The sequence below is a fragment of the Hyaena hyaena genome, unplaced genomic scaffold, assembly GCF_003009895.1.
Source record: "Hyaena hyaena isolate Hyena2069 unplaced genomic scaffold, ASM300989v1 scaffold_367, whole genome shotgun sequence".
Lineage (NCBI taxonomy): Eukaryota > Metazoa > Chordata > Mammalia > Carnivora > Hyaenidae > Hyaena > Hyaena hyaena.
The window spans coordinates 879,764-1,021,713 of record NW_024081002.1 but is presented as its reverse complement, the minus strand read 5'-3'; the positions used below and the strand labels follow the sequence as shown (position 1 = coordinate 1,021,713).

At 49.4% G+C, this 141,950-nt stretch overlaps 1 protein-coding gene and 1 non-coding gene across 12 annotated transcripts; one reads left to right on the top strand and one right to left on the bottom strand.

Moving 5' to 3' along the window:
• The first annotated feature begins 30,091 nt into the window (after positions 1 to 30,091).
• FGFR2 (fibroblast growth factor receptor 2) lies at positions 30,092 to 139,142 on the top strand. 11 transcript variants are annotated; one of them, XM_039250471.1, is made up of 18 exons: positions 30,092 to 30,432; positions 34,333 to 34,621; positions 58,860 to 59,126; positions 59,975 to 60,052; positions 70,663 to 70,832; positions 83,385 to 83,508; positions 99,689 to 99,879; positions 100,988 to 101,135; positions 104,521 to 104,723; positions 115,092 to 115,243; positions 118,110 to 118,231; positions 120,724 to 120,834; positions 122,232 to 122,422; positions 129,394 to 129,516; positions 130,270 to 130,340; positions 132,483 to 132,620; positions 134,240 to 134,345; positions 137,434 to 139,142. In XM_039250471.1, exons 2-18 carry the CDS (start codon positions 34,453 to 34,455, stop codon positions 137,596 to 137,598), a joined length of 2,529 nt encoding a protein of 842 aa, XP_039106402.1. In that variant the 5' UTR covers positions 30,092 to 30,432; positions 34,333 to 34,452; the 3' UTR covers positions 137,599 to 139,142. The 11 variants fall into 11 exon arrangements, with proteins under 11 accessions (XP_039106402.1, XP_039106401.1, XP_039106400.1 ...); XM_039250470.1 differs by lacking the exons at positions 30,092 to 30,432; positions 137,434 to 139,142 and adding exons at positions 32,514 to 32,658; positions 137,342 to 137,427; XM_039250469.1 differs by lacking the exons at positions 30,092 to 30,432; positions 100,988 to 101,135 and adding exons at positions 32,553 to 32,658; positions 102,359 to 102,503 and having other exon boundaries at positions 104,521 to 104,717.
• On the bottom strand, positions 131,622 to 131,705 carry TRNAR-UCG. The gene has a single exon. It is a non-coding gene; the product is annotated as a tRNA-Arg (tRNA).
• Positions 139,143 to 141,950: the final 2,808 nt, after the last annotated feature.

The following is a 141,950-nucleotide window of genomic DNA, read 5'->3' as shown; positions in this document are numbered from 1 at the left end:
ACCTGCTGCTTGCCACATCGTGTGGACGGAAAGATCAGGGAGACGAGATCTGTCTCCATGCTGGTGGAGGTGGCGCCAGGCACCAACAGCAGTCCTGAATAGGCATCCTTTTCCCAAGTGGGTGCCTGCCCACATTTCTGCAGATAGAAGGTATGTAGGTTTGGGCCCCCAGGGAATATGGCTCGAGGTCTGGACTCCCTCCCCGGGACACCTAAAGGGGGTGAGGTGATGTCCCTCCAGTCATGGAGATCGTGGGGGAGTCAGCTGAGAGCCCCACCCAGGGTCCAGAAACCAGGGGTGGTCACCGCACAGCCACTGCCAGAAAGGGGCTCTGAAGACTTGAACACCTGCAGGCTTTTTAACCTTTCTTGACTTACTTCCCACCCTACCCCGCGTTTCAGGCCATCTCCCCCTGCTCCCAGCCACCCCAAACACGCTAGGCACCTTCTCTGTAGCATGCTTTGCTTTGTGTTGGGAGAGCTAACACACAGGTGTTTTCTCCCTCCTGGATTGCACCCCTCCAGAGTCATGTGTTTGCATCCCCTTGAGAACCCAACGCAGCACTTGGCTTGCACGTGCCTTCCTGCAGAATGAATGCTTTAGGGGGTCGTGTGGTCATAGGCGCATTTCATTGTCAAAATAGAAAACTACTTCTCCTCCTTCTCCCGGTGATGATGATGATGACCATGACGATGATGCATTTGTTTCCCCAACGTTGGCTGCACTGATCATGTAGTTCATCTGATTTGGAAATTACAATCAAGCGAAATCACTAAAGAAAGAGGGTTTTCCTAGCCATCCACCTTTGTCTCACAGATGAGTTTTGTTGCAAACAAGGTTTCTTTGTTACAAAGTATGAAAAACCCATCCAAAGTTACATTTATCTGCAGGCTTTCCTGCGGAGAGAACTCCAGGCGGGAGCTCACAACGCTACCTGATGAGTTTCTGCAGGACTGGCCAAGCCTGTGCACCAAAAGAGATGCAAAATAGTTCAGTGACAGTGGGAAGCAGGAAGCCTTGGGTTCTGCTTGGCTGGAGGCCTGAGGGACGCTGTACTCCAAGGATCTGGCTTACAGTGTCACAGGGGAGGTTACCCCCAAACCGCAGAAGCCAAGCCCAGTCCCTGGGAAGAAACACCCTCCATTTAGAGATGTCCCGCTCCTGGGGTGGGACCGTCAGCAGGACAACAGTAGAAGATAGTGATGCCTCTGCTCCTGCCTTGTGGTCTCAGTTTCCAGCGTTTGAAGAACTAATGGAAGTGAACCTGAGCTATTTATTTTCCTGCACATAAGCTCTGCTCGCCCTTCTCGCCAGCACTGACCTAGAAGTGTGGGGTGTCGAAATACATTTACAACCCAACTCCAACAACGCTGGGCAGGCCTGGGGAAGGCCGACTTCTACCCTCTGCATGGGCCCTTCCCCCCCAGGTCCTTTACACGGGGTCCCGTCAGCAGCAGCGGCCCGAAGAGAAGCCCACGTGTGAACGTTCTGGCTGGTGGGGGAGAAGAAAGGCCGAGCAAGGGTGGATTTGCCGAGAGCCCAGGGCCGCGAGCCCAGGGCCCCCTCCACTACCAGAAACGAACAGAGGAGTGTTTGTTATTCTTTCATCTGGGAAGTGTATAAAGTAAAGCATGTTCCGGTGAGGGGGGTGTTTGAGTGCTAAAGCCGACTATTCGCCATCTGGCCCAGTGTGTTTGACTTGAACGACAGTCAGAAGGATGAGTGTGTACTTGACATTTCTTCTCAAGTAGAGTGTCTGATGCTTTGCCAATCCAGCTCCAGGATGAGAAGCTGGGAGAAACCTCCGTGTGTTCACCGGCCGCAATGCAGCTTCTGAGTCACCCAGTCTGGACCCACTTTCAGCGAGAAAAAAATGAAGGACCTGAACTTTACTTTTTTGCTCCCCAGCTGCTCTGGGGTGTCGATTCCCAGCTTCCCATTGGAGTCAGGCAGCTATGTAGCTGTGTTACCATGGGCAGGTCACTTGGCCTCTCTGTGCCTTAGTTTTAACATTTGTACAGAGCCGAGCGTCAGACTTGGCATTTGTGAAAACCTTCTTTCGATGAGAGTTTGCCAAACGATGGCCCTTGGGTCAGATCCAGCTTTGTATAGCTGGTGAGGTAAGAAAGGTTTTAACATTTTTAAATCATTGAAAAAGCCAAAAGAAGAATAATATTTTGTGACATGCCAAAATCATATGAAATTCATGTCATGCTAAGTGAAATAAGCCAGACACAAAAGGATGAAATAGTGTATGACTCTGCTTATATGAGGTGCCCGGACTAGTCAAATTCACAGAGACAGAAAGTAGAACGGTGGGTGCCAGGCGGGGGTGGGGGGTGGGGACTTCTTGTTTGATTTGTGCAGAGTTTCAGTTTGGGAAGACGAAAAAGTCCCAGAGATGTGTGGTGGTGGTTGCAAAACAATGTGGATGTGCTTATTGCCACTAATTATATAGTCCAAACGGTTCCACTGGCCCATTTCTGTTATGTGTGTTTTATCACAATAAAACCATTATGTGAAATTCAAATTTCAGTGTCCGTACGTCGAGTTTCATTGGAACGCAGAGTGGCCAGCCACTTACAGATCATCAGTGACTCCTTTTGCTACAATGGCAGCCTTCAAGAGCTGTAACAGAGACCATGATGGTCCACAAAGCCGAAATTATGTCTATCGGACCTAAGAAAAGGTGTGCTGAACGCTTGAGTCATAACACACGCTGCTCAGGGCTCCTGGGAGGCTCAGTCGGTTAAGCATCTGACTCTTGATCTCGGCTCAGGTCGTGATCTGAGTTGGTGACTTTGAGCCCATGTCGGGCTCTGCACTGACAGCACTGAGCCTGCTTGGGATTCTCTCTGTGTGTATGTGTGTGTCTCTCTCTCTCTCTCTCTGTCCGCCTACCCCTGCTCATGTGCTGGTGTGCACAGTTGCTCTCTGTCTCTCAAAAAAATAAACATCCTGCTCTTTGCAAGAGGGGCACAATTTGACATCAGAGCCCTGACTCAGAAACTGTACCCCCCAACATGAAGGCAGTGGGGTAGAACAGAAAGAGATGGTGAGTGGTGGGGGTTCTGCCACAAACCATCTGGGTGACTTTTGGCAAGTCCTTTCCCTCTCAGGGCCACAGTCTACTGAGAGGTGTTGGGGGTGTGTGTGGGGGGAGATCCCAGATGCACAGTGTGTGTCTTTATACCCAGTCCGAGCCATTCCTGAACTGTGGGATGTTGAACTAGTTATTATATCATCCCGTGCCTCAGTTTCCCCATCTGTAAATGGGGATAATAATAGCCCACCTCACAGGATTAAAGAGTAGATGCGTGTAGTTTGGGATGATGAAAAAGTTCTGGAGACAGGTTAATGGTGATGGTCCCACAACAATAAGAACTAATTGAATGCCAAGGAGCTGCACACTTAAACTGTCTAATACAATACATTTTTTGTGACAGACATTTTATCACAATAATAAAAAATGAATAGATTGGATACAGTGTTTTGCATTGCACCTGGCATGCAGCAAGCACCCAATAAATGAGAACCAACTATGCAGTGAACGGTTGAAACCAGACAATGGTAACACTTGGCATCTGAGAGGCGCGTGCTCTTGGGTCCCAAGTGTATTAGGCTCACATTAATTACCGAAATCAGAGTCTACCTGCTTGTGCGTTCCCTCACAGGGCTTTTGCTCAGTGACAAGCAGGGAACATCAGGTACGCGTTGGGATTTTCCTCCCCAGCGAAGAGAGACAACGACTGAAGGAATGTGCTTGCGTTCTTCCCACTCAATGATGATACCCAGGTGGCCAAAACATGGCTTCTGCCTCCCGTGGTCCCCCCACCCCAGCACTTACTCAACACAACTCAACAAACAACCAGCCTCCAACGGCCCTGCACGATGAGTTTAGAGTGGGGCATTATTGGCGAGGTCCCTGCTGGCTTTTCTTCTGGCGATATGAGCAAATGGTTTCCTTTAGAGATGATTAGGAACATTACTGCTGCATAATTAGTTGTCCTAAAACCAACTGTGCCAGTGCAGTGACTTACTATTTTTAGTGAGTTTTATCAGCCTCTGGTTTCTGTTTCCAAAATAATTGAGCTACAGCTACATTAATAAGGAGTGATCAGTTCATTGCTTCAAGAGCTGGCACTATCTCATGGAACAATCATTTCTTTTTTTTTTTTTAATGTTTTTTATTTATTTTTGAGAGAGAGACAGAGACAGCAGGGGAGGGGCAGGGAGAGAGGGAGACACAGAATCTGAAGCAGGCTCCAGGCTCTGAGCTGTCAGCACAGAGCGCAACGCTGGGCTCGAACCCACGAACCATGAGATCATGACCTGAGCCGAAGTCGTACGCTTAACCGACTAAGCCACCCAGGCGCCCCCGGAACAGTCATTTCTAACAAGAGTCGGAACAGGCGGGGAGGGCGGTCGGGTTAAACAAGGTTTCTCTTCGGGGTAAAACTTTATCTCTGGTTTTTAAAACCACCATAAAGAAATGTTTGTGGCGAGCGCTGGCTGAAGCCCAGCCTTGCCACGTCATTACCCAGAGACCCCTGGTGCGTGGAAACTAACCAACAAGAAAGGTAGGGCTGAGCCCAGCGTTTCTCAGTTTGAGGAGGCTTGCTAAAAATCACAATCTGGCTTGCAGAACGGCAGCTCAGATTTCAGTCTTAGAGGCTCGCCACAGTCTGTGACCATCCGTTTGCACAGTCGGGTCGTAACTTAAGTCTGTAGATCAGCGTTCCTCAAAAGGAGACCTTTTTCGCTGGGGGGCTTCACCCAGCCTTTTCTTGGCAGCCTCACTTGGAAGGGGTGTGTGCCTTTCTCCCTACTCAGATCCTTAAAGACAGAATTGAGAAGTGAGAAACTTCAGCCCTTTTAAAAGAAACTCGGTCCATATGTAGCCCCTGACAGGCCCCAGGGCAAGCTGGAGATTAAAAAATATGATCCTTACACTTTGGGCCATGGGAGGGGGTGTGGAGGGGAACTGGATAATTTTTTAAAAATTTTTTAACATTTCTTTATTATTGAGAGACAGAGCATGAGCAGAGGTGGGGGTGGGGGGCAGAGAGGGAGAGACACAGAATCCGAAGCAGCCTCCAGGCTCTGAGCTGTCAGCACAGAGCCTGATGAGGGGCTCAAACTCACAACCCATGAGATCACAACCTGAGCCCAAGTCAGATGCTTAACAGACTGAGCCACTCAGGTGCTCCTGGATAATTTTTTTAAAAAGTAAAGGCATGGGTAAGAGATCTGAAAGGAATTCTTTAAACACATTTTTATTTTTATTTTTTTATAGTTTTTATTTTTGAGACAGACAGAGACAGAGCATGAGCGGGGTAGGGGCAGAGAGAGAGGGAGACACAGAATCCGAAACAGGCTCCAGGCTCTGAGCTGTCAGCACAGAGCCTGATGTGGGGCTCGAACCCATGAACTGTGAGATCATGAACAGAGCCAAAGTCAGACACTTAACCAATGGAGCCATCCAGGCACCCCTAAACACGTTTTTTAAAAAAATATGGATTTATTTTTGAGAGAAAGAGAGACAAAGAGAGCAGGAGAGGGACAGAGAGAGAAAGAGAATCCCAAGCAGAGCCCACGCTAACAGCAGAGGGCCCAATGTGGGGCTTAAACCCAAAAACAGTGAGATCTTGACCTAAGTAGAAGCTGGACACTTAACCAACTGAGCCACCCAGGAGTCCCTGTAAACACATTTTTGTAAAAAAATTTTAAATGCTTATTTATTTTGAAGACAAGGGAAAAGCACAAATGGGGGGGGGGGGCAGAGAGAGAGGTGGAGAGAGGTAATTCCGAGCAGGCTCTGCACTGTCAGCACAGAGCCCAACGTGGGGCTTGAACCCATGAACCATGAGATTGTGATCTGAGCCGATATGAAGAGTTGCATGCTTACCCGCTGAGCCACCCAGGTGCCCCTGTAAACACAGCTTTATAAGCAGCATACTCGATGGTCTCATTCTGGGGGGAAACTTGGTTGTAAAGGATTCTCCTCTAGGTGATATTTCGATCCTTTGTAGCAGTGGTGTGCTGATGCCATGCTTGCCAGGAAGGGCAGCAGAATGGAGGGAACAGGTAGACATTGGGAGGAGCAGATGGATCAAGAGCAGCCAGGTTGGGGGGGGGGGTGCGGAGCCGCGAATGCAGCAGCAGCAGGATCTGGTAACTGCCTAACCACTGGGTCTCCCAGAGGAAAAGACAAACAAAAAGCCATGATTTATAGCATTTGCCAATGTCCATGGTATAGATCCTCCCACCTTGGCCATGTTCATGGCTCTCCAGGCAGGGCCCCGGCAGGAGGGGCCCTCAGTGGGCTCCTGGGAGAGAGCAGCCAGCTCTGTTCCACATAAAAGATAAATAGCTATTCTCAGGACTTAAGAGAAAGACGGATGTGTACACCCGGGAAAACCCACTGGCTGTGAACGAGGCTCAGTTGTTTAAGGGGAGGGCTATCACCTATCATTTTCTACTGGAGCTAGGACATGTCGGCAGGGAGGCTTGAGGCCCTTTCTGAGAATTTTCGTGTCTTAACAGGGGAAGTTGGATCACTGTCAGTTTGTATTGGATTGTCAGCAAGGCGACGGATACCGAGAACAATTACATTCAGCAAACTTCTGTTTGAGAGGCCACGACACTACCTTGGTGCTGGGCTTAGTGTCTCCTGTATATTCTAGAAAGGCGCATATTATTATGTATTAGTATCTTGTTGTATAATACATTTTCTTGTGTATTGGCATATTAGCATACTAATTGGGCTATGACGTGGAGAGGCATGGCAGCAAGGTGAAGGAGCAGTGACTTCTGACCAGATGTCTGCACTGTGTGTCCGAGATCACGACAAAGCGGTGAGCCCAGAAACAAGCATGCCGAGAGAAGATGCAAGAGGTAAGTTAGGGGGGGCCTCGTGGGGGAATCAGTCTGTTGAGCGTCCGACTCTTGATTTCGGCTCAGGTGATGATCTCACAGTTCGTGAGTTGGAGCCCTGCATCAGGCTTCACGCTGACTTGGGATTCTCCTTCTCTCCCTCTCTCTCCTTCTGCTCCCACCCCCCACTTGTGCTCTCTTGCTGTCTTTTAAAATAAATAAATTGGGGCACCTGGGTGGCTCAGTCGGTTAAGCGTCTGACTTTGGCTCAGGTCATGATCTTACAGCTTGTGAGTTCGAGCCCCGCGTCGGGCTCTGTGCTGACAGCTCAGAGCCTGGAGCCTGCTTCAGATTCTGTGTCTCCCTCTCTCTCTGACCCTCCCCCTCCTCATGCTGTCTCCCTCCCTCTCTCTCTCTCTCTCTCTCTCTCCCCCTCTCAAATATAAATTAAAAAAAAAATTAAAAACGTAAAAAAAAGGGAGTAAGTTGGAATCACAACCGACATCAGCATGCTCTTCACCACGGGGGCTGTTAGGAGCCATGCAGTGACATCCCATACTTCAGTGGATGACAGTCCCGGAGGCCCCCTTGAACTTACTGCTGCGTGGCCTCAGGCAAGCTTCTTAACTTCTCTGAGGTTCACTGTCATCCTCTGCAGAATGAGACCTTGCAGCGCCGCAGTGACAGAGGCCACCTCCTCACAGGGGCTCGGCAGTGCTCAGGTCGTCAAGGGCAGGGATCCCAGCACCCGTAGCGTGACCCTGAACCCAAGTTCTGCTAATAGGCATTGTGACTTCCGGTCCCTCTTAACCTCCCCAGGAGTCACTACTTTTATGTGCTAAATAAACAGGGTGGATTTGATCATCTCTAAAGGTCTCCTGTATTAAACTATGACAGCTGGGGTGACCGCATGCCCTCGCTTGCCTGGGACCATCCTGGCTGACACCTGCCATTCAGGTGTGATTATTAAAGTGCCTTATTTGCTACCCAAAGTGTCTCTGATTGGGCAACAGTGTATGTGGTCGCCTTCAACGGCTAACATTTTCTAAGCATTTACTACGTGCCTGATAATGTGCTTTATAAATTTGATTCCACTTAATGATTTTACTTTCGTTTAATCACTTAAACTGTGAATATATAAGCTGAGAGAATGTAAGGTCACGCAGACAGTGACAGATGTAATTGAGACATAGACCCAGATCCTTCTCTCTGAAGCCGACGTCTCTAGTCTCTATCCGTTTTAGCCACCAGGCTTCACTGCCTCACTGTCATTCAGTCACTCAACAAATATTTATAGAGTGTGTGGTAGTCTATTCTGGTCCCTTGGTTCAGAAGAGGTTTCCAGAAACAAGTTCAAAAGGCTGTGCATGTGAAGCTAGTTATTGCTAATAAGGAAAAGCATCATTAACGAGGCCCGTGCCCACAGCACGTGCTAGAGGCTCTCTCAGACGTGCCAGGCACACACACAGCACAGCCGGGCTTCAGGGAATCTTGGAGTAAACGAGCTTTGCCTTTTCAACCTGATGCTTTGGGGAGGCCAGAATAATGTGAAACATTAGCTTAAGTAAAGCACCAATTACATAGGTTTGGTGTAGGGCATGTGTCTGCTTGATAATTGTTCTTTATCGGGCACAGATGTGGGTCAGATTCCCGGAGATGCCCAACCCTGATGTCCAAGACAATCACGGAGACCTGATGGGGGCTTAAAGAGACAGCAGAGCCTTTTCAGGTAAGACTGGTTCTGCGTGATGTTTAGACAAGGCTTTTCTGTGACTCCCGATGGCTGTCTTTTTCTCTACCTACTTCAGAGTCATTTGTCCCGCGCTGAATCCCTACAACTGCGTGCTAAGGCCGGCTCTTGACCTCTTCCTTTAAATCCCTAACTAAGGATCCCCGTCTGTTTGTCTGTTTCAAGGCTGGGTAAACGCCAGGCTTCTAGATCTGACTTCTCATTATATTAATGATGTCTGTTTCCTCTGATCGCTCCAAGAAACTGCAGGGAACGCAGGGCTACGTTACTGTCCCCGTGCACAGACGGGCCACCAGGGCCAGGAGGCGAAATGCTTGTTAGAAAATGTAGCTGGGGCTTCAGTGCCATCGAGCCCGGCCTCGGGCTCTTCCCACAGCACCCAGGGCACCTGGGGACCGAGTTCAGCTCTCAGAGACTCAGGAATGCAAAGAGGCAGGTCCGTGCAGAGTAACCCGGTGAGCTGCTGAGATGCATGTTGGAGGGTCTGCTAAGGGAAAGTCACTTGCTCGGGTTCGCAGTGTGTCCCTGGACCAGCGACATCGGCAGCATCTGAAAGCCAGTGAGAGAGGCAGCATCTCAGGCCCCAGCCCAGAACTAGCGTCTCAGGCTGCATTTTTTTTTTATAGGATCCGTAGGCATTTTGTGTGCACATTGAGGTCTGAGACCCTCTTTGGAAATGGCTGCCCACCTGCAGACGGGAGGGGCCCCAAGCCACAAGGATGAGGCCCCTCACGAACTCTTGCTGTCCCTCATTTTATTTTCTTTTCCCTCTTGTTGTGATCTGGAATTGTCTTCTTTACTCATTTACTTGCTTATCGTCTGTCTCCTCCGGAACATAAATGTTATGGGGCCAGCGAATACATCGTCTTATTCAATGCGGAATTCCTGGTGCCTCGCCCAGAGCTCCGCACAAGGTGGATGTGCAAAAACTATTGGTAGGTTAGCTGGTTGGTTGGATGAGAATGAATGAACAAACGAACCAATGAATATGGTAAGAGGGGTGAGGAAGGAGGGAGGTCCCTTGGCAGACAAGTGGCCATCCTTTTCTTGAATTCCCTAAAGGCAGTTCTTGTTGCTTGTGAACTATTTGTCACTATTTGTCACGAGCGGCAGTAGAAATGGGTGACATTTACAGACGGAGTGTAAGAGATACAGGGCTGTCAGTGGGATCTTCCAGGCACCTAGCACGGGGCTGTCACGATCATGTTAGCAGGGGAGCTCCTTTGCAAATGAAATCTGATGCAGAAACCCTACTTAGATGACATGCATAACCAGGGGTTACAGGGTCCAGGTCGGGGACATTGGCATGTCCCGCCCAGGCCTCCAGGTGCCCTGCATGGGGGCCAGGACTTCCTCTAGGGTGGCCGTGGGCCTGGGCACGTCCTCACTTCCATCCTTCTTGTTCTGAGCCTCACCTTCTTCAGAATGCGGCACAGAGTGCCCTGTGTGCCCCTCTCACAGCAGGGCTCAGTGGCTGGAGTCGCGGCAGAGCTGGCCTTGCTCCTGGGTACAGAGCAGCCGGGCGGCAGCCAGCGTCTCCCTGGAGCCAGAGCCCTCCCTGGCTGGCACAGGGTGGGCTTCTCTCCTCTAGACGGGGAAACGCAGAAAGGTCCCCAGACCACAGTGTAGTTGGGGACCAGCCCCTCCCCCACTTGCCTCATCCTGCTCAGGGAAGGAGCACAGCCACCCCCCACCCCATCCTTCCCACCCACTTCTGCAGATAAGAAAAGAGGCCAGAGGGGCGCCTGGGTGGCTTAGTCGGTTAAGCATCCGACTTTCGCTTAGGTCATGATCTCGCGGTTCGTGGGTTCGAGCCCCGCTTCGTGCTCTGTGCTGACTGCCAGCTCGGAGCCTGGAGCCTGTTTCAGTCTGTGACTCCCTCTCTCTCTGACCCTCCCCTGCTCACGCTGTCTCTCTCTCTCTCCCCTAGAAATAAATAAAACATTTAAAAAAAAAAGAAAGAAAGAAAGAAAAGAGGCCAGAAAAGGGCATTGGTCTGCCTTTGACCCCCCAGTGGCTGGGCTGGGATGCCAACTGCCATCCCCTGGGGCAGGTCCGCTTCTGGGCCTGGGCCTGACTTTTGGCAGGAGAGAAAACTAGGCAGAGAGAGAGACAGAGACAGAGACAGAGAGAGAGAAAGAAAGGAAGGAAAGGAATGAAAGAGAGGGAAAGAAGAAAAAGGAAGGAAGGAAGGAAGGAAGGAAGGAAGGAAGGAAGGAAGGAAGGAAAGGAAGAAAGAAAAGGAAGGAAGGGAGGAAGGGAGGGAGAAAGAAAAGGCTAAGCAGCAGTGGGTGCTGAGCACTGAAGGTTTGGATCCCCTCCGCCCCCAAATTCCTACGCTGAAACTGAATCCCCAGTGTGGTGTGATCTGGAGGTGGGGCTCTGGGGAAAGGATTAGGTCAGGAGAGTAGAGTCCTCGTGAATGAGATTAGCACCCTGATTAAAGAAGCCTGGGGGGCACCTGGGGGGCGTAGTCGGTTAAGCATCAGACTTTGGCTCAGGTCATGATCTCATGGTTCATGGGTTTGAGCCCCGCATCAGGCTCTGTGCTGACAGCTCAGAGCCTGGAGCCTGCTTCAGATTCTGTATCTCCCTCTCTCTCTGACCTTCCCCTGCTCACGCTGTGTCTCTCTCTCTCTCAGAAATAAATTAAAAAAACATTTTAAAAACTAAAATTAAAAAAAAAGAAGCCTGAGAGTTCCCTCCTCCACCACAAGGACACAGTGAGACAGTGGTCATTTATGGACCAGAAGGTGGGCTCTCACCAGACCCCGAATCTGCCAGCACCTCAACCTTGGACTCTCCAGCCTCCAGAACTGTGAGAAGTAACCATTTGTTGTCCAAGCCCCCGTCTAAGTATTCGCTTACAGCTGCCTGAACAGACTAAGACAGGGAGAGTCACTAGAATGAGGGGTTGCAGGGGTGAGTGACGGAGGGGCGGCTTGTTTCTCTCCATGGTCGAGTGTCCATTGAACACTGTGAAATCTAGACAAATCTTTGTATGATATTTGGTGGCTGGGTCATTTTATCACGTGTAGGACTGTATTGGTCAAAATGCAGCAGCAGACAGTGTTAATTCGCAAATCATTTGTTCATAATGTATTACTTTTTCAGGCAGGGCTTTGGTTTTAGGCTGCAGAGCCAAATTTGTGGCGACTTTTTATTGACTCACAGGCCCAACGGCGGGATTCGCATTGGCAGCAAGAAGCTGCTGTGTGGCCCTCTCCTGACTCCTAATACTTTCCCGAACACCTGTGTCCCCACCTCCATGAGCTCTGGGATGACGGGGCGTCTCACTCACAATTGCTTCTGACTCTCGCATCCCGGCTGCTCAATAAATGGTAGTTGGCTGACTGAGTAAACAAATCTGCAAGTCAGTGGGAGTTGTCTGGAGTTTCTGGGTTATTCACTGCAGTGTTTTGTCTATGCATTTTTAATTTTTTTATTAAAAAAATTTTTTTTAATTTTTTAAAAATATTTTTATTTATTTCTAGGAGAGAGAGAGAGAGACAGCGTGAGCAGGGGAGGGTCAGAGAGAGAGGGAGTCACAGACTGAAACAGGCTCCAGGCTCCGAGCTGGCAGTCAGCACAGAGCCTGACGTGGGGCTCGAACCCACGAACCGCGAGATCATGACCTAAGCGAAAGTGGGACACTTAACCGACTAAGCCACCCAGGCGCCCCTAAAAAAATTTTGCAACGTTTACTTATTTTTGAGAGACAGAGAGAGACAGAGCATGAGCAGGGGAGGGGCAAAGAGAGAGGGAGACACAGAATCTGAAGTTCTGAGCTAGCTGTTAGCACAGAGCCCAATGTGGGACACAAACCCACCAACTGTGAGACCATGACCTGAGCCGAAGCCGGACGCTTAACCAACTGAGCCACCCAGGCGTCCCAATATCCATGCATTTTATCAAATGCTCCAATTACCTCCAAGATACGCCTTGATGTGGAGACTGACCATCTTTTTTTGTTTGTTTCATTTTGTTTGCTTTTACACTGGCTTTGGGAACACCTTGAAAAGGAAAGAAGGAAATGTCGAGACGGCCGACCGGCTCCACCATTAGTCACTGCAGAGCGAGAAGATGCATAGACGTGGCTCTCCCCGCACCTCTGTCTTTACGTGCTCTGGAATCGCCTCGTGGATGAGAAATCGTTCTGAAAATCTATTGTCATTTTCCCATTACTGTTTGGGAGTCATTTAAAGCTATTTCTGATACCCACACCCATCCCCCCACCCCTGCTTTTCACAGGAATTGATTGGATTGGGCTCCTGGGTATGCAGGGGATCCTCAGGGGCCCCACTCAGAGATGCCCGCTGAGCTAACATAATATCCGTAGTCTGTGTATGTGAAATCAGGCAGGGATGGGGGAAATGTGGTTAAGAAAAAGCAAGTGTGTGTCTTAAATTTACTACACGTGAATTCAGCCCTTGGCTTAAGCTCCACTTTATTTAGGTCACAGCACCGTCACATGAAGACAGTTACTGGAAAGTGTGTTTAGAGCCTGAGATGGAGAGGCGTGGACAGGAGTGGATTCCGTGGTCCCTATAGACTAAAGTAGGCATTTCCAATCGGCAAGAGCTCCCTGTTTACATCAGGAATGTCGAACCCCAAAGGAGAAGAGAAAAAGTGACGAGGCCGACACAGTGGCGCTTCCAAGCCAAGCCGTGCTCCTCCTGCCCTCTGTCACCCATTGAGGGAAAGGTAGAAAGTGTCCCTGTTTTCATGACTTTGTCCCTCCAGAGTCTCCCCGCCATTTCAATGTTGACCCAGGACCACGGTGCGGCTGGTCCTTCTGCCCAGGCTGCCGTTGAGTCCTTAGCCACAAATCGTGTCTGTCGCACCATCACAACATGGCCAAGGTAGAGTGTCATTCTCCATCCCCCGACAATGGGGTGAATGAGAGGTGGCTGCAAATTCTCTGCCCTTTTTCATCCTCCAGTCAAGGGGTGAAGACCCTTTCCATCCCCCTTGGATTTGGCCTGGCCTGACACGCTTGGACCTTCAGAGGTCAGCAGCTCCTGCTCGGAGCCCACCCTACACCCTGTAGAGTGACTGTAGAGAGGGAAACTGAGGCTCTCTGTTGACAGCCCACCTGAGCTCCCTGATGAAGGCCTGGACACATCGCTGGCTATGTGAGTGAGCAAGAGAGTGGGCGTTCCCACCCAGAGAAGCTTCCAGACCAGTGCAGCCCAGGTGACTGCAGCTGGACCAGAATGACCCTAGCTGAGCCCAGCCAACCCGCACAGCCGTGAGGACCACAACTGGCTCTTGTTTCAGCCACTACATGGTGGGAAGCTTCATCACGTAGCAACGAACGGATCACGGAGAGACCCAAAGATGGGCTTGCTAGGAGGATTTCTGAAGGCTGGGAAAGGCTTTTTCCCATTTCTTACCAAGCAGAGTGTGTGTCCAGGATATAGATTTCCAATGAAAATGGCACCTGGTTGGCGAATTCTTCAAAGTTAGAGCCAAGGGGGCCCTTGCAGACCTCACCATCCATCTTTCATTTCACAGGCAGTGACATTCCTGGTTGCCATGTCACTTGGCAACCTCTGTCCTCACTTCGGCATCACGAAGCCTTGCTTTTACCCAGTGACCTTCTCAGGCTATTTTTGTGATGTGGATTGCACACATTTTCCCATCATCCTCGCCCCTACCTCCAACCAGCCAGCAACATCTAGATGCTCCTTTTCAGCAGAAACTGGGTGCTGATGACCACAAAATGCCAAAGGTCGTCTTTATTCATCTTCGACGTGAGGGAAAGTGGGGGGCGGGCCGGGGTACCCAGGAGCTCCGTGCTGGGTCATCTTCCAGCAGCAGCCCAGATGTCTCTGCCGATTGAGGGACTGAGGGGTGCTATAGGGTCCTCAGAGCTAAAGGGACATTAACCCACTTTTATATGGAGTCAGGCTGCATGGGAGGCACGGAGGGAAGGACGCCTTGGAAGGAGAGCAGCAGCCTAGGAAACTTCCTGAGCTGCCCAACCAAAATGCAACTTTTGCGATCGTCCTGGGCGGGGTTCCTGATGAAACAGCAGAGGGGTGCAGGAAGCTGACCTTGGGGCGTTCCTGGGACCCACATCCCAGGAGTAATCGATGGGGGAATAAAGAGAACAGGACCCAGGCAAGCAAACTGGGATGTGGTCACAGCGAAGCCTTCAGCCGACGGTGCAGGTCCCCTGGCGTGAGGGTGGCTTCTCAGGGGTGTTTCTCACTGGGCGGGGGGCCAGGCTTTCTGGGGCTCCACCCCAACAACCAGCGCAGCCAGCTGTCTCGGGGCCCCCAGCCTGTGCGTCTTCAGTCCCAAAAGGAGTTGCTCACTCTGCCAATGACCAGCCATTGGATGCGGTGCCTGGGGGTGGCGTGGCTTCGGGGGAGGGGCTTCTGTCTTCTGTCGCAGCTGCCGTCACCCACAGCTGCTGAGGGGATGAGCTCCTGGGTCCCGAGGGAGGACCTAGGTGCCCCTACAGTGCCCACTGCGGCCGTTTGCTGCCTCGCGGTCCTCCTGTGTGTGAGGAGCTGTGTGTGGTGGCCGGGCCGGTGGCCCCTTCAATGGGGGCGTGTGGAGGGGAGCAGGTCAGGGTCTAGGTTAGCACGAAGGCAAAAGTCTCTTTGTAAAATGGCCCTTGGGGATCTCTGGAGAAGGGCTTTCTCAGTCAGTCTGCCACTGCTGGGCTTGCCTCTGGCTGGAGCCCATCTCTATCTAGTTCTCTGAGCACCAGACACAACGGTTAATTTGCATTTTGGAGCCACGCTGTCTTAAAAACCAAAAACCAAAAAAAAAAAAAAAAAATGTGAGTGAGGGTCTTCTCAGGGCCGTGCGGTGCTATGGGGGCGCTCAGGAGCCTGAGGGGGGGCAGCACTTCCTGTCTCCCACATTCAGGCCCATCACCTAGAAAGGTGGGGGATGGGGCCTGCATCCTTTAAGCATCTCCCCACTGCTCCCGACCCCCACCCTGTCTTTTCTCTCTTCTTTCCTTCCCCCCAACCCCCTTTTCTAACACAAAACCCTGAACTTTAAGTTAGTATGAGGGTAGGATTCAACCCCACTGAATGGTAGGGAGACTTCATCCAGGTATCAAACGCAGACCCTGGGTCTCTTCCTACCTCCTACTAGGTGAGACCTTGGTCAAAGCCCCCAAGACTTCTCTGGGTTTCTCTTTCCAGAAACCTGGAGTCTCTATCCCCTGGACTGTAAGTCCCTTGAAGGCAGTCACTGCCTTCAGCCAAAGGCAGGGCCAGGCCCCTCGTGGGTCCTCAATAACCTGATGGACCCATGAATGAATGAATGGACAAACGGCTGCCTTAAAGGGCTCCCAGGAGTCTCTGTGGGAATGTACGTTGTGAGCTGCGGGAATAAATGCACGGTCTTCATGATGCCTCCGGTCAAGGGAGGAGGTGATGGAGACTCCAGGTACCTTCTTCCATCCTGAGGTTGAGAAGGAGTAAAACCCACTGAATCTTCCCTCTCCTCCTCCGTCTGCATGCAGGTCCCACGTGGGGACAGAGGCACAGGAGGTGGGCAGGAGCAGGCAAAGGTGCCTCAGAGTCACGATAAAGAGGAGGTCCCAGCTCGAAGGCCCCAGGTGGCCTCTCACCTGGCCTATCCAACCTCACCTGCTTCAGGCTGAGCGGAGGCTGGCGGCGGCGGATGCTGGTGGCCACCTCCTAGACCATTTGAAGAATCACCTGGCCGGTGCCGTGGGCCTGCCTGGATCGCGCCTGAGATGTACTGGAAGCATCTTCGCCTTGGACTCTCCCTCCTCCACGACCTAACAGGGAACATTTCCGCTGAGCGGAACTTTCACACGCAGGCCCGTGGCAGGGGGATCCATAAACTAGGTTTATGAACCAGCTGAAAGGCGAGTAGCTCCGGACCCAGGGCTTTGACGCTAGGAAGATTCCAACCTCACCACATTTGTTTATTTTTAAGTTTCTGAGCGAATGTATATTTCTTCATGTTTAGAGATTGGCAGCCCTGGAAAATGAAGTTTATTTATCTACCAGATACACATCGTATAAACAGCTGCGAACGGCTTCCTCCCGCTCCACGCCGTTGTGGCTCTCGGCTCTGACCTACGCAGCTGAAAGGTGGTTGCATCTTGTCGCATGCTCTGCCCGCGGCCTCGGGGCGGTGCCTGCGGGAGGCGGAGAGGCTGCGTTCTGGGACCCAGGTGGGGCTAAGACCAGCTCTGGGCTGCGAGTGGGAGCGGCTTCCAGAATCTTATCTGGCTGCCTCGAATCACTCCCAGGTCTTCGTGTGCTTGCTCATTCTACAAACTGATACCGATCTTTCCCAGGCCCTGTGTCACCCCTGGTGACGTGAAGACGGTCAGCCCAGGCCCTGGGAGACCCTTACCCTGAAGGGGAGACCTTCGAGGGGCAGCATCCTGGGGGGAATGGGGACTTCCTTCGGGAGCACCTTTCAACCCCGAGCGAGCCCACTCGCCTCTCTTATTTCTACAGCAGCGACAGCTGTCCCTCGTCCCCCCAGCCCTGTTCCCATCTGGGGCTGGGGGAAGTGAGCTTAAGGACGTTTCCGGAAATGAGGAGAGGTCAGGATGCTGAAGTGTTTGGAAGTTATCCTAGGGAACGCCTGCTGGGGCCTCTCCCCCCACTAAAGTCCGCTTGTGGGACTGCTCTGTGTTTGCACGTGTTCCCATTTATTAACTGTGGAGGTGCTCCACAATGCAGTGACATTCCTGGGCTGCTAATGGGACCCATCAAACCTTTCCTCCTCTGCGTTCGAAGGCAGGCCCACATCATAAATGCGCAAGGGTGGTAATCGGCCAATACCCAGGGCCTCGTATGTAACACAGATCCCCAAAGAATTATGGCTCCTGGAAGGCTAACTTGGCAAGAGCGTTTGGATGCTATTGTTTTTCTTTCTAGGAAGAGCAGTTCACGTTTACAAGATGGATTATTATCGGGCCGGGAGAGGCAGAGGGTGCAATTTCTTGCCTGAGAATTGCTCGTCTTCTGAACCTTTCAGCCACTGAGTCAGCACCTTGCTTTATCTTCGTTTCTGCCTGCCAGGGTTGAGGGTTTTTTTTTTCTTTTTTTGGTTTTCTTTTTTTTTTTTTTTTTTTTTCTATCTGCATTTCCTAACCGGAAGGCTCTTCTTCCAGCCAGCTGGGCTGCGGGCTTTCCAGGGTGGTACAGCCTCTTCTTTCTCCATCTTTTTTTTTTTTTAATTTTTAATTTTTTTTTTAATTTCTGAGAGAGAGAGAGAGAGAGAGACAGCGTGAGAAGGGGAAGGTCAGAGAGAGGGAGATACAGAATCTGAAGCAGGCTCCAGGCTCTGAGCTAGCTGCCAGCACAGAGCCCGATGCGGGCCTCGAACCCGCGAATGGTGAAGTTGGACGCTTCCCCGACTGAGCCACCCAGGCACCCCTCTTTCTCCATCTTGAATCAGCTCAACCTGCCAGTGGGTGCAGCACACGACTGGTGGCCTTCCAGAACAGGTGACACATAAAGAGTGGCCCAAATGTGGATTTGGACAGCTCGGGGGGATGGGCGGGGGCATCACAGGCAAGGGGGCAGCCTGAATAAAGGGCTGTAGGGAAAGCTGGACACATGATGGAAAAGTGACAGTCACAGAGGCAGGACGGAAGGAGGCACGATTCCTCAGGCTCTTGCCACATGTGTACCAGCTAGCCCAGTCCGTGTCCACCGGGACCCAGAGCGTGTGACAGTAGAGTTTCCGATGCCTCCTGCCCCTGCTGGTTACGCCCTGGCCAGAGGTCGGGCCCCACACTGGGTGCCTTTTAGGCATTACCTTGTGTTTGGGGCGGAACTATGTCATGTTGAAGTCCCAACCCCAATACCTACCTAATTTGGAAATAGGATCAAGTTCTGATGGGGTGGTTAGTGTGGACCCTCATTCAGTGTGACTGGCGTCCTCAGAAGAGGGGGATTTGGACCCAGACACACGCCAAGTTATGACTCGTGACACAGGAGCTTTGGCCACACACCCAGGACTCCAGTGCCTACCAGTCACCACCAGGAGCCTGGAGAAAAGAGAAAGGATTCTCCTCTACGGCTTCAGAGGGGGCGTGGCCCTGCTGACACCTTGATTTGGGACTTCCAGACACCAGCGCTGCGAGACGGTGGGCTGCTCCTGTCTGAAGTCACCTGGTGTGTGTACGTGGTTGGCGCCCCAGGAAACCTATACACCTGGGCTCACCCTACGACGTCGTTACCTTACCCGTGGTTGGCAAATAATGGCCCCCACCCTGAGATGTCCACCCTCTAATTCCCAGAATCTGGTGAAAGGGCTTGGAGATGACATTAGAGTTACTGAGGTTTAAATAGGGCAATGACCTGGGTGGACCCAACCCGATCCCACAAGCCCCGGCAAGCAGAGAGCGCTCTCCAGGTGGAGCAGAAGACACGCAGCGGAGGGCGAAGTCACCGAGACCGGGAGTGTGACGGGGGCTTCATGTGTGGCTCCTGGCTCTGAAAATGGAAGACGGGGACGGAGGGAGGCTCCCGGCTGCTGGCCAGGCCAGCACGTGAGCTCTGCAGCCACAAGGAACTGCCCTCTGCCGATAACCCGGATGTGCCCCTGCCAAGTCTCCAGAAAGGAATGCATCTCTGCCGATGCCTTGATTTCGACTGAGCCCCCTTGACCTCTGGTTTACAAAATTGTGACCAAAGAAATGTGTGCTGTTTCAAGCCACAAAGCTTGTGGTCCTTTGTTCTAACAGCGCGGGGAACTATGCACCGTCTGTAACACAGATGCAGCAACGGCAGCCCAGAGAGGTTAGCGACTTTGCTCAAGTGCAGACCGAGGCTCGGGGGAGAGGCTGGCATGGGGACCCGAGTGTGACTGAAACCAGCACCCGTGACTTAGCTGTTGGAGGCCGAAGGAATCTGTGGCAAAGGTGAAGGACAGGTAAAGTGAATCCAGGTACAGAGAGAGCGTCACCTGACGTGACGTGCCAGGGGCTGGGGGGTGGGAGGGTGGCCCGGGGGCGGGGGCAGGCAGAGGGCCTCGTGATCCGCATGCTGGGAGGGGGTGGTGCCCACAGCAGGTGGCTGACACTGCCGGGTCAGGAGAAATTGCTGGGAAGCCAGCAGGTTGGAGCGGAGAGCCGGCTCTGCCAGGCGGTACCAGGTAGAATGCGGCAGGCGCTGGCGCTGGCAAGCTAGCAAATGGACCGTGTGTGAGGGCACATCCGGGGCATGAGGCTCATCTGCCTCCATCTTGGACTGAAGTTCCCTAGGAGAACTGAGTTCAGCCGAGCAACCACAGCAGTGAGAGCGTCATCGCCACAGGCCTCATTGGCCAAGCCCTCTCAGGTCCACACGGACCCCGGGCAGGAACGCAGGACCCGGGAAGGCTGGCCAAGCACCATTCCCTGATGACACGGTCACTGGGTTCTGAGAAATGACCTGATGGTGGCCAGGACGGCTCCCGAGGGCAGGCGCCACAGCATGTCTGCTGAGGACCTGCTGGTGCTAACTGCTCTGTCTGCCTCATGGTGAAACTGTCCGGTGCCTTTGATGTCTGGGGTCTCCTGGAGATTGTCTTCTCTGGCGAGATTCTGCCCACAGTCACGCATTTCATATCCACGCTTGACGACCCAACATCATAGCACCTTCATACCACAGTCAATACCCCGGTTACTACTTCATTCAAAAGGAAAGATGGCGGGTGCCTTTTTCCCAGGCAGGAAAGGGCTCTTGATCCCAGGATTGGGAGTTTGACCCCACGTTGGGTGTAGAGATTACTTAAAAGTAAAATCTTTTTTTTTAAAGAGGTTCCTTTTTTTTTTTTAAAGTTTATTTATTTTTAAAAAGAGAGAGAGAATGAAGAGGGGAGGGACAGATAGAGAGGGAGAGAGAGGATCCCAAGGAGGCTCCATGCTATTGGTGCAGAGCCAGATATGGAGCTCGAACTCACAAACTGCAAGATCATGACCTCAGCCAAAACCAAGAGTCAGATGCTTTACCACACAGGTGCCCCTTAGAAATAAAATCTTTTTAAAAATCTCTTTAGCAGCACCTGGGTGGCTCAGTCGGTTAAGCCTCTGACTTCAGCTCAGGTCATGATCTTGTAGTCTGTGGATTCAAGCCTCACGTTAGGCTCTGCGCTGACAGCTCAGAGCTTGGAACCTACTTCATATTCTGTGTCTCCCCTTCTCTCTGCCCCTTCCCTGCTCATGCTCTGTCTCTCTCTGTCTCTCAAAAATAAGTAAACATTAAAAAAATTTTTTTTATTTCTTTAATTAAACAAATAAATGGAAACATAACCTTCTATAAGATTATTATCACTAACACCAGATATTCAAATAGCTCTGTCAATATGTAACTGAATCACTTCAGAATAGCCCCAAGTCTGCCAAAAACAGCCCCAGAAACGGAGTCAAGGGAAAGCACTACAGAGTTTTTGATCAGGCCTGACCGACCCCCCAGTAGTTAATGGGGGCTTCTCCAGGGTAAGCCCAGGATGGAAGGAGAAGGTAGGTAATTCCCAGTGGCCTCTGGGAAGAATGCCTACCTCCCTGGGCCTTGTCCCAACCAGCCAACCTGTGGGAGCGGCTTCTACCTGGAGTAGTCTTGCAAATAAAATAGAGAACACAAAGTTCAATCTGAATTTCAGAAAAACAATAATTTTTAGCATAAGTATGTCCCATGGATTATTTGTTCACACAATACTGGGAGATACTTACACTTGGGGCACCTGGGTGGCTCAGTCAGGTAAGTGCCTGACTCTTGATTTCAGCTCAGATCATGATCCCAGGGGCGGGCATGGGATCGAGCCCTGCATCAGGCTTCATGCTGAGTGTCGAGCCTGCTTGGGGATCCTCCTCGCTGCCCCTTCCCTGCTTGAGCTGTCTCTCTTTCTCAAAAACAAATAAATAAACATTTTTTTAAAAGTATCTGTTACTTATCTGAAATTCTAATTCAACTGGGTGCCTGCATTTTTATTAGCTAGATTTGCTACCCCAACCCAGCCATGTTCCGAAGCAGTGTCTTGTTTTATACGGAGGAGTCAAGGCTAACAAATGTCTTGATTCCTGTTTTGAAGCACACAGAGGATTTCTTTTAACAAAGAAAATGAATGTGTCCCTTCCTTGTCCCCAGAGGACAGGACAAAACAATGCACCCAGTTGGATAAATGCGGAATCTGCTGACGGTCCTGACGAGGGAGCGAGCGAGTGAAACCTGGAATGAATTTGGTGGTGCTGACATGGCTTTTGGCAGAAAGGGAGCAAATGCGCTGCCCTAGGCAGCTCCAGCTTCTGCCGGAACCAAGACTTAGAGGTGAGCCCGGAATATGGTTACGTCCAGTACTCGTAATCTGCGAATAAGATCACAGAGGCTCAGAAAGGCTGAGTAACTTGCCCCTGGTCACACAGCAGAGGTAAGTAGCAGGAAATAAGGCCAGGGTTAGGACAGGGCTACAAAGAGGGAGGTCTGAATGCCTCTAGTCTAGAGAGAGTATATTCCCAGTCCCCACCCACATCACCGGCTCAGGGAATACTGGGCAGGGTAAGCGAAAACCATGGGTTCCCACATCCGGCTCCCTCCCCCATCACCCAGGGGCCTTGGGTGGGCTCTCAGTGTGTCCACCACCCAATTCTTAAAATCAGGGTCATCGTGGTATCTACTTCACAGGATCCTTGTCATCAATACGTGATAATTCATTTAAAGGCCATAATCACGGTTGCTTGGAACATAATAAGTACCTAATAAATGTCAGCCACCAGTACCCTCTCTGCGCGGACACAGCAGTTGCGTGGCTCTTGCAAATGGGGAGTCACCAGGGCCCCGAGTGACCCGATGGAGGAGCAGAGCAGCGCTCCGCACGGTGGGCAGAGTGGCTGGCAAGGAAGAGAGATTAGAGCCAGAAGCTGCCCTACGGCCCTAAACGTCCACAGGGCAGCCGGGACGGCTGGGGCGGTACTAGGAAACAAGCACACCAGGAAGAATCGGGGTGCATGGCTTTCAAAAGACAGCCCAGATCTAGGCATGGACTGGCCTTGGTGGGAGCGGAGCTGGCAATCCTCAGACTGGAGGGTGGCGGCGCAGGTGGGCACTGGGGCCAGACGCTCCATTAGGGCGCCAGAAGTCAAGGACAGCAAAAGTAGCTCTCTGGCTTGTTGAGGATCCGCGCCTTGCTGTGGACCGAGAGGAAGCCGGGACAGCTCCAGGCCAGGCCCGGGGGGGGGGGGGGGGGGGGGGGGGGGGGGGTGAGGCGGAGACCGCTGCCACCCCAGGGTCCCTGCAAGATCCTGTCTCAGATGTGCTTCAGCAAGCACCAGGATATCTGCGGACACGCCTCGACGTTGATCGCTCCTCACCTGCGCAGTCGGAACACTGAGTTCCGGGTGAGGCCGGGTGTAGACGGATCGCGCGCCCCTCCTCCCGGCAGCGCGGTCCCCATTGCTCGCCCAGCCCCCAGTCGGCAGACACCCCACCGCCGCTGCTCGCTTCCCGGGCGCCTTGTGCCCCCTGCGTCCACTCTATGCGCGCAGCGGACGCCCGCGGCCACACGGGGGCGCTAGCGCCCGCTGCGCGCGTACCTGCGCAGAACCGGAGAGCAAAAGGAGCCCTGGGGACCTTGGCCTCGTTCACCTGGAGCCACCTGCTCCGCGGGCCGCGGGCCGCGGGCCGCGCGCCTCCACCGGCATCTGGCCCCCGCGAAGGAGTTAATTTTTGCTCGTCGCCGCTCTCAGAAATCTGCTAAAGAAATCGCTCCTCCCTTGATGGCCGTTCTCCCCAGCTTGGGGACAAAATATAAGCGCTTTGGGACCCTAAAAGGGTTGCTGGGTTTGTGGTTTTACGATGCGTCCTGCTCTGTATTCTCTGTCTCCTTCCCAGAGTTTACCAGGATCCTGGCAGCATCATTTTTCTCCCCTTTGGTTTATTAAAGTGAACTTCTTCCCGCGTTTGGACCCGGTAGACACAGTCTCGGAAAACGGCAACAAACTAAACACAGAAATAAAGGGAAGAGAAGGAGGGAAGTACCATGGAAATCGGGTCATTGCAAGGAAAGGAAACTTCCACTGCACAGCTAGGTCAGCCTTGCCCTAGAACGGCTTTTATTCTCCAACTTCGAAATATACCTCATCGATTAGATGCAAACCCCCGTGTTAATGTACCCAGACGCCTTAATTGGGGAACCCCAAAAGAGCCTAAGTTACAATCACCATCAATCAAGTGTCTATGGAGGGCCTGTATGCACAAAGGCAGCTTAATAAACTGCCAGAGGCTAGCCAGGCAGTGTGCCCAGCCCTGAAACTGCAAGACGGGAGGGACAGGCTGAGCTTTCTGGGTGTTAAAATTTAGCGGTCCCCAGTCAACCCCTCTCCCCCCAAACTGATGGCCAAGGTCACTTTCCACTGGGCTTTGTCCAAGGTCAGTTCCAATGGGGCTTTTACCAAGGGCATTGCCATCTTGGTTCAGCCAGCCTTTCTCCCTCTGGGTTCAGGGCTCTGCGTGCACAGCTGTGGGTTCCTCGGATATTGAGGGAGCAGGGGGCCAACCAGAGAGGAGCTGAGGGTCGACAGAAACTCCTACTGAGACCAGGGGCTGTTCCGAGTGGGCCCCAGAATCGGGAGGTCATGCTACAGACACATCACTTAAATTCCGTCAACAGTAATATTGCAGCTGTCCAACAAAGACCTTTCCTGGGCATCTCCAGCACACTTCCGGTGTTGAGGAGGAGAATCCCCACTCCTAAACTCTGGTAGCCTGAGACCACTGAGAATACATGGCGGTTGGGTGAGGCGGAAGCAGTTCCTGGGGACTCCCCTGGCTAAGGAGGTCTTGGAAGAGGAAGAGGAAGGCTGGCGCACTCTCCAGTGACAATCTCCTATAATACCTTCACCACCCAATTTGATGGCCCTGACCACAGGTGGCTATGAAGCAGGTGAAATGTGGTTGGCACTCCTGAAGACCTGCAGTGTACGTTTTACTTAGTTTTAATTAATTTAACGTGAAATAATCACACTGGCTAGTGGCTAGCTTGTTGGACAGGGCCAGTGCAGCTTTAGGCAGTGACGGTGGGCGGGGGAGGGGATAGAGCAAATGTGGACGATGGGACACCTACTGTTCATCTCTTCCTGATCGCCCCACACTGCCTAACCACCCCTGCATATTTCCCCGCCAATCTGCTGGGAGCCATTGTGAGGATGGAGGTGGTTCAGGGCAGGCTGAGGGTGGTGGGAAGGCAGTCTTGCTGCCATGCAATGACATGTCATAAATTGCCCTTAAGCAGCAACGGGCCAGGGATTAGAGGACTTTTCCGGTAGATTCCGTTACCAGTAGACAGGGGTCAACAGCAAGGTTCCTGGGCTACGGTTTCAAAATACTTTAAAGAGGATGTTGACTTCCTGTAAACGGGTGGCTCTTCGGTGAAGAGTAAATGGCAACTTTTCAGTTTCACAGTGAATGTTCAGCGATTGGAGAGGCTGGAGATCTTAGACATGTTTATTTCTTCAGCGCAAAGCGGGAGACCTCACTGCTGCAAAAGAGGGTGAGGCCAACAGGTGGGGGCTGCGTTCAGTGACTTTCCCAGAATTATACAGTTTGAGGCAATTTGGGATAAAGACCCAGGCTTGGGCATCCTGCTCTGGTCTGGTGCTGTTTCTATGGTGCAATGTTCCTGGTCAAACACCCTGGGATTTTGGGCGTTGCAGGCTTTACATCTGGCTGGTTTGACCAACCAGGGAATTGACCAATCATTTTCCTCTATAGATGAGAGGTGCCTGGTAGGAACTTGCAACACTGGGGGCGGGGAGGGGGGAGGTTGTGTACCTGGGGGCAGTGTTGAGACCAGAGTAAAATTTCCCCAATTATTCCTCCTCCCACTACTTTTACAGCCATTTTTGCTTTTCTTTAACTAGAATGCAGTCAGGGTTCCCGGATTGCTCCTTCATTGCCTTTTGAGCAACAGACCCCTGGGTACCCAGTTGTAAATAGCAAATGTGTGGCAGATTTTTAAGCCTTAATTTCTCGAACACAATTCTTCAGAATCTTCCATTTCTATTCATTTTCCATTTCTATTTGTTTTCATAATATCGCCGATGAGACTCATTTTATGGACCGCAAATGCTGGCCCTTACTTCTTCCCTGATTTTGAAGACTGCAAATTCAGCTGATGAACTGTAGGTGTGTGAAATAAGTCTAATAGTCTTAGGCACCTGAACTGGAAGGTTCTTGGAAACGTTAACAGCGACATTGACCCTAACCAATTTCCTGGAGCACTTGAAGATGTAGGATAACCCATGGCAAGTGGGTAACTGTTCTCTTGAAGTATTAACATTTCTGGAGGCAATGAATTCTACTCAAGATGTTCCAACACTGCACTGAGTTGAACTACCTAGAAGGAGCCATCGCCTGGCATGGGTAGGTTTAAGTGGTTGACTTGCTCTGGTGGCCACTGGAATGAACCCCAGCCCGATCGGGAGACTGGATTTCTGGTTAACCAGTGGGGTGACCTTGAGCCCATCACTTCCCCTCTCTGTGCCCTGCTCTTCTCCCCTGTCAATGTGATGGTTTAACACACACTTTCTCACCTTTGGATCTAGTCTCCTTTGGAAGATCTTACACGTGTCACTCAAGCCACTTGGGAATCCAATAAACCATCAGAGCAGAACTTAGTGGCAATTTTAATTCAGGTGCTCCTCATGTCTTTAGAAAGCTCTTTCTTTGGGGCAGAATGGTCGCCAGTGTTAACACACCTTCTACGTGACCTTACCCCGCCTCTCTTGAAACTCCCAGGGACTGCTCCTGGGAAGCACTGGGAACCAGTAAGCATTGCATGACTGCAATGGAATTATTATTCCATTTGGATAATAATTTGTATGACTCAGGCTGCCTGCCCAGCCACATTCCATTCCAGGTGGGTCGAAACCCACCACCAGGTCCTTCAGCTGGGGCCGAGAATGGGGATGGGGAATTCAGAAGTTATGGCTCCAGACTCTGTTAAAACCGGTCCATAATAATATCCAGGTGGTGCCACTGGGTTCTGGGCTCTTCACTGAAACACTTTAATCCCTCCAATAGATCCAGGAGGTAGGAGTATTCAGAATGGCTAATAATAATGATAGGAGACACATTGCATTTCCAGAACCATGAGGAGTATCTGAATAAAAAAAGGTTTTGTGACACTTTCCTTCACTTCATCTTCTTAGTGACCCTACCACATAACTATAAGACAGGCCCCACTGTTGTCTTCATTTTACCTGAGAAAAGTGGAAGACTCAGAGAACTTAAGTAACTTGCCCAAGGTCACACAGCGATTGAGTGAAGAGAGTCATACCTTGCCTGTTGGAACCAAAGCCCCCCCGCCTTAAAGTGAGGGAGGGATTCCAGAAGGACTCTGTCCCCAGGGAAGTCTTGGCTTTGAGATTCTGTCCTAAGTTTAGAATCATCGCCCATGTTCAATGCCGGGATTTATGCTTTTGCTTCAGTTAAATACCATACATTCCCTGAAGATGGGACCGAGCTGTCAGGGGATCAGTCCCCTCTGCTCATCCTGGGAGTCACCCACACTAACCACAGTCCTTGGACTGTTCTGCATTTCTCCTTCCGTATGCTTCTTTTGTGCCACGGACATTATTGAGATGTAGCCTAAAGAATGAAATTCATAGTTTTGCAGGGAGCTCAGAACCACATTGGAAGGGCTCATTAGCGCTGAAATGGCAGCAGCCTGTATCCATCTAACTTTTCTATAGGGCGAAGGAACCGCCACCTATTTATTAAAAAACAAATTATTAAAAAAAAATTCTGAACCTTTAGAGGAGAACGGCCCAGGGCAGTGAAGATTCCCACCCCTTCCCCGTCCCTTCTCACAACCAATGGGCTAGCAGCACACTTCGTTTCTTGAAAGTCATGAGGCATCGGACTTCTGGTGTCCTCATTTTTCTTCCTTGCACTGATGTATCATTACTAGAGTGAAAAAAAAAGAAGGGTGTCTCGAGGGCTTTTGAAAAAAAAAAAAAAGGGTGGCTACTCAAGACATTTTGTAAAGGGGGGAAAATTGGAAGAAAAGGCACCCCAGTAGGGGGCGGAGGGGTTGTGAATGTGGCCTTGTCTGCCAGTTCTTTCGCAGAAACCTGGTGCTGGCATTCGTATTTCAGTTCAAACTGTCACCTTTAGTTCTTGCTGGCTTTTCTGCCCTCGGCCCTGAACCTCAACAGATTGGGGCTTATTTACCTATTCACACTCGGCTGGGGAAGCTCATTAATAGGCTTATTAGCAACACCATTCACGGGAGGCCATTGACAAAAGGGGTTCCAGCCACTTGAAGAGGGAAGAAGAAAAAAACTGTACGGAGATTGTTTTCTCATTCAGATGGCTCACTGGTGTGAAAGCTTTCCTAGACCCTCTGAGGTCACTTGAAGCCTAAATATGATGGCAGAATTGTGTGTGTGTGTGTGTGTGTGTGTGTGTGTGTGTGTGTGTGTGTTTTAATTCCAAACATGCTTTTGCTTTTCTCAAAACTGAAGAGTTTGCTGTTGTGCGCTGTGGGCTTCGCTCCCTAAAAAATGAACACTCTTCAGGGAATAAGGGTCGCGTGATGGATTGGTGTCTTTTCATCCCTATAAAGAATACATTCTGCAAACTGCATCTGGACACGAAAGAAGGTGTTCTGATTTGTCATTTTAGCGGAAGCCTGCCTTTTTATTCAGTGTACATAAAGCTATGGATGAATGGGGTTAGGGACGATGGCTTCCTGCACCAGTAATTTATGTGAGAATGTGTTAACGGCGTTTTCAATGGCTGATGGATATGCTGCAGGATGGGAAGGGGCTCTGTCCTGAGACACTTGAGTTTCCCATTGGTGGGAAATATAACGATGTAAGTGCCAGCCTCTGAGTGGGCAGACATTCTGCCACCTCTCCTTGTGACCACAGGTCTGAGAACTTGAAAAGGTATTGGTATGTTCAGAACAATGCAGGTGTGAGGGACGGCCAGGTGGCTGAGCTGTCAGTTAATTAAAAGGCTTTGGGACTGATCCCTGTTAAAAGACTTGACCAAACACATACCCAAACCTATGGACCAGCAATTTTGCTTGAGAATCAGACTATTACCTTCTCTGTCAAATTTCCAAAACATAATTTCACAGCCATTTGCTGACGCATTCCAGTGGATTTGTTCCTCCTGGCTTTTAAGTCATTTACATAAAAAGTTTTCTATTGTGTATTGTGAAGCAAAATGATTTTCTCATGATGTGGCACCTTCGAAGATTTTTTTCGTGTTATTGAAGTGTGCTATGCCAGTGACCCATGAGCAACTGCGTTTCTAAATGCTGGAAAAGTCGATTTCCCAGGTCGGTTTTGTACGCACTGCTCCATCTTCAGGCCTCAAAAGCATTCGAAATCACTTCTGGGTTTAATGACCTTTTCCAAGGAAAAATAATGAAGGTTTTTATCTGTATCATCTTGGACTTAAGCAGAAAAGCTTAGGAGCTGGATGAGTGAGGAGGAGAGAAAGTGTATTTAAAAATAAATTACCCTGTAGGCACAGCCTAGTGAGAAACAGCCTGGCATTCAGTTGATGAATCTGATTTTGCAGTACAAAAATCTAAGATTCAGAAAGCGGAATTGCTTTGCTCAAGGTCATAACAGCTATATATAGCAGAGTTGAGCCTTTAGAATCTTTCCAATTTCTTTTTATTACTCCAAGTATATATTCCTAAACAACCTTTTATTCGTTGCTGTTGGAGTTTTTGACTTTTTCTATGAGAGGCCAGATCCAAAGCCAGGTTCTGCCAATACCCAGCTGTGTGACCCTGGACAAGTTACTTAACCTCTCTCATCCTGTGTCCTTGCTAGAATCGAGGATCATTACTCTGCAGAGGGTGGTTGTGCCGGTGAGAAAGAACCGGTGCAGTGTGCCCTGCCCATGGCGGGGGCTCCCTAAATTCTGGCTGCTTCTCTCACTGCTGTAGTTCTGCAGGCCAGAAAAGCGCAAACGTCCTGCAGACGTTTCCAAGCTGCTGTCTGTGCTTCCAAAGTTGCAGTTGCATTAGGTTTCTCCCCCCCTGTTAGCAACACGCGGTCCCTTTAGGGGCAGGGCAGGCAGGCAGGCATTTGTTTTCTCACTTGAACGAAAACAACGCAACGCGATCGCCCGGCGAACCGTCGGTCCGCGCCCCCCCGGGAGGGAAGGAAGGGGGCGGCGGCGCGGGCCGAGGCCGTCGCCGCAGCCTCCCGGGCCCGGCGGCGGCCGGGGTCTCGGGCGGCTCGCGGGCGTCGGGAGCCGCGCGGGGTCCGGGCGGCCGGGCGCGCGGCGCTGATTGGCAGAGCGGGCGCCGCCGTCCAGGAAACGGCTCGGGTTTCAGCGGGGGCGTGACCCGCGGGGCGGGGGCGGCGGCGGCGGCGGCGGAGAGCGCCGCGCAGAGCCGAGCGAGCGAGCGGGCGGGCGCGGAGCGGGCGAGCGAGCGAGCGCGGCCGCCACAAAGCTCGGGCGCCGCGGGGTCTGCGCGCGGCGTAGTCGGCCCGGCGCGGCGACTCCTTCCCGGGCTGCCGGGGCCCCCCGGGCGCCCCGAGGCCGCCGCTTTTTCCCGGGCGCCCTGAGCGTTCGCGAGTTGCGAGCAAAGTTTGGTGGAGGAGACGCCGAGCCGGAGTCCTTTCTTCCCGTCGCTCCCCGAACCCGAGGGCAGCCCGGCGGGCGTCATGCCCGCGCTCCTCCGCAGCCTGGGGTGCGCCTGAAGCCTCGGAGCCTTGGCGCCGGCGAGGACCCCTCTGTGTTTGGAGCGTCCCCCGAGCTGGTCGCCTGCTCCATCCCAACCCACGCCGGGCGCGGGGACAGACCGGCCGCCGGGCAGCGTTGCCATTCAAGGTAATCGCCGTGTCGGGTGCCTCGGGGAGCCTCGCCCGCCGGCGGAGCGGGGGCCGCGGGGGCCGGGGCCGCGGGCGCGCCGCACCCCGAGCGGAGGACGCGGGGGGCACCGGCACCGCGGAGCCTGTTCCCTGTGCTCCCTTTTTGGCTGCAGAGGTGATGGGGGAGCGGGACGCGTGCTGACGGCGGCCGTTCGGGAAGGTCAGCGTTGACTCATTACCCCCATCCAGATGCTGACATCTGCCTCTGGCACTGACACCCCCTCCCTGTCAAACTCCGGCCGGCGCCGTCCCACCGGCCGGAGCGACCCTCCGACCCCAGAGCGGGCAGGCGAGCGGCGGGGCTGCCTCGCTGGCGGCTCGGCCCCACCGGTCCGGGCTTCGGAGGAGCATCTCCGGGGTGCCTCATTCCGGGGTCCGGGGAGCGCCCGCCCTGTCCCATCCAGGCCGCGCGGGGGGCCCTTTCCCGGGAGGGAGTCTCTGGATGGCGCCGGCGACCTCTCCGTCGGGCTGGCTGTGCTGGGGGGGGGGGGTGGGGGCGGGGGTGGCACCTTTGGGGAGGAGGCCGCCCCGGTCCCCCGATTTCAGAAACGGGCGCCCCTAGCCCGCTGCCACCCTCGGTGCCGGAGGGAGCGCAGCGCGCCTGGGGCTAGGGGGCGAACTGGACCGACTTTTCCTCGCTCGCCGCCTGCTCGGCCGGCAGCAGTTCGGGGATGTCGAAAGCGCAAGCGAGTTGTAACTTGCGCGCTCATTCTTTTCGGCGCCCGGGCCGCGCCGGGGAGTCCACCGCGGGCCCTGCGAGGCGCTGGCTCCCACTCCCGCGGCCACAGGGCCAGCCTCGGGGGTCCCGGCCGGGGGGCGCCGGGTTTCCGCCGCTCCCCTCCGAGCCCGCTCTGGCCAGACCTTTCTCCGGGGCCTGCCTTCCACTGGCCCGATTCAATAAAACCTACCCTTAAAAGCAAACCTGCTTTCACACTCGGGGCACCCATTATGTGTTTGGTGTGAAACGCTATCAACATTTAAAACCCCATTGTCCCTCCGGTCCCAAATCCCTGTAAATCTTCCACTGGCCGCGACTCATTTTCATCTGAAAAGCCTGTTTAGTTTGAATAGAAAAGCAATCAGGCGCCCCTCTCCCTCTCCCTGGAATGTCAATTAAAATGCAGATTTTTCTGAGCTCTTTAGCGCCCCAAGAAGGGGGAGAAAAGCTGGGTAAATGAAAGAAATCCACAGTGAAACCGAGCTGGTGGTTAGGAGTTCCCCGGAGCTGCTGCAAGTTCTCGCTGACTCGCAAGCGTTAACCAGGGGATGGATTGCGGTCCTGAGTCAGCCTGTATTTTTTTGATATTTCAGAATGTTAAGCAACCCCCACCCAGATCTGGCCCCTTGATAGCTCCCTCCATTACTTAGCTGGGAAGACCAGGGGAGCAGTAGGGAGGCTTTGAGCTGGGAGATAGGTCTGCCCCGTGGGGGTCCTGGGCATCCCAACCTTACCTGGCCCTGTTGACTTTCCTGATGTAAAATCTACCAGGAACAAAGCACCCAGGTGCTCAGCGAGATAACCAAGAAGCTCAAGTAAGGCGGGGCACTGTGTTGGTTTGCCTTCTTGAAGCCTTGGGAGGTGGGTGGGTTTGGGAATATTCTGGTAAATGGAGGAGCCCAGGACAAACCTGGCATAGGGACCACTTGCCAGCCAGGCTCTCTTGCTTGCCGCTTGGCCTGTGTTTGGGGGGCAGGTTTGTGCCGAGGTGAAAATGGACCAGGGGAGCGGGTGGCCATGAAGAGCCGTCCATCACAGGGAGGGTGACAGCACCTCTCGGCCCCGGGCTGAGAAGAGAGTTCCCTTTCAAGGGGAAAAATAAACACGCCGGGGCTTTCACTGAGGCTCAGACTCCAGGAAGGATTATGGTATTGAAGGCAGGAAGCCGGGATTGTGGCCGCCAGCGGCATGCTGGGCCTGTGTTCCCAACACCGAGCCTCGGGACCTAATTATCCTGCCTAGGAGGTCCTTCCACACTGGTGAGGAGTTGTGCAGACCTGCTGCCTTAGGCCTCCGCCTTCCAGAGATTTGGGTAGGGGGCGGCCCAGGGCCCCAGACCTGGTAATGCCTGAGAATTCAAGTTTCTGGTGCAAGCTGATGGCATGAATGAACGGTCTGAGATTTAGCTGAGGTCCCAGACCAGCTTTCTCTGCCAGGAGCAAAGGCAGCCCCTCTGGGCCTGGACAGGTGGGTATGAGGCCAGGGAGGCAGCCTGGGGGAAAGTCTATGAGGATTTGAGGTTGTTTGTGAAGTTGTGTCAGAGGCAGAAAATTCCCATGCATTCTGGAAATGCTTAGTAAATCAATGAGCGTGCTTGTGTACTTTCCTCCCCCGTGTGTAGAAATAGATATGGAGTTATCTTTTGAGGCTCTTAACTTCAAGAGGAAAGAAAAGTCAGGGGAAAAGAAAACATCCTTCAAGCAATCTGAAAATCGAGGGTGTGTTCACACGCACACGCTTTCCTTGCTTTTTGCTGTGAATCACACCGTTTCGCATGTGCTTTCTCTGCAGCAGAGAATTTCTTTTTTCCTTCTCGGGAAATGGTGTACCATTCTCTTTTCCCATTTTTAATCCTCAGTCAAGGCTGAAAGGAATAATTCTTCTGATGTAGCTTTGGAGGGGCTCAGGGCGTGTTGAAATCTGATGGTATAATTTGAAACATCGAGTTGGCATGCGAAAAGCCCAGGGCTTAGAGATTTTTATATTAAAGCTCTCACCCCCCCATCCTTAAAATGTGGCTCATTTATAGAGTTTATGGAATCTGATTGTCTCACATTTTCTCAAGTTTGTGCATTTCGGTTCCACACTTCGTGACTGAGGATAATGAACACATTTCAAGTCATTCGGAATATTTAGGCTTGGAAAGTTCTCTTTGCTTTTGGGTCAAATGGGTGAACTGAGGCAGTCAGTTGAACACCCCCTGTAACTTCTCTGAAGTTTCAGCCAATAGCTTAGTGTATTGAACGTCATTGGCCCAATCACATATCATGACAGTAATTTACACGTCACCGTCATCGTTCATAAACACCTGCATTATTCCTCAGAGTTTGCGTCTGCTCTGTTCCTTAACCTGCTCTGTGTGGGTTGAAGACATTTATGAGGCCGGGGCTGCCAGTAGTCACAGCGGAAGGGGATTCAGGCTTTGAATCTCTTTTTTGTGGATCAGCTGCTGTGAATGTATTGCAGTTCCGTTCATTCTTCGTAAGTGGCCGCCTGGAGAAAGATTGAAATACATTTCTGCACTGGGAAATGAATCCTGACAAGTGTAAACTGGTGGGGATTTTTGGTAGCCTTCCTGGGGTCCCGTGTATTTTGCTGATCTCCTTTCTTCCTAAGAACTACAGTTGAGGGTGGGGCCAGCCGCTCAGCCGCAGCCCCAGAAATAAGTCTGCGAGCAGATGCCGCCACGACCCAGCTGCCTGAAGCCCAGTTGGCCTAAGAGAAGTTAACAAGGCCGGTTATGCCAACCTGAGCATTCTTAACTCGCTTTTGTAGTTGCCCTTCAAACAAAGGTCACGTTGCTTCTGCTCTTTGAGGGCAGTCAAGGTGACCGTGGCTGGCAGAAGACAGTGCACGCTGCCCCAAAGGGGCCGCCTGGATCCCTGTCCCGTAGCTGCTCTTCTCCCTCTGTTTCTCCAAAGTATGCTTTTTAAAGATCAGCCCACCCGGCTCTGTGGACCAGGCTGGTGGAAACGCCTGGGGCTCTGAGGCGGGGCCGGACGCAAGGCATTTGCAGATCGTGAAAAGGAACCCTTGGAGCATATATTTGGGAGAGGCCAAGACACTCTTAGCCCGCTTGGGGTTTCAGCGCCTTGGCATTGGGGAGGATTTCACTGACTTCGCCGAATCTCTCTCCCCTAGAGGCTGCAGCAGCTGCAGAGACAGCAGCAGGACGAGCCGCGGCTGCTGCAGCACCTTGGCTCCGGAGCCCACCGCAGGCTGGAGGCGTCGCGGGCGGTCCATGCGCGCAGAGGTGTGCAGATGGGAGTAACGTCCACGTGCAGATATGGAAGAGCTCGGGGGATTGGCACCGCCGCGCCCGTGGTCAGCTGGGGTCGCTTCCTCTGCCTGGTCGTGGTCACCATGGCAACCCTGGCCCTGGCCCGGCCCTCCTTCAATTTAGTTGAGGATTCCACGTTAGAGCCCGAAGGTACGTTCTTTCACTTCATTCTCAGGGTACCCAAGTTTGTTTGGGGGGGGGGCGTTTGTCTAGGGGAGGCCGCAGCAAGGTCAAGGCCTGTTTTAGCATCCGCTGCCGTTGCATTGGAGGTGAGGCTCTGCAAGCCAGGAGAGTGGGCTCTCTGCTTCCCCCTCCCCGCCCCCACCCCCACGTCAGAGATCTCGAGAAGGTTGCCTGCACTGACCCTGCAGGCAGGATGGTACAGTTCGGTGGTTTCTGGGTGTGTGCGTTTCTCTGCTCTGGGCGTGAGGGAGACGGCCTGCTCTTCACCCCTCTCGGGAGGGGCCGCGTGGAGGTGAAGTCCACGTCTACAGCTTCCAGCAGGAGCGGTCTTACCGGAGGGAGAGTCTTGCTTATGATGTAAGGAATTGCTATTTTCTGACAAAAGGAGCCACTAAGGGAAATTGCCAGTATCTGAAATGCTGACATTTTATGTTCCTTGTCTAAGGAAAAAAAACAAACTTCTGAAGTTCAGCACAGAGATGTTAGGCACATTAGTGGTTTGTGGGTTTTGTGTTTTGTTTTGTTTTTTGGCCATTGTAGTTCATCATACCTCAGCAGTACATCACGGAAGCTGTAGACTGTGCTGTAGGTGAACTTGAAAGTGAAGGTACCCGGCTGTCTCCCTCATGCCTGAGAACTTCCAGACCGAACCAGGCCACACGCACTGGCATTCCAGCTTTGGAAATTTCATTTTCAAGGCATAAAGCCAGTTGGTGAACACTTCGGTGGGGCTGAATCACTCAGCGGGACAGGGTTGGAACCTTCTTCCCTGGGTCCTTCTGAGACGACGGTAGCCAAGCCTCCCCATGCTGCGGCATTGAGATCTGTCATCAGCAGGGAATATTGGGAGCTGAGTTAGTTTTTGCGTGGTAATCCGAGAATAAGACAGCAGATCCCAGCACTCATCGCCACTTAATGAACCTGTTTGCTGAGAGCCCACCTGGTGCTTGCTAAGCCTTGGGGGCCGCCGTGGTCCCCAGCGGTCTGGGGTCAGCTCAGCTGTTCTGGAAGAACACCCTGCACCGCAGGCTGGAGAGGGCCAGAGAGCCGGTTGGGACAGCACCGGAGGGAGGGCCGAGGGAGGGGGCTCCCCATGAGGCCCCGTGCAGACTGTAAGAGGATGAATAAGGGCAACTGTTTCTCTAAAACAGCTGGAGGCCTGTTTTAAGGGAGGCCGTCAGGCACCGGCCAGAGTGAGGCCGGTGCCCCGTGTCATGCAGAGGCACGGAGGCTTCGTGCAAACAGGTGCACTGACGTCGCAGTGGCCTCCGCGTCTCCGGGAGGGGAGTCTGGTGAGAGTGTGTGTCTGCGACACTTAACGGGCTCCAGCCCCGGTGATGATGGCACTGCCTCCTTGTGATCCGTGCTGTGACAGAAGCATGCATGGGATTTGCAGAGGTGATGCCCTTTTTAAAGGGCTATATGTGAGAGAAAAGGTTCCTGGCTTCTGAAAGTCATGCCTGTTCTGTGATTTTGCTAATAATTACAGTCGATGTGTTCCTAATTGCTGGTTTCCCCTGGAGTGCGCGGCTCAGCGCTCACTGACCCGCCTGAGCCGGGATTTCCTACGCGGTGAGCCCAGGAAGGGCCCAGGTTAGGGAAAAACTGTCATTTTTCATATGGACTTTCAGGGCAGCCTTATTGGGAGCATATCACAACATAGAAAGTGTAAGATGGTCTTGTAGGACTTGTTTTATCATATTTAATTACCAGAGAAAGTTTAAAATGTGCAGGAAGTAAGAGGTGGGGGCGGAGAGGGGAAGAAACTGGACAGCAGTGAGCTTACTCGCAGTGGTTCTTGTGTGAAAAACTTGTATCCAACAATGTGTGTGTTGTTGAAGGCAGGTCTTCCTAAGCTGGGGTCTGTGGATGCACTTGGGGATGGCGGAGGTGTTTGTGAATTCCCTCAACTTGTAGGAAGTACTTTGCATATGTCATTGTATGCATTTTTCTGGGTTCACAGTTCCCATGAGGTTTGCGTCCAGGATTGTGAGAGGTTTAAATGGAAGGTGCAAAGCTGCAAAGAAATGGCTTTGGAAAAGCATACAACCCCCTCCCCCCACACACCTCAGTTTCCCTTCCTGTCATCTGACGGTTTGAGAAGATGACCTCTAAGGTCTTTGTTAATGTTAAGTGGATGCTGATGTCCTCTGGAGCCTTCTGGAAACCTGCCTCAAAAGGTCGTCAGGAGATTTCAGTGTCCCTGGGAGCAGGGAGCAGTGTAGCACACGGCCCGGCATCTCGTAAGCACCCACGACCTGTTCTCTCATACGTGTTCGCGATGAGACGGGCACATGTGTCTGCTCTGTTCTGTGCTTGTTGTCTGTCACAAGGTCAGGAAACGTGGAGGATTTGGGGGATAGTGGGGAAGAACGTCGCTCTCTGATGGAGAAGGCCCTTCGGGGCTCCAGGCAGCTGTGTTTGGTTGCTGTAGGGTCTGTGCTGGCCTGTTCTGTAAGTACATGCCCTGGCCTGGTCTGTCAGTACCGTATCGACAATTGATTTGTGTTCTTTCGTTGCCAGAGTTTTGCTTTTGCGTCTGAGGTTATTAGCAAGGCAGTCCGATTCTAGATGAAGACGGAGTTACTAACTGGAAGCAGACCGACCGACTGGGACAGCTCCAGTGTAGGGCATGGTCCTGCCCAAGTTGAGGGCGAGAGGGAGGGAGGATGGATGGGTGGGTGTGTGTCTGTCAGTTCCAGTGTGTCATCTGTGGTCAGTATAACTATAGCTTTGGTTAACAGAAGTTCAACCTTAACCTTCTGTTGCATAGGCCTCATCTTGGAAGACTTCTTGGTTGTTAATTTGGAGGCTCAGATTAGATTATGTGCATTGGACTGGACCAGAGGAAGAATGTGTCTGGGCAAACTGTGACTAAGTGCCAGGAAGGAGCCTGAGACCAGAGAATCCTTTCCAATCTTCTTGGCTTTGTACAGTATTATCATATATCATCACATTGTATCATCTATCGTATATCATTTGTCTTCTGGACGCTATGAAATAGTAACAGGAGGGTTGGATCTACCCATCTGACTTAAGAAGAAAATAACCTCCAGGAGATATTAGTTAATATCCCAGGTTAAAAAAGAGTATTTTCAGTTGGTTATTTATTATTGTAGGGGAATGGCTGAAGGCTATAAGCTCAGCTATTGACTCAAAGGGGGCTAGTCCTCAATGCCAAGTACTGTTCTGTTGATTACTATTCTAATTATTTAAAGTATAATCAAGCTTGATTATCCTGGGGAGGAGGTGACTCTTTTCAAGTTTTTTTCTGACGTTTTGTCACCTACTCTGGTTAATTAAGTCATTGTTGACATTAATGATATCTTTGTTTACACCTTCCCAGTAGGAGCTAAAATAAAAGGGCTTTTCCAGCCCTAAACCCCTAATTACTTTCCCACCCTCCACAAAGTGTGATTCTGAAAAGCGACAACCTGGGAAGAAAGCAGTTTGCATTTTTTTTAAACCAATGTTTTGAGTAACCTTTTTTTAAATTTAAAAAAAAATTTTTGAGACAGAGACAGAGCACGAGTAGGGGACGGGCAGAGAGAGAGGGAGACACAGAATCTGAAACAGGCTCCAGGCTCTGAGCTGTCAGCGCAGAGCCGGACGCGGGGCTCGAACCCACAAACCATGTGATCATGACCTGAGCCGAAGTCGGATGCTTAACTGACTGAGCCACCCAGGCGGCCCTTGAGCAACCTTCTAAGAGGTGATGCTGTCCGGGACCAATGTAGGGAGTTGGTCCCAGACTCAATAGCAGATCAGTGAATGAAGGATGCACATGGAAGTCAGATTTTTCCAGCATGGTTTAATTCCTTTGTTACAAGTATTGTAAATGCCATAATGTCAGCCATACGCATTTAATTGCAAGTTAAAAGAAAAAAAGAATATATCCGCATACCAAGAGTGAATGATTTCAAATAATCTTCTGTTTTGTATTATCTGCATCTTTGTTCCTCAATACGAGTGTTAATATTTAAGAGTTGACTGAACTCGAGAGTTAGCTTAGGAACAAGGACTTATTCCTGGTCTATTCAACCAAATGCAGGCTTATGCGGTTAAATACACAATGAAGTACACATTCTTTATTAGCATATAAAGTATTTCACAATTCGTAGACAAAGAATCGGGCTAAACATTACTTGGAGAGCAAAAATCGGGCAGGCCGAGTGAATTGGTGTTTGTGTAACTCTCCATCCTCGCCCCCTCTGATCCGAATACAGTGTGTGTGTGTTTTGCCTGTTTGTTTTAGCCAGTCAAGACGCTGAGGACTTTCTAGGGGACAAGCCAACCAAAAGTGGTTCTTTCAAGTCCTTCTGACCCATTTGAGGGTGAGAATTCAGATAACCAGAGCAATCCAATATGAGATGTTTCCAATATTGGACCTAATGAATAATTACGTGGTTATGAAATACCTAGGGTAGTGTTTAAACAGGAAAAGTCTTGCTCAATGTTCACATTCTCACCAAAAAGTATCTGGTAGCCCTTCAGCATGCAGTCTGTTGTTTGGTTGTTTGCTTTATCCAGGGTGGTTGTTAAAAGGCAACCACCCTTTTTCATCGGAGTCTGGCTTAATTTTCCATTGCCACGAACGCCGTGTGATTGTGCTCTTTCAAGGAGACTGTGGGAAATTGGTTTTGGGGCGCCAGGTAGGAAATGCAGCTGATCTGCTCCTTTCCCACTTGGATTCGTAGCACGGTGACTGGCCTTGGCAGGCAGTTCAGAAATTATTTTTTTAAAAGTTTCTCAGGCCATCCCACCAAGGATTCCGGACCAGTGGGTTTTATGCCACTGTGCAGAAATGCCCGGGGTCTTTATCGTTTGTGTTCCTTAAGGAATAAATGACTTTAGCCTTAGGTTTTGTATTCTTTCTGTCCATTTGCCATATGGGCTTTGTGGTATTTCCCAGCTTCCCTGTGCCCCATATGCTTCCGACTTGCCTTTTTAGCATGGTTCCTTTTAACCGATGGTGACTGTGTTCAAGGCTGTATGGGCTGAACCTTCGGCCTTAGCTGAAGAGCTGTTAATATTTCAGCATCATTGTATCTAAGGTGAACAAACCCTAAAAACATAGTTTTGACTTGTTAGAGGCTGTTGGACGTGAGATTTTATTATGTAAAAAAATTTTTTTCCTTTTTTTTTTTTTTTTTAAAGTTTATTTTGAGGGAGAGCTATTGAGCTTGAGCAGGGGAGGGGCAGAGAGAGGCAGAGACAGAATCCCAAGCAGGCCCCATGCTGTCACCGAAGAGCCTGATGGGGCGCTCGAACTCGTGAACCGCGAGATCATGACCTGAGCTGAGATCAAGAGTTGGACACTTAACTGACTGACCCAGGCACCCCAAGATTTGTTTTTTTAATTTTTATTTACTTCTTTATTTTTTTTTAAAGTAAGCTCTGCATCCAACGTGAGTCTTGAACTCATGACCCCAAGATCAAAAGTCACATGGTCTACAGACTGAGCCCACTTAAGGGCCTTGGACTTGAGATTTTTAAAGCTACGTAGAACTCATGTTCCATTTCGAGGAAAACGTTTATCACACAAAGCTTAAGGCTTTCTGGCAGCCATCACATCCACAGACTGGCCACCTCCTTCCTGCTTACCTAGGTAGACAGACTTACAATGACCCAGCTGGTTCAGCTCTGGCCTTCTCGAATTAGGGAATGTATAAAGAGGAGGCAAGAAAAGGAGCCGGAGGCCAGGCTCTTTAAAGAAGTCTGGTTGACCAAGCTGCTGGCCACTTGACTGTAATGATTCTGTATGTCTTGCAGAAGCCACCTTCTGCAATTAACAAAGATAACACTTTTTGCAAGTTTCCCACCCCCCTCTTTCTTGCTCTGAACTGTGACTGCCACTCTTGAAAAGCGCATGATAGACGGGTGCCTGGTGGCCTGCTCGGTTGCTCAAGCCTCTGACTCTTAATTCTGGCTCAGGTCAAGATCTCATGGTTGGTGGGATCAAGCCCCACATCGGTCTCTGCTCTGACAGCACGGAACCTACTTGAGATTCTCTGTCCGTCTCCTCTGCCCCTCTCCTACTCATGCTCCCCTCCTCAAAATAAATAATAAACATTTTTTAAAGATGCCTTTTTAAAAGGGAATGATAGAAAGTCCAAAATGGTAGCCACATCAATGGTATGTGGTGCTTACGAGCTTTCATGGGGTTCATTTATAGGATTTCAAGTTTTTACTGCTTCTATATTCATACAAAAGGATATTTCAACATTAGGACAGACTGTGGTTGTCCTTGAAGGGTGTGTGTCCTGTAAAAGCTGTAGGTTTTCAGTAATTTTGGTTTTGGGAAACTTGCGCCGTGATGGAGTTGTGAGACGTTGGGTGTGAACTGTTGTCATTTATTCTACTTTGGAATACGTAAGTAATTACGCCCCGTTCTGGACTTTTGCCACTTCATGTGAATATTGAGAATTTCAGATTCTTTTTGTACTGAGTCAGGGAGCTAAGATGTGGAATAGTCTTTCCTTTAACCCCTTGTCCAACTAGAGAATGGTAAATTCCAAGTCCTGGGCGGATGGAATGCACATATATGGAATTTCAGGTTATGGTGAACGTGTTTTATGAGGAGGTCAAAACCCAGCTTAGAAGGAAAGTTCTGATATATTTAGGATTGAGGACAAGGGACGTATTTATTTGTATGATTTATAGATCACCTTTCCTGGAAAAGAAAGAACTTCATTCTGGGCTCTGACACCGACCAACTCTACATAAATTGTCATGGTCATTTCCTCCCCCTAGAACCCCTCCTTTGTCCTTATATGTGGTCTCTTTTTACACATGACTGTTCACTGTTAAGGTTTTCCATTCCTGACCAGTCATAATGTTTTAAAAATATATCGACATCATAAAGGCCAGTTTTGTGTGTTGGGTGGGGAGCAGGGTGGGAGGGGCTATAAAATGAAAATAAAGATCTCAGCGGTGACAAGTTTAGGGTTTAAGCTTTTTTGAAAACCCTCAAATTTCAGATTCTTAGTTGACAGTGAGATTGCCCTTTAGGAAGGAGTGTGGCTGCCTGTAAAGGCCTCCCTCCTTGTCCGCCATGAATCCTGGGTTTCCGCCGAACGTGTGGCATTCTTGGCTGATAGAGGCAGGTGCACAGTTGAATCTGTATCCTAAACGTTTTAGACGTTTCAAACTTAAAATCACACAAATCTTGAAAAGACCAAATATCCCCTAAAAAAGTAACTTGAATCTTTATCTGAACCCGTAAAAATGAGATAATTTTTAATGTTTATTTATTTTTGAGAGAGGGAGCATGAGCAGGCGAGGGGCAGAGAGAGAGAAGAAGACAGGATTTGAAGTGGGCTCTGGGCTGAGAGCAGAGAGCCTGATGTGGGGCTCAAACCCACAAACTGAGGGATCATGACCTGAGCCAGAGTCAGACGCTTAGCCACCCAGGCGCTCTGAATAAAGTAATTTTGAATGGCATGTGATGTGCTGTCTCGGGACAGACTCACAGAAGGAACTTGGCCTTGGGATTAGGCAAGTCCGACTTGAATCACTGCCCTGACTTGAATCACTGCCCTATCTATTGGTGCTGTGACTTTGGATAAGGTTGATAATCTCTTTGAGACTGCCTTTCTTTATCTGAAACAGGGCTGATAATATATATGTGAAGGGGGGGGGGGATGTGAATATGAAGCCATGGGTGTAGAGCTCTCTCCCCATTCCCATCCCTACTTCCTTGTCAGCGTAAAAACCTGATACAGGATTTAAAACCCATATTTCAGGGGAACCTGGGTGGCTCAGTCGGTTAAGTATCCGACTCTTGATCTCAGCTTAGGTCTTGATCTCAGGGTTGTGAGTTCAAGCCCTGCATTGGGCTCTTGTGGGTGTGAACCCACCTTAAAAAAAAAAAAAAGATAACCAACATTTCAGGTATATTTACCCTACAATGTACAACTATAGATCTTCAGATGAGAGGCGTTTACGTTAACAAAGAGTGCTGTAGGCCCTGTTCATCCAGCCCTCTTTATTGTCTTGAGCCTTTTTGTAAGTTTAGACTTAAGAAATGTGATCATCTTGCTGCGTGCAGTCCAAATGGTTCAGGGCTGACCTATTTTCCCCGTTGAAAAAATTCGGTCGCAGCTTTGTGATAATTGTAGGACACGCACTTCATGGAGAGCAATATATTTTGGCAGGGAAGGAGTTTTCTGTTTGAGGCTTCCAAAGGATTGCCGTTAGGCCCTGTGAAGAAGGATGCAGACAGGGCGGGGGTGGGATGCAGTGCAGCATGCTCTGCTTCTGTCCAGGCCAGTGAGGAGCAAGTTAGGGTGCTCCCTGCCAAGTTTGCCTTTAGTGACCCCCTTGGGCAGCCTGCTGGGTGTTCCCACGTGCACAGGTAGCTGGGCTTCCAGAATTTATGGAAGGGAAAGAAATTGTTAGGGACCCACCCTCGGGGGTGGGGGGAGCCAAGCAATTGTTTGCATGTTACACCCCTGTGGGGTTGCTTGATTGGACCAGCGGGCTGTGAGGGGGCATGGCCAGCGTGGATGTGTGCTTGGATTCATAGTTTTGTAGCCAGTTCCTTGACAGGGTGAGGATGAAGATGATAGTGGTAACTTTCATTACCATTTGTTGAGTGCTTGCCCTGTGTCAGACACCGCTCCGGACACCTTGACATATATCATCTCTAATCTTTTTTTCCCGTGTTTTATTGAGATGTGATAGACTTACAGCACGGCGCAAGTATAAGGTATACGGCAGGATGATTTGATTTACGTAGATCAGGAAATGATTATCATGCGAAGTTTAATACCCACCACCTCCTACAGATGCAAAAAAAAAAAATGACAAAGGAAAAATATTTTTCCTTGTGATGAGAACTCTTAGGATCTATTCCCTGGAAAACTTTCACATATACCACACAGGCATGGTGATTATAGTCATCATGTTGTGAATTGCATCCCTAGAACTGTTTTTTTTTTAATTAAGTTTATTTATTTATTTTGAGAGACAGAGAGAGAGCGTGAGTAGGGGAGGGGCAGAGAGAGAGAGGGAGAGAGGAAGAGAGGGAATCCCAAGCAGTTGCTCAGCATGGGCCCCAACGTGGGGTTCGATTTCACCACTATGAGATCATGACCTGAGCCGAAATCAAGAATCAGATGCTTAACTGAGCCACCTGGGTGCCCCAGCCTAGTACTTGTTTATGTCACCACAAAAAGAAGTTTGTGCTTTTTGATCACCTTCCTGCATCTCCCCTCCCTCCATCCCTAATCTTAATAATCCAGCTGACCCCCAGGTAGTCAAGTTCCCATTTTAATGGACGAGACTCTTGCCTGAGACCCTTGGAGATGAAATGTTTCCTCCAAGACTCCACAGTGGGCGTGGGCCCCATCCTTTGGGTGAATTTATTGTTATAACAAAGATTTATCAGTTGATCCCTTTTTTTTTCCCTGAGCTGGAAGGTCCTGTGTGGCATATGGTATAATGGCCCCATCATTCTTTCCTAAATATGTCATTTGACTATTAAACATGTAAGGACGCTGCTGATTGAGTCTCTCTCTTCCCCACCTACCCACACCTATTTTCCTAAAGCTATTTGAAGAAAAGTCATGGGCAGTAAAACCACTCCAATAATTACCACTTGGTGATTCTCCTCGAATGGCCTCCGGTGATAGGCAGCTTCTTAGAAGTAGCCAACCCTTTTGCTGCCCAGGAGACTGGAGGGAGATGGCCTTGAGTTCCAGTTGGTGACCCAGGCTAAGTCACGGCAGGAGTTAGGGCAGGCGGGGCTGGCTGGCCTGGTATTTGCCCATTTGCTCAGAAGCAAACTCAACGGAGCAGGAGCGGGGCCATCCCGATTTTCCTTGTCCCAGATGCTTCTGGCCCTTCGCCCTGGCACTGCTAAGTGGTTGTCACTTTAATAGTTCGTCAGACTTTTCTTCAGCATGTCTGATTTTCAGTTGGGTCAAGGCCTGCCTGAGCAGACGGTTGTACCTGGGGCTCCTACCACCTAGTCCTGGAAATGACAGATCACTGCCTGGCCCTTTACGATGTCCGGGACAAAAGTGGGGAACAGAGAAAACATCTTAAGAATGGAAGGGCAGAAGCAACAATCCCCACACCTCCTCGTGACTAGGAGGGGGCGTCCTAAGGGGAAGAGGAAGCTGGGGGAGTAGAGCCATTTTGAAAGCAAATGAAGTTTATTTTGAGTGGTTAAAAAAAAAAAAAGGTGGTTTCTGAGTGGAGCTTGCTAGACGTGGAGGTAATAGGGGCTGGTTTAGTCCACTGGACTTTGCACTGAACTTGCACGGAGAATGCAGAACGCCCGGGGTCGCAGGTGTTAAGAAGCGGTGGGGGGGGGGGGGGGGGGGGGGGGGGGGGGGGGGGGGGGGGGGGGGGGGGGGGGGGGGGGGGGGGGCTCAGTGTTGGAGAGAAGGTGTCGAATGCCTGGCCAGAGGAGACCCTACAACTTCCCCTCTTAGCCTTGCAGCCCTGGGGGAGGGCGGGTGGGGGTGGCGTGGACAAAACTGCCGGAGCTTGGCGGAGGCGGCAGGTCATCAGCATACTTTTCAGACCGTGGCATAATTGTTTGGCTTCTGTGACTTTGTTCCCCCTGTTATTTTTTTGATGTTTATTTATTTTTGAGGTGGGGGGGGCAGAAAAAGAGGGAGACACAGAATCCGAAGCAGACTCGAGGCTCTGAGCTGTCAGCACAGAGCCCGATGCGGGACTCGAACTTACAAACCGTGAGATCATTACCTGAGCCGAAGTCGGATGCTTAACCGACTGAGCCACCCAGACGCTCCCCCAGAAATATTTTTTGAAACCCTACTGTGTGCTAAGTTCTGTGGGGAAAAAAAGGCAAGCCAACAACAGCCTCAAGTCCTGTTGAATGGGCGGGGGGGAGGGGCATAGATCTTTGTCAAATAACCCAAAACCAGGCCCCATCCAGTCCTGGGTGCAGGTGCTTTGGAGAAGAAGCACGGCAGGTCTCAGGGATTCAGGAACCCCGAGGAAGCCAGGGTGAGGCTTGTAGGAGGCAGGAGAAGTAGGCTAGTCAGGCGGGGGACCTGTGGGCTCCCTTGAGGACTTTTCTGGGCACTCCCAACTATGTGGCTCCCCGAGGCTGCGTTTCTCAAGGAGGTGAGCACCCACCTTGATTCTTCAGCAGATCCTTGCCCTCCCACCCCCCCATCGGCCTCAGTCACTACCAGCCTCCTGTGCTGGCCAGCTCATTCCCTGCCCAGTTTGGGGATTATCCAGGGCTTGGCACCTCCGCCGTCAGGTTCCACCTGTTGCCGAAAGGGGCCCACCTTCATAGGTAAGGCCTGTGAACAGGTGGTCAGGGGTAGCTCTCAGCCACCTACCTCCTTGACGAGTCTCTTTCCTGGAGCTGCAGTTTCTTACCAGGCTAACTAACATGGAGGCAGGGAGGCCGGGTGGAGGGCAGGGGAGCCCGGTGGAGCTGGCCTGGGTAGTGAACACTGATGGTGGGGCCTCACCCGCCGACCTGGGCATTTACATAAGGCTCCCTCCTCTCCCCAGAGCAGGGCGGGGCACAGTCTGCTATAAATAGGGCAGGTGAGGCCAAGATGCTTGGGGGCCCCCTCCTGAGATGAGCTTGCTCTGATGGGTTTTGAAAGGGGCTGGGCTCTGTGTGGAGAAGTGGAAACTCTTCAAAGTTTGCTTTCCAAAAGGTTTGACCTCTATGCAGAGCCACGGCGGAGGGCCTAGGAGAGAGGGAGCCCTGGCGGCAACCTTCCAGGTTTGGAATCTTCCCGATCGAACGTGGTTTCAGCCCTGGGGTACAGGATTCCCCATGAGGGACTTTTTCTTTTTTCTGTAAACCACTGGAGAAAAGCGATCCCGTGGTGAGGGGCGAGCGCCAGCTGGGGACGGGGCCCCACCCGCCGCCGAGGCTCCCTGCCCCTGCTGACTTTAGGGGAAACCCCTCCAAGAGGTCATTCCGCCCCAGCTGCTTGCTAAAGACCCCTCGGGCTATGAATCTGTGCCTTCAGCCCGAACAGGGTTTCTGCACCAGGCTGGCCCGAACTTGCTGAGGCCGGAGTTGCCAGATCAAACTATTCAAATGAGGAGGGCCATCTGTTTCCCCGTTTCCAGCTGCTAGCCCTTCATTTGTAAATGGCCGGGATGCTGCTGGGTGGTGGGGGGCCCGGTCCTGGGACACAGCTGCGGACTCTGAACAAGTGTTGGAACTGGGGTCCTGCTGCGAGAAGAAAGGTCCAGCCCTTTAAGTAAACTTGCTCCGAGGGGCGGGACTTGAAGAGCAGGCGTGCCCTTGTCCTCAGGGACTAGCTCTTACCCCGCCCCCTTTTCCTTTTCTTTTGTCCCTGGGGCGCTTTAAAAATACTCACTTATTCCCAAAGTACTTCCCGAGGGCAGGGCTGGGGGGGGGGAATGTCACACAGGCTTGTGACACCATCTGACCTTTAGGGGACTTGCAGGGTACACGTACCCACTTACATGTACTGTGGACTGTTTGTCTCTGTCTGTCGGGCGGGGGTGGTGAGCTGGTCCTGGAAGCAGGTTCCAGGAGCCAGGGGTAACCCTAAGTGTGGAGCCGTGATCGTCCCTGAAAACTTGCTTCTGGAATGTAGTCGCAGTGCTGGCTTGGGGGCACGCTCTCTGGAAAGCAGGCCAATTACCCCTTTGCGGTAACAGGCTCCTGAAGCTTGGGTGCCCTGCAGGGCGCAGGTTGGGCCCCTTGCCAGAGGGGTTTGGTGTGCAGGGTTCCTCCCGGCATGCTGTGGGTTGTGACAAGGCATCTGGTCCAGGAAACTCCGCTGGGGTGTCTGTGGCCTGCATGTAAATATCTGGTACCCCTGATTTGCTGGGTAGGTGAACAGTAGATGCTGTTTTAATAAGCCGAGACCTCTTCTCTCGCTAAAGTCATCACACAGGTGTCTTTGGCATTGATAACAACTCCCCCTCCCAAGAACCTTGAATGTTTAGTTCCATTTGCGAACATTCCAGAAATCCACACTTAGGTAACTTACATAGATACGACCTGACAGATTTGTGCATTTGAAAGAAAACTTTGTTTTAAAGTCTGAGGAATGCAAATCAGCCTTCCCACGGGGGTGGGGAAAGCAATCTGCTGACCCCTAAGGATCCAGTGACAACCCACACACTGGAGCCCAGGCCCGCCCTGACCAGAGCCGGGGCGAGGGGTGCCTTTTTGTCAGATGTGCCCTCGCCACCCACTTTAGGGTTTACAAAGGCCTTCGTAGGCAGCCTCTTGGTTTGTCCTTGTGATGACCTTGGCCAGCAGCAGGCTAGCCTGGGGGTGTTTCCCTGTTCTGTAAACTGGGACTCAGACTCCGAGATGGAAAGGGGCTGCCCAAGTTCATGTGGGTTCATCACTGCAGAACCGGCTCTCCAGCTCTCGTCCTTGAACCCTGGTGCTGAACTTCTCAGCGTGGGCTTTGGATCGGCAGCATTCGCATTATCTGGGAGCTGGTGCGAAGTTCAGAATCTTAGACCCTACTCCGCATCTACTGACTCTGAAACTTTGTAGCTGTGGTTTAATAGACTGTCCAAGTGGTCTTTATGCAGAATAAAGTCTGAGAAGCACTGTGCTGACCGCCCCCCACCCTAAAGAAGGTCAGTTGGAGATGGGGGTAGGTGGGGGAGGCTGACTCCATTTGGCTGTGTAGGTTGTAGGTGAATAAACAAAGGCTGCAGTGTCTTGGACATGAGAACAGTGTGGGCTGTGTTGACGGGAAGCAGGAATTTTCACGGAGGAGATGATACTTGAGCTGGGCTTTGAAGGCTGAATAGGAGTTTGCCGGGCAGAGTAGTGGGGCAGGGTATACAGGCAGAGGGAGCAGCGCCTGTGAGAACAGACAAGTCTAGGGCCTGAGGGAGAAGGGGGAGGGGCTGTGGGGCCTGGAGCAAACTTTTTTTTTTTTTTTACAAATAGTTTATTGTCAAATTAGTTTCCACATAACACTCAGTGCTCATCCCCAAAGTGCCCTCCTCCATGCCCATCCCCCCCCCCACATCCATCAGTCCTCAGTTTTTGTCAGCATTCAAGAGTCTCTCATGGTTTGCCTCTCTCCCTTTCCCCCACCATTTCCGCCCTTCTTCTCCCCCTTGTTCCTCCGTCAAGTTCCTCCTAATCCTCCTATACGTGCAAACATGATATTTGTCCTTCTCTGCCTGACTTATTTCGCTCAGCATAACACCCTCAAGGTCCATCCATGTAGCTACACATGGCCAGATTTCATTGTTTCTCATTGCCATGTAGTATTCCATGGTACAGATAAACCACATCTTCTTGATCCATTCATCTGTTGATGGACACTTAGGCTCTTTCCATGTTTTGGCTATTGTGGAGAGTGCTGCTGTGAACATTGGGGTCCATGTGCCCCTATGCATCAGCACTCCTGTATCCCTTGGGTAAATTCCTAGCAGTGCTATTGCTGGGTCATAGGGGAGTTCTAGTGTTAGTTTCCTGAGGAACCTCCACACTGTTTTCCAGAGGGGCTGTACCCGTTTACATTCCCACCAACAGTGTAGGAGGGTGTGGAGCAAACTTAATGTGGGTAATATTCTTTGGGTTTTACTCCTGCCAGAGTGCGGAGCGGTCATTCTCTTTTATTTATTTAATTGGTTAATTAAAGTAAAGGTCAGTTTTGGTTTTCGGAAGGCTGCCCCGGGGGGTTGGATACATGGGATGGGCTGGGGTGGTGGGTTGGGGGCAAAGCAGAGGTCTTTTGGAGAGAAGGTAGGGACATGCAGGGGTGAGGTCTTGCCCTTGTTCTCATTTCAGAGCTGTTTCAGAAAGAATTAACAGGAATGCAGATGTGGGGCCCATGGGATGGGGGAGGCAGGGGGAGAGGCGGGGCTTTAGGGCAGAGTTGGAGCTGAGTTGATGTTACAAGGTGACTGCATTCAGCCCGAGGCTGCTGGAGGGGAAGAGGAGGAAGGGCACTTGCCTGTTTTGGGGAGCGCCTGGATGTGCTCCCTCAGGCAGGTGCAGGGAGGAAGCTTCGAGCAGGGACTTGAGCGGCATGGAGGTGGAGTGGGTGGGAAAAGAACCGCAAGAGCCAGGGGTGGGATGCTGAGCCCAGGTGCCGATGGGGGGGAAGTCCGGAGGGGGTGTAGGTCCCAGAGAGGCAAGGCCTGCGCCACAGCGCTCTGTTCTTACAGACACTCACCCAAGTTTGCAAGCAGAAGACAGCATGACACCAGGGATGGTTAACACTAAACTGTGTGTTGGGGGCTCTAGAGCTATACCAGAAGGTTCCCCTTTGTTTTCTTGCATCCCTGCCCTTCCCCGTTGAGAGCACCTAGTTGGGTGGCTTTTCTTTCCTGTTGAGTGAGTGGCGACTAAGCTAGGTGCTCTCTGTGCATGCTCGGTCTCTCTCTCTCTCTCTCTCATCAGTCCTGGATTGCAGGTGAAGAGACAGAAAGCGATCACAGTTTGTAAGCGGCAGAGTTGGAACTTAGGTCTGTTCTCAGTCTGTTCTTGCCATTTTTTAAAAAAAAAAGTTTTTATTTTGAGAGAGAGAGAGAGAGGGAGGGAGGGAGGGAGCGGGGGAGGGGCAGAGAGAGAGGATCCAAAGTAGGCTCTGCACCTGCAGCCAGGAGCCTGATGGTGAGGCTCAAATTCCCCAACCCTGAGATCATGACCTGAGCTGAAACCAAGAGCGTTGGACACTTAGCCGACAGAGCCACCCAGGCGCCCCTGTTCTCGCCTTGTTTTGAAGAGCCACCAGGCAGAGGACAGAGATGGGACTGGACCCTTAATGCTAGGGTACCAGGAAGAGCTCAGGGACCCGCTGTGGAATTGAAGCAGCCTCCCGTGAGGAAGGTGGCTCTGTCACCTTACATGAGGAAGAGGCCCGTGCTGGTGTCAGGACTCACGAGAGACGAAAACATTTTGGGGGCAAATGAGGCGCTCAGACCTGGAGACGATGTGTCCACTGTGCAGGCGACCCCTCAGCAGGGTCACTCCTGATCTCACAGATTGTGTTGATAAAGGTCTGGCAAATCCCGTTCATCCCTTTACCTCCTTGTGAGGCCCTCCCCGCCGCCCTGCTCCCTTCCTGACGCAGGGAGTACAAAACCCTCGTGCTGGGAGGTGACCAGACGATGGAGCACATGGACTCCTCGTTGTACATGCGGCAGGGGGAGCGGCTTTGACATAACTTGCAGCTCCACTGCCTGCTCCGTGGACACGACATAATCTGACGGCATGTTTGGGAAGTGCTTTGTGAACAGAGGCGCCGAGTTTGAAGTTCTCGGTTAAGCCGACGCCCAGGGCCTTGCTGCAGGCGGCACGGGTTCAGTACCCGCATCCTGGGCTTCCAGTGGAGATTTTGCTCTCGTGAACACAAGAGTTCAATGCAGGTGTTGGGACCAGGGAGAAAAGCCTTGCCTTTCCATGCCCCCCCCCCTCCTTTTGGAGAATATGATTCACTGACTGCCTAAGACATCAGGATCCGAAGGAGAGATGCTGACCGAACAGGGAGTGGACATTGCCACTTTGGGCCCAAATCTCAGGCGATCATGTTGACTCCTGCTTAAACTAGGGCATTCTGAGGCACGTCACGGTTTCCACATTTGTATTTTCTCCTGGGCAAGCACCGTCATTTCTTTGCAAACTTGGAAAGCTATTCCCCACGTATCTCAAAGATAGACCTAAATTATGTGAGGGGTGTGCCTAAATGTATAATTTTTAACGGTTACCATATTGGAAACATATGCCATTATCCCATCTGATTGCGAGGAATGTGAGCCAGCCCAGAATTTCTGGAACAGGCAAGCTACTGTGGCAGAGGTGGCTATTAGTGGTTGTTACAACCCCCGTGGAATGGATAGGGAGAGTTTTAAGTGCTGACGTGTGTCCAAAAGACACCCCACCAGTTGGTTGGGAAGAAAACTGCGGCCTCTCTGCCTGTTTACGTATCCGTGTTTCATTGCTTTGACTTCTCTGTGTCCCGCGTTTTTATGTTGGCCGTATTTCTCGAGGTAGAGAACTTTCATCTTTATATTGTGCAGAGTATTTGTCTCTCCCTCCTGCCTCTTAAAGAACAAGTAGTACCTACGCCTTATAAGGCCTCCGTTTGATGACAGGATTTTTGTCTTCTGCAAGTCTGTTCTTGCAGAGGGGAAGCTTTGAGGTGTCTGAGCTGAAATAGCCAGGTCTTTGCCGCCCCAGCCTTCACTGTCTGTGTGGCTGCAGAGCTCCCCAGGGGAGAGCGATCATTTCTGACGTATGGTGGGGGACCCCAGCACCTTCATGTCTTTCTGTTGGTAAGATTCGGTGCCAGGTAGACTGATCTGGGCCCTCAGCCTCTCTGGGTTACTGGAAAGCTGTGCTGTAACGCCCAGTGTCTCCACTGCCCAGACTCTCCCTCAGTTCAAGCCTGTAAAAATGCGTCAGTGGAGCTGTGTAGATGAGGGGGTTTTGTATTCCATTCCCACGGACAGAAACTTGGGGATCGGCCCATTAAAGCTTCTAACCGGACCGTGGCGTGGCCGCGGCAGGCCATCTGAAAGCCCAGGAGGGTGAGTCGAGGCTCACCGGGAACAGACGGGATCAGCCGCCACTTACCACCACGTGTCTCGTGCGCTCTGACATTGCGGTGACATTTGCAGCCTTATTCTGTGTGCTGCTCTGTCAGGACATTGGCAGCCCCACAGCAGTGATGTTTGTTCTCTCGTGCAGGGTGGTGGAGGGAGGGCACCAGGAAACCCAAGGCTGGTGTACTGCCCCGCTCCCAGGGCTGGCCTGAAGGTTCCCGTGGGAGCCCCAAGCTGTGCCCAGAGGCGCACGTTTGTCCCCGCAGCCCACACCCAGCCACCCGCCCGGCCTCTGCTCCAGCTCCTCACTCTGGGGGGTGGGGTGGGGTGGGGGGAAAACGATCTGCTTCCCGAGTTCTCTCTCTTTCTCCCTTTCTGACCCTTTCCAGAGGAATGTGTTTGGGGCTTGGATGCCCCTGACTTTCTGAACGGGAGACACGTCGGGGCCACCCCCCACCCCTGCATCCTCGAAGCTGGGGTCCCTGTCTCTTAGCTGCGATCATCTTGATGTTTGAAAAGACCCCATCCCGAGGAACCCCCAGAAAAGGCTTCCCTTGTGACATGTGACGTCGTCACCCCACCGGCATTCGCCACTTTGTTGGCCCCGAGCCGTGTAAATCTGCTGTCCACCCTCCAGCCGGCGATTGGACGGGGCGAGGCGCGGGCTTCCCATCTGTTCCCTGTTTGCATTTGGGCGCCATTTCAAAACCCACACGGGAAAGTTTATAGGCAAACATTATAAAAAGTGACAGTCTGAAGTGCTGTGATGGCTGGTTTGGCAACATAAAGCGTTACCTGAAATAGCTTACTGTTCCAAACTCCCTCCCTGCTTCAGCTGTCCTGAGCCGGTCCTGCTGGTGACACGGGGGAGGGACCCAGGGACGTGTGCCGTGAGGTCGCATAAGTCACGGCCTTTTTGGACTTTGACAGGATGTCCCCTCCCCAGGCTCTCGGCGCACATGGCCAGGATTTGCTTCCCTGAGCTTGTTTACCCAGAGGTAAACACCTGCGGATTGCAGCCAGTGACATTGGTGTGATGTCACTCTGAGAAGTCATGACTCCTGCCCTCACCTGCTGAGGGCTGGCCCCCCATCCTCAGTGCTTTTCTCTTTCCAGATGAGGCCCCTCTGCTCCCCAGGAGTGAGGGCACTAAGCCTCCCCAGGGGGAGGGAAGGGATCGCACACACTGCACGCGGGGACGGGCTACAGGAGTGCCCGCTCTCCCGTTCTTTACTATCCACATAGTCACTTGGATATTGAGAAAAAAGCAGTGTGATCACTCGCTGCTGGCTCTTCTCAGCGCTTGAAACTTCTGGGGAGCAAGTTGAAGTTGACGCACCCACCGTGTGCACATGGCGCGCAGAAACCAGCACGGCGAGCCCTCGAGGGGCGGGGTCCCCTGCTCTGCCTGTCTGCTCAGCTGTCTCAGGTCCCCTTGAACATGTCCTTCACTGGCGTGTGGTGTTTTTTCACTTTGAGTTAACGTTATGAAAGATAGATGGAATTTTGTGTCTGTCTGTGGACGTCTCTGAGAGAATATCTGGTGTGGAGCAGAGTGGCTTCTGGAACCTTCCCCTGTTGTGTTTTGGCAAGATCAGAGGAGGGACAAGGTTGGCCTGTGCGTTCCACGTGGATTTCTCCCCCACTCTGCGTAAGAAAGGTTAAAAGTAAGCTGTAGTGTTGGAAAAAAAACATCCAGGAAACGTTAATATGACTATAAAAGGTATTGTTTGAATCTCCCGGGGAATACTTTGCCCTGTGTCAACTGTCCTGCTTTACAGAGCAGGCTGCGCAGCTTGCTGGAGGGGGTGGGGTGGGGAGGGGAGGAGGGGGAGGCCCCGGCCCCGGCAGGGGAAGCCGATCCGCATGGGGGAGCATCACAGGTGCGTCATCGCTGGTGTCAGAGGACTTGGCAGATCCTTCTGGCTCCCCACCGCACGGTGTGAGGGAGATGCCTGTGCAGGTGTGCGTGGCGCTCTCACCGAGCGGCTTTGCAGGGCACCTGCGGCTTTCAGGCACAGGAGAGAAACCCCGGCCGGGCGTGGCCTCCTGGGGGTGGGTGGGGACAGAGTGGCCTCCTGAGCCAGCCGCTTGGGTTTCAGGCCAAGAGCCCATGTCCTTGGCACCTTGTCCCGAGCTGTGTTTGAGGCAGGAACCCACAAGCAGGGCGGGGGTGCTCCTGGGTGGGGTGGCAGGGGGCCGGCGTGGCCGCCCTTTCCCCCCTCCTCACCTCCCACTTGCTGCCCCCCAACTGTCTTCCTTCTCTTGGTACTGTGTCTCCCCAAACTCTTCCTCCGTCCTTTCCCTTTTTAAAAAGAAATTTTTAATGCATGTTTGTTTGTTTATTGGGAGGCTGCAAGCAGGGGAGGGGCAGAGAGAGGGCGACAGAGGCTCTGAAGCGGGCTCTGTGCTGACAGGCTGACGGCAGTGAGCCCAGTGGCGGGGCTCGAACCCACGAACCGCGAGATCATGACCTGAGCTAAAGTCAGACGCTCAACCGACTGAGCCACCCAGTTGCCCCTGTTTATTTATTTTTGAGAGAGAGAGAGAGAGAGCACATGAGCGTGAGAACACAGAGGAGCAGGGGAGGGGCAGAGAGAGCGAGAGAGAGAGAATCCCAATCAGGCTCCATGCTGTCATGCCTGTTCCAGCCTCACATGGGGCTCGAACTCTCAAACTGTGAGATGATGACCTGAGCTGAAATCAAGAGGTAGATGCTTAACTCACTGAGCCACCCAGGCGCCTCCTATCCTTTTCGTTCACCCATTCGCCCTTCTCCCCAAGCCGTGTGTACCATCCTGGTGTGAACACTGGTATTGGGGGGTAATAGCTTCATACCACAAACCCCCAGTGAGCTTTCCCTGAACTGATCCCTCGGGTGAGGGAGGAGCACGTGCTTTCCACGTGTACATGCGGGGCAGGTACAGCTTCACTCTCACTTGAAGTCAGGTGGCTTAATTGTAATGGACGAACACCATTAGTAACGGGGTTACTTTACTCTCCTTGAAGCTTCTCCTCTCACTGGAAAACTGAGTGACAGTTTTGACCTGGTTTTACCGGCGAGAAGAACCACTTTGAGTAGAAGTCCCCTTGCGGGCCCAGTGAGATCAGAGCCTGTCTGTAACATTGACCTTGAGTCGGAGACTCAGTGCGTCTGTGGAGATGCTGATCCGGATGCCCCCTGAGTATCCTCTAAAGTTAGCGGTGCTGGAGGCACGGTGAGCATGGTCAGCCTCCAAGCAGCAGTGACGGTCACGGGCCCGACAGGTTACAGATCGGAAGCCGAGGTTCCCGTTGGTTGGCAATAAATAGCATTCTTGCTCTGCAGTGGGTGAGGGGCTGGGGGTAGAGGAACGGAGTAGGGTTGGGCCTCAGGGCTCCTTCCGCTTCTTGCTCCGGAAGCCACGAGTGTCATCAGCGCCTGCGTGTCCAGCCCCAGGCAAGACGCGGTCCCTGCCCTTGAGGTCTCAATGTGTCACGTTCTTCCTTTACAACCGGCAGGAAGTGTGGTGTCTTTGCTACGTTGGTCCAGGCAGCCCTGGCTTCAGCGTGACTCCCTGGTTTACCTGTTTCAGGTGGAGCAAAGAATTCTCGGTGAAAATGCTTTCCTTTAAAAACAGGGAAATCGTGAGGCACCTGGGTGGCTCAGTCGGTTAAGCGACTGACTTTGGCTCAGGTCATGATCTCGCGGTGTGTGGGTTTGAGTCCCACATCGGGCTCTGTGCTGACAGCTCAGAGCCTGGAGCCTGCTTCAGATTCTGTGTCTCTGTCTCTCTCTCTCTGCCCCTCCCCTGCTTGTGCTCTGTCTCTTAAAAAAATAAATGTTAAAAACAATTTTTTTAAAACAGGGAAGTCATAACCTTTGTCGGGAGAGAGAGGTTTCTGCATCATAATTGTAAGCATCTTGCTTATCTTTTTTTTTTTTTTTTTTTAAAGCAGCGTCCACACATTCCCCTGCCTGTGTGATATAGGGATGTGGCTCTCCTGGTGTGAGGGGCCAGGGCAGAGGCTTCTCTCTCCTTGAGAGAGCGAAGATTCGCACTTTAGGGTCCAGCCACCCCTCTGTCCTCTCTCGGTGACCAGTTCTGGCTCAGAGGAAAGCAGATTCTGATATATTCTTGGTGACTTGCTGATGATGCCATGTGGTCCTCATAAACATTGATTATTTTATGACCGAGGCTAATCCACTGTGAATTCGTTCTAATGCTGTGGGTGCCATTTCAGTAATTATTTGTTGGTTATACGGGACCCAAATGACCTCTGACCCTTGCTCTAACGAGCTGTGCAAGCCCTTGGGCCAGGTGTCTTGTGGGGCATTGTGAGTTCCTATGTGACTCCACGCTGCTGGAAAGGGGGCAAGGCCGGCGATTCGGGGCCACGCTGATTCCTTTTTCTCTTCTTTCCCTTCTTTCCCACATTTTCCCTCCTCTTCCCCTTTCTGCTCAGGCTTCCAGTTTCAGGATGTTTCTAGGACTCCCTCCATTCAGGTGTATCAGGACCTCGGCAAGCTCAGGAGGCGTGGCCTAAGGAACCTTCCAGCTCAGGTCCTGGTGACACCTTTCAGACACCGCTTTGCCCTTCACCCTCCTCAGAGAAGCCTTCTCCGAACATCCCGTACCACGGGGGTTGGCACACTTTTTGTAAAGGGCGAGGCTTTGCGGGACATAAGGCTCAGCTGTGCCACAACAGAGGCCCCAGACAGCACTTAAGGAGCACACGTGGCTGTGTGCCAGGAATACCGTGTTTACAGAACCGGCCAATGGCTGGGTTCGGCCCGGGGGCCGGGGTTTGCCAGCCCCTCCCTGGGAGAGCCCTCCCCCACTGACTGTTTGTGCCGCGCTCTTGCTGTATTTGGCTTCCTGCACTTCATATATTTTTTGTGGGCTTTCTGTTTATTGGCGGTCATCCCCACCGTAATTAAAGTTCCACCAGTGAGGCAGGGATTTTACTGTTCCCCGGGGCTCCCAGAGCATCTAGAATAAAGCGTGGCCCGTAGGAGATGTCTAGTAGATGTAGAATGTGAAAAGCAAAACTTAGTCGGGAAGTGTGACCTGCCTATAAATTGGGGTTTTGTGTGTTTGTTCATGTTAAGTTTGACTCTTATTTTCTTCTTCTTCTTTTTTTTTTTTTTTTGTTGTTGTCGTGGTTCTCTCTTTATGTCCTTTTCAACGTCTGGGCTCTTCTTGGCAGGGACGCCTGTGGGGAGCTGTTGGTGGGTGGCGGTGAGGGTTTCTAGACCCAGATACACCCGGTCCTCACCGCTCCTTCAGCTGTGGGACTAAGGCACGAGTGACTCTACTCCATTGTCCTGTGGGAGGTTTGTCCGGACGACACTCTCAAGGACAAAACAGTTGCCTCATGATGATGCCCAGATTTGGAGCCATCCCAGCGCTGGGAAGCTTGATGTTTCCTGGGCTTGGGACTCTGGGTACCATTCACAGTTCCCATGGTGAGGGATGAAAGCCCGTTCATGGGTCCTTGTGGGTCCCGGGCCAGCAGCTCCGGGTGCTCCCTTTGCAGCCCCGTGGCTCCCCCCTGGCTTGTACAGGTGGCCAGAGTCCCCTCCTGCTCTGAGGACTCGGGGACCGCAGTCATGTTCAGCACAGGGCCCTCCCAAGTGTGTGCCTTGGGGCGGGAGGGACACCCAAAGAGACCTGAGCCCTCCATGTGCGTCGTGCTGGGAGACAGGACATTCCCTGGCAGCTGGCCAAGCGGACAGGTGAACCGGGAGGGGGAGGTGCGCTTCAGCCCCAGGCCCCGGGGACGGATGGCAAGCTCACATCCAGCTGGGTGACTTGGGCCTTAAAGGATGAGTTGGGTTAACGGGGAGGCGAGGGAGGGAGGAGCACCTCTAAAGGAGATAAACGCCAAGGGCGGAGGCCGGTTCGCAGGACGTGTGTGGGCGCTGGCGGGCAGAGAGGGCCACAGCTGGGAATGTCAGGGTCAGGTGCCCAGCTGCTTCGTTTCCAGATCCGTCTAGGCGCAATGTGGAAACCTCGTCTTGGCTTTCTGGGGCATTTTGTTCTTTTTGGTTGTTAAGAAAAACAGCGTGTTCCAGCTTAGGCAGCACAGCCGTTAGTCTCCAGGCCAGCAAAGTGATCTGGGCCTGAGAGCTTTGTCAAGGACCCATGAGCGTCCCTTGAGTTTGGGCATTTCATTTTAGGAAGCTTGGCATTGTGACAACAGGCAACATCTAGCACAAATGTGTGTGTGTGTGTGTGTGTGTGTGTGCGCGTGCGTGCGCATGTATGGGTTTGTGGGTGTAGACACACAGCCGTGCAGTCGGATTGAACAAAAAAATTACAAAACACACGTCCTTATGAATAAAAAACGCCACAGGAGTAGAATTTCCCACGGGTGACACTGGCGAGCAGGCTTCAGGTTGGTAATAGACTGCAGAGATTTCCTACATTTTTCTTCCATGCTGGGGGTTGGGTGTGTGTGTACAGCTTGTGGAGACGAAGTGGGGTCGCTTCTATTGGGCTCTCGCTCTGGTCGATGTCTCCGCCACTCTGTCTGCTCTGTGCTCGGCTTCCTGGGTGCAGGCGGACGCCAACGCCTGCTGGGGCCACTTGCAGACCAAGAACCGCCTCTCCTAGGAAAAAACGGGCCGCTACTGACCTTTGTTGGACGTTCTCTCCTTTTCCTTCTTCCCATCTGTCTCCATCTTCTCTCTCCCGCCTTTCTGCAGAGCCGCCAACCAAATACCAAATCTCCCAACCTGAAGTTTACGTGGCCGCGCCCGGGGAGTCGCTAGAATTGCGCTGTCCGTTGAGAGATGCCACCATGATCAGTTGGACTAAGGATGGGGTACACTTGGGGCCCAACAATAGGACAGTGCTTATTGGGGAGTACTTGCAGATAAAAGGTGCCACGCCTAGAGACTCCGGCCTCTATGCTTGCACGGCGGCTAGGCCGGTAGACAGCGAGGCTGTCTACTTCATGGTCAATGTCACAGGTGAGTCGGCCTGCGAGCCCTCTGCTCTCTCTTCTCTGTAGCTGTTTTCTGGGTAAAATTGTACCGGACAAGGGAACTCCTAGTGGGATCTGCTAATTGGATGCCACGCACGGCGCTCCCCAGTTTGTTATTGATCCGATTTTGAAGTTCTTCCGCAGGACCAGTGCTGCCAGAGAGGCTGGTCGTTAACAATGACACGATTCTCATGTGCAAAGGAGCATTTTTCTTTTAAGACAGCATGCTTTTATAGAAGTAGAAAACACATCCCCTCGATCCCCCAAACTGCTGGCATCCTTGGCAGTTAGAATATACGATTGCAATTTGATGTGGAAGATCTCGGATTCCTTTTATTAAAACTCGAGTTCCTCTCCTTGATTTTTCTTCCACACAGTGAGGGGGAAAGTTTAAAGATTTGCTTTCAGAAGCGTGTAAATGGATGGAAGGCCACACAGGGGCTAAGTTTTGCTGGGGACTAATTCCCTTCTTGAAGGGGATTCTGACAACTGAAAGGTGGTGTTGGAAAGAATCTTTGGATAACCACACAATCAGTAAATTTGTTGGGAACTTGAATACTGTTTGAAGCTTCAAATCCAGTTTTAATATATCCAACTTGACAGTATGTTTAAAAAATGCGAGAGCAGAAAGCATTGGGAATCCTAATCCAGACCAACTGTCCTCGTGGAGAGAAAATTTAAGCCATTAAAGCCATCTTCACTAAAACACGATCTCAGACTTTTCGCGGGGGCTCCTGGGTTGTGGCATTCCCTATCCAGAAGGACTAAGTTGTACGTGATGACAGCCTTTTGCTTTGCAAAAACACAACCACGGATATATTCTTTTGAATACAGATGCCATCTCATCCGGAGATGATGAGGACGACACGGAAGGCTCCGAGGATTTTGTCAGTGAGACCAATAGCAACAAGAGTAAGTAGTGGCCATCTCGGAAGGTCCCCGAGAGAGCAGAGCCCGGTGGGAAGCCCGGACTTGCACCTGCCGTCTTGTCCGCTCTTCGGAACGCTGTGCCCTGCGGCCCTTGACTTTCCTCTGCTGTGTCCTCTCCTGACTTTCTGATCTGAGAATAAACCCGTATTCCTGTACACCCTTCTCTACTGTTTGTCCTTTCCTTATTGTGTCAGTCGTTACTCTCTCGAAAGCCATTACCAGTTTTCTTTCCTTGAATTTCTTTTTCTCTTTGGTTTCTCACTGTTCGGAGGTGTAATACGACCGGAAACACATACCACCCTGGTTTTTGGTAACCTTTGACGGTGCTTGGCTTCACTCCATGGTTCTCAGCTGAGAGGGATTGTCCTCCTTCTGACTCCCCTGGGGGACATTGGGCAACATTTAGTGGTCTCATTTGGGGTGGGTGGAATGCTATTGACATCCAGTGGGTAGAAGCCAGGGGTCCTGCTAATGAACATCCCACGATGTATAGGGCAGCCCTTAACAAAGAAGGATCTGGTCCAAAATATCAGCAGTGCTGAGGTTGAGAACTGTAGCCTTTTTTTTTTTTTTAACATTTATTTATTTTTGAGAGACAGACAAAGCACAGGTAGGGGAGGGGGAGAGTGGAGGGGGGGGGACACAGAATCCAGAGGAGGCTCCGGGCTCAGGTCTGTCAGCACAGAGCCTGATGCAGGGCTGGAACTCGTGGATCGCGAGATCATGACCTGAGCCAAAGTCAGGCGCTTAATCGACTGAGCCACCCAGGCACCCCAAGAAACTGTGGCCTTTTCAGACATTACTGCATGCTGAGAGGAAATAAGGAAAGAGGGCTGTACTCTGTATACCGTGACGGAGGAGGGCACCAGCAAGTGCTCTTTACTAAAGGCCGTTAACATTGAGCAGTGACATGGGAGGCCTCGGGGAAGAAGAACTTGACCTCTCTTTCTCTGTCACTTCTGAGTGGGGTGACCCTCGGCAAGTAATTTAACTTCTCTGCCTCGGCTTCTTCAGCTATAAACTGGACATAATAACATCTGATGGTTGTTCCAAGGATTAGATGAATTTGTATTTCGCGCCCAGAAAAGCGTGTGTCTGTTCAGTAAAGAAGATAAAATGTAGCATTAGTTATATTTCTAGTAACAAGGCTTGAATGTTTCCACAGTGATTGTACCTTAGTCGCTGGCATTCTTTGCTTAGGTGTCCTAGTCTGCATTTTTTCAAAAGTACTTTAATAAATTTTATCAAGGCTTAAATAATAAGCTGGTTAGTTATGAAAATGGGCCCAGGGCTTTCAAAGGCAAGAAGAGAAAATGGATACTGTTGGGGACCTGGGATAACTTGTGAATTGCATTTGTTTGAGTCTCCTAGCAGCTTAGGCAAAAAGGGAAACATTTTGGTTTATAGTTTTCATTGTTTTGGCAAGAGAAGGCTTGGGGTCTGCACCACTGTGTCAGAATCGTCTAAGAACTTATTAGCAATGAAAATGGCAAAGTCCCACTCGAGACCCACTGAACTGGAAACTCCAGGGATGATTCTCATGTGCAGTGGTGAATGAGAAGCCCCGACTTAGGGATTCACAGCTGTAGATCTGCCTTGAGCCGGAGTTCACTGTGAGCTCTTGTTTTTTTGTTTTTTAATATTTTTATTTATTTCTAGGAGAGAGAGAGAGAGCGTGAGCAGGGGAGGGTCAGAGAGAGAGAGGGAGATACATACTCTGAAATAGGCTCCAGGCTCTGAGCTGGCAGTCAGTACAGAGCCCGACGCGGGGCTCGAACCCACGAACCGTGAGATCATGACCTAAGCGAAAGTCGGACGCCTAACCGACTAAGCCACCCAGGCGCCCCGTGAGCTCTTGTTTTTAAAAACTGGGGGTGAGTGAAACTATCTTCTGCTGTGATTTGTACCGACCTTCTTATGAAGTCATTATGGTGATTATTTAATAATACATCGCTGGGACATCAGAACACATCACTCACTCCTTGTTAGTCCTTTGGCTCTGACACGAGAGGCAGGGAAGGACCTGGCTTTGGAGGTCTGGCTTTGGGCAGGTTGGGTGCTGGTTGCCGGCTCAGGCAATGCCCCCATCAGCCCTGTAAGGTGGAGAGAGCTATTGGAACACTGTTTTATTGGCTGGAAGTTCGTGATCCAGTGAGTGAAAGGCAAAGCTGCCATTCGCTGTGGTCCTGTTGCATGTTGGATCACAGTCCCCAGGGTGGTGATGGGGGGCGGGGGTGCAGTGAGGATGCCTGCCTTGTTGCCTGCAGCGCCCAGGTGGTGCAGGGATGTCGGAATACGGCGGCGGTTGCGTTGTGTTGGCATACCTGGGACCTGCGTTGTCCTGGTGAGCGGTACCACCTCTGAGAGCAGGCTGTCAGGAGCATTGGGGAAGCTGGAAAGTGTAACAGCAAGGTATAGGTTAGGTAACAAGCAGACCGAGTGAACTGCATCTCTCTCTGATGACTGGGGAGGCATTACCTGCCATGGACCTCCAGGTTTTCATCCTGAACGCAAGTCCCAACTGCCCAGTGCCTTTGCAGACGGGCCGCAGAATGGAGCCCACGTTAACGCATGCCATGCCTTTGCCCTGTGACCAGCGTCCTTTGTAATGAGCTCTCGAATGACACCGCATCTGCCCTGCGATGGGCGCTCTGTGGTGATTAAGAGCCGGTGGTAGCTGTACCAGGGAGATACTGCTGTCGGGAACTGCCTCTGTTTGGTGCCTGTGAAACATTAGACCCTATTTAAAGTGATAGCAGCTCTTAGCTGGCTCCTTGGCCCCTGCCATCTGTTAGTGTGATTAGGCCTGTCTGATTCACAGGTGCAGCCTGGGGCAGTGAAGATTAAGCAGCTGTGGCCTGCGTGGCCAGAGGAATGCCACGGCCGGGGTGATTGGCAAGGCGGGGAAGGGGATGTTGCCATTCAGACGATTTTTTGCCACCTCCAGTGTCAGATGCCTGACCTGATTAATAGGGAAAATTGTAGAAGCGCCGAATTCCATGCATTTTCAGCCACCTGGAAAGCACCCACATGTCCAGGTTGATTCCTTTGGTGCCTTCTGATTGTCTCGGAATGCTGCTGGGGCGTGTTTGAAAGCTCCTCTTCAGTGAAGTTAACAAATGATGCTCCAGTGACCCTGTTCTGACAGTGACATTTCTGGGCTTTTCTAAATCCCCCCCCCCCCCCCACTTTTTGGGTTGTTGTTTGTTCTGCAGCTCGTGGCTTGAAAAACACATTGCAGGTCATTTTCTCTGCCGGTATGCTAGATTATTTAGCGTATCCAATTTTGGTGGTTAGCTGTGAGAAGGCAAGCTTTTATGTGTCCGGTATAGAGTTCTTAAATTATGCACAGACAGCCCGGTGGTCCGATACAGTGGCAAAAATAACAGAAATGAAGGCAAGATTGTGGAATTTGGGCCACGAAAGTAGGTCTGGTCTGATTTTGAGAGGCACGTTTTGCAATATTCAGGTTGACCTTAATTCTTACACCATTTGTACAAGACCCAGCTCAAAGGTGGGCTCCCCTGTAGAGGGTCTTCTTACTCTCTGTGTTCTATTCTCTCGAATTGTGGGCGGTATCACATGGCATCTCTGACCCGCCTTTCCGGGTAGACCACTGTTGGAGAGGCAAGAACTGGCCCGGATGTTGAAGGAATGTTTTGTGGGATTACAGTCCTCATCTACATCTTTTAAGGGCTCATGACAAACAGAGTGATGCTCAGGTCTGGTCTGTACCGTTAAGAGAATAAGCTGGTGCTTCCCAAAGTCTATCCCTTGGAACCTTAGTCCAGAATAATTCTGTGCCAAGAATGAGCTGTATTTTGAAATGGATTTGGAAAATACCTCCTGCTCTGACCCTTTCTTAGAGACTTACAGGGTCCGTCAACATAATACCTACTCTCCAGTGTTCTGTAGTAAAACATCTGCTTAATTTTGGCTTTTCCCAGGGTTTTCCAAACCTATTGACCATAAGACCCTTTTTAAAATACAGCCTTTATTAACATCCTGTTGCATAGGCTTTGAAAATCCCTGCAATGGGCTGATTTGATTGACCTGACTTTTCTTTTGCCTTTTGAGTCAAGTCCTTCCATCACAGATGTGAAGGGCATCCTCGGGTCATATTTTAGCAGCTGACTAGCTGATGACCTCACACCTTACCCGCGCCTGACTGTTTCCCTGAGCGGAACAATTCTGTGATGTCATTTCAAGCCTGGCTGCCAGGAAATAATGCTGCTTACATATGCCCTTTCGTGAAACAGACTTTGTCCGAACAGAAAGTGCTATTTCAAATGCTGATTTTTGAAATGCATCCAGGTTGAAGGTTTTGAAGGGTTCAGAGTTTATCCTTTAGCATGGGAAATCATAACTTAATTAGTCCTTGCCTCCCCCAGGTACCAGGGACCTTTATGGGCTCTCTGGCAGCAAATGAGTAGACATGCATGTCCATTTCCCCAAGTGATTTTTATCACCTCAAGCTTGTGTTTAAGTGACTGATGTTTCTGAAGTACTTGCGACTTAGTTCTTGGAAAACCACGATCGACAAAGTTCAGCTTGACTGCTGAACTAGAGGGAATCGAGAGAGAGGCAGCTTTATCAAGATATTTGCTCCTGGAGTGGTTCTTTCTCTGGAGTGAGGAGAGACAAGACAATTTTCTATTTTGGTTTCATTCCTGTTGAGACCTGCAGATGCCCATACTCTGTGTCAGGGAGAAAGGCCGTTAGCAATTGTTTTTGGAACCATCTAGGGAAAATGAAGGGACTTGGCCTGGGATTCCACACTCCGTTGATCAACCTGCTGATAATAATCCGTTTACAGTCACCTTTGGTCTAATTGGGATTCTTACTTGGTAGGGCTTATGGCTCAGTTGGTAAATGTGTTGGTTTCTTAGTTATGCAGTTTCCAGGAATAATAGTAACAATAAAACAAAACAAAACAAAACCCAAAGCACACAGGCTTCCTGATTTTTTTTTTTTTTTTTTTTTGACATTTCTTTGTAATGGAAACCTCATCCCCTAAAAGGCGGGAATGGTGTCCTATCTGGAAGGTGGGATTGAATGATCTCTTCCTTGGCCTCCCCTGTGGTCAACGAGCATAACCAGAACCTGGAGGGTTTTCTTTTCTAGGCTCGTGGGAGCCTAGAAACTCCCACGAGGCAGCTGGTCACCCAGTGGACTCAGGCATTTCAAAGGTGGGTTTGCCTGGCTTGTTTTAATGTGTTTCTTATCAATGCTTGACCGGTCAACAAGTTGTTGTTTTTAATGAGATTCTCAAATAAAGCCCGCCGCCCCCATAATCATATACCCATCACTCACATCTCCATATTTTGTTGGATTTGTTTTCTCTTCGTTTATGCAAAACTTTTGAAAACATGAACGTTGGTCTCCTAGAAGGATGGGGGTGGAGCTCAGAGACCTCTTCCCACCCCTACCAAGTCAGGGTCAAAGCATTCAAATGTCCTGATTAGTGATATTTTTAAAGGCCCTAATTATAGACTTAAGACAGAGGCCTTAGTGGGGCTTTAGGGAGTTTGTGAGACTTAATCTAGGAGCTGAAACAGGCTCTGTTTTTTTATTTTTGCATCAATAAAAATACAGTTGGCAGTCATTAGCGTCCACAGCTCACATAAATCTTGAACTTTTGACTTAATTACCATGGGAGAGTTCAAAGGGCAGCCTGGAGTGGTTGAAAGAGCACAGCCCAGGGAGCTGGAGTCCTGGGTCTAGCCTCAGCCTGGCCTTGGACATGCAACCTTGTTCAGATCACTTCACCTTTCTGGATGACATTGATCACGTCAGCCGTTGGACCAGATGGTCACCGAGACCTACTGATACAGTGGTAATAGGAGTCTGTGTTTTTCCTTTAAACCGTTGGGCTGTGTTCTCTTTTTGATTTCAGAAAGAGAGGAGACTATAGACCTTCAACATCTCTGTTGAGATACATACAGGGTCAGTAAGGGCTTCTATGGGGGCTGCCATGTTTTTTCATTAAGTTATCATAAGAAACCCTCTAATCCTACCATTTGTTGACACCATATCTGCCTGGAATACCTGGAGTCCTGAGGACACTCCCCATTATCAGAACACTGTTATCAGAACACTCAGTTCACCTCCCTCGTTTTATAGCTCAAGCTTTTTTAACAATTGTTCATCTGGTACATGTTTCCTTCCTTCCATCCACCCATCCATCCATCCACCCATCCATCCATCCGTCCATGTAATAAACACTAGGGTGCCTACTCTGTAGGCTGAAGACCACTCAAGCTGTCCCCTCCAGGTGCTCTACTCTTATTGGTCAGCAGACAGAATGGAATACATTTCAGTATGGGGGACACCTTGGTGATGGAAACACATGTAAATGACAGAGAGGTAGCCCAGCAAAGGAATTAGATGAATCTTGAAGGAACCTTGAGGGAAGTTTTTGTGGGGTTATACATCTCTGTTTAACCAGCACATCTTAAGAGATTACTACTATATTAAAAGTACAATTCTATTAGCATCATCACTAGTATACAAGAACTGTTTCAATGTAGAAAGTAATAATGAGTAGGTACCCCTTGATGGTGGATTTTACTTATTTTTTAAATTTTGGCTGGGTTTTACTGTTCTTTTAACCTCATTATTAGCATTTGATGACTAAGAGAGCATCATTCCTTAGCTACATGTTACATCAGAGGATCTGAGAATGTCCAAGCAGACTGGACCAACCTGTTATGAAGGTCAACTTGTTTACTCTTAATTTAGTATAAGTCATTTTTTTAATGCCATCCAAGATTTATACCAGAATTCCTTTTCTATTAATTGACTTTGAACTCACTCCTCCTACCTCCCTAAGATTATGCCGGGGAAGATACGTTAAGTGGATACTCAGACACTTCTTTGAAACAACATGATAGAGACTTGGCTTGTAGTTTCATCTTTTATAAAGTTGTTGAGGAAACCTTTGTACTGAGCACCTACTACGGGCTCACTTTCATAGATCATTAATTTGTTAAGTGAGTTCCTCCTCTGCATGAACGTTCACAGTATTCAGCAGCCGTGGTATGAAAAGGGGCCTCCTTAGGTAGAGGAGCTTGCCGAGGAGCCTGGTCCTGGTCCCTCAGCAGCTGCCTTGTCGTTCTTGGGGGGGAGGGGGGATGGTAGCTGGCATTTCCATGTGACCAGACTGCAAAAATGGTAGGAAATAACGACTAGAGCTTGCAGAAGACGTCAGGCCACCGATGCAGGAAGCACAACAGGGCAAGTCCTCCAGTACGGTTATTTTTCTAGACCTTCCAGGTTCTCCAGTCTTCACGTAAAACTAGTTTATTTCAGGAGGAGCCATTATAAAATAATAAACTAATCCCTCCCCTCCAGCGTCATGCTCATTAAAAAAATCCGGGAGCTCAATATCTTAAAAGCCTCGTCCCCGAAGTGTGTTGTCCTGTATGATATTAGCAGTCACTCAGTGGTACTGGGCAGAGCACTGGTGTGCCCATCATGGCCACACAGGAAACTTTGAAAACTTGGCTCGATGGCCTTTCTGTGGAGTCACTATTTACAGGTATTCAGGAAGAGAGAAAGTTGCAAATGTAGGTTTCAAGTGGTAGCCACATAGGAGATCGGTTTCTGCTTTGTTGATGAGATTTTACGGTGCCCCACGCACCTTGGATCTCCGCGACTTCAGATGACAAGCGTGGTGCCCCTAACCCTGCCGCATGGCTGTGTCGATTTCTCACGAGCAGGTTTTATAGGTGCCGTTTTGACAATTGAAATGTTACCCCAAGTAAGTGGCTTCCTGCCAGAAATTCCAGCAAAATTCTTTCACCCTTGTCCTTAAATCATTCCTTAGGTGCCAAGACAAAGGCGCTCGTTGCCAGTGTGCTGTTGCCACAGGCCGTGACCGTACGGACTCCTGTGGTTTGGGGTGATCCCTGTGTGGGTTACAGCCTCCCTGCCAGCTTCACCCAGTGAGAGAGGAACAGAGCAACTTTCCTAGTTCCTTAGACTAAATTCCACTTTTTTTTTTTTTTTTTAACATTTTTAGGGAACGTAAAAATCATGCCTAATGGAATGTAAGCCCGTATCTGGTGATTCCTTTTCTATAAAAAAGCAAAGACATTCCAGAGGATCAGTTCAGCCGTAATCAATGCTATCTGAAAGAGTCACTGCATTAATATTTAGCTAATTCGTATGAATAGGCTATTGTGTTTACTTAAACAAATGACATTAGTACAGACACCTGACAGCATGAGGTATGCTTTTCATTTAGGTCAGATTTATAAAAGTCTTTGTGTAGCAACAAAGCTCATTATTTATTTTGTGCTCTTAATGGTTTCTTTTCAGTGGCTGTGGCTGTGGATGGATTTTTCTAAGTAGAAGCTTTTAGAGTGAAAGATTATTGAACTTGTTCCAGTATATACCAGGCCCTGGGAGCCTTGTGATGAATGGTAATCAAATACTCCCTGGTGAGCCCTCAGAGGAATGGGGGTGTGTAAGGGCATTTGACACCCAAAGCCAAATGGCTACCAAGTTGTCTACTCCTTGCAGATACAGCTGATTTCAGAGGAAGGAGTGTAGCCCCGTTCTTTCACCCTTGGCTTCCCATCCCCACCCCCATCCCCATCCTCAGGCCTTCTTTTCCCTGGCATGTGGGACTGACCACCTCAGTTTGGCCTGCTTGCACGGTCTTGGCGCATCGTGTAGACGCCGTCTGTATCCCGCCGCCTTGACACTTAGATAAACAAGGATAAAGAAGATACAGCATGCCCTTGTTAAGAAATCTCCGCTCCACCTTTTTATAGCCAGGTTTCAAGAGCAAGGGTGAGGCCGACGGGGTAGGTGTTTTGAATGCAGTTTATCCAAATTCCTAATTGTGCCACGAAAATCTGGCTGCTAAGTGAAGGGTCTGGTTACCCCTTAGGAGCGAGCTGTGTCATCCACAGAATAGAGGGAGGGGGTATATAAATTGGCATCAGAGACAAGACCCCTGCCTGGGCCTGTTTGCCTCTGATTTGCGGAGTGTGTGTACTGCTTCTCAGTCTAAGCTTTATCAGCAGTAAACCAGTTATGAATCAGTCTTGTAGAATTTCAGTGTTCTAGGATGTTCTAGAAGGCAAGGCCCTGTGGATGGATGCTTTAGGGGAATTTTGGCTACCAGTTTGCTAAGACAGACACATGTGAAAAGTTAAATAGCCGTACGAGGTTTCGATGGAACTTTTGGGCAGTGATGAAGAAGGCAGCGTGCCTTTGGCCCACGCTGGCTGTGCTGCGCCCTGATCTTAAACATCAGAGCGGTTGAAAGTATGGCTTCCAACCCGTTGGAGAAGCTGGTTCTTAACTAGCCGTGGAGATGAGGGGCAGACGCTCTGGAATCAGACTGCCTTGGCTCAAATCTGCCTGCGTCTCTTCCTAGCTTTGTAGCTTCTGTGTGCCTCAGTTTCCTCATCTCTAAACGGGGATTATAATAATGCCTTCTGCATCGGATTGGTGTCAGGATTAATGTGTTAAACACGTAAGAGCTTTTCGAGTTCTGTGTGGTAAATATGAAGCACTCATCCAATAGTGCTCAGTAGCCATTGTTGGCCGGCGTGACAAATTATGCTGGTACCCTGGATTGATGCTGCGGTTTTTATTTAGATCAGATGCCCTTCATTTGGTGACTTAAAAAAGTTAATCTCTTTCTTGAGTTTAAAGAATCACTTATGGCCCATGACTTTGTGGGCCATTCAGAGAGCTTAACTTTCTGTAACACATAATCCATAGCCTCCAATTAAGATTTTTCTGCTCAGACATGGTAGTAGAATTATGGCATTCATAACCACCAAAAAACTCCTTTCTCCATTAAAAAAATTAAAACGTAGGCGCGCCTCGATGGCTCAGTTAAGCGTCTGACTTCTGCTCAGGTCACGATCTCACTGCTCAGGAGTTTGAGCCCCGCGTAGGGCTCTGTGCTGACAGCTCAGAGCCTGGAGCCTGCTTCAGATTCTATGTCTCCATCTCTCTGCCCCTCCTGTTTGCTCACTCGCTCTCTCAAATTGAAAAGTAAAAATAAAAATTTTTAATAAAAAAATAAAAACAAAAATAAAACATTAAAACATAGTGATAGGGCTTTTAGGTTTGTCATATAAAGTGCTGGGAAGTTAATGATGCCTCACTGAATAACTTATCAGATTGGGATGATCCTTTAAAGTAAAGCTTCGGTGGGGAAATTGAGGTGGCTTTGAGCACAACTTGTTTGTAGTGTGTAAGCGATCATTTGCTAGGCGTGATGATCTAAAATGATACATTTTGGAGGATTCAGCTGCCCTTGTTGTATATGTTGTCACTGTCTATATAAAGGAGCATTTCAAAGCATGATTCAACATGAATTTATATCCTGGCATGCACCTCAAACACTTTTCCCCCCATTAAGAAACAGAAACTAACAAGAAGCCCATCTCCAGGGACCTTCTGCGGGGCCATCTGCTAGACTTCAGAACATTTTTTTCCTAATGTAAATACTATCCAGAGGTTTTGAAAATGTCAGTTCGTTCACATGCAAAGTAAAGTGATCTTCCATGTCCTGGAAATGAAGCTCTCCTTTCCGTACATGATAACGTTGTTTTCCGCAACAGGAGCGCCATACTGGACCAACACAGAAAAGATGGAGAAGCGGCTGCATGCTGTCCCTGCGGCCAACACGGTCAAGTTTCGCTGTCCAGCTGGGGGGAATCCAACGCCAACTATGAGGTGGCTGAAAAACGGAAAGGAATTTAAGCAGGAACATCGCATTGGAGGCTATAAGGTAAAAGCGGGTTTTTAAAATGCTCTATTTCTTACCTTTTTATTAGTCCATTTTTTAAGTAGTTGAAAAGAACCGGAAGGATTCTTTAAAAAAAATTTCTTTAAAAAAAATCAGTAATTATCATAATCGGTCATTTCCGCAGTTGATATTTTATTGTTTTATTTTTTTTTATTATTATTATTTTAAAGTGTATTTGCATATTTTTTTGAATGTTCACTCGTTTCTGAGGGAGACAGACCATGAGTGGAAGAGGGTCAGAGAGAGAGGGAGACACAGAATCCGAAGCAGATTCCAGCCTCTGAGCTGCCAGCACAGAGCCCAATGCGGGGCTCGAACTTACAGACTGTGAGGTCATGACCTGAGCCGAAGTCAGACACTTAACTGACTGAGCCTCCCAGGGACTCCCACAGTTGATATTTTAAAAAAGTTTTTCTGGGATTACATGTACTTAATTTTAATTAATTTATTTTTAAATGTTTATTTTTGAGAGAGAGAGAGACAGAGAGCAAGCAGGGGAAGGGCAGAGAGAGAGAGGGAGACAGAATCCAAAGCAGGCTCCAGGCTCTGAGCTGTTAGCGCAGAGCCCGATGTGGGGCTTGAACGTATGAACCTCAAGGTCATGATCTGAACTGAAGTTGGACACTTAACTGACTGAGCCACCCTGGCGTCCCTGGGCTCACATGTCCTTTAAAAGCGTAATTCTCATTTGCATTATTCTTTGTTTAATGTTTATTTTGAGAGAGACAGAACATGAGTGGGGAGAGGGGCAGAGAGGGAGAGAGAGAATCCCAAGCAGGCTCCAAGCTCTTAGCGCAAAGCCCAACGCAGGGCTTGATCTCATGAACTGTGAGATCATGACCTGACCCAAAATCAAGAGTCCGACACCCAACCGACTGAGCCATCCAGAAGCCCTTGGATTGTTCTTTATGCGAGAAGAGTTTAATAACAGAAGTGTGGGAGGTCGAGAGTCTGTTTTCTATATACTTTCTTGCCTGGAACACTAAAACTGGAGCAGAATTGGAGAATCAAACGTGTACTTGCCCTGCTGGAGCAGGATTGTATGAATGGGGGATGGACTTGGCTTAGTCGCTGGGGTATGACATGTGGCTTATTAAGGGAGAAGGCTTCCGTGGTGACAGAGGCAGTCTCTCCATCCTCCATCTTCACGGCTCTGGAGAGCCCGTCACAGAATGTGGTGAAGAGCAGTCTCCTCAGGCAGGGATGGGGTGTGGAGGGGGAGGTGGAAATCCACAACCATCTCCCTGGAAAGGCCTGTAAATGCCTACTCGGGCTTTTGTTTGTCTGTTCAGCATCCTCTTTGCAGGCACCGTCCTAGGCGCTGGAAAAAGCAGGGCCCAAGCTCGCAGGGGCTCCTCGGTTAGAAGGGAAGGGGGTAAGAAAGCCGCAGTCTGGAGGGGCTGAAGTCAGAAGAGCATATTGTCCTGTGGATGTGCAGGGGGAGATGATGTGGGCCCCTTGGGAGGCTAAGGATAGTGCAGGTCAGGATCAGATTCTGGGCTGAGTTTGAAGGGTGTCTCAGGAAGAGAGACATGGAATGTCTAAGTTGTTTAGTCTGGAAGAGGAGGCCTTGAGGAATTTAGTATATGAGGAAGACTTTGGGACCTTCCTGCGACATTCCTTGGTGTGTTTGGAAAGTGTGAATGGGGGCATTAGTTACCTATTACCGTGTAACAAATTACCCTGACCAGTGGCTTCAAACAACATTTATTTTTATTAAAAACTTTTTTTAATGTTTTATTTATTTTTGAGACCGTGGGGAGGAGAGACAGAATCTGAAACAGGCTCCAGACTCCGAGCCGTCAGCAGAGAGCCCGACCTGGGGCTTGAACTCATAACTGCGAGTCATGAAACTCAGATGTTTAACTAACTGAGCCACCCAGGCACCCCTAAACACCATGTATTATTTCACAGTTTCTGTGGGTCAGGAATCCAGGTGTGGCTTAGCTCGGCCTTTCATCTCAAGGCCTCTCACAGGATTCTAACTAAGGTTTGAGTCTGGAAATGTCATTGGTAAGGTCAGCTGGGAAGGACCTGCTTCCAGACTCATTCCCGTGGTTCTTGGATTCACTTCTTTGCAGGTTGTTGGCCCAAAGGCCTCATTTCCTTGCTGGCTGTGGGCTGGAGGCTGCCCTCAGCTCCTCGCCCCGTGGTGCTCTTCGTAAGGTAGCTGGCTTCCTCAGGGAGAGCAGACGAGAAGTGGTGTGTGAAGAAGATAGAAGTCCTAGCTTTCTGTGTGACGTCCCCCCACTTTGGCTGTTTTCTGTCATTAAGTAAATCATTAGGGAAGGAGAATAATTTCCCCAGCACATGGGGAGACCTGGGGAATCACTGGGCGCCATCTTGGAAGCCTGCAACAGGGTGAAATGGAAGACGCTCTAGCCCGGATCCCAGCTTCTTAAGAACCAGGTAGAAGAGGATTTCCTGGTGGCAGCAGTGAGGTACCAGGAAAAGTCAGGACTTTTCTGCTACGTACTTGTGTCTAACACACCAGCATCACTTGAGAGGGTACTTGAGCCCTGACCCCTCTCTGCTGTGGTTAAACGGACCTCTCCACAGAAAGTGCCCTGGGGCCCTTTTCTGAAATACCATCCACAATCTCATCTTTAAAAGATTGTTTTCTTCTTCAAAAATTTGTGACTTTTGTTTTAATGTGTAGACCTATCTAGAAGCCTGGGTGGCTCAGTTGGTTGAGTGTCTGACTTGGTGCAGAGCCTGCTTTGGATTCTCTGCCTCCCTCTCTCTGTGCTCCTCCCATGTTCACACGCATGGGCGTGCTCTCTCTCTCCCACTCAAAAATAAGCAAACATTAAAAAAATTGTTTTTTAAGGTTTTATTTTTGAGACAGAGAGACAGAGTTTGAGTGGGGGAGGGGCAGAGAGAGAGAGGGAGATTCTGAATCTGAAACAGGCTCCAGGCTCCGAGCCAACAGCACAGAGCCCGACGCGGGGCTCTAACCCAACGAACCTCGAGATCATGACCTGAGCCGAAGTTGGACGCTTCACCGACTGAGCCACCCAGGCGCTCCAAACATTTTTAAAAAAGCATCTAGAAGCTCAGTCCCTGAGGACAATAGGGGAAAGCCTATGAATAGATTCCTAGCATGTGTGGGGCAGTTTGTGTGTGAAACAGATGTGAGGTTCACCTGCTGACAGGTGGGTGCCTTTGAAGTTCGGGAAGTAGACGCACCTTGCCAGGCTTCCGTGATTCCTGCCGGCGGGTGGGAGCAGTAAGCAGAAGGGTGGTTTTTCTCTTTACTCTTAGCCCAGTCCTCACACCAGGCACAACAGGACTGGAAGGTCGGCTTGCTTTCTTTGTGAAGGACGGATTGACAGAGATTTTCATGAGGTGATGCTAGTTGGAAAGAAAGTAAAACCACAGCAGTCGTGGCCCCCGGGGATCATTCTAAACCACCAAATACTCCCCAAAAACATAATTGATGCAGTTCCATTGATTCATTTCAGTAGGACTGAAGCATAAGGCTGGTGGTCAAAATCCTGGTGGTTAACTAATTTCCTCACTTAAGACAGACCTGGAAAGACGTTACAAGAGGGAGCTTCCAGAAACTCCTGGTCTCAAAATAAATAGGACCAACATCGTTATTACGGGTAAGGAGCCTTTTGCGAATCTGAATTAGTGACTATAAATGTGCCAGAAGACTAAAGGTGCCTGATGAGGGAACGCTGCTTGATTTTTAACAGGTGCACTTCAGTTCTAACGATTGAGGACAACATTCTACTAAGTGAAGGGCACCTGTGTTCTAAAAGCACCATGGGGGAGGGGGCGCCTGGGTGGCTCAGTAGGTTGAGCGCCCGACTTCGGCTCAGGTCATGATCTCATGATTTGTGAGTTCTAGCCCCACATTGGGCTCTGCGCTGATGCCTGGAGCCTGTTTCTGATTCTGTCTCCCTCTCTCTGCCCCTCCCCTGCTCATGATCTGTCTCTTTCTGTCTCAGAAATAAAACAAACATTAAAAAAGAATTTTTTTTTTAGAGCAACGTGGGGAGCGCCGAATACCTTAAGCCTGTTCCCGTGGGGGCACAGATGACCAAAAGATTTTTGTTGTTATCATGTTGGGGCCACTTCTGGAGTGAAAGAATGGGAATTTGAGTGCATGGGAGCAAAAATCCTAAGAATATTTTGCTCTCAGGGCGCCTGGCTGGGCTCAGTCAGCAGAGCGTGCAACTCTTGACCTCAGGATTGTGGGTTTGAGCCCCACCTTGAGTGTAGAGATGACTTAAAAAATAAAATCTGAAAAAAGTTATGTTTTGCTATTTAAAAAAAAAGGCAAGGAGGGGAGAGAACTGTACCTTTGGAACGTGGTGTGCTGGCTGGAGGTGACAAGGACATGGTTCTGGCCCCGCCGGACTTTCTCCGGAGAAGAGTCTGGCAATGCCTGAGCGCCCTGGGCTGTAGGGGGTGTCACCCCATCAAACACAAAGGTAGTAACCTGGATTTAGTGAGGAGTTTTCACAACAGTTGTGGCAGCGGACGTTGATTTGGGAGATACTGGTTCTCTCAGAAATTCCATGGAGTCCCAGGGGCTTCTGGGACTTGAAGGGGAAAGACAGAGATTTCTCATCTCCTGCAAGAAAACATAGTTACCTAAAGCGTAGGCTTTGTGAACGATGTGTTAGACCCAGCCTAGGTCCCCGGGTCATGAAGTCGTCGGTAGTCACAGAGGCAGCCAGCTCTCTGACTGCCTAGGCGTCCTCAGGGCTTGAACAGAAGAGTCAGGAGCATGGCTGCTACCACTGGGTTTTCAGACACTACCTACAGGCGCTTTTAAAGAATCCTGCTTCTCCAGCATTCTACCAAAGGGATCCGGTGTATACAGTGCAGTCCCCCTAAAGCAGAGACCTCATTGACACGTGGACAGCCCCGTGTCCAAATGTCCCTCTCCCGACTCCCATGCCTTTGCCACTTAATTTAACGAAGAAGCAAAGTGTCAAGTTTTCCAAGATGTATTTTTCCAGAAAGCAAGACCTGAAAGTTTCCGAAAAACAAATGTGTGTTATTTCTGTGATTTTTTTTTTTTCTTCTTCTTCATAAATCTCCTTCTCTAAACCATGGTTGCTCTGTCTAACTCAGCTGCCTAGTTCTTTCTACCTGTTTATGAATCAGGCACCTTGGCCCTCATCCATAGTGTTACAGCTTGGTCTGAAGTGGTGTGCGTATGTGGCCAGTGAAGGGAGAAGGGAACACAAAAAAACAAAACAAAATCAAAGAGAATTATGAAATGGGACAGAAAGCTCACTTTAATTAAAATGACCAATAGAGCTTGTTGGTATGGTTCAGCCTTTGTCAAAGAACTCATGCTGAGCCTTCCTTAGGTGACTAAGAGCCTTATTATTGTTTTTCTTAGTATGTGGGCAAAGGCTGGCTGGATGTATTATTTATGGTGGTAAAGGTTGATCTGAAGCATAACTCTATCTCCCTAATTGTGCCTGGGCCTGGGCCTTTTCGTCGTCTTGACGCTGGGCAAGTTGTTTAAGCTCTTCGTGTTTTAGGTCACCTATCCTTAAAATGACAGGTGTGGATAGATGATCTTGAACATGTAATCGCCTGTCAACTGTGATTTAGTAGCATAATCATCAGCCATTTTTTACCATAAACAATAGCACAGTTTTGTTTTTTTGTTTTTTTTTTTAGAAAGAAGTTACCTTTAAGGCTAGTTACTTCCTAGGGCTCTGAACAGTAATTACAATTTAATGCAGGAGAGAGCCCCAAGACCGAGGTAATTAATAGACCACCTCAGTTCCCAAGTCGTTCCCAGGTAATGACTCAAGCATAGAGGGGAAGAGTATTCTTAGAAGTTGCATTTCATGCCACTTAATAACTGTATAAGAACCAAGAGAGATCACAGAACAAAGCACTCCCTCCACTTGGACCTGAAACTGGCCCGAGAGCACAGGGCGTCAGGCATCTGGAGGCTGGAACTCCCCCAGAGCCCCTGAGCAGAGTGAAGCATGACACAGGGTGGACTGTCCATTTCCTAGTCTATTTCAGGTCCAAGAAAAGACAAGGTAAAACCTCTTTTAATGTTTATATAATTTTGAGAGAGAGAGACTGAGCAGGAAGAGGAAGAGGCAGATACAGAATCCGAAAGCAGGCTCCAGGCTCTGTGTGGACTCTGAGCTGTCCGCACAGAGACCGATGCGGGGCTCGAACCCACGAACTGCGAGATCATGACCTGAGCCGAGGTTGGCCACTTAACTAACTGTGCCACCACCCAGGCACCACCCCCCCCCACCGCCCCATAAACCTCTTTTCTTATAATCACAATGAAACACTGGTGGTTTTGATGGGTAGGTTAATTAGATTTACATTTTCCAGGTTACTTAGATGTCATATTAGAGGCTTTTGATTAAATGTTATGCTTAATCCCAAAGTCTGTTTATTTGGAAAAATCACTACTAATGTCCTTATTAATATATTTATACTTTGTTGGCCGCGTTCTCAGCCGAGACATTTCAGCTTTAATGCCAGATCAGGCCGTCTGTGATGGGGAAGCAGGTGTATGTTGCTATCAGCCGACATGCACTGACTGGTCACGTGTGTCCTGACCGTGCAGGGTCCCCCCCCCCCGCCTGCCATGGCGCTGGGCTGAACAGGGGAGTGCTGTTGTTTCACCCCTTTTACAGGTCACGTGACTCAGCGGCAGTGCTGACATTTGGACCCAGGTGGTTTTCCTCCAAAGCTGATGCTCTTAATAAACTTTCTTCAGCTCTGGTTCCTTGTTTTTATAAAAAAACACTGTGACAAATTAGAAACCTGGAAATAGTACTGGCATCCCAAGAACATGTGTCCGTTGGCCCAAAGGTGTCCTGTTGAGAGCACAGCTCGGCATATGAGGCTTTTCTTCCCACTTCTGTGACCTGTGTGGGAGTTTTGCAAAGTGCGGTGAAATATACATAACATAAAACTTGTCATTTATTTTTCGTCACCCCAGACAGAAACTCTGTATTCGTTGAGCAGTAATTCTCCATTTCTCTAATCTTTCTGTCTGAATTTGCCTGTTGCAGGTAATTCATGTAAGTGGAGTCTTGGATATTTGCCCTCCTATCTATTGTATGTATCCTTTATTCCTTTTTATGGCTGGATAATACTCCCATTATGTGGAAAAGACCCCAGTTTGTTTAGCCTTTCATCTGTTGACAGGCACTGGGTACGTTTCCACCTTTGGGCTCATGTGAATGGTGTGACTGTGTGAACAGGGGGCTGTAAGTATCTATTTGAGTCCTTGCTTTCAGTTCCTAGGGTGTATACCTAGCAATGCATTTGCTGGGCCAACTGGTATTCTTCATTTAGCTTTTTTTTACAGGAAGGTCATGAGATTTTTAAAGAGTTAATTTCAAAAGGCAGTTAAGTGCCCACCCAATCCCATTCGCTTTCCTTGCCTTTGATAATTCTCTTCCCGATCCTCTGGGAGTTCCACGCTTTGTTCATGCTTTTTTCACGGAGCGGGGGAAGAGTTTCTGCAGTTGTGTCCTAGAATCAGAGCTCGCCCGCCCTGTTCTCTGGATACCTGAAAAGCAGACTTGGGAACTTAAGCAGTCATCGGGCATTTGCCTCCACATCTGCTGGGTGATAAGCAGCAAGGAGTGCCATAGCCCTTGACACAGGGAAGCTCGGTCTGTGCACGCCTCCAGAGATGTGGGTTTGAGACCCTGGGAGCCTGCCGAAGATGGGGTGTGGCACAGGACAGCGGGACTTTATGCATCCTGATGCCAGCTGCTTCATGTTGTAGTTCGTGGGCTGCCTTTATGAAGGTCAGGGGTCCAAAGGATTGCCGCCTTTCTCCATAAATTGCGCCCTGATACTGGTGGAAGGAAGTGTTGGGAGTATTTGCCATCACATGGACACAGTCTTTGTCGACTTGGCACAGAGCAGAACTTTCTATCTGGCTTCTGGATGTTTATTCTGCTTGTTATCGAACACCTAGGTATTTGGAAATACCCAGATTTTTTTTTTTTTTCCACTGTGGAAACCAAACATCCAGGTGACAGCCTGGGTCTTTGGCCTTTCACCTTTCACTTAGGTGTTTTGGTATTGTACAAACTGAATCTACAGCCCCAGTTGTCACCTGAAGGTAGCTGGGTATTTAACCAGCACCTCGGAAGATTTCCGTAGCAGAGGAATTCTGAAAACACCTGTCTGGCCCACCTCGTCATTGTCTTTGTGACGATGGTGTGGAATGTTTGCGGAATCCACTTTTTGTGTTAGGAGGGAAAGAGTTGAGGCCATGAGCTTTAGTCCACTCTGTTTCGGTGTTTCAGTGTTATTTTTTAAAAGTTTTCAGTGAACATTGTTTTGAAGCCTCATGCTCCCTAATTCTGTTTGTTGGTGGATGAAGACTAATGATGAATTTTCCACAGAGGTTTGGCCATGGGCAGGGGTAAGGCTTATAGATTCAGGGCTATAGACACCGATAAGGGTGTGTGTGTATGAGAGTGAGTGTGTGTGTGTGTGTGTGTGTGTTTGTGTGTGTGTGTGTGTGTATTTATAGAATGGAATCCTGAGTACACATTTTTATCCAACCTACTTTTTTTTTCCACTTACCAATAACTATTAGAGAAATTTTTTAATGCTTATTTATTTTTTATTTATTTTTTAAAATTTATTTCTGAGAGAGAGAGAGACAGCGTGAGCAGGGGAGGGTCAGAGAGAGAGGGAGACACAGAATCTGAAACAGGCTCCAGGCTCTGAGCTAGCTGTCAACACAGAGCCCGACACGGGGCTCGAACCTACGAACCGTGAGATCATGACCTGAGCCAAAGTCAGACTCTTAACCGACTGAGCCACCCAGGTGCCCCTAAATGCTTATTTATTTTGGAGAGAGTGAGAGACAGAGCGCAAATGGGGGAGAGGCAGAGAGACATGGAGACACAGAACCGAAAACAGGCTTGAGGCTCTGAGCTTCCAACACAGAGCCTGACGCAGGGCTTGAACTTACAAACCTCGAGAGATCATGACCTGAACAGAAGTCAGATGCTTATCAACTGAGCCACCCAGGCGCCCCCATTAATTGATAGCTATAAATGATACCTTCCCAGGTCTGAACTTAAGAATACCTCCTCCTTTTTAATGACTGTATGCTATTTTGTTGGAATGAGTTAAGTCCTGTAGGATGAATGGTGTATTTGTCAATGGCTCTCTTCCTGATGGATTCGGTTTTGCTTTTACAAGCAGTGCTCGAAGCAATCAAATTGTTCATGTGCTTTGCAGTAATCCTGCTGTTTTCTGTGCAGGCTCGATTTCTAGAAGTGGAATTAACTGGGTTTAAAAAAATGTGTTGCTAATTTTAACAAGCCTTGCCAAATTATCTTACAGAAAGGTTTTTCCTACTTTATGTTCCCATTCTCCACTGGAGTCTCTTTTCTCTTACACTCTCACTAAGTACTCAGTGACATGGAGCTTCCTAATTTTTGTTAATCAGCCTGTGAATAACAGTGTCTCATTATTGTTTTAATTTGCATTTCCCTGATTGTTAATGAGGTTAAGCATCTTTTCATATGTTTATTGGGTATTGACATTCCCTCTTCTGTGAGTGCAAAGGCTGCTTGCCTCTGACCTAACTGGGCAGAGAATTGTAGCACTTAAAAAGATGAGGGATATTTAAAAAAAAAAACATTGAAGAGGACGTCTTACATTTTTGTTAGAAGGGCAGTGTCTTAGGGTTTACACTGAATCGTGGTTTGGAAACGGAATGTTCAGAAAAGAAACACAAGAAGTCTTTGTGCTTTTGTTCCCCATCTTGATGGAGTTCCTGTTTGTACTCTCTTGGCTTGTCATTAAGCGACCACTAATTAATGGTAGGTTATCCTCTGCAAAAGTGTCAAGCCTTCCCACCACTGGCAGCTTCTAAGGGCGTCCATTTGGAAAATGCCACAGCTCATAAAATTTGGGATTGGTGGTATGTCAAGGAATCAAATACCAGGGCAACGGTGTAAGACAGCAAATATTAACAGCACTGCATGGGGCAGTATTGATTGAGTACCAAGGTCTCGGAAAGGGCAGAGACCCCTTGTTTGGCAAATGTATTTCCCATTGTGAAAGCATTTCATAAATGGTAACTTATTAATATTTGTAGCGCATCTCCAGGAAGTACATATTCAGGGAGCTCAGGCTCTTGAAGCAGGCTCTCCCGTGAAATGCTGTAGCCCCAACGAGAGACTGGAGCTGCCCTAGGGTTAAAAAACGGCAGCGGTATGCTGGGCTTTGGATGCCAAGATTTAATGTCTTGGGCAGAGGCAGATGATGCCCGTGCAGTTCACGTTCAACCCCATTTGGACCATACCGTGTGCCAAATCTGGATCCAGGCGCGAGAAAGACATTGACAGTTTGGATGGGGTCCAGAACAGGCACTAGTTGTGATTAAGGGCTTATGGGCATGACATTTGAGCGGGGGCTCAAAGAACTGAATATTTACAGCAGGGCCAAATGCTGGATTACGTGGCTTGGTGACGTTAGGGCCCACGGCTTCATCCCTCAGTTACGCTCTGTGTGATTAGTTCTTTCAGAGGCCAGGAAAGTCCCCTTTCTGATAACGCCTTTGAGCTTGGGGGGAGGGAGGGTCTCTTGATGGGCCCACTTGCCTCAAATTAAATCACGGAGTTTGTCTCTGCATCTTCTGGATGCTTCTCAGCACACAGCTCCAGGGTAGCACCCGGAGGAGGGGCGAGGGAGGGGCAGGGTTTAGATAGAGAATTCTCACTGCACTGGGACATGTAGCCACCACCTCTGCTCCTTCACAACATTCCTTCTGTACACTGTGTGTGCTTAGCAGGTGCTTGTCCCTCCCTGGCGGGGACCCGGCCTCTGATCTGGTTCTCCTACAAGTGTGTGGCCCAGCCAGGAGCAGAAAGCAGGGCTTCTCCAAAGGAGAGTACGGATTTCTCTCCATGGTGGGGGTCCAATGCCCGCAATTCATTTTACTGCCAGACTTTCCACCTGTGACTGTGAAAGTGACTATCCCACCATCAGACCGAGACCATCTTCATGGTAACGGGGGGGGGGGGGGGGGGCGGGGGCGGCAGTCGCTGGAGCAAAGGGAACATCTGCCCAGAGCTCACTCTTCAGCACTTGGACTTAGTGAAGACGAGTCTAGCCCTCTCCCCCGTGATCCTTCCTAAGACCGTCCGTGATGAGCAGTGGTCTCGGTTTTGACCTCCGCCTCGGCGGCTCTGACATGACACGCCTCGTGTCGTAACAGGCTCTGATAACCCTGTACCTCTGGTGGTGCTGCTTTTCAAAGCGGACAGCTGCTCTGCCCCCCTGTTTTGGTAATGGAGCATTCATGGGATGATTTTCTTTATTCTCTAGTTCCTTGACTCACTCGTGTGCTTGTAGAGGCTCGGCTGGTATTATCGGTTTTTATGTGATTAGGGCAGAAAACACTTGCAGTGCTCAGGGAATCATTCAGAAGGTCAGTTGGAACTCCTGAAATCATAGTTCAGAGCACTCGGGCCCTGGCTTTTTTTTTTTTTTTTTCTTTCCTTCTCCCTTTCTTCATTTCTCTAGAGTGCCTTCATCTAAAATACCTTTAAAACATGATTTGGATTGGGGAGCGGGGGTGGGGGGGGAGGGGAACGTTAAAGCCTTAAACCTGCAAGATGAAATCTGCATTTTGGCTCTTCGTAAGGGAAAGTCACGCTTGCTTGAAAGTTTGAGTCTATGAAAATATTTTAAAAGCAAGGTGGGAATGTTCGAGTCTAGTCTGTTCGCATGTTGACAGAACGGTGGGTGGGAATCACAATAACTTATTTTCACATGTGCTGCTTATCTCTGAAAAGTCTCAGAGTTTATAGGTAGATGGATATACAACTTCGGCTTCTGAAAGATTCATTGCTCCCATATTTGGCATTCTGAGTATATCTCTCAGGACCATGTAGCATCATCTATTTAGGCATTGCCAGATATGGACGGGGCAGATGCATGGTCCCAGTTGAAACTTCTTGAGACTTCCAGACAGCATCTGGGGGAGATAGGGGAAGAAATGGCGGGCTTGCATCCTGGAAGGCTCTGGGAGCAATACGGCACCTAGCTTGTGGGCTCTCTTGGGAGAATCACATTAGCTGAGGCCGGACGGAGTGCTCAGAGCAGTGCCCGGCATACAGCAGGCGCTCACCAGTGCCGTTCCTATATGGTTCCTTAGTGCTGTGGGGCCCGAGGCTTCCTAATGGATGAGCCATCTTTCAGCTCCCCTCCTCTGGGGCACTGATAACGGTCGTAGGCCAATGGCCTGGCCATTTGGCAGCTTCTGGAGGAACCTAACCTCCAGTGACAGACGCACTCCGCTCGCTTGCATGTCTGAACATGCCGGTCTCCCTCTTCCTAGACGTTCACCATGGTGATAATGATTGTTTTCATTTGGCTCCATCCTGAGTGCTTAGTATGAGGGAAATTCACAATTCAGGTGATTCTTCTCTAACTTCCTGGTCTCCTCCAACTTCTTTTTAAATCAAGATGGCAGAGTACCTGGTAATTTATGCTAAGATTGTTAAGTAACCACCTTCCCTTTGATCTTTTCAGGTACGAAACCAGCACTGGAGCCTTATTATGGAGAGCGTGGTCCCATCTGACAAAGGCAATTATACCTGCGTGGTAGAGAATGAGTACGGCTCCATCAACCACACATACCACCTTGATGTTGTTGGTGAGTTTGCTTCTCCCCAAGGGGCAGCCGTACGCCCGTCTGCTAGAGCTTGACTCATTTGACCTCGTGAAAGTGAGTCTTGTTTCTCCCCATGGTTTAAGGAGAGAAACCGTTGATTCATTTTCCCTCGTTCTAAATACAAGCTGTTGTTTGAGATGGATTATTCAGGCTGTTGTTTGAGATGGATTATTCTGTCATTGCATGGTGTTCTGTTTCCTGATTCACCATGTTTTATGAACTTTGTGTGATAGTCTTGGTTCTCTAGCATAATCTTGTGTGAAATGGACGAGATATGAAATGTGTTGACACTCTGAAAGCCGAGATTACCCTTAAGAATGTTAGTGTGTTCAGGGAAAGGGTATAGATACGCTCTAGGAGAACTTGGTTTTTAAAAGGGAGGCAGCGTTATCCAAAGAAAGGGAATTGGGTATTGCTGGCTAACAAGTAAAGGAAGAGATATTGCAATGATCGAACTTCTAGCTGGTTGGAGGAAGGGTAGGGTCCAGGAGCCCTTGACTTCCACTGGAAGAAAGTCATTCAGTGCTGTTCTGTGGATTCAGCGTTTGTTCCTGAAAAGGATTTTTCCTGTGGAAAGGGAACTGTGTATGCGGGGTTGTAAATTCTTTTTTTATCTAAGTGCTCTGATAGGTAGGCTACTTTAATTACCTGTCTTAAGATCAGTAGGCTGTTGTCCTGGAATTCAGATGCCTTCCCATCCTGCCTATTATGATGGGTTTTGTTGTAACTGATAAAGGAAGGGTGTTTCTCTGTCTTGGAGGATTGGAGATACTAGGTTGTGTCTCATGGCTGCAGGGATCTTGGGCTAAGATCTTTTCTTTGCATGATCCATCTTTTCTCTGGTCATCTACCCTGACTTTCAGTATCACCGCCTGACCTGGAGTCCTGGCTGGCAGTTAGCTACCCAGTTTGTCCTTCGCCACTTGCAGATCGCCAGCTCCCAAGGTCACCTCGATTGATTTTTGCCTTAACGCAACCCCTTTGTAACTCCATAGACCCCTGCCCAGCCACGGTGTCTGTGAACAAAGGCTTTCTTCCATCATTTTCTATGCGTGTGTCCCTAGTATTACTTCATATGCGGGCATCTCGTCTCCTTCAGTAAACTATAAACTCTTCGACAAGAGGCTCCATAGATACCTGAATTGCCCAAAGAACCATTAAAACACCTTCGGAAAGCTTGACTAACCAAATTTCATAGGTCTTGGTTCATTGAAGTTTTAGGTCAACTGACAATTACACAGAAAACCATTTTGATTTTGTATCCAGTTAAATTAAATCCATAAGAAACCCCCTCTTGGAAAGCATGAGGTAGTCTTTATTTTTGTGTATACGTAAGGATTCAGTGAAAAAAGTTCTTGTTCTGCAGAAGACTACTGTGACATTTGGTTACTTTTACATGTTTCTCCTGTAGGCATTCGCAGAAGACTGAGTTTCAAAACCCTCTTTTCTTACAGAGATACTGGTGGAACATCTCTTAGTGGGAATTACTACGTACAGATATTTTACAAGTCAAACACAAAGAAGTAACACTCAAATATGGGACAAAAATGGTGAACATTTATTTTGGCATTGATGGGCCATAAATCTAGTGGTTAAGCACACACCGTGGAATTCATATCGGGCCTCACATCTCCTGAATTTGACACGAAAGTGTTTCTATTTAAGGAAAGAAGGATCTGGGGCTACAAGTCCTCAATACTGAATTTTGAAGCAAGCGGTTTATTGTGCGAATAAAATAATTGTGCCGTAACAGTCCGTGGGGATTGTGGCCTTGCTTAGGTCCACAGATTGTTCCTTGGGTTCGGTTGGGGCCACCTCAGCCATGGGCTCTTGCTCCCAGCAGGTTTTAGGCTGAGTTGTTATGTAAAACATTCAAAAGCCCCTCACCCCAACTCTCCTTTGAGCTTTCTGGCAGCTCATCTCTGTGAAGCCCTGAAATCTCTCTTACAGTTTAGGGTTGGATTTGAACTGGGCTGCTGAATAGTGGAATTGTGCTGTCTAATGTTAATCCCTTGGCAGTCAGTCTTGTTGAAAAGAGCGTATGATTCAGTGGTGTAATGTAGAGCGAGCCTACAGCGTATGGAGTAATGCAGAGAAAGGCCTGATTATGTCACAAATTTGGGAGGTTGCCCAGCCAAACGTGGGCCAATAATGACACAATGCTGGTTGGGAATATCCATTAAAGCTCAACCCCTAATAATTTTCCAAGCCTTGAACCTTCTTTATAAATAGAAGCCAAAAGTCAGTGGAGTATAAGACATTTTCAGGAAAGACAGAGGTGTGAAATACTCTCATCTTTGCTCAAAACCCCAGTAATTGCTTTGAGAAGCACTAATAAAATAAGAATTGAGTCAGCTCGGGAGTCTCATGTAGACTTCCAGGGCCGGTAGGCGGTCGTCCTGAAGATCTCCGCAAGCGGCAGCAAAAGGGATTCAGGCTTGAACAACGAGTTTCTGGCGGCCCCACAGCCCAAGTGCGGGATTCCACCTCGTGATAACAGCCTCTCAGCTACGTCGGCGTCTCCCAGAACATCGGAGCCTCTCTCCCAGTGAACGCGATGTCCTGTGCTCGTTCACATTCTTCGAGGGTTTATTTTTGTTGCTATGATACATAGGTTTGCAGCTCAGATATTACGAAGCATCAGAATGGGTGAGATCTTTTTATTGAAATTCTTCCTTGGAAAGGCATTCCCATAAGGACTTTAATGTAAAAGCCGTGTAATTTAAGTGACATTCTTGTGTTGGGGAATTAAACAGCCAGCCATTGTTGTGTGTGAGGGAAATGCTCTCGTTTATGGGAGCCTCGCTTGATCCTTATTAAAATTGACACCATTACTTTTCAGCCATTTACTTGCAAGGGAAAATTAGCGGGAAGCTCCACATCTCGGTAATTGTGCCCATAATAAAACAGACTCCCCTGCGAGAGCGGGCTCCGGGGGGTGGTGAGGCTTGGCCGTCGTTCATCGGTGGAGGAGGCTGTGGTCCTGGGTTCTGGCTGAGGGCTCTGCCCCCAGGAAGCCGCGGCCTTGGACGTGTCTTGAACTTCTGGTTTCACGGCCCTCGGTGTCTACAGATGAAGGAGCTGAGACTCACTGACGCAGGAAAAGGCAGCCTGGTGTCGTGAAGAGAGAGGAGGGGCTCGGCCAGCCCGCACACCGGGGCACCCAGAGAATCGGGACAAGTCAAGCAAGTTAGCTTCTTGGAGCCTGTCTCTCCTCCTCAGGAAGTCGGAATGATGGGACCTGGCTCATTCCTGGGGTGGTTGTATCTGTTTCTTAAGAGGTGCTGTGACAAGTAAGCACAGACTGGACGGCTTGGGACAACGGAAATCTACTCTGACTCCGTTCTGGAAGCCAGACGTCGGAGGGCAGAATTTCAGCGGAGGCAGCCCTCGGCTTGTGACCTGTCCTTCCAGCGTCTGCCCGTCTTCCTGTGGCCGTCCTCTCTGTGACTCCCGTGTGTCACCTGGCATTGAATTTCGGGCCTGGCCCTCAGTCCAGGGTAGTGTCCTCAAGATCCTTTAGTTCATTACAAAGACCTTGTTTCCAAGTAGGGTCCCATTCGTGGGTTCCAGGGGTAGGACATGGACTTTTGTGGGGGGAGGGAGCGTAGTTCAACCCACAACCGTGGTTCTGAGGGACCAGTTGGGTTAACAGATAACAACACCAAATTGGCGTCATGGGGCCAACAGCAAATGCCGGTTTTCTCCCCCCAAACCAGCACTGTTTTGAGTCAGGAGGCATTTTGGGGGCACCTGGGTGGCTCAGTCAGTTGAGCATCTGACTTCAGCTCAGGCTGTGATCTCACAGCTCGTGAGTTCGAGCCCCGCATCGGGCTCTCTGCTGTCAGGGCAGAGCCTGCTTGGGATTCTCTGATCTCCCCCCCCCCCCCCTGCACTTCCCTCGCTCTCTGTCTCTGTCTCGAAAATAAACATTAGAAAAAGGCATTTGTAATAGCTTTTGTTAGACTCTGTCAGAAGTTGTAGTAAATTAATTGAATGCTGTGCTGGGACCAAGAGGAGGGGCCGCTGGCTGCCGTTCCCGTGTCCTGCTGGGTTTACACCTTTGGTTAATGCGCTTCATCAGGCTGTCCCAGGACTGATCAGAATGCAGGGGAAGATCGTGGTGTGTGAGAGCTCCAAGTTCTTCAAGCTGACCTCGGCCTTCACCTGTCCGCCCTCTTACAGTTGAGGAGCATCAAGTTTGGGGGTGGGGAGGCCGTGAGGCATTTATTTGCCAAGTACTGAACCCCAGAGCCAGGACCTCCATCTGGGTGTCCTCAAAGTGTAGGTTAACGCTCCATGCACCACACATGGAGGTCTCTGTGTTTGGTGTCCCGTGGTGTAGACCAGCAGGGACCACTGCAAGACTCTGAAAAGGTGCTGCTGTTACCCTCACCCCACATTCAGCTCTGTTGCAAAACAACAAAGCAGGAGAGAGAAAGAGGGAGGGAGGGAGATGAAAGTATTGAATGGATGCCTTGCCCGTCCTTACTCAGAGACCCCCTTTGGCTTGGAGTTACGAACTTTTTCTCTCTTTGGGTGCCCCAATTCTGCAACTCGCAGAGGCCCTAAAGTTTGAGCGTTTCACCTGGCATTGGACATTTGGGGGGCAGAGGTCGGAAATGGTGCCTCTGGAATTGCTGAGGCCAGCCATGCTTTATCCTCCATCGGTCAGACTTTCCAGAGATTTGTCCTCCTCCAGGACAAGAGCTATAAGTGTCAGATAGCGTCTCAGTAGACAGTTGGAGCCAGTCGGCGGCCAAGCATCCCTCTGGCTGGGTGGAGAGTCACTGAGGCCACTTCACCAGCCCTGACTTGCTCAGCGCGAGACCAGAAGGGTGCTGTCGACTCATCCTTGACATAAATCTAGGCTCCAGACGTGATGGGACGGAGCCCGAAAGCCTGAAGGAATGCGTCCCGGAGCTAACCTCCCCCCTCCGGTGTGTGTTCAGGAGGAACGAAGTGTCTTTCATTCCAGGTACCGACTGATCAGCTTGGCTCTGAGGCTGACACCTGGCGTCCTGAGCCCTTGGCAACCCCCCCCCCCCCCCCCCCCCCCAAACAGCGTGAGAAGGAGAAGTTGCATAAATTGTTTACCGCTCAGGGCAGCCTCTTTCCTGGGAGGACAAAGCCTCTGGTGTGATCCCTGAGCAGAAGAAGAGCAACTGAGGCAGGTTCAAGGCCCTCAGGGGACCCTTAACACTTGTCCAGGATGAATTTTGTTATCTTTCTTGGGTTGGGAACAAAGTGGCATTTAAGTAAATGAAATGGTGGCCTCGTTAATTACCTGGTTGGTTTATTACTGAAGTGGTCAAAATTAGGGTCATTCCTGCTCACTGGCTCCTGACGGGAGACCCCTCTCTGTCCAAGTTTTCTGCCACACCCTGGCTCCTAGACAAAAGCTTTGGTTTCTCTGTTTGAGGAAGGGTGACCACAGTGGTAGATGGCATTAACACACACAAAACAATGCATCCAGAGATTTAAACACATTGGACACTTGACTCTTACCTTCTGAGTGGCCACAAGTGTGCATTTCCCTGGCGTCCACCAGCCTCGGCCCCACAGAGCCCCTGGGGGTTCTGAACTTGAGGCATCTTGACCTAGACGCTTCCTGGCCGGGCCTCATTTGATTTTCCATATCCGTCTTCTTGCTCCCAACTAATTCTTTCCTTTTCTTGCTCTAGGTCTAAGACTTGGTGTTCACCCTGACTTTGGTCCTGCATGTCAGCCCTAGAGTTGTGAAATCTCGCTTGGGGGGTGGATGGGGGGATAGATGGCCCCCTGTTGACTGTGGGCTGGGGTGCCATGCAGGGGAACAGGTCACAACGAGTGGCTGTATAAATAGGCTTGTTTAGTTTGCGTAGAATCATGGAACCGAGCAGGCTTGAGTAGGAAGCACAGTCCTGCTGCTTTTGTGTCCCCAGAGCCATTTCCTCCTTTCCTTCCTAACCATTGCTACTGCTGTTGCTACTCAACCCTCATGGGACTCCTCCCCTTGCTGGATGCACTTCCGGTGGGAATGAAATGGTGGAGGCGTTCACATTCATTTCCAGCTATGGTAGCTCAGAAGTCCAGGGACCCCAGAGCCTCAGTTCCATCGTCTGGAAGGGGATGAGATAGTAGGGGGCAGTGCTTAAAAAAATCTTTTTTAATGTTTTATTTATTTTGGGGGGGAGGGAGCATAGTGCAGGTGGGGAAGGGGCAGAGAGCGAGGAGAGTGAGAATCCCAGGCAGGCTCCCCGCTGTCAGCACAGAGTTGAGTGGGGCTCAACTCAGGAAACCATGAGAACATGACGTGAGCTGAGATCAGGAGTCAGCTGCTCAACCAACTGAGCCACCAGGCGCCCTGGGGGCAGTGCTTTTAAATAATAGAACCATGTGATTTGACTGTTAGTCACTATGTGAGGTGGTCCCCCACCTCCTCTGGGCTGAGGTGCGTGCGATCTGTGCAGCCCTGGTTGAAGGAGGGGTCTCTCTCCTCTCCTTTCCTCCAGGACAGAGATTTCAAAACTTCCTTTGAGCTACTGTTTAATGAGCTTTTGGTTACCTCAGAGCAGATTTTTATACCTGTTTCACAACCGGGATTTCACGGGGCGAGAGCTGGTCAGCGGGTGGCTGCGTCACTCCAAACGTACTGACCAGCAAATAAGTGCTTTCCTGCAGCACCATACCAGGAAGAAGCTACTCGATCTGGGCACCGGGCGCGGGTGCTCTCTTGCGCTCTGGTTCCTGAGGCTGGAGCAGGCACAAGCCGATGGGGACGGGGCATATTGGGACCTTGCAGTGTCAGCATTTTTGTCGTGCCCTTTGCAGGCTGTCAATTGCCCTCTGCCCCGTCGTGGAGGAAGGCAGCCTTATTGATTGCTCTAGACCTTGGCAGGGGTCCCGGCTGAGGTGACTGGGGGAGAAGGCTAATATTTGATCTCCTGTCGCATCTTTGGCATGGAGTCGATGGTGTGGGCAAAGAGGATGTAGAAGTGTTATAGACACGTTACTGTCTTACAGAGTTTCCTAAAAAGAGGGGTCTCTTCACCATACCGCAGGGAAGTGTAGGGCAGAGCAGGGGGTGGGGAGAAGTCTGCTGCGGTCTGAGCATCAGCGAGTAGTCTTGGCATAAAGCTGTAAGTCTGCGGATGCCAGTCACAGTGCCCAGCATGTGCTAGACTTTTGCAAGATCTCTGGCAGTGTGTGCTGAATTAGAATAATAGAAGAACAACAGCTTAACGAGTCACTTAATATTTAGAGTTTGTGGTTCTTAACACAGCAGGGTCTTTTTTTTTTTTTTTAATGTTTTGAAATTGATTTTGGTGGGGGAGGGGCAGAGAGCGAGAACCCTAAGCGGGCTCTGTACTGTCGGCGTGGATCCTGACGCAGGGCTTGATCTCACAATCTGTGAGATCACGACCTGAGCTGAAATTCAGAGTTGGACACTTAAAGTGACGGAGCCGCCCAGGCGCCCCACCGCGGCAAGTTCTGAAGCAAGATGTCTTCAGAGCTTCTCTCCAAACTCCATACAGCTTCAATTTCTAGTCACCTTTATAAACCAAAAGACCCTTGTTGGGAAGTATTACATCAACTCTCATTAAAATGTAAAGCTAGAAACGCCATCAGATTTCTTCCTGTCATAAATGACACCTCCCCCAGAGTGCCTCTCTGGGCTCCTCCCTTAGAACAGCCCACTGTTCTGTGTACTGACTTTGTGTATTTTCACAGTCCAGGGGCGGGCAGGGCAGAAATGACCCAGCACTGTAAGAAGAATGTGTTCCCAACCTAGAGGACAGGCTCGATTGGGAAAGGCGGCTTCTGGAGCTCCTATCGTATCTTTCCATCATTAGTGACATCAAACGGAGGTGGGAGGTGGGGAAGAGGTGGCTGGGTGGGGGGTCATGGTGCTGTGATGGCGAAGATTTCCTGTTTCTCCTGAGAAGAGAGAGGTTGAGGAGGTGAGGACCTCATTGGTTTGAGCAGAGCACTCTCGATTGGCTAATCCTGACCAGGAAGCAGCCTGCAGATGGCCTTCGGGATGCCAGTCAGTTGACCATCACAGCACAGAAGACCCCCCCCCCCCCCAAGTACCACAGTGAGATGGTAGATAGGGATGGAGATTCCCGGATCGTGATAGAACTACTTTCTCTCCCAGAGCCTCCCCCTTCTAGGGTTCTGTCACACATACTTCCATCCCAAAGGAGTGTGCAAACGAACAGGTTACATGGTGCCCCAGATATATGTCCCCTCATAGCAGGTTGAAGGTGTTATTTTGCTAGACAGGCATTGGATATTATTCTGGAAGGATCATTTGGCAGTTGTGCTTTCTCTGAAAAAGGAAGTCCTCATTTTATTGGGCTCAGCATACACTCTGGACCGGGGCGGAAAAGTGAAGGATTTAGTCCTTTGCAGTTTACACTCTGGCCAACAGAAACAAAACCGTTCTGTGCAGGACACAATCACCGAATGTGCAGTAGGGCCTGGGCTGGGTTGCAGGCTGCCTTGAGGCATCTCATAGGCTCAGAAAGTGAGAAGTGGAGCCTTGTGTGAGCTTGGTGACCATTTGGAAGCTCCTCTATTGGTGATGCTTACAGCGTGGAGCACCCAGAGTCACTTCTATTTTCAGTGTCTGAGTTTGCCTCTAAGAAAACCAAAGAGGTTTTATCCTTTCATGTACTTTGTAGCAAAGGGAGGCTTTTCTTGCTTGCTCAGATGGGCTGAAAGCTTTTACTTCTGCTTGAACCACCCCAGGAGCAAAATAAAACATCTAAGAGATTAGCATGATAGAGTTTTCTAGACTTCCTCAAGAATTAAGCCCTTTTTAAAGAGGAAAGTTGATGACGCCTGTGAATGTTATTTTTGGAGACCTCTTCCCCTTGTCTGTACATATTGATTATTTCATTATTATTAGTGTCCCATATGCGCTTCTGTCATGGAGACACTAAAATTTATTTAATCATTTTCCCCCTGGGTGGGGACTTAGGCTGTTTTCCTGTTACAAAAGAGGCCACCATGGCGAGCTTTGCACACACCCATTTGTTGGCCACCTGGGTGACCATTTTTCTGGGACAGAATTCCAGAGGCAGACTAACGCAGCCCTCTCTCGTGTCGACAGAAACATCTTCAACATAAAGGCTTAGTTTTGAGTGCTGCTATCTTTGGGGGAATCTCCAGTGATTTGATTTTTAGATTCTTTCAAACCGTTGGAGAGAAGATACTCCGAGTTTGGAGTTCAGCAGGAAGGTATGTTTAATTCAGGGACTTAAAAAAAAACATTTCCAGCAGACTCTTCACAGGGAGGAAACCCAGCTATGCAGACACCAGCTGATAATCTTGCATTCCAGAAAGATGTTGCAGCCCCCTCCCCCCACGACGAGTGGCGGGGTGCTGAGGCTCTGTGATGTGGCTCCCCAGCGTGACTGCACTCAGCTGTGTTTACCCCAGCACCACTGCAGTGAACCTGGGGAGACTGACGTCCGAGTTTTGCATCAGCGTGAAAACCGAGCACAAGATGGGGAGGGACCTTGTGCGGAGTCCTTTGTGTCAGGGCCGAGAGAAGCTGTCAGTAAACGGGACAAGATAAATACACTTCACTAATTGAGAAGGCAGGTTTTCCACGACCCTAGAAATAGATCTTGTTCACTCCATGACCACGTCACCTTTGCCACTTCTCTCCTTTTGAAAAATTGTGGCAAGGCATGCGTAACGACAAAACGTACCATTTTAGCCAGTTTTGAAGGTAAAGCTGTGTGGCATTAACTACATTCACGTGGACACACAACCGTCACCACCATCTAATCGCCAGGATTTTTCATCATCTCAGAGCCACGTCTCCTTTTAACTAGAGGAAAGGCATTTTTGACTTTTTAAAGTTTATTTTGAGAGAGAGAGAGGGAGAGAGAATCCCAAGCAGACTCTGCACGGATAGTGCAGAGCCTGATGCGGGGCTCGAACTCACGACCCACAAGATAAGGACCCGAGCCAAAATGAAGAGTCGGATGCTTAACTGATTGAGCCACCCAGGTGCCCCAGGAAAGACAGTTTTGAATTTAACTTCATCATAACTTTATGGTCACCTGAGAGCCTACACTTCCAGTTTCACTTTTGAAGGCACAGAGCTCAGGGTATCGTAAACATTTGGGGTGTAAATAACACGCAGCCCTCCTCGTGTAATTCGCCCAAGAAGACCTAAATTGACACCCAGCTGGTAGAAGCCACTCAGCCCCCAGCCACATAATACGGTCTATGACATTAATTAGGGAAGGCGCTTTGCCTCCACCTGCTTCGTCTTCCCAGGCTGCCCAGCCCTGGCCAGCACATCACTCCGCTGTCCACCTCATCGAGCAAGCACAAAGGAATTAGTGGTGTTTTTGCTTCCAGCATTTCACGTGGTGCAGCCTCCAGAAGTCACCGAGGCACCGCACCACGAGGGCCTCTGCCTTTCCCCAGATGAGCTTGGTCTGCAGACTGCGGTCCGTGTAGGAGAAATGTGTATGTTTTGGAGGAAGCTGGATTCCCACCCGGCCCAGGTCTGCACAACTTCAGAGTCAGATGACCAGGCAAGAGGAAAATGAGGCTAAGCTAAAGCTTAGGACAGAGGAAGAGCAATGAGCCGGTGACCTACAAAAGTGCATTTTTTTTTTCTTTTTTTAAAAGTTATTCTAGGTGCTCAGTATCCCAGGCCACTCCTGTGTTCTGGAAGATGACAAGCCCGAATACCAGCTATGGGCACTTGGACTGTTTCTAAAAGTGTGTGTGCTGCTTCCTGTTCGCTCCCATCCAAACCTTACCTCTTCCTATTGATCAGTTTTAGTAGGTCAGTAATTCTGATCTCCCTTTGTGCTAATTTCTAGAGGCTGGAGAAAACGTAGGGGACACAAAACTCAGAACCCACCTAGATCTGTCCCGTCTGCATTGAGGGCATTAGGTGGAGTCTTGACACGGCAATGAACTCATTCTACTAATTGTAATTAGCATGAGGTCTTTAGCAGGTTAATGGGTGCCTCAGCTTCAGAGGGCTTTGATCGCCTCCTGCTAACTGGTTTAGTGTGTTTTTATGCAACGAAGGCAACCACTGCCTGCTCTTCAGAGGCCAAGCGAGGCTGGGCTTTCGGGAAAAGAATTCTCCCGTTTTCACTTGTCCTCCGAATTGTTTGATTTCATTTCGATTTCAACTGAAGGACGGAGCAGGCAAGGTTCTCCACCCTCCGTGAATGAATGGGTGCCCCAGAGCAGGAGACGTGCTGTTTCCAGATCGATCCTGGGCGTTCTGTGTGATTTCAGTTTCTTGGCATTTTTGCTGCTGAGAGAACAGCTTCGAAGTGGCTCTTTGTGGCAAGCACTGCTGAACTTTTGGGGGAGAAATACTCCGGAGACCAATGTGTGCTGGGAAACCAACAGCTCTGGGCTTGATTAATTTATAGGTGTAATTTAAGAACCTGGTCTCCTTCTGATCCCCGGGATGCTTTACGAGCAAACATATTATTATGTCCAGAGGAGGGACTGGGATGTTATAAAGTTTCAGTGGTCAATTAACCAAGATTTATTCTTTGTCACTCAGGTATTTTCTCTCTCTCTCAATAATTACCTCGTGGAGTGAAGCAGGCTGTTTTTTCCGCCCGCTCTTTCTGGTTGTGGCTCCCGGCTTTGGAGCAGGGCTTGAGAAGGTCAGTCTCGAAACAGAGACTCCTAAGCTGGGCCTTCTGCTTTGGGAAGGGGGACTCACTCGGCGCTCTCAACAAAAGGGAGTGAGCGAAAACGCGGGGGAGAGAACATATCTTTTAAAGCACTTCAGCCTGTGTTGACTGTGCGCTGATTCGGTGGAACCCCGTTCTCGTAGTGCAGCCGGATGCCCCATGGGCAGCAGCCTCGCCCTGCGGGCTCCTTTCCATTCTGTCTCCATTTGGAATCCACACAGGGGCCTTAGACTCGCTCTTCTAAAGGTTCTCAACCCGTTTCAGGTCCGGGCACTGTCTTAGAGCAACCTGCTGGACTCAGAATGGATATTTTAAAAAAAATCGCCATAAGGGGCGCCAGTTGGTTAAGCGTCCGACTTCAGCTCAGGTCATGATTTCACGGTTCGTGGGTTTGAGCCCTGCGTCGGGCTCTGTGCTGACAGCTAGCTCAGGGCCTGGAGCCTGCTTCAGATTCTGTATCTCCCTCTCTCTCTGACCCTCCCCTGCTCATGCTGTGTCTCTCTCAGAAATAAATAAAACATTAAAAAATTTTTAAAAAATCCCCATCAAGGCACGGGGGTGAACTCCTCATCAGCTTTTCTGTTTTCCATACATTTATTTCACTGCCTCTTTGGAGGGCAGGGGGGATCTATTTTGTATAAGATCTGAGAGTTAAACATGTTGTAAGAGAACCTCACCTAAAAACTGGAAATCTTTCCTGGTGGAGAAGCTGTGGGTTTTGTTATCATGTAGAAGAACAAGAGATGGGCGAGGGGCGTCTGGGTGGCTCAGTCGGTTAAGCGTCCGACTTCGTCTCAGGTCATAATCGCGTGGTCCGTGGGTTTGAGCCCTGCGTTGGGCTCTGTGCTGATGGCTCAGAGCCTGGAGCCTGCTTCAGTGTCTCCCTCTCCCTCTGCCCCTCCCTTGCTCATGCTCTGTCTCTGTTTCTCAAAAATAAATAAACATTTAAAAAGAGAGAGAGAGATGGGCCAGCTCTGAGGTTTATTCTCTAATCCAGAGATAATGGACATACTTATTATTATTATTATTATTATTATTATATCGGCTCATTGCTCCAGAGCATTGGGAACCTAAGGAGTTGGCTTTGCCTGAAGGCCTGGCGAGGTTCCAGGGAGAGCACCTTAGCTCTTGAGGGTCCCGTGCCCCCCATCACTGTCCTGTTCTTGCGGTGTTCCCAGGAGCCCACGGGGGCCTGGCCGCGGAGTCCCCCCCTCTGCGGGAGCCACTGCCTGCATTCTGCTCTCACCCCAGGGCGAGAGCTTCTGCTCTGATCTCCGTCATCCGCCTGCTGCTGATCACCGCCCCGATGGGTCTGACAGACACCAGGGAACAGTGGTCGTTGCAGGATCTGAGATGGGGCGCCCCGTGTTTCGCAGATACGGGCATCCCGGGACTTTTTCCAAGATGTTTGGGGCCTGCTCTCTGACTTGTTTAAGGGCAGAGAATAAGGTTGCAAAGGAAATCAAAGCCTGATGTGGAGAAACGAAACATGAGGCCTACTGACTTTTTAAAAACATTTTAAATAACATTCTCTAAGGTTTCATTTTATACCGAAGGCAGCTGTAATAAGTTTTGGAAGACGGTGTAAGGTTTCGATTACAGAGCGATCCCGCTTGCCGGGTTTTGTACCCAAAGTGAGAAAGGGCGGAGAGGGAGCTGGGGGGCGGTTAAGGGGTTATTTTGTATAAGGTGAGAAAATTCAAAAGGATAAATTCGAGGCTGCAAGCCGGTAACATTTTGGTACGCTATAATTTGCAAATGCAATAACATTAAACCATTGCAAAGGCTTTTTTTTTTTTTGGGGGGGTGAAAATAGTCAAGATAGCAATGGAATAACTTAATAACTGGAGCATAGCAGCACGCTGACCGCAAGTAAAACAAGGCTGCGGGTCTGTAGCGGGCCCCTGGCAGTGTTTCCCAGTGACTGCATTCCCTGCTGAAGGCTGGCACGGGCCGGCGGTGTCGGGCGGTCTGAATGCACCCATTGTTCGCGGGACATCATTATTTGGTATTACATGCACAGTGTTTGCTTGTGAAACGATTTATTAGAAGCAAGTATGTTTAAGAAGGAGAACTTGGTTTGAAATTCCGTTGATCTGGCTTATGACATTTAAGATTTTTACAGTGCCTTTGTTTCTAAGAATAAATATTTCGGTCCACTGTAAATATTTATCTGGAAAACACACAAACACAGGCACACGAAACTGGAAAACTGAGCCAGAGAGTGAATTGATACCTAAAGTTCACTTCTCTCTGGGAAAGAGTAAATCGCCTCGATATCAGGTATGTATAAAAGGAGCGGATTCTGTGAGCTTGGCCAATGCCATCCGGCCCAGAGGACAGAGCCCCCTCCCACTAAGTCTCTTGGGAGGAGGCCGCCTGGTGAAGACAGTGCGTATGTGGACTTAACTTTGTTCTTCTCGCATGATTGGGGCTCGCCGGGATTTAAACCAGACCTGTCCCTGCCAGCCGCAAGCCGGGTCCCCATGGCATCCAGCTGGCTGCCAGACCTGACCCGGAGGCTCGCCGTGGCCCGTTGCTGGGATTGTGCATCAGCCGAAGAGGGGGGGTTTCTGGTGATGTGTGAAGGGATCCCAGCTTTGAGATTTTCTGTCCACAAAACTAGTACCTCTGGGTCCTTTGCTCAGCCTACAGGGTAACACCAGGCAAATGAATGATTTTTTGGAGGCTCTGAAATCCTTATCTGTTTAATGTGAAAATGTAGGTGTGTGAGAAGTGATAGGAAAGTTTGGAATGAAATGTGCTAAGAGTAACCCACTAGCATTTTTTCTTTCTTTCTTTCTTTTTTAAAGTTTTTAAAGACCAACAGGCTTGTGCAGTAAAATCAATTTGCACATGGTCTGGCTTGTGTCCAGCAAATTCCACTAAATGATATTTTAATCTGAAAGGCCCAAATATAGAAGCACTTTGATATCTATCTTTCTAATTTGCTATTTCCAGCCCGGTGCACAGGGATACTCAGGTGCAGGGTGGAGGCATCCTTGGTATGTTGGGTCCGCTGGGATCTCTTTATTTCCCTTGGCCAGTTTTTAAGCCAGAGGTTCAATGTGGTGGCATCTGCGGTGGGGAGAGAGAGAGGGAGGCTGCCTTGAACATGGAGGTACGTGGGGATGAGGTGATGCATTTATGGCTGGCTGGCTGGATGATTGGGTATGTATGGCTCTTGACCAAACTGCCATGTAGGAAGGTTCTAGCTAGTTTGTGATTCTAATGCCTTTGTGGACAGGATCACATAGCTGGCTGCTCTGTTACCAGATTCTTGAGGACTCACTCCTGGGTACAGTTTCTCATGCACCTTGACATGGTGTCCTCTCCAAGACTTCTGCAGAGACCACCCCTAACCTGGAGTGGAGCCTTTCCAGGTGTAAGATGAGGGATGTCTTTTCTTGAGAACTTTTGTCCTAGAGAGAGAAGCAAGGCAAGTGAGGGTGGGAAGCGATGGTAGCGTATCCTCCCCGGGGCTTCCTTGAACATGACCTAGAACATCACCAGGATTGGGGGACTGATGTCTGTCGGTTTCTTTTGGTGCCGCATCTGAATAAAGAGTGTCTACTTGGGGGGCGCCTGGGTGGCTCAGTCAGTTGAGCGTCCGACTTCGGCTCGGGTTATGATCTCACAGTTTGTGGGTTCGAGTCCCGTGTCGGGCTCTGGGCTGACAGCTCAGAGCCTGGAGCCTGCTTTGGATGCTGTGTCTCCCTCTCTCTCTGCCCCTCCCCCACTCATGCTCCGTGTCTGTCTCTCTCTCAAAAATAAATATTAAAAAAAAAAAAACTTAAAAAAAGAATCTCTGCTTGTGCTTCTAACACTTGGCCTACAGTAGCAGCACTTAAGCTACTTAAGCATTTCCTTATCAAGGAAATGTATGGGTGAATAATGAGTAAAAAGGAGTAACTCCATCGTAAAGAGACGAAGCCCGTTGCTCATTCAGGAGTTCATGAATTTGAGCTTGAGCTTTCAGTTTTTCTTTTCAAAAGAAGTGGAAGTCTTCTCAGAGCATCTTCGAGATGTTGCAGGAGCCACTGTGTATGGGAGCCATTTTGGTGGTCAGGGTGCCTTAGTCTTGTCCCTTGCCTGCGATGTGAAGTTTATGGTCAACGCCAGTCTCCGATATGATCCCAGTGAAGGGGCTCCCATTCCCCTGCCGTTGTCTTTCGATTGTCAAAATAAAATCTTCCTTGTTCGGTAGGTGGTCACGGACAACCAATAAGATGAGATGGATGAAGTTCTTTCTCAATAAGTATTTTTTTTTTACAAGGGTCGTGCTCCAGCAGTCTCCTTTGAAGTCGTTTTTGTTATGCATTGGGCCACGGTGTTATTTCAAAGGAGTCAGCCAGCAGACTTGAGGCCTTTTTGGCTTGCGTTCCCGAACAGCCTTCTGGACAACACAACTTATTTATCCGTCTTCCCCCTCCCCCTCCTTCCCCCGTCCCCGCTCCCCCTTCCCTCCCTCTCTCCCTCAGAGCGATCGCCACACCGGCCCATCCTCCAGGCTGGACTGCCTGCAAATGCCTCCACCGTGGTCGGAGGCGACGTGGAGTTTGTCTGCAAAGTTTACAGCGACGCCCAGCCCCACATTCAGTGGATCAAACACGTAGAAAAGAACGGCAGCAAATACGGACCCGACGGGCTACCCTACCTCAAGGTTCTGAAGGTGAGGACTTTCTGAATCTGAAGGGACCCCACTCCTGGGGTCTCCGTTGTGGACTTGGGGACAAGTGCTTTGATTTCCTGTTGGTGTGAGAAAATGATTCTCTTATCGGACCGGCCAGGAGAGAGTGTGTGAGGGAATGAGGAGATTATTGGACGTGCTAGTAAAATTGCAGAAGGGAACTGCAGGCTCCTGGAAGGGCTCATATCATTGGAATCAGATTAATTCATCTATTGATCAGCCCTGAGATCTCAGAAGAGACGTTTAGGCTCAGCCGCACATCCATAGAAGTGGGGATCGTGGTGCTAGGTCCCCCACAGGGTGCTTGTGCAGAGTCCGTGCGACGACGTACACTGAACGAGCTTTGCAACTTCTAGGCCTCATCCCAGTGTGTACTGTGAATGCCAATGTCGTTCTCTCTTAATACGATGTTAGGGTCAGATGGTAGTAGCCGTCTTTTAGAAACCGTTTACATTTTACTTGCAAAAGAAAATGCCTTAAGCTTTGAAATCCCTTCCAGTGTGGTTTAGACAGTAAACTTCAGGAAGTGTTTTTGCATTAGGGAAATGTTGACCAAGAAAACGTTCTCCTTGTATTTCTTATTTGGTTCCTTGCAAGTTCCCATGTTAATGGCATCAGCCTCTTTATTTTTTAGATCCCTCTCACTCTTCAGGATGGTGATAGCAAGTGCCAGCTAAGTTTGCACACCCTCTTCTCAGCCCTTGCCTACCACGGCCTCCGCAGTTAGGTGCCCATAGGAGAACGTCCTTAAAAAGAACAGTCTTCCAGTAGAACCGTAGGCAGCAGCTCCGCTAAGAACTCACAACCAGTGAGCATACCAGTGATCAAAATTGCTGGCAAGCAGTGACCAACCCGGGGAGCTGCCAGTCCATTCTGCTGGGTATCGATCCGACCCTTCCATCCCCCTCCACTGGGTCGCTCTCACGGTCCACCCGCTGGCCTATTTTGACCTTCCTAAACCTACAACCCATTGAGGCAGCTGTTTAGACCTCACGGAGGCTGTTTTCTTGTGACGCGTGGTGGCGGGACCCTAGACGGTACAAAGTTCCTCCTGGTTGGCCTTTATATTGTTTTCCTGTGTCTATTCCAGCACTCGGGGATAAATAGTTCGAATGCAGAGGTGCTGGCTCTGTTCAATGTGACGGAGGCGGATGCTGGGGAGTATATATGTAAGGTCTCCAATTATATAGGGCAGGCCAACCAGTCTGCCTGGCTCACTGTCCTGCCAAAACAGCAAGGTAACAACGTTTTGTGTTTTTTTGTTTTTGTTTTTGTTTTTGTTTTTTTTTTAAAGAAGGCTGGATATAGAAGCTGAAAGGACTTGGTGCTTTGGGAGACTGCAGACAGCTTATAGGATAACTCTGTGGCCTTGGTATATTCATAATAATCTTTCTTTGGTGATGCAGCTGGTATGATGCCAGTAGCCATGGAAAAATGCCCACAATGTTCAAAGCGCTTGCTCTAATTTCTTCTAAAGATTATCCTCCACCCCCCTCCCCGCACCCAGTTTTTAAGTCGTTCCTTCTGGTCAATCTTGTTTGGGCTGCACCTTCCTCATCAGTCCTATGCATCTTCTGCATTTTAAACACACACCGGCATGCCTAGTTGAATTCATGACACTTGCATATCAGCCAAATTCATACTTTCTCCTGCCCCACATTTGCAGAGGAATATTGGCACTATCTACTGTTTCCAACAGAACATTATTTCCTTGGTGGCGTAACTGGTGCTCATGAGATGCTGCCCTTGATCTTGCTCTCCCGACGTCGAGCGCAGTCCGTTTTAATCAACGTGCTGCTGGCCGCTGTTGAAGGCAACAGCAGGTTGGCTTTCTTAGTTTGTCACGACCCACACTCGAATGTTTATATTGAAGAAAAGAAACGCCTAGTTTCTTTGCTGCCAAGATCCTACCTCTGTTTCTTTCAATGACATGGACGTCAAAACGGTTACGCAGCGGTGAAAATTGGCGTCTGGTAACTGACGCAGAATTCTCCCCTGGTTGGTTCCCACAGGGCCGGAAGGATATGCCAGGTGTCCAGTGTTGCACTTTGTAACGCAGTCGTTGAGACTGAACCATCCTTTTTCCAAGGTGGGAGTCTGCAGCCAACAGGACCAGAACCTAGCTTGCACTTTTGGGTGTCAGGCTTCTGGAAAGCCGTCCCTAAGTCCAGAGCAAAACAAAGGCTAAGAGAATGGATCTCTGTGGGTCGATTTTTCCATGCGTTTGATTGCATGCATGTCTAGGTGGTGAAGCCGGTGTGGTGACGGGGCCTGTGGAGGTGAGCTGCTCAGTGTCGCTGCGTGTCTCTTGGTTGTGGGCTCTGTGGATGGGCTGCAGTCGGAATCTTCTGGTGGCCAGCACCTGCCGGAGCGCCCGGTGTGATGCCTCATGGTTCCACGGCTCCCTCCACCATCATTCCTGGGTCGCCTAGCCTTTTCTCTTGCTTCCCTTGTTTTCTAGGCCGCCGGTGTTAATACCACGGACAAAGAGATTGAGGTTCTCTATATTCGGAATGTAACTTTTGAGGATGCTGGGGAGTATACGTGCTTGGCGGGTAATTCTATTGGGATCTCCTTTCACTCAGCATGGTTGACAGTCCTGCCAGGTACATCCTGCTCTTTCTCTCCACGGTTGTTGTCCTTCTCTTGGTTGATTGCTACAAAATTCACACCGCTTCTGTTCGCAGAAAATGGCCCCTTTTAACCCGGCATTAAGATTTAAAAAAAAAAAAAAAAAAAAAAGTGTCTAAAATGGTCCCCCAGGGATAAGAAAGTTGCCTTTGGAAATTTCACTTACAATGAGATCCCACCCTCACGTGAATGATCAGGTGAAATTTCATCCTTAAAAAACCCAAAGGGATCTTCACGTTTTTCGTGAGTCACGGAGTCAACGTACAAATTCTCACCCATCCCCGTTTCTCTTAAGGAAGACGTTGAAATTCCTTTGTAACGTACAAGGTAGTGTTTTCTCGTCTCCAGTTCCATTTCACCGAAATCCCATAGGTACCTTTGTTACTTTGTTCCACTCTCTCTTTTTTAATGATATGTAAATAGACTGGTGTCTGTTGGGGTGCCTGGGGAGACCCCCGTCTGCACAGAGGGTGTACAGAAGCAGTGTGTTACCTCCCTCGGGAATCGGTGGCTTGCCGCACGGTGCAATAAAGCGGACCTTCAGCTTGCTTTTCCTGCAAAGCATGCTCTTGACATCTTGGGCCTTGATGTTATTTCTGCCCTGTGGAGAAATCAACATCGGCGAAGCCCTATTGCCTAAATATTCCTGCTGTCTGGCTCTTTAACCGACATCTCTGTCCTGGTTGAACTCTTCCTGATAATCCCTCTCTACTGCGTCTGTGTCTTTGTCATTTCCTTCGTGACACTGCATAGACCGGTTTGCTAGCTCGTGATGTTCCACTCCAGTTATTAATACCGTATTTTTAGAGTACAGTGCCTACCTGCATGCTTACTTGATAGCTCGTAAAAATAAATTGATCATTTCATTTTGTGCTGTGCTGCTGGAGGTTTTGAATGCCTTGCAAGTATTTTTTTCTGATTAAAATGTTTAAGCTTTAAATAATGCCATCGCATCCATTTCTCCTTTTGTTGTGAGTCTGCTCTGTGAATATTTGCTTTGAAACCATGAGATGCCTCTTATGTCGAGCTTGCTTTTACCTGCAGTAGTGCATTCTACAGGTGCCTAGTTGACACCTCGTAACCAATTTGCCTGACAGTACTAGCATCTTAAGTGTAAGAATGCAGTTTGAGAAAACTACTGTTTGGAAATACACTGCTTGTAGCTCGATGACCATTGAGGACAAAGGAGGGAGCAGATATGATTGGAAATTGATGGAAGAATGTGCTGCCTGCGTGGAATACCATTTCTATTCTTTAAGAGAAAAATTGTAGTGACCTCAGTGTAACCAGAAACAGAAATTTTAAATGGTAATTGATTCAGGAACATTACAAGCTTTTCATGGTACAGACGTAACGATTCTACATTAAAAGCAATTTGGCCTTTAAATGAAATCCATTGATTTGTTTCATTGAATATGATGCTGGGCTGTATTAAGAAATTCGGAACTTTTCCGGACCAGCCTCCTCGATGACTATTTCATTTCCTACAAAAGTGTGTTCCTCTGGGGTAAACTGCTCTGTCACATCTTCCTTTGGAAGAGCTTTACCCAAATAAGAGTGAGGTACCATCCCTTCAGAGGTAAAAGTGGGCACCGTTTATATTTAAGAATGTTTCATTGGATTTGCATTCGAGACCACCATGGAAGACCACCACGGAAGTTCTTTGTCGGTGGTTAACTGTCCTGTTGTTCCCGAATGTCTAACAGAACGTAGCATTGTAGCCTGGATTGCAGAGGCCCCTTGAGGCTAGAGAGAGTGGCCGCCTGGGCCCCGGCCTTAAAGCGAGAAGCCCTTGGTGGCTCGCCTTCACTGGGGAGAGGTGCATGGCAGGCCCACATCCCATGCCATTCTGCAGCATCGAGTCATGGGGGAAGCCTGTCCTTGGGAATGGTCATCACCTTGTGTTTCGTTGAACTGTGCCGAGGTGCCTCAAGCCCGTGTCCTAACTCTGTGGCCTGCTTATCTGTTCCTCTCCTGTGGTCCGCACTCCAGCTCCTGTAAGAGAAAAGGAGATTACGGCTTCCCCAGACTACCTGGAGATAGCCATTTACTGCATAGGGGTCTTCCTAATTGCCTGTATGGTGGTGACGGTCATCCTGTGCCGAATGAAGACCACGACCAAGAAGCCAGACTTCAGCAGCCAGCCAGCCGTGCACAAGCTGACCAAGCGCATTCCCTTGCGGAGACAGGTAACAGAAAGTAGATAAAGAGTTTGAAGAAATTTACTCCTCCCCCACATCCCAGCCAGCCCTTGGGTCTCTTTTCTCTGCTTGGATGCCGTCTACTTCCGTGAGCTTCAGGTGCCAGTGGTCTCAACATGCGTCTTAGTGGCCTTCCAGTTAGTATTTGGGGCTGGAAGGGTCAAGTCCGGGTGCATCGGTGGGGGGCAGGGGGAGGGGTCAATCGAGTCAAGTTCCAAGGGCAAGAGAGCATGATGGCGTGAGACTTGGAGCGAGTCGGTCGGACTGGAAATAACACAGGGAGGCAATGCCCTTGTGTCTCTGAGGCTCAAATGTAGCAGTCTTTTTGAATCATAGGCCACTTTTGTCCCCTGTGATCTAATGCTTTTGTGGAGACGAGCTTTTGCCACGAGTTAGAAAGGCAGGGACTCTGGTTCTCTTTGACTTTTTTTTTTTTTTTAAAATCAAGGTCAGAAACTTCTGCCCTGGAGATGAATCTGAACGACTGGCTTGATTTAAACCAGACTGTGATGTCTTTCTTAACTGGGTTTTGGCTCGACCTCTCTGAGTCTGAAAATAGAAATGTGTGCATATATTATGTTATTGTTAATCGTTCACAAGTGTGGCTGTGGATTTGGTGGTAGATGATTTTTATATTGAATGAGCAACAGATTGTTTTTAGCCCCGTGTCTGGTCTTTGGCGCTTACTCCTTGCTTGTGCGTGTGTCCTGATTGGTTTAATTTTGCTTTGGGGAGACAGAGCAACACAGAGCCTCTCCACCTCTACTTTAACCCAGGCCTCCAAAGTCAATGCTACAGGATAGGCTTTGACTATTTTCCTCTGTGTTCATGAAGACAGAAGGGGAAGGCAGATGTGAACGGAAGGCACTTACAAGTCAAGTATTTGGAACTGTGTTCTGAAAAAGGTGTTTCTTTCGAAACAACAGCTAAAACGACCTCACTCACTGGCTCTGTTTCATTGTGTGCTTTAGTAGAATTTACAGGGCATTTGTTAAAATTGCAGATTCCTTCGTCTTAGCCCCAGAGACTCTAGTTGCCTAGGTCTTGAACGGGGCCAGGAATCTGTACGATGATTCTGAAATGCACTCCGAGAAACTCTGGGTTAATCCCAGCTCGGCCCCTCCCGGGACTTCAGGTGGCGATGACATTTTCTGGATCAGGCATTAGGACAGATTAGGAACCAGTTGGCCAGCCGTGGTTTTGGCATAGCACTGGCTGTTCTCAACCCGGCTCCAAGCTCCGGGCTGAATGGGTCCTTGTTGACTCCTTTGAAGCCGTGTATCAAGCAGTTCTTTCTTCTTCCTAGAGGCTGAGGATAGCATTTGGAGTGCGCGTCAAGTGCAGGTGATGGCCCAAATTGTGTTCAGAGCAAGGGAAATAAAGGTGCCGATTGGGTCACTCCTACCACCGAGAACTTAGTTATTATTATTGAAATGACACCACTGTCCTTCTTGGGGCTAGGCAAGTGGTGGTGGGGCTGCTTGCCTGACTTTGGGACAGTCCAGTTTGAAGTGACGCTTACATAGTCACATAGTGCCTTCAGTGACGTCCAGGTGCTGTGGCCACCACTGCCCCTCCCTCCTCCTTTCCAGTTACCGCCGGGCCATTCTTACAGCCACCATCTTCTTGAGAACCTGACCTCAGGGAGTTGAAAAAGAGAGGGGTGTTCCCATCTCTATGATTTTTTTTTGTTTTTTCCTAACAGGGGAAAATGCTACCTTCTGGAGGAGGAAACCTGCAATTTGGTGTAGCTAGACCATTGTCCCATAATGATTTCATCTTTTCTTTTTTTTTCTGCAGCTGCTACAATGCTCTTCTTTTTACTTCCATATAAAAGATGCAGCTGCCTTTAACATCTCCTTGACTCAACCCTAGTCATCATTTTCGTTTCTCTTTGGCCGACTGGCCTTTCTTTGTCTGTCTCTACCTCCATTGGTCATGCTTCCTTCACGTCCCTGTGTCACCGAAGGGAATATCAAGTCTTCTTTCTTCTCCCCCGCTTCCCCCGCTTCCTTTCTTTATCATAATTTCCTGAGTGCTTGGTCTGACCCGGGTTCTATGCCGCCTTCACCAGTGGTGCCAAGGTTATTTGGGGGTCCCCACACAGAAGTGGTCTTGGGTTGTAGTAGGGTCAAGTAGAAAAAAGAAGCAGAGGAAAGCATATAAATACCAGTCCCCTGGAAGAAAACAAGTCTGGGAGATGAATTTATTTGGGGGAACATTGACACACCTTAGCTCCTCATATATGTCGAAATGGCTTGTATGATTCTTTACAAAGAATGCTCCGTCAGTAAGCACAGCCCCTTGGGTAGGGAAGGAGATGCCTATCAGCTCGCTGGATAAAAGAGGGTTATTGGAGTGTAGCTGGAGTGAAAAGCCCCATAAAGGCCGGCAGAGATGTTGATGACAGAGAAAATACCACAGAGATGCCAAGCATGCCTTCCCCCTGGCGACAGGTGAGCCTGTAATCAGATGTCTTCAGGATGGGTTGTTCCTAGTCATTTGCGAGGCCTGTTTTCGTTGTGTAGTTGCCCAGCCCCCTCTGTCACGCAGGTAGCACCAATTCTTGGCCCTGACCCTCGCCCCTCCCCCAACACACACACACACACACACACACACACACACACACACACACCCCATCTCACTCGACTCATCCATCACTGTTCNCACACACACCCCATCTCACTCGACTCATCCATCACTGTTCTCCCTTTAGAACAAGAGGAGTCGTTTTTTTCTTTTCCTTTTTTTTTTTTTTTCCCTTTTAATCCTACTGTGAGTTTTTCCTTCTTGACATTTACTAATTTGTACCGGACTTACTGTTACAGGATGTCTCTGTTTTGTTTTGTTTTGTTTTGTTTTGTTTTTGAGTCAGAAATACTTTGCTCCAGTAGCTAAGAAGTTCCTTGTGTTCATTTCCCAGTAATTAGGAGATTTTTGAGGCTCTTTATGCATTTTGATGCTTGAGGGAAGAGAGAAGTTTCTAGTCGGAGGAGGCAGGTGGCCCCCGGCAACTCCCTGTGTCCCTTGACGGGGCTCATCCTGTCTTCAGTGCTGGGGCTCAGACAACAGGCTGACCACTGGCTCACCTGCTTCTCTTCCTTTGGCATCAGTGTGATCAAGGGGGCCAGCCCAGAGGGGGTGTCCTCATGAGCTTGTCTCCTCTCTCACAGGTGTCCCGGCTGCCGCTGGACAGCCACAGTCATTGTGAGGCAGCCTTTGTACACCCATGAGATCAGCCGAGGGCTACCCTTTCCGTGTGCTGCACACACCAGTGGGGTGTCGGGGGGTGGGGCGCACGGGGGAAACTGGGCTGTGTGCTCAGGAGGTATGTGGTATCACTGGGTTTGGTGAATCAGTTTCTCAGTAGAACCTAAGATCCTCCTCTGGAGCCAGAAGTTTCCATTGGGCAGGATGGACATTTAACTTCTGCCAGAAACAGATAACCCGTGTCCTGGGTAGGACACGCATGCGCATACAGCACACACTCCCACCGCTACTCGCCTCTGAGAAGGGCCTGGAGGGTATTTTTTTCTGAGGCTTTGGTTTCACCCTCTTGGTTGCTGATATGGGTAGATCAAGGTCCTCTTTCTTTTTTTTTTTTTAATGTTTTAGTTATTTTTAAGAGAGAGGAGACAGTATGAGCAGGGGAGGGGCAAAGAGAGAGAGAGAAACATAGCATCTAAAGTAGCCTCCAGGCTTTAAGCTGTCAGCACAGAGCCTGATGCGGGGCTCGAACTCGTGAACCACGAGACTATGACCTGAGCCAAAGTCTGATGCTTAACAGACTGAGCCACCCAGATGCCCCAAGGTCATCTTTTTTTTTTTAAACAGTATCTTTGAGGTAAGTGACATGTTCCCAGGGACAAGATAGAAGATACGGGGGCACCGGCTGGGTGCGTGTGACTCAGGAGCCATTCCTTGGGGGCTGTGCATTCATGGTTAGTAAACACGCTGAACTCTCTGAAGGAAGGTTCCACTTCTGGAAGCTCATTCACTGTCTAGCAGCTCAGTGTCATGATCTTGGAAGATTCTCCCGTGTTTTGGTTAGTCCGATGGTCCACTGAGATCTCCCTGGTTCCAGAAAACACTTAGGTAATTAGGGTGGTCATGGATCGCTAACTGGAATCTGCTCTTTCATATGGGCGTCTCGCCCTCCCTGGTCCCCACTGGGCTGTTCTCTCCTCTCAGCCGGGACAGATTGAGATCTGATTTGGATTTTGGCTGATGGGATCTTCTGGGAAGCGCCAGCCCGTCCGACCAGTGAGCCATTGCTTTGATGGGTTCACTCACTGGAATCCGGGCAGCAGCCCTGGGGAGGCAGAGACCTGGGGAGGGAAAAAGTGATAAACCACTTTGCCTAATGACTTAAATATTATTATGGAGGGAAACAGAATCCAACCCCAGAAGCCCCTTGAACCTTTATCCCGGCCACCTGGTTTGAGGTGGTGAAAGCGTTTTGTTTGGACGTTGGGGAGGGGTGGCCTTAGAGCAAAAGCATGTTAACTCGGGGCCTCAGTGTTCTGGTTTGGAAACGTGGACCCACAGCTTCAGAGTCCGGAGTTAGCGCACCCATTCGTCGGCCCTCCCCTCCTTGCTTCTGCCTGCCCTGCTTTCAGTGAGGCCCCCTCCCTCTGTTTAGTCGAATCTAGTGTACAGAGATAACACTATTTCATGGTGGCCCTTTAAAAAGAAAAGAAAAAAGCCGCTTCCTTGCTTAATCTCCCATATATACCGTGGAAATACACAGAATGCACATTTCATTAAAAGCTTGATTTATGGCACGTGTTAGAGGTTCTGGAGAGGGGGGAGCTGAATGGAGACAGAAAACCACCTACAGGCTAGAAATGTGCCCACTAGGATTGAGGAGTGCAAAGGCTGTTTAGAGTATTAGTGTGTATTGTTTGTCAGTAACTTAATTATCACCGTTAATGGAATACTTTTAAATTAGATAGAATATCCAACAGGGAAGATAATGATTTTGTGCAAAAAAAGTGGGGGGGGGATGGTCTAATAGCCCTGATTTAGCCCAGGGATTCACAGGTGGTCAGTGGGAATTACTTGAGGGTCATGGTCAGAAGGAAAGAAACTCCAGCAAAATGCAGTGTTTCGTGGAGGAATCCGCAGGTACAAACCTGCAGAGGATTGTACCAAGCCCCAGAAACACACTAGCTCTCAGCAGAAACGGAGTGAAGAAAGAGCCAGCCATCATTTACAGTCCCAGAGGGGATTTTAAAAGCTCAGTAAAAATGCATGGAGGTCAAATTAAGATATACCTTTGTAGACAGAGTGATCAGATTCTGGAGTTTCTTATACTTCTGGCATTTTCTTACCTTTCTTCCCCTTTGTGCTTCTGACCAAAGTGTTTTCCAGATTTGTTCACTGAATGTAAACCTTTCCACTTAATCTGGACGAAACTTCCCTGAGTAACCCTGTTTGTAAACACGGTTTTAAAGTTTAATAGTAATGATAGCAGCAGAGTTTGTAAAAGGGTTCTGTTTTAAAAGCTTTCACATTAAAACCTTGTTGAGACTGTTTGGAGGAAGATGCAGATGTACGTGAACTTTTGCCGTGGCTTTATGGGCAGAGATTCCTTTCGGGTCATAGGTTAGCCGCAGAGCAGTTAACTTCTGACTGGTAAGTTTTCCTTTTCTTCAGCAGCCACTAAGCCACATTTGTCATTAGGATGTTCTTACGCTTCCCCCCTCCCCTGGGACCGACCCCTGACTCCCAGATCCTTTATTCCTTGGGTTTGCTCTCTCACTTGCTGGAGCCCCAGCCCCTCCTGGCTGTAAGCAGAGGGTCTCATCTTCCAAACCAGGAGGCATGTCCTCTCCTGCAGTGAGCCTTCCATGCCAGCGGCGTTTCGTTCTTTCCAGAGCGCACAGTGTGACGCTCAGGAAGATGCGCACAGGGAGACACTTCCCCCGCACAAAACAGCCCCAGGCTCCGGATCTCCAGGGTTCCCCAGGGGAGGGAGGATGCCGACCATGGGCTCTCTTGCACGTGGGCAGCAAAGGATTCTGAAGAGGAAAAACAATCACAACGCTGGTAGCAAATATTAACCGAACTCTCAGCGAGTGGCAGGCTCAGCACTAAATGCTTTATGGGTGTCACCTCATTTTCCCCTCATGGTAAGTGGGTGGGCTGGGAGCTTTTCTGGTCTCCTTTTTGCAGGTAGGAAGCTCTAGTTTAGGAAGATTAAATGACTTCCAAAGCGCTCACAGTTGACCATCATTGGAACCAGCGTGTGGCCCCCAGTTAGTCAGAAGGCCACCACCTGAGCGGAGCCCCGTGTCGTAAACAGTTAGCAGAGGTAGGGTAACAACCAGGGTTGGCTGCTTGGCCAGGCCGGTCACTGAGGAGCCCACAAACGAGGATGCAGAGATGCCACAAAACCCAGCCCAGCAGGGCAGGGAAGGGTACAAAAGCAGTGCTCTCATTCTTCCTTTGTTTCTTTTTAAGTTTATTTATTTTGAGAGAAGGGGGGAGAGAGAGAGAGAGAGAGAGAGAGAGAGCATGAGCAGGGGAGGGGCAGAGAGAGAATCTGAAGCAGGCTCCACACTCAGCACAGAGCCTGATGCAGACTCGATCCCATGACTGTGAGATCATGACCTGAGCTGAAATCAAGAGTCAGTTGCTCAACTGACTGAGCCGCCCAGGCGCCCCATGTGATCTCTTCATTTCTAACTCCTTTAGAAGTCCCTGTGTTTCAAGCCCGTGTGCCGGAGGTGACAGTTTTACCTTCCTCGGCTCAGATTCCTGCCATTCTAAAAAATATTTTTATTGTTAAAGAAAGTGCTTCTAAAACTTAAAAAGAAATATGTATGCCTGGTCATAAAATTCAAATGGCTTGGAAAGTTCTGAGGTCAGGTGAATTCTGCCCCTTCCCTCAACTGTGAGTCTCTCTCTCTAAAGGTTAGCTACGATTCAGTCTCTTATATATCATTCCTGAAAGTTTAAAAAAAAATGTATTCTCACGCCCCACATGGCGAGACTGCTTTCCTACGTCATACTCTGTAAGCCTTGCTGATAAGAGCAGAGTTTTGAGGACATGCATCTTCACCCAGAACTGTGCCCCCTCTTCCTTCCCGGTGGGGTTTCCCCTCATCGTCACCGATGGCAGCACACCAGATGCAGCGATAGTGGAATTCTGGAATTCCTGTGGGTCTGGTGACGACAGGCTCTGTGGCCTTCCTTGCAGGGAGAGTCGTGGCCGCAGAATTTGCCAGACCGTGGCCTTTTGGGGGCCTGTATCATCTCATCCCAATGCTGACGTTTACAAGTCTGGTTGGTTCGTGTTGCCTATGACCCTCAAGTACAAGTTCGCATTGCAGCGAATGGTGGTTTTTGTCTCTTCATGTGGGAGAACTTTCCAGAAGCCCTTTTTGTCTTTGAAAACACCAGCTTCCTTTTGTATCCATAGTACATGGCCCTGATGCAGGGTACTAGGATTCGGGGAGGCATCTTGGGCCAAACCCAGTCCTGATTCTTTCTGGTGCCTTCTCTGTGGATGGAGCCCAAGCTGTTTGTGTGACCACTGAAAACCGTGTACTTCTTGATGTTCTTTGAAAGACCCTGGTTTCTGAGGGCCCTGCAGCTGAGTCTGTGTAGTGTAGTGAGTTGAGGCCCACATGGAGACTGGAGGGGGTATTCCAAGTTGTCTGTTTGGCCGGGGTGCGGTTCCTGCCTCCTGCCTGCTGTTAGTGGGGAGCAGGACTGAATTCCATGGGAGCTCACACACTTACCTTTTGTTCTTTCCTCTTCCCGCTATTTGAGTGCTTGGACACTTGGGTGTGAGGCCCCGACCTCCTGGAGCCGAATCTACCCACGAGGTCTCTCTCAACTCCAGGAGTAGTGATTCTTCAGCTCCTTTTTAAAGAAAAAGTTATTGGGGCGCCTGGGTGGCTTAGTCGGTTAAGCGTCCGACTTTCACTTGGGTCATGATCTCGCGGTTCGTGGGTTCGAGCCCCGCGTCGGGCTCTGTGCTGACTGCCAGCTCAGAGCCTGGAGCCTGTTTCAGTCTGTGACTCCCTCTCTCTCTGACCCTCCCCTGCTCACGCTGTCTCTCTCTCTCTCTCTCCTAGAAATAAATTTAAAAAAATTAAAAAAAATTAAAAAAAAAAAATAAAGAAAAAGTTATTTACGACGCTCACAGTGAATAGCATTGCTTATACTTTTCTGCTTGGTAGAACTTAGGAGTGAATGCCCCTGTCAAAAGACTGCTCAGAAGGGCTCAGGAATGTTCTCTTGTAGGCTTTAAGAGATAATAAAATTCTAGGTTAAAAATCACATACATCTTGCTTTTATTTTTTTATTTATTGTTGAGAGAGGGAGAGTGGGTGAGCACAAGTCGGGGCGGGGCAGAGAGAGAGGGAGAGAGAGAATCCCAAGGAGGCTCTGAGCTGTCAGCGCCAAGCCCCGATCGATCCTATGAACCATGAGCTCATGACCTGAGCCAAAATCTACAGTCAGGTGCTTAGCTCACTAAGCTACCCAGACTCCCCATACACCCTGATTTTAATATTGAAACCAACTTCCTATTCCTAAAATGACTCCTCTACCACCACCCAGCGCCAGTTCATTCTCGGGCATCTTCTTGGGTTTCTCCCTGCGTTCAGGGCAACTTGGGCTTATAAAGAAGAAAGTGAAGATTTTCCAAATCCAAATAAGACTTTCCCAGGAAAGTACAGGTCTTCCTGTTCCCAGTGGGAATGGTTCAAACTGTACTCTGCGAAAGGCCATCCCAACTAAGAATGTTCATCTGCACTTAGTCTTTGCTGCCTTAACTTAAAATGTATTTCTGGGGGCACCTGGGTGGTTCAGTTGGTTATGCGTCTGACTTTAGCTCTGGTCATGGTCTCACAGTTTGTGAGTTTGAGCCCCACATCGGGCTCCCTGCTGTCAGCACAGAGCCTGCTTCGGATCTTCTGTCCGCCTCTCTCCACCCCTTCCCCACTCATTCTCTCTTTCTCTCTCTCTCAAAAAAATAAATAAACTTAAAAAAAAAAAAAGGGGGGTGTTTTGTAAGCATAGCTGGGGAGTCCCATTGGCCTGGGCAGTCTTGTGTGGACAGAACCAGAGAGGGACTCTGGGCTGCTGTGACGAACCACGTTAAACCTCATGTTCTAACTTTCTTGAGCCAAAGTCTTGTTCATGGTTTAGAATGAGGTGGTGGTCAGGCAGCCCACACTTGTACCAGGATTGTGTAGTAAATCCTCAGAATTGACCTTCAATTGGGGCACCTGGGTGGCTCGGTTGGTTAAGTGTCTGACTTCAGTTCAGGTCATGATCTCCCAGTTTGTGAGTTTGAGCCCCACGTTGGTCTCTGTGCTGACAGCTCAGAGCCTGGAACCTGCTTCAGGTTCTGTGTCTCCCTCTCTCTGCCCCTCCCCCACTTACTCTCTGTCTCTCTCTCTCTCTCAAAAATAATAAACATTAAAAAAAAAAAAAAGAATTGGCCTTCAAGTGGGCTCTGCGTGTGTTTTCCTTACAGAAACTAGCACAGAGGAGATGCTGTATTTAAGAAGTAACCATTTTATCAGACGCAGACTGAAATGGTTGGGGGTGAATAAGAAAACTCAGTGAAGCCCTTGCGATCTTCAGGTGGGAGAGGAGATTTCCCACATGGTTATGAATACAAGGATGTATTTTTTTTCTCCTTGACTCTTTGTCCCACGTGTTCAATCCGCTAGTGTCTACAAAGTGAAGTTGACAAGAGGCAGTTGATTTGCATTGAATGGCCTGGGCATTGCCAGTTCCCAGAAGGACTGGGGAGAAGCAGAGAATGGCCCTCAGTGCCTGGGTCTCCGGCTGCCTTGAATTGAGACACTCGGAGCTATGGGATGCCCTTCACATTCAAATCCTAGAACTAGTTCCTTGAGACATTTGGCTTTTCGTTCCTAAAGACAGACACCATATCGGAGAGCTGATTTTTCAAAAAACAGTTTTTATGGAATTTCATAGGTACAGAATTGATTTGTGATATGAGCTGGTCTATGGGGTGATTGGTCTTGGGGGGGGCGGGTATCCTCCGGGACAGGTAGAAAGGAAAGAGCTCATGGGGCGGTTGTCATGTCCTCAGGGGACTGTTCTGAGGAACTCGGACAGAAAGTTGACTTCTATTTTGATCGGGCACCATCTAAAAATGTTTGCAAACCTGGTCTTGGGAACACAGGACGTGGGTGAAACGTGGCACTGCCGAGATGGGAAGACAGAGAGGGCTTAGAAACAAATTCTTGACTTTGGCCAGCGCTCCCACCTTTCCTCCTAGGAATCGACCATCTGGCTGGGCTCTGGCCAGCTGCCAGCCTTCTCACGCGGAACCAGGATTACATCTGTGTCTTTGCATTTTGTATCCAGGTTTCTGCCGAGTCCAGCTCCTCCATGAACTCCAACACCCCGCTGGTGAGGATAACCACACGCCTCTCCTCCACGGCGGACACCCCCATGCTGGCAGGGGTCTCTGAGTATGAACTGCCAGAAGATCCAAAGTGGGAGTTTCCGAGAGACAAGTGAGTACTTCCGTTGGACGCATCCCCAGTGGAGTCTTGGGTATAAATGGGAATGTTGGATTGACATTTTCTTTTTATGGTCCTTAACTGCAAAAGGTCATGTCTGACGATGTCAGCAGGAGTGAGTGAGATTGTATTTCTAAATAACCAACTCCTGAAAAAGAAAAGAATTGATTCTCTCTCTCACTTTGAATCGTTCTTTAAAAACAGCTACTAGGCATGGCTGGTCTCCAAACAAGATGGTACCTTGTTAGCATTTTTTCCCCCTTTTACTGTTTAGGTCATTCAGACCCAATCACATGGACGAAAAGTAGGATTCTTTATATCCCACTTATAAAACAGATGTGACATGCCAGCCTCCGGTTATGAGAACATGGCTATTCTGTAGTTCATTTCTTCGGAAAAATTAGATCGAAAATACAAATTGCCTTAGGAATCTTCACTCTGGTGGGTGTTTTTAATGGTTATTAATGTAATATGGGACTGAAATGGTTCAAATATGGTACCTGACATCAAACTTCCTGTGGTCCATAATATTTTCCTTATTGGATGATGTGGAGGTGTTCTAATCAGATGTTTGGTCGAAGCATGGCTGCCTGGGCTCTGTGGAAGGCATTACTCGGAGCCCTTTATCTCTTGATCTGGCTTCAGCTCCTTGTATTTGGGCTCCCGTGGGGTGGATTTGAATCCTGGCTCAGCTAGCCAGTGGCTAGGCAACCTTGGTTTTCTGAACTTTCATGTGTGTAAAATGAAGATCGTAGTCCAGACCTCACAGGACTGAGCACAATTCTTGGCTTACAAGTTTTCCTGTCTTGTGTTTCCCTTCCTGTGCTGGTAAGCTGGGAGCTGTGAACCACAAACATCAAGAAGATGGCAGTGCTAGGCAGAGAGTCTGTGAGGCAGGTCTTGTGTTCCCAGCCCTCCGTCTTCCGGGCGGGACCAGAAGTAAAGTATCCTTAAAGGCCGTCTGCTCACTTCTTGTAGTCATTCGAATCTGCACATTGGGAATCATGGAAGGTGGCCATCACAGACTATACGTTTCCATTCCGTCAACTAGCCTCGCTTTATATACAGCTTACCCTCCCTACTTCTCTTGGCATTTGTGGTTATCTCCCTAAAATTAAGCCAGAGAAGTATTTCTTTATAATCAAAGAAACTCATACATAAATTTGGAGGTACCAAGATAAACTTTCTGGAGACTGGGTATGATGATCTCTCTTTGGAAAGAGAGGTACCTTACATGGCACCTGTGATTGTGATTCACACAACTCCGCACTGAATTTGTTTCCCAACAGCCAATTTCGAGACACTAGTGTGCACCATAAGCTAGAACCAAATAATTATACCGGTATCAGTCTGTCAAGAGAGTTAACAGAGGTAATTTCCAGCGTATTTGTGTCCTGTGGTGAAAAGACTGTTCTTCATTCAGGACTTGTTTCTTGAGCAATAACTGGGGAGGCATCAGAGTAAACACAAGGTGTGGCTTCCTTACCTGGAGAAGGTGGAAAGAGAGCAGGGCTGTTTCTCACGAAGCTGCCTCGCTGCCTCGTTTGAGCGCACCAGTCGGAGGGTGTGCACCTTTCGATGCGTAGAGGACCAGACTGGGGGTCCGCGATCCTATTGTAAGAAATCCCAGCTCTCGGGTTCAGTGCGCAGCTTGTGTTGCCTGTGACGCTGCAGCCAACAGTGGAAGTCTGTGTGCCTAACCGTTAGCTCCCACCTGGGGGTGGGGGTACCCTCGGTGCGGAAAATCTGAGCGCTAAGCATTTCAAAACTTAGTTTAGCACAAACGTAGGTGGAGCAGACTTCCAGTGAATGAAGGCTATTTAGAAGCAGTTTATTAGATTGGAGGCAGAAGTTATACAAAGAAGGGATTGTTACACCCGTTGTAGCAGGGCAATCGGACATAAATTAGCCATTTTTCCAATGCAAATGTTTATTTTCTGTCAAGATATTAAATTTAATTTTAGTTCAGGATAGAAACAGAATGACCTCAGCATAGCATACACCGCCCTCAGTCTTTGCTTTTGCAAACCATTGTGTGCTTATCATAAATAGTGTTTATTTACTAAGGGCAGCTTAATACTTGACTCTGTTGTGCTTAAGTGAAAAAAACCACATTCATAAGTATTTCCAAAGATTTCTCCATTCTGTTGGCTTCGAGAACGCCCAGAAACAATATGTGGCTGTTAGTATGATGTGCACTGAGCTTCGGAGATTAGAAATACAGCTTATTGTGTTCACTCTGGATTTTCTTCATGATTAATTTTGGGTAGTTAAGGATTTTCTAAACTGTCAGGTCAAAAGAGATCCCCCTCAATTTCTAGAATTTTCTTTGCCCTTTAGGGAAAAATCAGAGATTCCTTGAAATGCATTTAAGATTCATATCATGTAACTTGGCCAGGAATGTGACCGTAAAATCCACTGGTATTTGAATAACAGTGATTTTAAAGACCTCACTTCACAGAGACAAAAAAAAAGGCACAAAAACTTAAGAACAGCTTTAATATTTTTTCTTGGAGACACTCTAAATTACAAATATTCAATTGGCTCAAGATCAAAAGCTCCTCATTGTTAGCACTTAGGAAAGCTGACCACCTCACTAGCGAGGATACCTTCCACAAAGAAAATAAATCGTGAACACAAATGTGAAATTTAATAGCGGTTCCACCCGTAATTGACATTCTCTAAAACGTCACTAAGAAAATACTCAAGCGCGTGTGTACCCCCGGTCTCATTAGCTCCATATGATAAATGCTCCATGCTCTTGCAAGCCGCTGAAAGATTTTTATATTTAGTTCTGGAATTTCCCTCGCTACACCCCTTCACCAGATGCCGTGTGCTAATCCCCTATTTACACATTTAGGCTGACGCTGGGCAAACCTCTGGGGGAAGGTTGCTTTGGGCAAGTGGTCATGGCTGAAGCAGTGGGAATTGACAAAGAGAAGCCCAAGGAGGCAGTCACCGTGGCAGTGAAGATGTTGAAAGGTGAGTGGGGAGAGGGGGATGGGTGGGGGCGGGAAAGGGGCGGAAAGCCTTATCAAGAATGTTCCTTTTGTGGCATGTGAACTCTATCATGGCAGGGGGTCAGAGAGCACATAGTTGACCTAGGGGTGAGAAGTTTTCCGTATAAATCAGCGTCCTGGACAGACGATTTATCTTGAGCTGTGTGCGCTTATAAGAAAGAAAAGCCCGTTTTGTTAGAAAGCGGTAGAACCTCCCAGGTTGTTCTTCGTCAGCTCCTGGGTGACAACCGTGATTTCCTGTTCCCTCTGTATCTGTAGCAATTCCCGTATAACTGATTAATTTAGATGAGTATCGGCCTCCTGGATTTGGGTCCCAAACCTTCACTTACAAATAAAGGATGGGTGGCCCCTTTTGGAGGGAGTGAGGGGGTGCAGGAAGAGGAGGGCACACCTCCTCTTTCCTAAGAGGAACAAACCAGAATTGACGCTGGTCTGGGAGAATTCCTTAAAAAGTCAAACGGACACAAGCAGGATCGGTGGCCAGACAGAACCTTCCAGGCCGTGGGAGCAGTTACCCCCGGGGTGTGAACATCACATGTCATTGTGCATTGACCTTCCAGCCCCGCTTCATGCCCGTGTCCAAGGAGCTTACAGCGTTTCAAACATTAACTTCTTCCTCCACAGTATTCTTTTATGAGACGAGTTATAGGGAACGGTTACATATAAATCCTTTTGTAGGAATTAGAAAGGACAGTTTTTCCCATGTGTCTGGGCAGAGGCACCTGTTCTTGGATATGGGTGCCTGACCCATTTGTGGATGCTTTTTCTTTCTTCCCGTGGGCTGTCGAGGGGTGGCCGTGTCCCTCCCTGAGCGGGGAGGTGGCAGGTGGAAGTAGTAGAAAAGATGAATTTTTTCAAAGCTGTTCATCTGAACGGCCCCCAAGGAAAACGAGGGTGTTTTGAGGTCCTCGCCTGGGGGTTTGGTGCCCCGGAGGACTGTGCTCCGTCACCCCATGGGCATCAGCTCCACCGAGAGAGGTGACTTTTGTCTTGTGTGGCCTGGGGCCTGCGTCATGTGCCCTGGCGCTCCTGCATAGCAGCTGTGGTGGGCTGCGTGCCCCGCAACGGCCAGCCTCGACGGTCCATGGCCACATAGCAGGGCAGGTGTGGGGAGGCCCCGGCTTCCAGCCTCCTTTGGCAGAACTTCTGTTCGGTGTTGGGAGCTCAGAAATGGAGGTCTGGGGGGTTATTTCTTTGGACATCCCCAGGCTGGCCCTTCCTTTCAGGACGGAGGAAGACATTAGCCCCAGAGCCCTGTCAGGTGTTGTTTTTTATAGCCAATGGGTGGCTCATAGCAGCAGCCCTGCCCTGTCTGTGCTCAGTGTGTCTTTCTTACCTTCCAGTCAATTACGTGGCTTTTCCTCTTGTGAAGCTAAAAAGCTTTTTGCAACGTGGCTTCTACACATTTCCTTATCTCATTATTTTTTTTAAAAATTTTTTTTAATGTTTATTGTTGAGAGAGAGAGAGATCGTGAGTGGGGGAGGAGCAGGATCCAGGTTCTAAACTGTCAGCCCAGAGCCCGACGCGGGGTACGAACCCACGAACTGTGAGATCATGACCTGAGCCGAAGTCAGACGCCCAGCCAACTGAGCCACCCAAGTGCCACTTATTGTTTTAGTAAATGCAGATTGTTCCGTATTGAATTAGCTCAGAGAGGTTCATGCGGAAGAGTCTTGCCACTTTCTGGAAGCTGTGAGCCTGTGAAGGCAGGACCTTCACTTTTCTTGAAATTATAGAGCAGAAGTGTCTAAAACTTTAATTCTTTTATGTTGAGAATCACAGCCCCCTTTGAGAAACCCATTGTGGAAGGCATGGAACCTTGCCCATTCAGAATGTGTGTGCGCGCACGTGCACACACACACACACACACACACTTCTGTGTAAACAGTTATGAGGGCGCCTCTGAACCTGTCTGTGAATTTTCTAAGGGCTGCGAGGGCTTGAATTAGCAGCACTGGGTCTAGAGAAGGTCTTTAGTGATTTGACAGACCCCATCCTCCCCCTCCCCACCTCCTCCCCCTTCCTGATGTGCACACAGTTGTTTTCAGACACCTTGATGTTTGATATAGTTTCTTTTCAGGCACTTTAGATCTGCCAGAGGATGGAATTATTTCATGGTAAACTCCCCCCCCCCCCACACACACACACACCCACCTCCCGTTTGTGAGGTTTGCTGGAAAAGAATTGGCCTTTAGCAGAAGAGGACCTATATTCTAGTCCTGACTTGTGACCCCATTGACCCCACATTAGCTGTTTGACACGGATCGAGACAGTTCCCCGTCTGGGCCCTTGGCTCCCCTGACCAGTAAACTGAGGGAGATGGTTTGGAAAGTCTTTTCTGGTTCTACAATTCAATTTCATGCTGTTTCAACTAAGTTTTTGGCAACTACTGATGGCGACGGTCGATGAGTTAGAGGGAAGTAACTGGTTTTTAATTTACCTCGTGTTCATAGATGACGCCACGGAGAAGGACCTTTCTGATCTTGTGTCAGAGATGGAGATGATGAAGATGATCGGGAAGCACAAAAATATCATAAATCTCCTTGGAGCCTGCACTCAGGATGGTGAGTAGGAGGGGAAAAGGCTTTCATCCAAATAATTTACGCTTCAGTGTTAGCATCATCTTAGAAACGGTTGGACTTTTGGATCTTGCTCCTAGGGCACCTCAAGTGGATGTTTAAAGTTCTCTTTAAAAATCCCCTTAGGAAGATGTTCCTGGCCATGAACACAAAGGGGACTTTGTGACCAGACTGGGGGCCTGGGGAATGGTAGGCGTTGGGTGGCTTTGGCTGGGTGGGCCTTATAGAGCCGTGCTGTTTGGAGGCCTGGAGGGTGTTCGGAAAAGACAGCCTCCTTGTGGTTTGTTTTCGGTGCTAAAAAGGAGTTCTGTAAATAAGACCCTCTGTTTGGGTTGACAAATCCCTTAAAATGGGGATTGAGGAGGCCATGCCTTGCTAGGGGCGGCAGATGACTGAGCCCCCAGGACTCTAGCTTAGAAGAGGAGAGAGTAGAGGGAGGGACATGTTATCTGCCTCTGGGGAGACAGAGCCCTAGCTTCTCCCATTGGGGAGCTAACGAGCACTTTGGGGATCCGTTTGAGGATAGTTTAATAAACTTGAAAATGCCTGTCTTTGCCTCAGCAATACCTCTTTTAGATCGATACCAGGAGTCGGGAGGCTTTCTGTGAAGGGCGACTGTAAATATTTCTGGTTTGGTGGCCTTTAGGGTCCTTGTGGCAATGCCTCATGTTTGCACGGTAGCGAGAAAGCCTCAGATGATACAGATGCGAATGGGCCCGGCCGTGTGCCAGTACGGTCCAATTACAAAACCAGGCAGTGGGCAGGATTGGGCCTGCGGGCTGTCATATGCCAACCCCTGGTCTGTGCCTTGGAGAAACGATTGCACGTGTGTGTAAGGAGGCTACACAGAGATGTTCACTCATGACCGCCCAAACCTGGGAGCCACGTAAATGCCCGCAAGTATAGGGAAATAAGTAAATAAAGTGTGGTATATTTGTATGGTGGAATATATATAGCTGTTAAAAGGAATGATCCAGATTTATTTTTGTCAGCCCGACTGGGTTCCTTCTACAAGAATAGTAGGTAGGGGAAAATGTTGCAAAGCCATATCTTTATGATGCATTTTTGTGCGGGGAAACTAGTACATTGCTTAGTGATACGTATATATGTGTCAGATCATTAAAACGGAACAAGCAAAGGAAGATCTCTGAGAGCCATTGCTCTCCCAGGAGGGCTCAGGAGACTTTTGAGGTTCTCTTGACCAAGTGTCGATGAGCATTTTGGGGAAGAGGAGAATGCAGCCTTTCTGTTTGTGCGTGTGCTTTCCTGTTGGCTCAAAGTAAACAAGAAAGCACTGGGTCGGAAGAGCTCACACTCTGCTGAGGCTCCCAGGGGCAGACCTGGGTGCGTCGCCCCCCTGAGCTCCTCGTCTCCGTCCGCAGGGCCGCTCTATGTCATAGTCGAGTACGCCTCGAAGGGCAACCTCCGGGAATACCTCCGCGCCCGCAGGCCCCCCGGGATGGAGTACTCCTATGACATCAACCGCGTCCCCGAGGAGCAGATGACCTTCAAGGACTTGGTGTCCTGCACCTACCAGCTGGCGAGAGGCATGGAGTACCTGGCTTCCCAGAAAGTGAGTCCTTCACATTCTCCTCAGTTGGGTGGCTTCCAGTTAAAAAAGGAAAAAAAAAAAAAAAAGCCTGTGAAGAAAACAGGCTGTTTGGACGCGCTCGTGTGCTAAGTCTGAGTCAAGCCCTTGCATGTCTTCTACAACCTGGAAAATACTTACTGCATTTTTCACACAGGGGCCCAGTGAACTCCTTCAAAGCCAGAGCAGCCTCAGAAACATAAAGTGACTACGTAGATGGGCAGAAAAGAGGTTTCTTTTCCTGCGATTCAGCTCTAGGTAGAGAACAGCTGGTGTTTAGGGAGCGCCACCTTTAATTCTGATGACCTTTTTTTTTTTTTTTTTTTTTTTGGCTTCATTCATTTTATGGTGAGTTTTTGGACATAGGCTTTGGGTGTTGTGCTTATGGTGTTTAGTTTGAAATGGCCTTAAATCTTCTAAGAATACAGATCAAGCAAAGGGATCGTTTAGTAATGCCGAGTCCTGGATATCATCTGGGTTTATTTTGTCTCATTTCGCGGGGTGACCCTCTGGTTAGAAGTTGGCCAGGTCCCCTGAGGTGAGCCGTCTGCATTCCAAGCATGCCGCTCGCCCTGGAACTTTAAACATCTGAGCTATTCTGAAAGCAGTTAGACAGGTGCCCCGAAGTCCTCTGGGGCATTTTAGATAACCCAAGACACCCTTCCTTAGCTCACACTTCGTGCGGAAGGCTGTAGAACTTTCTCCCTGGGCAGAGGTGGGGGTCATTGCCTACCTGTGGTGGAGCTCGATGCCCATCTTTGGGTCCCCAAAGAAGCGAGGTTCTCTTGTGGGCGCGGGCCCCTTGTCACCCGGGGGACCCGGGCTGGGTCATGGCCATGCCAAGTCCTACGAGTGAGTGAGGCAGCCCGTGTCTGACCACGTGGCGTTAAGGATTCGGGGAGGGGTGACTGCACCTCGGCCCTGCTGCAGCCACGCTGGAACACGGCCAGAGCTGCCACGTGCTGTTGTTGTTGTTTTTGTTGTTTTCAAGCGAGTCCAGACTTAAAGACTTTTTCGGATTTTTTTTTCCCCCTACAAAAGCTCTCATTGTATATATTTTAGGAAACAGTTTCATGCCTCCCACCGTGCACAGGTGCGCGTACGCAGGGGGTTTTGCCAACTGAAAAGCCTTTGACGGGAGGAAACTGTCAGAAACGGTCAGATCCGGGACGTGGGACATGTCATAAGACGTCGCTTCAAAGCGTCAGCATCACGAAAGACAGAAAGTCCTGGGGAGACAGTTCAGATGAACGGAAGCTTAAGAGAGAGAACAGCTCCTTGTGCTCGTGTGACCCTGGACTGGGTCTTGTTCGGGGGCAAGGGAGCAGCTCTTAGCAAGAACACTTAGGAACTGAAGTTAGAACGTGGACTGTATTAGGTAGTACGACTGGACCCACGTTGGATCTGGAGCTGCGGGTAATGGCCTTGCGTTAAGGTAGATCGTTGCTCAGGTATTATGGTGTGAAGTATCACTGACGTCTGTAACTCACTTTTAATTTTTTTTAATGTTTGTTTTTTTATTTTTCTTTAAAATTTTTTAGATGTTTATTTATTCTTGAGAGATAGAGACAGAGCACCAGCAGGGGAGGAGCAGAGAGAGAGGGAGGCACAGAATCTGAAACAGGCTCCAGGCTCCGAGCTGTCAGCACAGAGCCCGACACGGGGCTCAAACTCACAAACTGCAAGATCATGACCTGAGCTAAAGTCAGATGCTTAACCAACTGAGCCACCCAGGTGCCCCTGCAACTCGCTTTTAAATGGTTCAGGCCTAGTGTGTATGCGGAGAGAAAGACCCAGCATGACCGGTGGTGAACCTGGCAAACCTGGATACTCATTGTTCTATTTCACCTGTACTGTCGCTTCCTAAGAGTCCTAAATAAGACCCTGGGGAGCATGGCCTGCCTGCAGGCTGCCTGTTGTGACCCTCAGGTCTTTGGTCACTATGTACCCTCCCTGTGTGGGAGCGGAGAAAGCATTTGTTGGGCTCAGCATGGCTCTGTTACTAACACAGACGCAGTAGGAGGGCCGCCTGGGTCAGTTTATTAATCCTTGAAGCGAATATTCCTGAGCACTCCTGACTCGGGTGCTGCGTGCCCTCGGTCAGGCTCCCGTAGGGAGTGGCTGGAATGGATGTAGTCCCGGACCTCTTGCAGCAGGAACCTTGGGTGACAGCAGGAGAGATTAACAATAAATGTGGGACTAAAAGTAAGCATGTGAGAGGTTGAGAAGCCTGCTGTGCTGGAAACAAGCAGTGTGAGGTGGGCGTGGGGCTCGGGGACGGGGACAGGGGTGGGGAAGGTGGCTGGAGAGCACTCACGCAGAGGGACAGCTGTGCGGCTTATAGGGAGGGATGTGGTATGTGGAGAGCAGAGTGTGAGGTGTGGCTGGAGGCAGGGGCCCGGCTCATTCAGGGCTTCCCGGACCCGGGCCAGGCACCCTCGGCACGTGGCGAGCCACAGAGGGACAGTAACGGGATCGGGTTTGTGCCATAAAGCCCGCTCCTTCTAGCGCTGCTAGCTCGGCGTCCTGCGAGAGAGGATGGTGGCTTGTGCTAGGGTTTATTGGCTCCCATAGGCCCTGGAGGAGACCATTGATTTTGGATCTATTTTGCTGTCAGGTTAATGGGTGGATTTCCAGTTTGAGAGATTGGCTGGCCGTATAGCTGGTCAGGATGAGGAAGACTAGGGAGTGGGAGGTGGGGGTGGGGGGGGATAGATCTGGGGGGCCATCCAGGATATATCTTGAACACCCACGAGAGCCATTCAAAGGCCACTGTTGAGCAGGAAGCTGCAGGCTCAGCTCTGACCTCAGACCCAGCAAAGGAAGGGTACTTTCAAAGCACCGGCGGTCACCTAGGCGGGAAGAGGCAGAGCAGACGGAGAGTAGAAACACGAAATCTGGAGCTTGGCTCAAAGCACTTGATGGCAGTAGAGGCTGAGGGGACACAGAAGCGGGAAGAAGGGCAGGATGTGGTTCACAGAGGCCACAGGAGGGGTTTCAGGAAGGCCGAGTGTTACTCTGCTCAGAATAGAATATTCATTGATTGCATCAAGCTCCCGGAGGCCTTGTGATCCTCACTGGGAGCAGTGAGGACCCGGCGATCCTTCCATCTCTGTTCAGCATAGTTGAGAAGGAACAGAGCCTGTTTCAGATTCTGTATCTCCCTCTCTCTCTGACCCTCCCCTGCTCATGCTGTTTGTCTCTCTCAGGAATAAATAAAACATAAAAAAAAAAATTTTTTTAAAAAAGAGAAGGAACCAAGGGTCAGGTGAGCTTTGTGAAAGGGGGCAAGCGTACATATTTCAGAATGGAGACTGAAAATGTCCTTGTTAACTGGGTTGTGATAATAGCAGTTCTCACTGTGATTAATCGCGGCCAGTTTTTGAGAGCTTACCATCTGCCTGGCACAGGGTGAACCCTTTACGTCCAGTCTCACCCATCACCTCGGAACAGCTCTGAGATAGGTGTGACTTTAGGTTGAGTGAGGACTGCCAGGAGGTGCCAGGAAACCTCTGAGCCAGGTAGGTGTGTCTGAGTCACTGTCTGCATTTCCAAGATGGCGACTCCTAGGTCCACAGAGGAGAGTGGTTGGTCCCCGACCTGGCCCTTGGATCGCTCCTCTCCCACCCCTGCTCTCTCAGGGAGTCGCTGCTTCACTCTGGACGGAGGGGAGGCCCAATAAGATGCCCTGTGTCAGGGCGTTGTTCCCTAACACGGGGTGGGGTGGAAGGGACAGAGCTGTGCTCTTACGGCCTTCAGGGTGCCTTTGCTGAAGAAGACCTAGAACAGGTTTGAAGCTGGTGGTGGATGAGGAATTTAAGAACGGTCCCCTTGAGTGGAGCCTGCTTCCAAAAATGGAGGGCTTTCTCCTGACCGCGGAGGGTGAAGAGACAGGCTCAGGGCCAGACCCTGGCCTGCCCGTGCTCACGCCTCGCAGCCGCTGGCCATGAGCTCGCTGGAGGCCCGCTCGGAGAACCATTGAGTGAGCTCTCTGGCTCATTACTGGTGGAATGCAGTTATGAATTCGCTTCAGTAAACATTTACTGGGTCAGGCCCTGTGCTCGGTGCTGGGGATATAGAGATGGACTTGTGGGGCCTGTCCTTGAGCGGCTTTCCGCTGTAAATATTTGTGTGTGTGCGCACGTGCGGGTAGGGAGCTAGGGGGTGGGCAAGTGACGAAACACCGTGATATATATGGAATACGACTAAATATGGAGTATTTGGGCCTTATACAAATTATGAAAGCTTGGCTGTTTCTAGTTCAGAGTCCACCAACTTTTCTTCTTACCAAATCCCCAAACCAGTTAAACTTACTCCTAGGTGTTAAACCTGAGTGGGTGGTTTTTTTGGTTTTGTTTTTTAAAAGCAAGTACTAGCTTTCCCATCTGTGAAATGGGTCTAATAACACCCATCTCGTAGGTTGCCATGGGCATTTAATTAGGCCGGCCGTGCGGAGGTACCCATTACACTGTCTGGGGCGCAGGCGTGATAGTCTTCCTTCCCTCGGTGACCCTTGTCTCCGCTTACTTCAGAAACTGAGCACCAGATGGTCTGAGGGCCCTGGTTATGTCAGTGAGCAGCGCTGCGCGAGAAACCAACTCCGATTTCTGCAGATGATGAGAATTTGGCTTGATGTTAATTATTTTCTTTTTCTGGCTTGTGGGTTTCAAGTGTCTTACTGTTCGGCCCAGAGGGTGGGCGTTACAGCCCAGAGGGTGGGCGTTGGTGTTTGATAGCATCGTGGGACGTGGGAGGTGGGTGCTAGATTCTGGCTTTTGCCCAGAGGATGATTGAGGCCACTGTCGTGACGTCTCTGAGTTGAGACCTAATGTGTGGTGGGAGCCCAGCGGGTGGGAATCCGGATTCTTCTGGCCGCACGGCTTGCCAAATGCACAGAGCTCGTGTCGGCAGGGAGCAAGCCGCCGGGAGAGTTTGGCCGAGGGCTTGGAAGTTCAATTTGAAGAGGCCTCCAGACTAGGATCATGGCTCCCACCCTGGCCCAGTCCCCAGGCGGCTTCTGCAAGTGCTCACATTTCCTGCTTCCATTCTGGCCCTGCACAGGCTTCCTAACGTGTGGGGCTCTCCTGCATCCCCCTTTCCGGTCTTTGCGCATCTAGGGAGCCACAGAAGCATCTACAAACCAGGAGTTGTTGGGCGATGGGCAGGAAAAGAGAATCTCTAATTTATTCCTCGGAGAGAGTTTGCCTAACTTCTCTATATTGGCCATTTCATGGAGGACCCATCTGCAGTGAGCCCCATGTCCACCTTTGTCAAGTGGCATGATGAGACTGTCCTTCATCTGGTTATCAACTTTGCCAGGAGCCTGCAAAAAAACATTTGAAAGGGGTATCTGTTCACCTCTTTATGCCTTGCCTTTTCCAGAACTAGGGGGTGATGATTTGGGATTCTAATGACCATGTGTCATGATGAAATCTTGTTATACTGAAGTGTACCTAAAACATTTAGAACAGCTTACAAAAGTATATCATTTGTACAAAGGAAGAAAGGGACTTACTGTCATAAGACCTTTCTAAGACCGAAGAGTTAGGAGGTATCAGAACTAGAAATGAGCCACCCTGTAGTGAGCGTTTCAGCGTTCCGACCTGCCCCCAGCTATGTGGCAGGCATAGGTTGGGCCCTTTTGCGTGGGCTGGTGTCCTCTGGGCCTGGGCATGGACAGACAGGCGTTAGTCATGATACACGCCGGGAAAGGACATGGTTAGTTCTTTGAGAAACACAACTTGTGGGAAGCTTAGCCGGTGCGTAGGGCTGAGTTTGGAAGCTTAGAGACCGGTTAGACAGGCGGTGTGGCGTCCGTGGGGATGGGATGTCCTGGGCTAAGTGGTTTGTAGTGGGCTTGGAGCAGGATGGACAAATTACAGAGGCATTTGGGGGTCGATGTCAACAGGACTTGGGAGGAGGGTGCAAAGAATTCTGGGGTGTATCTCTGAGTGAGAGAGACCAAGGGGGTAAGAATCAGGGGAGCAGGGACCTTGAATTTGAGGCGCCAGAGGGATGTTAGTGTGGAAATGTCCCTTGGCCTGTGGAAGATGACAGGGAGGGTCCCAGGAGAGAGAGGTCTGGAGAGAGGAGTTTGCAAATCTTTTGTATAAGTCTAAGAAGGGAAGCCCTGGGGATATGCAGAAATATACAAAATTAATGAACATTTCCCCAGTTTTCAGGGACCTGGGGAAGAGAGGAAGCTAGCTTTAGAGAGTGAGCCAAGGGAAGGGATGCGGTGGAACTCAAGATGAGGTGGGGGTATGTTTCTAAAAGGAGCATGAAATCAACCACGTCCAGAGCTGTAGAGGGAAAAACTGAGGCATCAGAAGAGCTCACTTTGGTCTGACGAGAGGTGGAGGCGCAGGGATGACAACAGAATGTTTGCGGACCAACCAAGAGGTAAAGATGATGTGGTGTCGGAGGTTAACCAGCTCTTCTGAGTTTGTCTGTAAAGGGAGGGGGAGAGCAAGTGTTGAGATAAAAGATTTTAGAATAATCTAGTGACAGATCTCATATGAAGGACACCAGTGTTGGTCACTTGCACATAAAAGGGAATGTGGCTGTTTGGTGTGTCTTTACTCTTTGAAATGATTGGGGCCTTGGTTTTTTAGTTATTTTAAAAATATTTTTTTTAATGTTTATTTATTTTGAGAGATAGAGCTCAAGCAGGGGAGGGGCAGGGAGACCGGGAGATATAGAATCTGAGTGAAGCAGGCTCGAGGCTCGAGGCTCTCAGCACACAGCCCGACGCGGGGCTCGAACCCACGAACCACAAGATCATGACCTGAGCCGAAGTCAGACGCCTCACTGACTGAGCCACCCAGGCACCCCTAGTTATTTTAATTAGAAAAGAAATACTAATTTTTGACCTACGGTGTATTTTCTGTCTGCATCCTAAGAAGTATGTTTTCTCTTCTTGAAACATTGTGACATGAATCCGTTCTTGATTTCAGTGTATTCATCGAGATTTAGCAGCCAGAAATGTTTTGGTAACAGAAAACAATGTGATGAAGATCGCAGACTTTGGACTGGCCAGAGATATCAACAATATAGACTATTACAAAAAGACCACAAATGTAAGTCCGTGGCAGTGATGTGGTGGAAGGGAAGGGGAGTGGTGGGGGTGGCATGTAATGTTCCAGATGAAAGATGATAGATGCTCAATCCTCTGCCCTTTATCCCTGTTCTTTTGCTTCACTCTTGATAAGTAAATTTAAGCTGTATTTAAGCTACTTTTAGTAAATGTGAAACAGTCTATAAACAGAATAATCAGCCTCTTGGGTCAAGAACTTCCTGAGCAGAGGCTAGAGCTTGGGGGTTTCTAGGTTAAGTTTTGCACAGAAGGTGGTCACCGTGTGTCTGTGTGTGAAGGAGATGGATGATAATGAGAATCCAAAGAAATGGCATTTTAGTAATGTCCCCAAGTCTGCATGTTGCACGTTATATCTGGGCCCTCCTGGAGATGATTTCTTCTGTTCTCCTGAAAATCATTTGTATGCGCTCTTTTTTTTTCTTTTTTTTTAATTTTTAAACATTTATTTATTATTGAGAAACAGAGAGAGACAGAGCATGAACAGGGGAAGGGCAGAGAGAAGGAGAGACAGAATCCAAAGAAGGCTCCAGGCTCTGAGCTGTCAGTACAGAACCTGACGCGGGGCTCGAACCCACACACCATGAGATCATGACCTGAGCTGAAGTCGGACGTTGAACCGACTAAGCCACCCAGGCGCCCCGAGTGTCAGCTCTTAAATAGGGCACAGCCTGTTGAGCCCGCTAAAGCAAACTGTTTTTTAATATAGTGGTTTTTACCTTTTATTCCGCATTTGCAGGGGCGACTTCCGGTCAAGTGGATGGCTCCGGAAGCCCTTTTTGATCGCGTGTACACCCACCAGAGTGACGTGTAAGTCCTTCCCTCCGGCTTCTCTCCGCCGGGTTGAGTGGCAAAAATACTGTATTCACCTCTCTGGAGTCTCTGGCGCCTGCTGTATCTCACACGTTTGTAGAAGGTGCAGGAGCCGGCCTCAGGACGGGTTCTATGGAAGGGCTGGTGACCACTGCTGCCGCGCTTCCGAGCGCACACGGGGAGCGCCGCTAACGTCCTCTGGCCGGGGTGGAAGCCCCCCATCCCCAGCCCCCAACTTCTGCATGGATGTGCGGCCTCAGAGCTGCTGTCTCATTTGCCCAACTGCTGGCATGTTCTTTGCTCCCTGAAAGAAGGAATTTTGAAACTTCTCCTACTCGATGGTCGTTTGCCATACTCCCCCCATCGTAGCTTCGCCCTTGTAGGGAAAAGCTGAGTGGGGTATCGTCTGCTCGGGTGATTTCCACGGGGCCTGATTCCTCTGTTTACCCTTTGGGGGAAAAAAAATCCGATCTTGTCTTGGCACCCTTGATAACATTAGAGAAACAGAGTGAACATTCCATACTCTGTCCGTTATGGTACACCTGAAAGTGCTGTTGGGGTTGTGCTCCCACCTGACATTTTCGAATTTTCGGTTTGGAAATGAGGTTGAAAGATGTTCCCATGGTGGGAAGCTGGGTGGAAGGTTACAGAGCACCTCTGGGTACTGGTTTCCCCAAGTTCGTGTGAGTCTATAATTAGTCCAAAATAAAGAGCTGAAATCAGCGGCACTGTTTTTATTCACCGGAGCAGGAGGGCCCCGGGGGGTGGGAGGGATTGGTCCCCTGCCTGCACAGTCCTGGAAGGAAGGCACGGGGGTCCCGTGTTTGAAGTGAGTCAGCCGCCTGCATGGGGCTGCCACTCCTACTCGGCCCAGAGCAGCGGAGTTTCGTTTCTCACCCCAAGCCTGAAGCTCCTCCAGACAGAGTCCATAAGGGTGTGTTTCCAGAGCCGCGGTGACATAGGTAGGCACAGGAGTCCCATCTCAATCATCCCAGGAATTGTGAGCTTCCTGCACGGGGCCCAGAAGTCCAGCCGTGGGTCTCCGCAAGGTCAGGTGCACATGGTACCTTGTGAGACGTTTTCAGTTTCTGTTCTTGGAAACCTCTCTAGAACACAAGATTCCTCCATCCTTTTTTTTCTTTATTATTATTTTTTAAAGTTTGTTTTTAATGTTTATTAATTTTTGAGAGAGATACAGAGCACAAGCCGGGGAGGGGCAGAGAGAGGGAGACACAGAATCTGAAGCAGGCTCCAGGTTCCGGGCTGTCAGCACAGAAGAGCCCAAGGTGGGGCTCGAACCCACAACTGTGAGATCATGACCTGAGCCGAAGTCAGGCGCTTAACCAACTGAGCCACCCAGGCACCCCATCCCCTTTTTTTCTTTAAATGCTTATTAATTTTGAGAGAGAGCAAGAGAGTGGTGGAGGAGCAGAGAGAGAGAATCCCAAGCAGTCTCTGAGCCATCAGCCTGGAGCCTGACACAGGGCTAGATCTCAGGAACTGAGAGATCATGACCTGAGCCTTAATCAAGAGGCGGGCGCTTAACCACCTGAGCCACCCAGGCGCCCCAGGATTCCTCCATCCTAATCCCAGCCTGATGCCAACTTCCGTTCATGAGCTTAGTAAGTCATGAACCTTTTGTGGCTTCAGATGCCCCACGGGCTGCGCTGGGCAGCTGTTACCTCGGGAATCGGCTTGCTGGCCGTGTTTCATCACCTGCTCATGCTGGGGGTCAGGCTGATGGGAGAGTTGGACAGGAGCGTGAAGAGCTTTGCAGCTTCGCAGTCGAGATCCACACGCTGCAAACACTGCATTTAAGATGAATAACTTTACTTGACAGGGACGGAATCCAGACACAGCCACCCCAAATCCCCACCCAAAAAGAAAAAAAAGTGTTGGTTTACCATCACTACTCCGTTGTCTGGATGGAAAATTCCATGAGAACGTCCCTCACATTAGCATCCTTTGGGGACGCTCCTTCGGGGCAGGAAGGGGCATGTAGGAAGAACTTCAGGAGGGCTCGGGTCATTTGTCTTTGAACATGAGAAGTGAGTGGGTGTCTGTTTTCTTAACCGGTCACGTTGAGGTGGTTGTGATTCAAGGCGGTTAGCAACACCGTGTTTTCTCTCTCCTTTCCAGTTGGTCCTTCGGGGTGTTGATGTGGGAGATCTTCACTTTGGGAGGCTCACCCTACCCAGGGATTCCGGTAGAGGAACTTTTTAAGCTGCTTAAGGAAGGACACAGGATGGACAAGCCGGCAAACTGCACCAATGAACTGTAAGGGCCGTTTTCTCTCCCGACGCCGTGGGGACCCCCTCCCACCCCATGCCAGTAACCCTTCTCCAGACTCATGTTGGGTTCGCTAAGGCCTCTGGTGTTCTGTACACGCTCTAAGAATTGCTGCTGGAGCTTTCTGGGCTCAGTCCCAGAACTGCGGTGGACAGCTACACTCACGGCCATGACTGTCCCAAAGAAAGAACATTCTGAGGTGTACGGAGGGAGCGTTAAATCAGAGGGCATCGGGCTTGCCAGCCGAGGGCTCCTGCCTTCGTAGAGTGAGCCGGGGTGATCTATCTCCTGGACCCTGTGCTGTGCCTTGCTGGTGTCTCTCAGAGAGACAGGGAGAGATACATCTGGCCTTTTCTCGTACGCAAGCTAGAAATCCGTGGGGCTGCCCGCACGGAATATGGGATGAAAGACCAGCGTAGCCTTCCTTCACTGCGTGTGCCTGCCCCCAGCACGGCCAGCGGGAATGGGTGTCTCCACGGCGCCTTCGTGCCCTCCGACAGTTACTCTTACAGACCGACGTGGCCTCCGTCTCCTCAGAGCAGGCTTGTGTCTGGTTACCTGTGTTTTACCCACAGTTCAGCACAGAGAATTAAAAATTTGTCCAGGGGCCATCCTTGAGAGCCCCAGATCTGACTGTAAAACCACAAGCTAGTTCCTAGAAAAAGCCAGCCCGCACTTCAAGTGGAATTATGTTGTGTTTGTGACATGAGTCCTGGGCAGGAGAACCAGTGCTTTGAAAAGGAGTCTCTCTCTTCCCCACCCCCCAGGATTAACTAAGAAGACTGATTGTCCCAGAGAATGTGGTCTATTGTGTATCGTTTCATGGGGCTTTTATATCCATAATCCCATGAGTGCTTTTCACTGTACAGTGGACATCTGATGAATGGCCACATTTTATAGTATATTATATAAAGGTATTTATTGTGCGGCCCGTCTTTCCTGTTGCGTTTTCTAATATAGAGGGTCTGTCTAAACCCATAATCAAGATAAGGCCTGGGACCCTGGGCCTGTCCAAGAGTTAATCAGGAAGCTAATGTGCAGCCCAGCGATGGCAGATTAATTCATAAAATCCTTACCTTAAAGTTGTGGTTTTCAAACTTCATTTTTTTTTTTTTTTTTTTAATAAAACTGAGGAACCTTTGTTCACTACAGTCATTAAAGTAAAACCTGAAGTGTCAGGGAGAAGGATGTACACGTAGCTGCTTTGGTCCAGGTTGGGGGTAGGGGCGGGAGGGGGTTGTGGGGAGAGACGAGACGCGGTCCCACCATAAGGCTTTTCCTACAATGTCCCAAGTGCCACGAAGGTGTGACGTTCTCAGGAACACAAGCCCAGCGGCAAAGGCAGGTGGAAAATCATCTGTTTCGATGGCATAGATGCCGTCCGAGAACACTTTGGGTCAAGTGATGTTTTTGTAGCTCAAAGTGCCATTTAGAGGAACCAAGCAGCGAATTTTGGAAGGGGTGGGCAGAGAACTACCTTCTAGTTTGGAAAGCTCTGGTACATTTCCATCATTTAGGACATAGCCCCATGGCGCCTATTAAAAGTGCCTGGTAGCCGTGCGCCTAGTACTTACAAAGTGAGTTCACCAGGAGCTCCGTTTCCCCAGGTATATGATGATGAGGGATTGCTGGCATGCTGTGCCCTCGCAGAGGCCGACGTTCAAACAGTTGGTGGAGGACTTGGATCGAATTCTCACTCTCACAACCAATGAGGTAAGAACCCTCTTCCGGAAGCCCGTGGCCCTTTCTTGGGAGGCCGGTGCGACTTTGTAAACGCAGTCTCATCGGTAGGAGCCTGGGGGTTAGTTGATCATTTTCCACCCCTGGGTCAGACAGAGTTAAGGTCCCTGCTCCTCAGAAATCCTGATTTTTTTTTTCTCAGAGCTGCGATCTGAGGGTTCTGACTCAACGTATCAGACCAAGGGCCCTACGCGAGGCTGCCCCTCTCTGGCTGGTGGGTTCAGGGTGAGGCGTGCAAGAGAGTGGGGAGGGGGAGAAACGTCCTGTGGCAGCATTTGGGTTTGCGTGGGAGGGGCTTGGGGTTCTGCGCCGGTTGGGTTCTGCACCCCAGTCACGCGCGTAGGAGCCTCTGATGAGCTGCATTGGAAGAAGTAAACTTCTGCCATTTTAGTTCCTGCTCAATGTGCCCCCCTGTCCGCCATGACCCTGTCCGCCGCGACCCCGCCCACCGTGACCATGTCTGCCATGACACTGTCTGGTGATGGCGTGTGGTCTCCATCTCTGTGTATGTGAACACACACACAGTTTCCTATAATGAGTGACTCGTGATTTTTTAAAGTGACAACTTAACATTTTTTTGTTAAAACATTTTTTTGTATAAAATATCTCTAATCCATACGAGTAAAAGAAACACCCCTCACTGTCCAAATCTGGTCCGGGCAGTGCTTGCTTCAGGATGCAGATGGAGAGAGGCCTCTATGGTTGTGGAAAGTGTATGATCTGAGCAGGACAGATGATAAAACCCACGAAGGCCAGAAACCGCCCCCCACGAGAAACTTGTTAATGAGTGAATTGGAGACATTTAGAGCAGTCTTCCTCCGACCAAGGAAAAAACCTCCCCCGAACTCACAGTTGTCTGAACAACAATAACAACAGGCTAAACTTGCTTAAATAAAAATAATACACTTAATGTATTTTTAAATAATACAGTTAATAGTTTTGGAATGATTTTTGAAAAAAAAAAAAAAATACAGTGTTGTGATTTGAAGCCGTAAGCCAGCCACATTATCTTGTGCGTCTAACTGTAGCTGATAAAAGGAGAGATTGCATTTAAATGAATACAGCTGACCTTCAGAAGTTGAAAGGAAAGGAACAGTTCAAGGGGAAAAAAAAAAAAAAAAGGCAACTTTCTTCTCCTGCCAAAATTGTTGTTTCTGGTGTAAGTTCCTTTAACCCTAGACTTGGACTCTACTGATAGCCTTATTTTTCCGCTATCAGATCTGAACATTTATGGCTACATTTAGCAACTGGGAGAGCACTAAGGTCCCATTTTAATGGTCCTGCGTTCATGCTCCATGCTACTTTATTTATATATTTATACTTAAAGCAGGCCCATTCATGCTGAAATTTACATCTAGCATCCTAAAATAAAGCAGAATGCCATATTGTCTAACGGATATAAAAATCGAAGTTTCTTTCCTTCTGAAAATCATTACCATATGCTGGGGAAAAATGGTTCCATTTAGGACAAAATTTCATTTTTATCATTGTAAGCAAAAAGTTCTCTTTTGATGTGGTGGGCGTGTTTGTTTCCAGTTGTGCGGTTAATGCTGATGTTGTTGGAACTGACACATCCCCCACTCTCGGATGGGGTTCTTTTCTTGCCAACCCTGGTAATGAATTATAGTGGTTTATTTTATTTTTTTAATTTTAACTTTTTTCTTTTTTTTTTTTGTCTTTTAAAATGTATCGTCGCCAACATTCTGTGGGCTCTCTTCTGATAACCCGGGGGCTGGTGGTGCTGTGGTCTGCACTTTTTGTCTCCCCTTGGGAAAACCGCCTGCCCTGGAATGTCACTGGCTTGGGGTGTGTGAGCGGGACAGCCCCGGTGTGTTAGCCCGGCGGGGGCGGCTGTTCCCCCATTTAGAAATCTTCCCGTAGTTTGTGGAGCAGGGCTTCTGCAAACCTCTTCAGCAAAGGCCCAGAGAGTAAATATGTTCATCTTCCTGAGCCAAACAGTCTCTGTTGCAATATTGGGTCCCGCCATCAGGGCAGGAAAGCAGTTATGGACAATAACGTAAATGAGTGTCTGTGTTCCGGATCAAACTTGATGGACCCTAACATTTAAATTTTGGGTGAAGTTTATGTTGTTTTAGATAATTTTAATGCCACGAGATACTGTTCTTCTTTTGATCCCCCCCCCACCTCTGACCATTGAAAAATGCTTAAAAAAAAACACAAAATACCACTTTTTGCTCATGGGCCATGCAAAACCAGGCAGTGGACTTGCCGCCTGTCCTAAGTTAGAGGAAATGTTATCCTGGGTCGCCCAGTGGCCTCTGCCACAGCACCCCCAGCAGATATTCTAGGGAGCAGAAGAGCCCTTTCTGAATTCCAAACTTTTCTTTAACAGTCCATTATGGATTTAACATACACGAGTCGATCCGAGCCTTTTCTAAACCTGTTTACATTTTCAACTCAGAGGGCTTCTGAGAGTAATGAATTACATCTGGGAAATTACCCGCTGAATGGAGCCAGATTCCCCTCAAACTATCCTAGAAACTGCAATAGTAAAATGTAATTCGTAAAATAAATATTCATTCATGGCCTCCACTATTTAAAGGGGTCCCAGGAATCCATAACACGTTATGTTTTTGTCATCTTGATGGGGCTCGAGTTTGAACCGGGTGCGCGTGTGCTCTCGCTCTCTCGCTCGCTCGCTCTCTCTCTGCGGCGCATAGCAAGCCACTCACTTGGGTCTGTGCGAGTGGAGTTGACCGCTCAGCACCTCCCATCAGCTGATTTGGGTGGTCCCTGCTCCCCAGTAGCACAGTCATGATGAATTGTAAGAGAAAAGTCCAGGGCAGCCTGGGGTTAACAAAGCTGGGGCCTCGAGGAGGTGTTTGTGGGAGCCGGGTGGGGGCTGGGTCTCTGGAATCTTCCAGGGGTGCCCCCTGTCCTGTCTCAACTCTGCTAGAGCGTCTCGAGATCCTGGTATGACATAAAAGTCTTCTCTTCCCTTCTTTCAGGAATACTTGGACCTCAGTCAACCTCTCGAACCGTACTCACCTTGTTATCCTGACCCAAGATGAAATAAAACGTCTCTCTTCCCTTCTTTCAGGAATACTTGGACCTCAGTCAGCCTCTCGAACAGTATTCACCTAGTTACCCTGACACAAGGAGTTCTTGTTCTTCAGGAGACGATTCTGTTTTCTCTCCGGACCCCGTGCCTTACGAGCCATGCCTTCCTCAGTATCCACATGTAAACGGCAGTGTTAAAACATGAATGAGCTTGTGCATCTGTCCCCAGACAGGATGGCACCGAGAACCTAGTCACACTGAGCAGGGAGGCCACGCCCCCCGGGGAGCTTGCCGTTTCCGCTTGTATATATGGATCAGAGGAGTAAATAATTAGAAAAGTAATCGGCACACGTGTAAAGAATTTATACAGTTGGACACTTGTAGTCTTCAGCAGGTGAAGAAGAATGTTTCTGGGGCAATCGACTGCCATGGGCCATCACGCGCCCATGACCCACTGTGGGTACTGGCTGTGAACCAGCTGGACTCGAGGCAAACGTATACGTTCTGCCTTCCTTGTGAATTTTGTAATAATTGGAGAAAATATATGTCAGCACACACTTACAGAGCACAATTGCAGTATATAGGTGCTGGGTGTATGTAAATATATTCAAATTATGTATAAATATATATTATATATTTACAAGGAATTATTTTTTGTATTGATTTTAAATGGATGTCCCAATGCACCTAGAAAATTGGTCTCTTTTTTTTTTAATAGCTATTTGCTAAATAAATGCTGTTCTTACACAGACTTTCTCAATTTTCACCGAGCAGAGGTGGAAGAGTACTTTTGCTTTCAGGGAAAATGGTATAACATTAATTTATTAATGAATTGGTAATATACAAAACAATTAATCATTTATAGTTTTGTGTTTTTGTTTTCTCGTAATTTAAGTGGCATTTCTACGCAGGCAGCGCATCGGACTAGTTAATCTTTTGCCTGGACTTAACTAGTTATCAGATTCTCCGACAAGAGAAATATTTACTGAATATGACTAATTGGGGGAAAACGAAGTTTCGATTTATTTGTTTAAACTCTGCTGTCAGATGATTGTTCTTAAACCACCAAAATGCCGATAGCAAACGAAGCCCATTACTAGGAAAGTATTTTGTATTGCTGTGCAGCCCTGTCCCTGGGCCCATGGATCATTTATCTGGACTTCCCAAGACTAATGGTACCAGCATTCTCTTAAAAAGATGCCTTAATCCATTCCTCAAGGATGGACCGTAGTTGAGCTGATAGCAGAATGTACTTCTCTCCGGCAGCTGGACTTCTGCCTGAGTCACACGTTAATCACATTAGCCTGTATTCTCTTCAGTGAATTTTGATAATGGCTTCCAGATTCATTGGCGTTAGAGAAGCCTTTTAGGATCTTAACGTCTCATCGTAGAAACTGAAACATTGAGCTGTTCTGCTGATAGTTTGGGGGATGCTTCCATCTTTTTAAGGGATTGCTTCCGTCTAGTTCTGGCAGGACCTCGCGGAAAGATCAGCCTGATCCCGACGTCAGACGCGACGTCGCCATGTTGTTAGTTCTGTATTCAAGCATCGTGTTTTGCTTTGGAAACACCTACTCACTTCGCTATAGCCATGCAACGTGAATGCAGATTACACTGATTCTACTTGTTACGGAATTGGAGAAAGTATTTAATAAAGCCTGTTAATTTTTATACTGACAATAAAAATGTTTCTACAGATATTAATGTTAACAAGACAAAATAAATGTCACGCAGCTTATTTTTTTAATACTCTTGTCTCACCAAATGGTTTCCTGTGCTTGGAGGGGTGTCGACTCAGTGCCGCTCGGCGTGGTTGCACGGAACCTGGAGCCCAGAAGGTTCGTTGTTCGCTACAAACCGGTGATGACTTATCCGAGGGGTTGGGCAGCACCAGTAACGACCTGGGACCCTGGGGCCAGCGGATCCAGTGGGAAATCAGGGGAGGCTGGTTTAAGCTCTGGCCCTGTTGCTTCCGAGGGCCCTGAAGATGTCATTGTAGCTTTCTGGACGCTAGATTCTCCCAGGAGAGCAAACGGGGGATGGCATGCGTGAGAGCTTTGCAAACAAGGAAGTGGTGTAAGGATGACAGGTGCTGAGAGACATATTGAGAAGGTAGAACGCCCAAGGAGGGACCTTGAAACCTCTACTCTGGCTTCCCCAGAGTACAGATGTACAGAGAGGAAAATTTGCGTCAGCATTCCAAAAAGATAGCTTGAACAAATTATAAAATGATTTGACCTATTTCCATGCCACCAAGAATCTGAAGAGGGAAATGGTGTTCTGCCTGCTAATAGCGTGCAAATTCTGTGACTCAAGGTCTCATTATACCTGCCTGCCAGCCTCCATAGCAGGAAAGGGAGACAAAAATAGTCTGATTTCTCCCAGACTTCAGCCGTGTTCTCAGAACCTTATGGTTAAAGAGTGCCATATTTAGGGTCTTCATCGTGTTTGAGGCCATTAGTGGACAGAGAGTGTCCCCACTGCATCTGCCGATCTCCTGTGCTCCCCACCATCTGTCATCAGCAGAGCAGAGTTCTAATCCCACCCAAGAGAATGGGACTTCAGAAGCTCATCGGAAGCAGCTATTAATCACTTGTGTCCAAGAGGATTCTGCAGCCCACTGGGCATTTTCACAGGTGGGACCCCCGGGGCCGGGGCTGAGAGAGGACTTGCCGGTGCTGCACGTGTGTTTGAAGCTGGGCTTTGCGTCCCTACGGGTCCTTCTCTGTGAAGCTCGGTGGTGTGTGTTTCATGCCTTTGAGACTGAAGGGGCAGTTCTTGGCTATTTAGTCGACAGTGTAGGTTAGAATCCCATACTGGTTGTTGGCCATTTTGATTTTTGAATTATTCTGAAAGATTTGTTATCGAGGGAAAGATAGCAGAATGGTCCGTGAGAAGGATGAGAAATACTTCTTACTTGAGCCCTACCCCAAGTAAACAGACGGAAGCAGGGTATGAGAGGAATCCTGGAGCTTCTGGTCTGCCCCCCACACCCTGCCCCTTACCAGACCCAAGGAAAGCAACGGAAATGAGTAGAACCGCAGTGTCATTGTCCTCATGACGTGAGATCAGTTGATTTACAAAGAACCGAAAGTCTCAGACATTTCGTGAGAGGCGGGTAGTACCTGGGTTTGCCATCTCCAACTGGGAAGGGCGTAGTCAAGAGGCTGCCTCAGGAAGTAGCTGGTGGTGGGGTCAGGCAGGGTGGGGAGGATAGAGAGGGGCGGAGAAATGGGGCCTTCCAGAGGGTTCTGTGACTACCCTTGGGACTGGGTACCCTTCTGCACCATTCAACCTCTCAACCCTTCTTTACCTCAGGGAGTTTCCCTCCACACAGGAAACTAAAACGTGCACTTACAAACATCTGGCAGACTCGCACAGCCATGCATTGGCCCAGCCTCCATTCTGGAAATGGAAGTTGGTCTAGCTTGTACTGTAGAGTTAAGCCTCCAGAAAGGTGGTGTACAGAGGTCCCCGCAATTACAGATTAGGAACCAGAGGTTCCTGAGGGTGACATGGCTGGGAATGGTCTAAACAAGGCCGCAGCCTTACACAGTGCAGGAGACAGACAGTGGGTGGTAGGCTGACACAGAATGGATTCTTCTAGTTCCTAAAGATGGGTGACGTTGGGCGAGTCTTGGATTCTATGTGGACTTTGATTTCCTCAACTGTAAGACTAGTTATCCCCAGCCTCATGGTCCTGCACTCAGGGCTACTAGAGGGAACTCAGCTCGGTTGTGGCACACCATGCTCCATAGTGTCCTTCTAACAACTTGTTTTTGTACATTTATGGATGTTTTCAGTGTATTCACAAGGTTGTGCAACGATCGCCACCATCTTATTCCAGAACATTTTCATTACTTCAAAAGGAAGCCCTGTACCAATGAGCGGTCACTTCCCACTTTCCTTGTCCCCTGAGCCCTGCAACCCCCCGATCTGCTTCCTGTCTATGGATTTGCCTGTTCCAGTCATTTCACAGAAATGGGATCATAGTACAGTATGTGGTCTTTTGTGTTTGCCTCCTTTCGCTTAGCGTGATATTTTCAAGATTCACCCGTTTTGTAGCATTCATCAGTACTTCATTCCTTTTTATTACCGCATCATCTTCCATTGGGTGGATATGTACACTTTTCGTTTATTCATTGGTTGATGGACGTTTATGTTTCCACTCTTTGACTCTTAGGAAAAGTGCCGTTAGGAACATTTGTGTACAAGTGTTTGTGTGGACATACGTTTGCATTCCTCTTGGGTGTATACCCAGCAGTGGGATCACTGGGTCATATGGTAACTCTTGTGTTTATACTTTCAGGGAGCTGCCAGATTGTTTCCAAAGGGGTCGCACTATTTTACATTCCCGCCAGCAATGTACGAGGGTTCCCGTTTCTCCATATCCTTGCCAACATTTGCTTTGGCCCTGTTTTTAATTATAGCCATCTTAGTGGGTGTAAAGTGTCTTCCTAAGAATTTAATAGTTGAGGAGATACCACTCAGATCATGAACGAAAGATCTAGAATACCTTACTGGGTTCTCTAGAACAAAATAATTGGCCTGACTTTT

Excerpts from the sequence above, each read along its gene's own strand:
- FGFR2 (XM_039250471.1), top strand. The coding sequence starts at position 34,453 with ATGGGAGTAACGTCCACGTGCAGATATGGAAGAGCTCGGGGGATTGGC. Across the intron at positions 60,053-70,662 it reads TGAGACCAATAGCAACAAGA|GAGCGCCATACTGGACCAAC; the intron begins GTAAGTAGTGGC and ends TTTCCGCAACAG. Across the intron at positions 122,423-129,393 it reads AGTACCTGGCTTCCCAGAAA|TGTATTCATCGAGATTTAGC; the intron begins GTGAGTCCTTCA and ends TCTTGATTTCAG.